The sequence below is a fragment of the Lepisosteus oculatus genome, chromosome 2 (genome assembly GCF_040954835.1).
Source record: "Lepisosteus oculatus isolate fLepOcu1 chromosome 2, fLepOcu1.hap2, whole genome shotgun sequence".
In the NCBI taxonomy this organism is placed as follows: domain Eukaryota; kingdom Metazoa; phylum Chordata; class Actinopteri; order Semionotiformes; family Lepisosteidae; genus Lepisosteus; species Lepisosteus oculatus.
Genome location: NC_090697.1, coordinates 65,253,996 through 65,394,420, shown reverse-complemented (window position 1 = coordinate 65,394,420; position 140,425 = coordinate 65,253,996). Strand labels below are relative to the sequence as shown.

At 48.1% G+C, this 140,425-nt stretch overlaps 7 protein-coding genes and 1 long non-coding RNA gene across 19 annotated transcripts; 1 reads left to right on the top strand and 7 right to left on the bottom strand.

Moving 5' to 3' along the window:
- Positions 1 to 31,942: 31,942 nt before the first annotated feature.
- On the bottom strand, positions 31,943 to 35,292 carry adra2b (adrenoceptor alpha 2B). The gene has a single exon (XM_006625643.3). The coding sequence runs from the start codon at positions 33,796 to 33,798 to the stop codon at positions 32,080 to 32,082; it is 1,719 nt and encodes a 572-aa protein (XP_006625706.2). The 5' UTR covers positions 33,799 to 35,292; the 3' UTR covers positions 31,943 to 32,079.
- Positions 35,293 to 39,425: 4,133 nt separating this feature from the next.
- On the bottom strand, positions 39,426 to 50,128 carry LOC102692455 (uncharacterized). Its single transcript, XM_069180799.1, has 16 exons — positions 49,737 to 50,128; positions 49,517 to 49,570; positions 49,279 to 49,365; positions 48,119 to 48,171; positions 47,604 to 47,688; positions 47,355 to 47,469; positions 46,723 to 46,898; positions 46,152 to 46,233; positions 45,726 to 45,847; positions 44,961 to 45,461; positions 44,731 to 44,856; positions 43,374 to 43,510; positions 42,072 to 42,387; positions 41,133 to 41,255; positions 40,745 to 40,881; positions 39,426 to 39,578 (listed from the first exon to the last, which is right to left on the bottom strand). Exons 1-16 carry the CDS (start codon positions 49,792 to 49,794, stop codon positions 39,450 to 39,452), a joined length of 2,301 nt encoding a protein of 766 aa, XP_069036900.1. The 5' UTR covers positions 49,795 to 50,128; the 3' UTR covers positions 39,426 to 39,449.
- Positions 50,129 to 52,265: 2,137 nt separating this feature from the next.
- On the bottom strand, positions 52,266 to 58,459 carry LOC107076797 (uncharacterized). 2 transcript variants are annotated; one of them, XM_069180792.1, is made up of 10 exons: positions 58,352 to 58,459; positions 57,634 to 57,732; positions 57,454 to 57,543; positions 55,677 to 57,233; positions 55,460 to 55,585; positions 55,012 to 55,148; positions 54,607 to 54,898; positions 53,827 to 53,952; positions 53,265 to 53,401; positions 52,266 to 52,408 (listed from the first exon to the last, which is right to left on the bottom strand). In XM_069180792.1, the coding sequence occupies exons 1-10, from the start codon at positions 58,407 to 58,409 to the stop codon at positions 52,316 to 52,318; spliced, it is 2,715 nt and encodes a 904-aa protein (XP_069036893.1). In that variant the 5' UTR covers positions 58,410 to 58,459; the 3' UTR covers positions 52,266 to 52,315. The 2 variants fall into 2 exon arrangements, with proteins under 2 accessions (XP_069036893.1, XP_069036895.1); XM_069180794.1 differs by lacking the exon at positions 57,454 to 57,543.
- A 1,903-nt stretch (positions 58,460 to 60,362) lies between these two features.
- On the bottom strand, positions 60,363 to 68,397 carry dusp2 (dual specificity phosphatase 2). Its single transcript, XM_006625593.3, has 4 exons — positions 64,911 to 68,397; positions 63,806 to 63,936; positions 62,784 to 63,003; positions 60,363 to 62,153 (listed from the first exon to the last, which is right to left on the bottom strand). Exons 1-4 carry the CDS (start codon positions 65,302 to 65,304, stop codon positions 61,939 to 61,941), a joined length of 960 nt encoding a protein of 319 aa, XP_006625656.1. The 5' UTR covers positions 65,305 to 68,397; the 3' UTR covers positions 60,363 to 61,938.
- A 1,673-nt stretch (positions 68,398 to 70,070) lies between these two features.
- On the bottom strand, positions 70,071 to 83,396 carry LOC107076804 (izumo sperm-egg fusion protein 1). 5 transcript variants are annotated; one of them, XM_069180776.1, is made up of 9 exons: positions 83,128 to 83,396; positions 82,254 to 82,328; positions 81,303 to 81,389; positions 80,819 to 80,839; positions 80,536 to 80,625; positions 79,229 to 79,341; positions 78,549 to 78,705; positions 77,572 to 77,749; positions 70,071 to 70,875 (listed from the first exon to the last, which is right to left on the bottom strand). In XM_069180776.1, exons 1-9 carry the CDS (start codon positions 83,345 to 83,347, stop codon positions 70,836 to 70,838), a joined length of 981 nt encoding a protein of 326 aa, XP_069036877.1. In that variant the 5' UTR covers positions 83,348 to 83,396; the 3' UTR covers positions 70,071 to 70,835. The 5 variants fall into 5 exon arrangements, with proteins under 5 accessions (XP_069036877.1, XP_069036875.1, XP_069036874.1 ...); XM_069180774.1 differs by lacking the exon at positions 70,071 to 70,875 and adding an exon at positions 76,708 to 76,956; XM_069180773.1 differs by lacking the exon at positions 70,071 to 70,875 and adding an exon at positions 76,708 to 76,915 and having other exon boundaries at positions 83,128 to 83,392.
- Positions 83,397 to 85,258: 1,862 nt separating this feature from the next.
- On the bottom strand, positions 85,259 to 109,722 carry ccar2 (cell cycle and apoptosis regulator 2). 6 transcript variants are annotated; one of them, XM_015342267.2, is made up of 22 exons: positions 109,649 to 109,722; positions 107,963 to 108,046; positions 105,956 to 106,072; positions 104,620 to 104,705; positions 103,591 to 103,685; positions 102,541 to 102,655; positions 101,940 to 102,084; positions 99,636 to 99,747; positions 98,784 to 98,924; positions 98,286 to 98,496; positions 97,859 to 97,972; positions 96,903 to 97,066; positions 96,248 to 96,416; positions 95,112 to 95,252; positions 94,755 to 94,883; positions 94,322 to 94,496; positions 93,054 to 93,127; positions 92,442 to 92,588; positions 92,177 to 92,300; positions 88,014 to 88,199; positions 87,443 to 87,648; positions 85,259 to 86,913 (listed from the first exon to the last, which is right to left on the bottom strand). In XM_015342267.2, exons 3-22 carry the CDS (start codon positions 105,981 to 105,983, stop codon positions 86,866 to 86,868), a joined length of 2,610 nt encoding a protein of 869 aa, XP_015197753.2. In that variant the 5' UTR covers positions 105,984 to 106,072; positions 107,963 to 108,046; positions 109,649 to 109,722; the 3' UTR covers positions 85,259 to 86,865. The 6 variants fall into 6 exon arrangements, with proteins under 6 accessions (XP_015197753.2, XP_015197735.2, XP_015197777.2 ...); XM_015342249.2 differs by having other exon boundaries at positions 109,600 to 109,659; XM_015342291.2 differs by having other exon boundaries at positions 104,620 to 104,702; positions 109,600 to 109,659.
- LOC107076821 (uncharacterized) lies at positions 109,032 to 112,747 on the top strand. The gene is made up of 3 exons (XR_001477955.2): positions 109,032 to 109,118; positions 109,669 to 109,790; positions 112,392 to 112,747. It is a non-coding gene; the product is annotated as an uncharacterized lncRNA (long non-coding RNA).
- Positions 112,748 to 115,837: 3,090 nt separating this feature from the next.
- On the bottom strand, positions 115,838 to 137,298 carry LOC107076912 (uncharacterized). Of its 2 annotated transcripts, none has more exons than XM_015343351.2 (7): positions 136,863 to 137,298; positions 123,764 to 124,341; positions 122,413 to 122,583; positions 121,578 to 121,758; positions 120,590 to 120,675; positions 119,313 to 119,419; positions 115,838 to 118,174 (listed from the first exon to the last, which is right to left on the bottom strand). In XM_015343351.2, exons 1-7 carry the CDS (start codon positions 136,942 to 136,944, stop codon positions 118,084 to 118,086), a joined length of 1,296 nt encoding a protein of 431 aa, XP_015198837.2. In that variant the 5' UTR covers positions 136,945 to 137,298; the 3' UTR covers positions 115,838 to 118,083. The 2 variants fall into 2 exon arrangements, with proteins under 2 accessions (XP_015198837.2, XP_015198829.2); XM_015343343.2 differs by having other exon boundaries at positions 119,313 to 119,422; positions 136,863 to 137,297.
- Positions 137,299 to 140,425: the final 3,127 nt, after the last annotated feature.

Here is a 140,425-nt window from a genome sequence, read left to right as displayed (position 1 = left end):
TTCTTAATGAGAGAGAGGTGGATGCACAGGAAGTTGGATTTTAATACAGCAGGGAAATAACTACCAGGACTTGCACAGTCAGGCACTTAAATCAAAGCTAAAAAGCTAGCTGTGCCTGCTTTACTGCTCCTTGTTTATTTTTCCCCCCATTTCTATAAAAAATGCTTTCTGTACAGCATGTCAATAATATACACTCACACAACAAGCAAACAGAATATTTTGAAGGAGATTTCCAGGCATCTGACAGAACTCCCGCACATCAGAAAGCATTACAGGAAGGCTTTTGCTGAATTTTAGCACAGATGTTTTCTTCTGTCCTATTAGTGTCATTGCTAAAAACATATTGCGTTTACATGAGATAATATTGTGCAAACAACATAACATTCTGTTTAAATGCAATAATTTCTTTGTAAATAATATTGTCTGATATATTAGTATATTGCAATATATATGCAATTATAGTATCCAATGCAAAGCAGATTTGTCATTAAAAACTGAAGAATCTCACCACACTTCTGTTTGTGCAAACGAAATAGCCTAAAGGAGCATGTGTTATATCTTTTGTATACATGAGAAAGAACACCATGCTTGTCATTTTCACCATTTTCATGAAAAGCAGAAATGACAAGGCTTGACAAACGTATTTTATTCTTCATGTGTACTGCACATGTAGATGTTGCTGCTTAACCTTTATGCAATGAACAAAATATGTATTCACGATGACTTAACAGTGGAACTTATACCTCCTGTTGGTTTACTGTTACTGTGGGTCGATCGTTGAATATTTAAGCATAAAAACCTCAAAAGCTTTCAGCCCATGCTTCCGTCAAATACATTCGAATTTGGAACTACACAGCAAACAGCAGGAAATGTCTCATTTGAAGGGAGAAGAAACTGTATTTCTGTGTCATTTTGCATAGATATGAATGCAAAAAAATACGTGAATACAAAAAAAACAACATAACAATACCAGGACAGCACACAAGTTGCTGACGTAGACAACAGAGAAGTGTATTTATCTGTATGAATAGAGCTCTGCTGGTAGTGATGAACTATCTCACTTAGACACAATATTGAATTGTTTAAAAGCAATGTTATGTCATTTAAATGCAATTGTTTTCCCCAAGCGCTAACAGGCTTCCATACTCCAGACGTTAGGCCTCGGAGAAACATGCCCCAGAAATTAAGGCTCCTATTTGCGAAAACACAAAAGTCTTGGCAATCTGTCCCGCGGAATCAGATTTTGGACAGCGTTCAATGTTCTTGTGGAAAAAGTTCCCCTGCATTTGACCGTGCCGGGTGACCTCTGACCCCAGCATTTCTCAGGAGTGTGCAGTGCCTTTGGAGGGGGTGGGGGGGGGGGCAGTCATGTTACACTGTGAGGAAGTGTTCCGCTGGGGTTCGAAAGATGGCAACAAGCCAAATTACAGTGCACGCACCATGGATAGACTGTAGGTTTTGAAAGCCCTGAAAAAAACAGCTCATCTTCGATGGGATCCTTTCAAGAAATGTCAACAGATTCAAAGCTTGAAAAGAAAAGCACCTGTGCATAGCTAGGCCGTCCTGAATTTGATCCAGGGAAAACCAGCCAACTCCATTTTTCCAGCTCCTTTACGGAAGCCAGCACCAGCTCCTGTTAGATAAGAGCTATCAAGGCCGTCCTAGGTTATTTTTATTTCCAAATTACACAAGCAGGCCAGGAGGTGTGACTGTAATTTTGTGGGCTCTCTGCTACTTGCCATTTAAGGTCCTGTCTTTTCTTCTCTTTATGCTTATCAGAAGGCTGTGGTTGTACAGTTGTACAGGCAATGGCATTTATTCTAATTGCTTATTCGATAAATCACACGTGAATCATGCATGAAATCAATAATTTACACACAGGAACTGGATCAGTTATCCCTGGCTGAGAAGAACAAACTCATTGGCATTTAACATGACAAGCACGGCTCCCACCATTCCTCACTCCTCATAAAATCAGGACTCTTTAAGATAACAACCTCCGCAGACCACAACCTACTGTCAGAGGGGAGGACTCTCCTCCATTTCCGATTTGCTTTGTTAACCCTGAAATCGAGCCCGCTGTCAGAGCACATGAAACCACTGAGGTATCTAGTCCAGAAGGCAAATGACTTGGTTTACAGACTTTGTAAAACCTACAGAGCCCTGATTATTAAAATGAGCACCCCAACTCTAAATATTTAAAACCTCTAACACTTTTGTGCTCTCTGGTATTTACAACAGTTTTTCACACCAGGTCCCTCTGCATATGGTCAACCTATACCAGGTAATGGTGTGTTTGTGCCTCCTCCGTGTTGTGCTTGGAGTTTTGCTCCCAGACCATTTTATCAGTTATCAAAACTACATGCCGGAAAATGGCAAGGCTCACAGCTCACGGCCGTCCGGGGATCAGAGACGGGGCAGGGGATGGGGGGACCCAAGGCTGGGGTGCGAAGAACGTCCCCTGCACCGCTGGCCATGCAGTCCCGCACAGAACGTCTGGGTAGAGAGGCTAATAGTCGACCCAAGAGACAGAGAGAGAACTCAAACAGAGGCCCATGGGACGAGCGGGGTGCCTGGGGGGTCTTGGGGGAGACACTGAGCTGGGAACCATCGCCCACTGGCAGCAGCCCTGCCTGCAGTCCTGTCTTCCCTGCTCTGTCCAGCTGTTCCACGCTGCCATGCGGATCACCAAGAACACGAAAAGGTGCAGAAAGAGAGGAGGCCACTCAGCCCATCTCGCTCGTCCGCTTGCTTGTAGATTCTAGACCCCAGGATCACTCCTGTCCGCCACTTAGTTTTAATTGTCTCTGCCAGTTAAGAAAATTCCATGCCCATACACAATTTGGAGTGTAATTCCAGGCTGTGCCCTTATTTTCCCAGTTCCGTGGGCCGGAGGAGGGCCAGGTGTACAAAGGAATCTGTGCTGGTGCGCACATGACCTCTTCGTATACAGGATCAGTTGTTTGTCCAACATGGAAGAGGACACTGTACTGTATAATGAGCTCTACATTCTTCAAGGAATTGCCACAGGTCCTTGCCTTCTCTTTTCCTAATCACCACCATATTATGAATTTATACAGTACACAGTATAGGGACCCCAAAATGCTTGGGTACCTTTACAGGGAGAGCCCCAATTCTCCACCACCGCAGTGCTGCCCCATCTGGGTGCAACAGCAGCCCCCTGCACAGCAGATTGAGGGGGTGTAGGGGGGGTAGATATTATTTCACCCCCTGAATTAAGAGGGAGGCCAGATTGTACAAATCCCGAGCGAGATGTAACCAGGACACTGGAATTCACACCCTTATAATCTGTGCCCTGCGACTGTTCATGACCAACTAGTCCAGAGCTCAGTTTCACATTTCTTGTGATGGACAGCACTTCCTAGAGCAGAGCGTTCCCTGTCACCATACTGGGGCATCAGACTGGGGGGAAGAGCATCACATCACATAATGAACATTTAAGAAAATTACTCTTTCATCAAGATGGCAGCAATAACACAAGAGAGACCACCAGACAGATCTCCCCTTTTTTTTTCCTTTTTCCAATGGAAATAAATCCCTTCCAACGCAATGAAACCGAGCCCACGAGCGTGTCTGCGTGTGCCTTTGAGAGAACAGGCTTGGGAACAATTCCCGTTTCCTGGACCATTTCCCGTTCCTTTTAAAAATCCATTCGTGGTTCCAGCACACATTCCCGTGCACATTTCAGGCCGAATTCTTGATCGTTTCTCCAAAGGGGAGGCACGAAGGCCCCGATCCCCGTGGCAACGCGTTGGCAAAGTGCATCCGTGTGAGCAGGGGGGGCTCACGACCTGGCCAGCAGACAGTCGGCAAGCCACGGCCTTTCCCTCACACCTGCGATCCCTCTGGGATATCCCACTGGGAAGGGGCTTGTCTGGGGTGGGTACACTGTCTCAACCCCAACAGGTCCACACCCAGTGGACAAGGAAGAAACTCACTCCCTTAGTTCCCATCACCCTCAGGGGTGTGTCCATGACATCCAGTCTGAGAAATGACTGACAACAGAAGGCTGGACTCTCACTCGACCCCCCCGACACGCCCTTACCAATTCACCCACACACAGCCAGCAGAGAGGACCACACCTCCTCCGGGAAGATGGGGCCTCGCAGCATAGCTCCAGGCGGAGCCGCGGCCTCCTCTCCCCGACGGAACAGAACCCTGGCAGGAGCGCGAGACCGGACACCGCGTGGGCAGTAACGGCAGATCCCTCAGCTGGCAAGACCTGGATGAAGGCTCTGAAGGCTGAGGCACCCTGTGAGGCCGTGTGAGACTGCTGAAACAGAGGGGCTGCGCCACCGGGGCAACGCAAGCCTTAGATTATTACAGGCAGAGTGCTGCAGGAAAAGGCATCAGCCAAATAATAAAAGCCAGATTCAGCTGCCATTTGTATAACCCTCTAGAAGTGTACAGATCTCCCCCAGGACCTCCACACCCTGGGGTGTAAACATCAGGCTCCTGCAAGGCCGTCCGCATCTGCCTATCTTGTCGTGTTTGTGCCGCACGGTTTTATGCTTGGTGTTTTGTTACTGGAGCTCTACTGGAACCTTTTGCTTCAACATGACACGGCACTGCACATCGAATATAAGTTATTGTTTTTCAGTTTTTTACATCGGGGATTTGGGGATATTTCTAACCCCACAGGTTTGTACAGAGATTGGCATCTCATATTATTACTTATGTTCCACGCCGGCTCACATTGGGACTGAAGGTAAAGGAAGTTACTGGCATTCAAAACAAGGAAACATTAATGCAAAAACTCAGCATATCAATAGTAATGAAAAATGTCAAATCCTCATAAGAATATAAAATAGTTGCAACAAAGCACAAGAACCTCAAAGTTTTGCTTTGCGCTGTGTGCTTGCTTGATGCCTTGAGTGAAAGATCAATAATTCACAGCCACAAAACTGCTGGGGAGCAATATCCACATAATTAGAAAATTATTAAATCATAAACATCAGCATGAAAAAAAAATCAATTACTATCATAGGAAACACTGCCTACTGTTTTAAACCTCATCCCGTGACAGCAAATATAATTTAGCATTTACAGCGTCCTAATTGATGCAGAAGGCAGTGGCTGATGGAATGTTATTCCCAGCTTTGGTTTAATGGTGCTGTCTCGTCCAAGAAACTCATGATGAAGTTTCCGCTGCAACCGAAACCCGGCTGACGTCTCTCCAGCCTCCACACTCTCAGGCGCAGAGGGTTTCTGTTCGCCCTCAGAGAGGCAGTGAAAAAGAGAGGAACTGGTCAGCTCCTTCCTTCCCGGCACTGTGCTGTTAGTGCTGCTGGTCCGAGTCTTGCAGATTCCATATGGCTGCTGGGTGCTGTTACTGAGCGTGCAGGAATGCCAGAAAGAGCTGTCTGTGATGTTCACAGGGAGCTGGGAGGTCACACAGAGAAGTGCCTGGTGCTTGTGAAGAGAGGGGAGCTCCAGAGTGGGACAGCAAATGTAGAACCTTGGCCAGGTGGAGACCAAGGGCACAGGCGTCGCAGGTTCGAGCCTGGGTTGCGTGATCGGGATTCGCCCAGCGGCCGCGGTGCATAGCGCCCTGGGGGAACGTAGGCATTAGCTGACCAGGGCTCTCTCAGCTTTCGGAGAAACGGCGCACCCCTGTGATTGGCTAGGGCACCTGCAAGCCAGTGGTGATGTCATTGAGAGACCTGCCATCCTCCAGTGAGAACTGACTCTCCTGTAAACCACCATGGAGCAGGAGACAAACGGCTCCCACAGCCTCCCACGGTATCACATGAGCGTGTTGACAAGTCCAACATCGCCCCCTGCAGGTACAGGGGTTATTACAGTAAAGTGTTTTAATGCAACTGGCAATTGCAAATTGGGTGGAGATAAAAAATAAGGAAAATTCAGGTTTATTATAAAATATTTTAATATTATTGGTTCAGAAAGTTTGCTGCTGTCCTTTTCATCACCAATGTCACCACACCTCAAAATTTCATACCTAGTTAACTTCTAATCATTTAAAAAATGAAACCAAGCAAAAATATTTTAAAGTTAAAATCACTTGTGTTGCATTGGGCTCTGGCACTAAGCAAAGCTTTGAAATGCCGACAAAGGGAGGTAGGTCACGACTGGTCATTTTCTGGAGAAAAATGCGATGAATTAAATTATTTCTTTGTGACACTGCAGTTCTGGAGTGGCCAAAAAGAGAAGACAACCTTAAAAACCTGTTGTTCTGAGTGACAGATTTAAAACAAGTGAGTAGCAAGGAGACCCCCCAGAGCAAAAACTTTCCCTTGGAACTCAAGGGATTTAAAGGAACAAGAGCGAGGGGACACGAGAGGAAATTACATGGAAGTGGATTTAAAACCCAGAACAGGAGACAATTGTCTACACAAAGGGTTGTGGGAGAGTGGAACCACCCATGTTGTTTAAGCCAATACCCCGATTTCTGTCAAAACATGGCTAGATGGAATCCTAGATCACTGAACTCCCAACTACCAAACAGGTAAGATGGGCCCCATGACCTGCTCTCCTTTGTGACCCTTCTTGCATTCTTAAAAGAAAAGAACTGAGACTCAGCTGCCTGAGACACCGCCAACTGACATTAGTCTCATTCCTACATATTCCACCAAGTGCCGAAGCATCAATAAGCTGCAATGATTTTCTGAAGGGGACGGTACAAAGATGCATTGCTATAATTGAAATGATGAAGTTTTTATGTCATTCCATGTTTCAGCTCCTTCCCATAGATCCATAGCCCATAAACCACTGAAGTGGTGCCTCACTGTCACCCAGTATCCCATAAACCACCCATGTGATCCCCCACTGTTGCCCATAAACCACTGGGCATGTCTTTCAGGAACTGCAGCAACACACTGGTTGCCCACAGAAGCTGCTACTATGAAGAGTTTGAGCTAGACAGAGCATGAATAATTTTTTTTTTTTATGAAAAAGCCCCAGGACCACACTGGAGAAACTAAAAAATGAATGATTACCTTTAACCAAACTGGATATTTCATCTTAAACTCAGGACGTCATATTGCTTTTTTTTTCACAGGGATCACGGGGAGAGCAGGAACGGAGTGCTTATAGATTTGCATTCATAATACATAAACCATAATGAGAAAAATAATAAGATTTTAGACCCCGGTGAAAACAACACAATGTTTATGCATTTTGTGAAAAGACGCTGATCAAGCCTTTTTGTGCTGCTGGTTTTACAACACATTCGGCCACATTTCGTTGTCCACAGCTCATTTCCTTTTGCAAGGTCCAGAATGCAATGTATGCTTTATGTGACTAACCTGGCTCATTTCACCAAAATAGAGCTCCCTTTAGTTCCCCCGTGTACGCCATGAACATAAAGCTCACGAACGAGACGAGGCCATTCTGCCTCCAGGCTGGTTTGGTTGCTGGAAGCAACTTGATTTAAGGATCTTAACCAGCAATTTCTGCAAAGGAGCCAGGATGTCTGCTTCGACAACATCGCTGAGCAGCTTGTTCCATGAAGAAGTGACGCCTGTTCTCAGTTTCAAATGGCACGCCCACTTAGTTTACACCTGTGCACACAAGAAAATGCACATTCTGACATGCTTCTGAATTCTGTGGGCAGTACTGGGATCTCGCAAGCAATGGCTGACCACCATTTGGTTCACCATGTTGCAAGCCACCAGAGGCCAGCCTCCATAGTCTGACGCAAGGGGACAAGGAGAAGGAGAGTGTCGAAGAAAACTCTTCACTCAGGTGAGGTGTGGTCAAGCAGAGTCCTTTATTCATGGGCATGAGGAGGATATAATCATGCAGACCTGAGAGAAGTCTCTCATACAGGTCTGTGAGTAACCTCTCCACCCAGATGATAAATGCAATGAGTTTTATACAGCAGATTCACGCAGGAAAGTTTCCATATTAGGAGTTGTTTTTCTCTCTACAAACATTTCTTTGTAATTGACCACATTCTTCTTATAAGAAGCAGTTTTACCTTGTATACAGACAAAAGGAAGTATATAAATAAAAGGTGTGAAATGAGCTAGACATTGTACTGTTGTAGCATTAAAATAAAAAAGTCAAATAATATGCTTGCAATTGTACTTTCATACTGTTGCTAGGTAAAAGAGATGTTTCAAAGCCAACTAGTCACTATCGTATACACTTTAAAAAAGGTAAATGATAAAATACTTCAAGAGTGACCTCAAACATGTCATCTGGCCACTCCAGTCCCATGATCCCCCTCTCACTGGACGTTGGTGAGATGAACTTGATGTTGGTGAGATCAAAGCTAGAGAAACAATGCCAAAGAATGCCAGAGGCTGTGGGAATACCTCACCAGTGTCTGGACTTCACTGGCAATAACACCACCCAAGAGTTAGGTGTACTGAAAGGATAATGGAGTCCTTAGTGAAAATGTGGTTTAACCTGCATGGCCAGGGCCATCATGCAGAGCGGAGTGACCAAAAGGCAGCTGCAGAGCTGCAGGGGTGGAGGTGGGGAGAAGGTGGGATGCAAAAACAGGAGAAAAAGAAGGGAAAAATGTACAATAAGGAACTGTACAGTATTTATAATGTTTTTAGGTGAGCAAAGGATCTGATTGAACTTATCTGTAGTCACCCATCCTGAAATTTGTTACAAACTGCATTAAATGGAGTGCCTTGGAGAACTCCGATACCCTGGCCACAAGCAGGCGCGAACCGTCATATCATAATTATGGAATTGAACACATTAAATGTGCAAGGGGTCAAATTGACTGGCTTTGCTCAGACTTAATCTAAAGGGTCTAATTGGAAAAGTCCTGCAAAGCAGCCCAACACTGACGTTCAAACAATGGTAATACCCACCTCTAGCCTGGGATAGGCAGATACGAAAGCAGAAAGCAGTTTATTTAATGCCAAAAAACGTTGAGGCAGATCTTTCCCTTTCGTTTCCTTCATTAATCATGATCTAGTCATAGTCATGAACCTGCCAGGCTGATCTTGTTTCGTTAGTCATTGAGAAGACTCACTGAACCAATAAATGTCAAGTGCAGATCTTATTTAAGATCTGCAATAAAGCCTTTTTTCCCTCCTTTGGTTCCTGATTAATCACTGCTGTCCTGCTGTCGAGCACTGCCCCCGCCCCTATTCCAGCCATACTGCTGAGGTCTTCATTGCAGAGTCTAACCACGGCTCTCCGCGGAAATCTGTGCTTCACTGGGGTCTTCTGCTTTTAAACTGGTTTCAGCTCTCACGAACCCAGACAAGCCTGGGCAAGAACACGAGCCCTGAACCCGGGCCTAGTTCAGGACCTTTCCTCCACTCCTCAGTTAACCGAAAACAACTGGGCCCAGGAGCACAGCATGCCAGTCGGTGACAGTCGCTCCCAGCTACGCCTGTACCTGTACTCATTAACTGGGAACCTGTTAACATCTCTTCAGGCAGCAGCAGAAGAGCTGCAGCTACAGTGAGCGGGCTGGGGGCTGATTCCTGAATTACCTTGTCAAAGCTCCAGCAGCTGGGCAGTTTTGAACCCAGAGACGGAGAGGAGAGAGCCCCCCTTATAAAGGCCCTCATGACGAAAGTGGTTAAGTGATTAGGGTCTCAATGATTCTGGGTAATTAAGGATGAAAAGCAATTCTGTAGAAGAAGGGCTAGCACAGTTTAAAAAACACTCAGGTTAATCTGAGTTTCTGCAAGGTAAGTGGGGTATTTTCCACATGAGAATGCAGCGCAATAAAGAAACAGTCCGCATTCCTGCTGCAGCTAAGCATTAAACACATCTGTTTGTACTCTGTCGCTTTTCATCTGTTAGAAACGAGAGGCTGAGAAACACACACACAGCACCTGAGAGAGCTGAACCGAGTGTACTCGAAACGGAAAGGTACAAAAGGCTGACGGAGCCCACACCGTGTATAACGAACCACCCTGACAGTCCTGCCGCACAGCACAACACCAAGCACAAGCACAAAATGGAGCAGACTCAAACACGGCAGTAAATGCATCTGTGTTGCAACACGTGAGGCCTGACACAGATGCTTACACAAGAAAGGCATTTACCGCCCAGCCACAGAAGTGCAGATGCAAGTCCAGATAATTGCATTATTTTCACTGGATGGCACGCTGACTTCAAAATGCCGTGTGTATCTTTCGTTAACAGCGAGAGAGGAAAGTTGAGGGAGAAGGAGAGCAGAGTAATGTCATACCCCATAAATCACACCACACCGAAGGCACGCTGCAAAAAACTATTCCAGTTGAGAATCTCAAGCCAAGGGTTTTCACTTTGCTCCAATCGCTACACACTGAGCCCCGGTGGTGATTATTTCAAAGATTATTGTTAGAAATTAAGTGCATTCCCTTCCTCCCTGATGTGGTACCCCTGCACGCTCAGTGCATGACAAACAGACGCAAGTGAGCAAAGAGTGAATCGGTATTTCTTCTTCATCTGGTTTAACAGCACAGTGCCGGAGTGAGACTTGATGGAGGTTCTGCTATTCACCTGCAGACATCGGCGTTCTTACAGCATCTGTGTCGCTGACACCCACTGTATACAGCTCCTGTCTGCACGGCGCGGCTGATAAGAGGCAATTGCAAATGGCTCTCGTTAAAAAGAGCTGGCGCCCTGGATTGGGACTGTTTCTTCGAAGGCTTCCGCAGCCGAGATGAGAAGGAAGAGGGAAGGTCTTATCGTTCGGCTCTGCTGTCCACATGAACCACGGCAGCAGCTGTCAGATCTCGGCCACCGGAATCGGACTCCTGTTGCGAAGCAGTGTGGGCCGTTGCGGGTTTTGCCAGCCTGCAACCTTATTCGAGTCAGTGACGAATTGAAAGCATTTCAGTTATCTGTCACTTTCCTGCTTCAGCAGGTGCTGTATCTGTGCAGCGGGTCGACCACATTGGGGGATCAAACTGCGAAGCAATTGGAATTTGTCTCCTTTTCCAAAATAATTGTATTTTGATGAATCATGACACTACCCCTTTGTGAGGTACAGTGCCTGTGGGTGCGTTCAGCTGAGTTTTTTTTTTTTTGCTTGACTCAGTGTTCAAAGGGAAAACTGCTTGCTTTGTTGATTTGCCTGGAAATCTGTAGTGCATAACGAATGAAAAGAATTGTAAGAAAATGAATTAGCAAGCTCCTGGAACATTATAAGTATATATCTCATTTTCGTCATCTTCGAGTCTTTCTCTAAGCAGTGATTTGTCATTGTTTGTCCCCTATCGATTTGTTTTATCAGTCCCTGCATGGTGCTTCAGGCACAATGAGAAACACACAAATGGAGTTTTAATGCGAGTGCATTAAGGCCAGAAAATAACAGGCTCTTCATCACAATGTGAACAGTGGGCGTTTCGGCACAGAAGCGCCAGACCCTGTCGTTAAAAGGCGATTCAGTGGGATTCTTCCTGGAGCGACACGATGACGTCCCGGGATCGATGGGCTTCGGCGCCACCAAGACGAAGGAAACTCGACTCACTCGGAAAATGTGAGATCTGGGCCAAAGACAACTCTTTCGTGCTCCGCAGCCACAGGCAACAAATGCGCATCTATTTACCGGACACTGGAGAGGCAGAGAGAGGCTCCTGGCAAAGCCCGAGTTATATCAATGAGCTGTGAGCTTTCAGAACAGGTCGGCTACTCCGGGAGGAAAAAGGCTCAGAGCCCCCAACCTACAGGAGAACTGAAATCTCCTTTGATCAATACGTTTCAGGCAAAGGCAGTTCATAGATCTACCAGGACATCCTATAAAGGCTGAAAACCTTAGGCCCAATCCTGGTCCTGGAGGAGCAGTCTGTCAGCGGGTCTCCATTCCAATTCAGCTCTGAACAAGCTTGACCAGCTCATTTCTGGCTTAACCGGACCAGCTCTTCCCAGCTGTCCAGGCTGCAGTTCTTTAAAGAGACCCAGAAAACCTGCAGACCTTATTCAGGCCCATACAACTTCAATAAATTACTTGCTACACTAGGACAAACTTCTCTTTGAGCCAATACTCTTCATGAGGAATAATGACACCCGAGAACTAGAGCCGTTTAAGGATGTTGACTGAGTACTTCAGGAAAGTGAAATCCGCCTTATCCCTCGCGGCTGACAGAGGAGTGACCGGGGGGCAGCTGCACAGGTGGAGATGAGGTGGAGGAGGGATGCCGGAGTTGCACTACGGAATGGAGGGTTTAAGCGTTATATACACAGCTCTGAGAACTGACGTTAATAATTAACTAGAACAGCAGGGCAGAAAAGGCTTGGCTGTCGTCATTCCTCCTGAACCTCAGTTAAGAGCTTCCATCCGGTAATGTTACGTCACTCAGTCGACTCGCTGTGTGATACAGTGTCATTCCTACCTGAGTCTGTTCAGCCGTCACTGATCATCTCTTAAGAGCTGTTTAGTCAGAGATTAGGGAGCAAATTCTTAATTAGCCAGCAGGGGAGCTGGGGAGCGACACGGTTCTCTGTGCTTAAGGTGTTGGAAGTGACTCGCTTTAAGTAGGGCATTTATGAAACCAAGAACTGAGTGCAGTAAAAAGTCTAAACCAGCAAGCAGTTACATTACGGTCGCCATGTAACACAAGGGACTGAGAGCCCAGCTGCAGCAAAGACCAGCAGACCAGGACTAAGGCCACTAACTTACACGACAGACTAGAATGACTAGAGAACAGGGAACAGGGATTCATCAGCTCTTTAAAAAGACCTAGAAAATTATCCTGTGGGTAAGTTATGCTTGATTTGACTCAAACTTCAACTGAACTTCTCATTACATGAATTAGGGCAGCATTGTGACACATAGATAGAATTGCAGCCTTATAGTGCTTTTGCCCTGGGTTCAATTCTGTACCTTGGGTACTATTTGCATGGAGTTCATATGTTCTCCGTGTGTTCATGAGGGTTTCCTCCGGGATGCTCCCGTTTCCTCCCACAGTCTAAGGACAAGCTGGTGGACTAATTGATCTCTGGGAAAACTGGCCCTGGTGTGAGTGTGTGTTTGTATCTGTGTGCCCTGTGATGGGTGTATCCTGACTTGCACCTGTTGCTTGCTGGGATAGGCCTAGGCTCTCCGGGTTGGAGACATGGATGGATTATATGAAATAGAAATCCTACATTGTCAGGTGCAAATAAGTTCAAAATTTCAAGAAACATTAATCTTCCAGCTGATATCTCTGTTGCGAGAAACAAGACTAGGTGCTAAACACGTTCACCTGGTTTTGCACATGAAGATTAGTGATAATGATAGACTTGTTAACTAGAGATAACATTAGGTAGAGTAAAATACTCTTCATCAAGAACCAGAATTACCTTAATTGAACAGATGACTTACTTTATTTATCAATAGTTGAGAGGTCAGTATGTGTGTGTCAGTGTGTATCTGAGTGTAGATCACTGTGTCTGTCAGTGTGCATGTCTGTGTAGATCAGTGTGTGTCAGTGTCAGTTACTTGAGATAACATTAGGTAGACAAAGATGAGAGCTCATTGTGGTCTGCAGTGTTTACTTGCACTAACGTTAGGTAGTCAGGGATGAGAGCTCATTGTGGTCTGTGGAAACAGAATCTCAGTTTTTAGGTAAACACACACAGACAGAAGAGATTCACATCGCAGACAAACAACGGATTCACCAGTGCTGGTCCAGCTACCTTCTGCAGCTTCTACAGCTCCAGATGGGTTAATCAGCTGCCCCATACCCAAAGAATATAAAAGCTTCTTCCATAAAATAAATCTGAATTGATGTCAATTCACAAATATTCATGTTAGTACATTTTTCCTGTGTGCATCTCATGATGAGCTGGCACTCCAGAGGACCTCTAATATTCCAGAATGGGATCCAGGTTTTATCACAGCCCTTGCCAGGAAAAAAAGCATTTTTTAGGTAAAGGATTGTAAAGTCCTTGTCAAACCACATTCTCCAGAATGCAGTGGGGACTGACCTGCCGTTCTTGGTCACCTGACTAATTGGAGGAAGATGATTGGCCGGATGACCTTTAAAAACCAGGAATCCGAGGCTTCTGGTTGGCTATTGACCTCTGCTAGCTAAGAAGAGAGCAGAGCCTCTGCTACGCCCCAGAGGGAGAAGGGAGCAAGCAAGTGGCCGGCGAATGGGCCCATGGACATTTTGTATTGTTGAGGCTTTTTCTTCTAGAATGGGTTTCGGAGAGAGGTGTGTTGAAGTCCATAAGCAGCTTAAATGTCTGGCTATGCTTATAAAGAGGGACTCTGGAAGAAGCCTAGTTAGGTCTCACAGAAACAGATTTTTTGGGCATATTTTCCTGCGCACTATTAACACATTTTTAACCCAACAGCTTCATTCATGTGTCTGTTCTCCTCCTGAGACCTGCCGAGCCAATGGTCCTGTTACAGCATCCCACAGTTCGGATGGGTAGACTCATAAAACGACAGAATCATATTCAATTTTAAAGGTCTCCACGACCAGTTAGATCCACAATACGCACATATCCTGTAGGTATTACAACTGTAGCACAATTACAGGAACTGACATGTGATGCCCAGCATCTCCCCTTCCCTGATCTCCGCACCCTTGAAGAAAGACACCCTCTCTCGTATGAACAGGCAGAAATGTAGGTCACTTTGGATGACAAGTGCCAGGTTAATAAATGAATGAAGACCTACACAGGCGAGAAGCTCTTCGGCCTTTCGTACCCTTCTTTAAAAGTCTCGAAATAACTGTTTGTCAAAGGAAAAAACACTTGTGAAATGTACACATCACAGAACTTAGAACAAATACATTTGCCTTTAAAATTTCAAACAAATGTGCAATCGCTTCTTTGAAACCAACCTTACACTTCACGGACCCCAGATACCCACTGACAGCAGGATCCAGCCGCCTTGGATTAGAACAGCTATTTCTGTATTTCCACCATCTGAAAAAAAACAGCATTTTAATGTAGCTATTAATCATGTGTTCGGTGTGCAGTATCAGATGCAACATTGGAAAAGAAATCTCTTTCCCTGCACGAGTGCAGAAGCAGAAGGGATTGAACACACATGTGCTTGCTGGCCCAGGTACACTTACTGTATTTCACTAACATGCTAGTGGCCATGCTAACTAACTAAATGTTAGCTTCCCTTACCAGGCATCAAAAGAACAGAAACCAGGAAATTAAACCTAGCTCTTGTAACTACAAAAAAACACAAATATTCTTTTTGTAGGAGGTAAGCTGACATTTTCTCGAACGGGCATGACACAGGTAATTTGATTAAGCCGATTCACATTTCTCTGTAACTGGGTTTCTCAACAGGGATTCTCCTGTGAAAGTCTAGCAGCCCGTGTGGCCTCTCTGGGAAGCTGTCCAAGCTGCACATCTGTGCCATGTGGTTTGCAGCAGGCTGTGGGATTCTGTCCCACTCCTCTCTGAGCCCGGAGAGGCACCTGCTCTCTGGTCTCTGAGCCCTGGCTGCCTCACACTGTCCCAGTGCATTATACACATGCTCAATGGGGGCTGTCCCAGCGCATCCCACACATGCTCAATGGGGCTGTCCCAGGGCATCCCACACATGCTCAATGGGGTTGTCCCAGGGCATCCCACACATGCTCAATGAGGCTCCACTCTAGTGAGTGAGGTGCCCATGGTTTAACGATCGCATTGTCATCTTGCAAGAAAACCACTGTTACACGAGTACTTTGAGGATGTGGTTTGTCCGGCTGGACTGCTGTCCTGCCTGAAGCAAGAGCAGCAAGAGAGGTCTTGAAGGACTTGATCAGTGTTAGACTGTGCACCATCAGATCACCATCAGTCACTACTGGTAGAGTTCTGCTGGAGCTAGACACACCTGCCCGGACCATCGTGTTTTCACCTCCCCTTGGATTGGATGGTTGTACACAACCATTACCGATGTATCATTCTGCATGTCTGTGCCACACTGCTGTGCATCAGGGTGTTTCACACAAACCCTGGATTTGCCACTAAAGAAGACTTAGAGAAGTCTAAAGAAGTCAATCTGAGCTGTTTCTCCAGCTGGTACAAAGGCACTGGTTTCCCCAGTAAGTAGGGTAAATTGGTTCTTTTCTCTTCTTGTTTATTTTCAACAGGGCCAACATTAGATCTCATCAACTCTGGCCCATCAAGACTCTCCGTAAGGAGTGCTAATGCAACAAACACATTCGTGTGTGTCCACGGACATGAACAAAATTATCGACATCCAGAATCCGTACGCCTTGTATTGTACATTAAAAACGGGTGGAATTTTTAACGCTCAGTATATATGTGAAATGTAGGAGAGCTACATTAAAGACCTATTTATTTATTTTTTTAAACATCCGTGTAAGAGTTAATTATTTATCTATATACTGTAGCGGAAAAAAAAACTCGTTTACATTTCTTTGCTATTTTATTCCATGTTCCACTGAAAAACGATGATTCCGTCATGTTCAGCGTCTCACTGTGTTAACATTGACACATGCACGAATACATACAACACGTCTTAGAGAAACTTACTAAGAACTTGCTGTTTTCATCTACGTCGCTGTCTGTCTTTACTTCAAACAACGCGCCGGTTCCACACGGCCCATCTCGCGGCGTCAGGCTACACGAAACGCGCAGCATGCCGGGACCAACCGATTGGTTTAATAGTGACTTCACATCAAACCAAATCATGTTAAAAGTGAGGCCCATTAGACTTTACCGCTTTAAGGAGAAATCCTAATTGCGAAGTCCTCCTTAAAAATAAACTTCATTACATAGTTCCAACATACGAACACATACTCTACCAGCTATTAACAGTTGTTGTTAGTAACTATTAATGTTACTAACTAAATGTAAACTCGATAATGAGTACCTGGATGTACGGTTAACAGGACGTATTGTTAAGGCGGCACTAAGTACTGAGGGTAACGATGAGTGCGGTTAGTTTTCATCCCTTCATCTCAGTCTTAAGCAAAAAAAAAAACAGCCTGCCCATCTGACAACTTCTACCCGGAAAAAAATAATAAACATTTTAGTTTAGATTCTTTTTTTTAGAAAAAAAAGTGTTAACGTGAATAGCTGAGGGAAAGCAACATTTGTCAAATGTTTTCAACCAAAATACTTCAACAGGTCCAGCATAGCGAAACGCTGGTTTCTGCTGCCTATCCAAGACTAGAGCCAGCGTCCAACGGTCTGCCCCACAGACGTATCCCCGTTTCGTGCGTGGTGTGAGGGTGTAAATACGTGGGGTCGCAGTTTGTCTTCAGGGGTTCGAAAGACAAAGAACAGAGAATCTCCCCTCGTTTCGGTAGAATTGCATTGCGCTTGCTGTGTAACTTTGTCTCAGGACAAAGGAGCGTTTCCCGCTCCTTCGTTCGGTTTAAAAAAGCGTTGCGAAAGTCGCTTACTTAGGGCACTGACTCCCAGACCACACCTGGTGAAAACGTTCAGAGTACGACATCCTTTTCCAGCCCCACGCAGCGCACCGATACAGAGGTGCCAACGCGCAGTATGGACGTTTTCGGTGGTGTTGTGTATCTTAATAAAGAGCCGTTCTTATATTCTTTTGGCTGTTTTATTAACTACACAAATCACACCCTTACGCCATATATTCCCGCCTTCTACTCTCTTGTCTCGCGATGTCTACTCACTATACTACATCCCCTCCTTTGTTATTTTTAAAGTCAATAACTTTACCATACAATTGTAACAATTCTGTATCAACACGCAGGAAACGGTTATTATCTATTACAACAAATGTATGTAAAACCTTCCATTTCTATTAAACACATTCAACTTTTTTTTTGTTGTACAACAATTTCTATGCGTAACAACTCTTGTGTGTGATGAAGGTAGTCAGGTGTCTTGATTCCGGGGTCTACTCAACTTGGGAAAAGGTATTTGTAAGAGGAACACAAACGGTAAGGAAGTAAGGACAAGACTCCACCTCTCCTTGGTCACACAGTTACAGCTGTACGCAGATAGAGAGATAGGGTTCGTAGTTCAAACGCACAGGCTTCAGCGCCACATTGCAGACAGGCAAATACACCGTGCCCCTCACCCAGAAGATCATGGCAAAACGCACAGAGTGCTCGTGCCGCTGCTGGGCTTATTCTCCTGGGCAGTGCGGGCGGACCTTGGAGTCGGGTCACCTCTGGGTCGAGAGCCAGTTGAGGGGGCTTGGGCATCTGGATGATACTACTGATGATGATGATGGATTTGGTCCTAGATTGTTCCAGCCGTTAACCCCCACATCCTTGCACTTTGTGTCCATGCCCCTCAAGCCACAGTCTGGAAAGAAATCCCACAGAAAGTACGGGAGAGCAGGGGGGCAAGCGATCGTTCGCTTTCAGGGGGGGAACGGCGGCCCTCCGTCCGCTGACATCAGCGCGGGTGCGCGGAGTGGAGCTGAAACAGACTGCAGACCCGGCGTGACTCCCCAGGGCCGGAGCTGAAGGCCGCCGCCTTTAAAGCTCAGCCGGCGTGGGGGAGGCCACTGCTCGCTCGGATCCAGCCCTCGACACACGACGGAAGGGAATCGACCCCCGCTAGGCTGACTCCCTCCCTGTCGCCCTGCGCTCCTGGGCCGGGTCTCATCAACAGCCAACACGCAGCGGCCCTGAATTCTTCACCCAGAGCCGCCGTGAAGTGGTGCTTCATCAAGAGCCCCGAGTCGGGGGTCCAGCTGCTCGCCTTTCAATTTCAAAAATGGAGGGAGGGCAGACACCCCTCTGCTGCAGAATGAAGAGAGCAATTATGCACTCGTTCCATCCCTGTTGTCTGAGAACATCCCTGTCTCGTTGTGGCTTGCCCATGAATCCAAACAGCCTTACTGAGTTGGCAGGGTCCGCGCCATCGCTTCAGTCCAGCCCAGAATTCTGCAACTGTCTGATAATTAGCCAAATCACTATAGCAATTAAGCTGCTTCTTAAAATAATGCTGAGGGATGGATTCAAGGATTAGAATGTGAGTGGCTCAGTTGCAGAAGACAGTAGAGACATTTCCTGGTGTGCCTGCACAGCTCTATATAATCAGTAGGCCTGCTGCAGCTCTAATATTAATAATCCACCCGCCCACCCACTATCAGATCACCACTTCTTCTTGGTTAGGATTGTGGCAACTGCAGTCTGTTCTAGAAGGGCAGGAAACCAGGCAGGACTAGTGCACACATACTCGCACACTCGCACACAAGCTCACACAGATGCACAAACTTGCACAAGCACGCAACAGAAGCTAACACACAGTCGCACATGCGCACACAGGGAAATACTGCTTCTCCTACTACTACAGCTAATACTAATATACCACATCAGTATTTGACATCAAGGTTAATTAATTTGAATTTACTTTTAAGAAGTGTTAATGCAGAACTTTTCCACTGTGTTATAACGTCTTGCAGGACACCTCCATCCTGAGACACCCCACACTCTGTGTGGGAATCAGTACGAAACATACAATGCCATCAGCATCAGACCAGTATATCTGTGTATATACTCTCTAATTACTATAATGAATATATACTATATATACTCATTACACTGTTCAGTGTGAGCACCGAAGTTTTGATTAAGCAGATTCGCTTTAAAAATATGTGTTTATAAAACAGGACATGGATGGAAGTCAGTGAATACTTTTGCAAGGCATTGTGTGTACAGCAGATACAGTACTTATAAACCTGTCACGTTCAGTGGAGTTTCGGAAGAAATGACAGCATCCATGTTCTCCTGCACTTCTGCTGCTCTAATTCCTGAGCCTTCAGATTCCTCCATGATGTTACTGCCTGGGAAGCGAACAGCTATCCCCTCTCTTCCTTCTGTCCTTCCATCTGCATCCCTCCTCCATCCCATCAACCCCTGCAGCTGCCCCTCTCTCTGCTGGGGGTTTGGACTTCCTCTTCATGCAGCCAGGTGGGTGAACCTCAACCAACCAACTTAAAGCCAAACATCCTGTCTTTTCGATAGACTTTTCTAAACGTGTTTCTTTATTGGGTGTTGCTCTTTCCTGAGAATACTATCTGCAAAACGATCACAGCAAACACCCATTGAGCCAGCCTCAAACAATATTGCAGTGAAGGCTAAAAGTGTTTTTTCAATACTCTGTCAGTATAAGATCTGTAAAACTAGAAGTAAATAGTTTGCAACATAAGGTGGGATTGATATTAGAAGATGAAAAGTATTCTAAATTAGTATGTCATGCGGGGTATTGAATGAGTAGATGTTATCAATATACCATAGATTACAGAATAATTCAATAATTTTAAGACCATTGACACAGGTTATATGAGGACTAGATGTAGAAAAATAAGGTATTTTTTAACAGACTAGTCATCTTCACAGACACAACTTCTCATTGGGCCGATTCAAGCAGTGGTGTGCCTCGGGGATCTCTTTTGGGCCCATTGCTCCTCTTCCTGATCTATAGCAATGAGCCTGATATAGTTAGGAACCCAGTTAGTTTAGCAGATGATTTCAAATATGGACAAGGGAGTAACAAAACCATTGACAAAATCAAGGACAGGAATCTTGCCAGGCGCACTGTGATCCATCTGGGACATAGGAAGACTCTGCACATCACCTGGGAGATCCTGAGCTGCTGGAAACTACTGTGAAAGATCTGGGCATTGATGTAGATTCCTCTGTGTCAGGAATTCTTCTGTGTGTCTGTAGGGTTTCAGTCCAGCTGGTCTCCTAACAGCCGGCATCAGCTCATTATTGGATTAATTGGATTAATTTACTATCTTTTCCCAGATCTTTAGGTGCTGCACCTTTAGAGAGACCTGCAGGCACACTGGCCCTCCAGGACCAGGACTGGGGACCTGTGCTCTTTGTACTCAGCCAGACAATGTGGGCTAGGAGTAAAAAGGGAAACAGAAGACTTGGGTGTGCCAGTGATCTCTCGGCCCCGCCCCCCCACCCCCCAGCCCCACCTTGTCCACAAGGTTTCCCTGGCGACCTGTACTTGCCCCTCCCATCTCCCCTGCTCTCCTGCTGCCTGGAGCTTGATACTCCTAACCAGCATGAGGACTCACCTGGCCAAACTGGACCTAAGAGTCTGCAGTTACAGTGCCTTCCATTCATTGAACTTTTTAAGGACTTGTGATTCATCCCACTATTGTCTTCATTTCTGTACCTTGGTTTGAACTGCATCAGACGCTGCAATTCAGCTGAAATGTGGCATCAGCACAATCCTTTTGTTTTTTACACAGGTATGATGTGTTTCTGCGCTATGTTAAGCCTTGTGAGTGCAATAAGTGATTGCAAGTCACTGTGGATAGTTTCGCTAATTATAATAATAATAATAATAATAATAATAATAATAATAATAATAATAATAATAATAATAATAATAATAATACCAAAGTTAAGCCTGTCCCCTGTCTAGTTCAGTGTTTGTCAATAACTCCCATGTTTTCAGGTTTTCGTCCAGATGAGTTGGTTACTGAAGTGTAATTTAATCACTCCTGTATATAACAGGGCTATAACAGTAATTCGATTTTCAGAAGTTTGCAAAGAGCCTCAGTTCATCTCATCTGAAGTTTTATAACCCGACCACCAGCACCTCGAAGGACGGAGCTGCTCCAAGGAAGAGCACCTCATTCGGAGCTTCAGACAATCACAGCTGACAAAATCCATTCCGTAAAACAGCAACAGACCGAGAACTAGAGGGGGCAGCTCAGGCAAGGAGTTTCCAGCTAAAGAGATGTCCTTTTTCTAATGAACATTGCGCCAGACGAGGACAGAACATGTCACAGAAAACTGCCCCCCCCCGGGCTGTGTTGTAACATCCCTCTGAAAAGCAGTGGACAGCATCCAGGACCTATTTTTAGGATCGGTCTCAAAACCGTTCTGGAAAGTTTCGTCCTGTTCAGTCTAGGAGGGAGTCTGAAATCTGCCCTTCATCGTTACAGTGTGTGTGGGTGTGTGTGTGTGTGGGGGGGGAGTGATCCAGGAACTGCACTCTCCGGCCCTGCGGGATTCACAGGACACCATTTAGTTTGAAAACACCGGGAACAAGCTGTGCCCAGGCTCTGCCAGAAGTCTGGCTGTTCCAAGTTCACTCTTAAGATTTCTCAGAAAAAAGAGTGTTTTTTAACTGCTGAGAGTTTTTTCTTGCACGTCTCTAGAAGGCAGACGTGGTGGCCCTGGCTCCTTGGGTGTTGTTTCTCAGAGCCGGCCTAGGAGGACTAGGAAGGGAGGGCACGGTCTGGAGGGAGAGAGTGAGCGGAGTCTCAGCACATTGGGACTGGGAAGCAGGCGGCTGGGTCATGGCAGCAGTGAAGCAGTGACCAATAGGAAGCACCAAAGCTGAGCATCTAGCTCCCAGAATTAACTCCCACCCCCCGTTTCACTCCAGGTAGTAAAACACAACTCTCCCATTTTAACCACATGTTTGTATAATCCAGTGCAACATCTCAGTCTTACTCACTTTGGACTCTCCAGGATGAAACCTAAGGCTGCCCTGCCCTAAACCCATCCTCTGTCACGCCCTCTTGGCAAAACTGCTGGTTCTTGATCTCATATCGAGATAGGTCATTAATAATTCCTTTAACAATTCATTACTCTTCCAACAGTTTGACTAGTACCCGGCTTATGGAATGGGCAGCTTTGCTAGTTATCCTACCAGCATGTGCCTGAGAGGTGGGAGAAAACCACAGTACCCAATGCAGTGTTTTCCATACCCCCTGTAAAAATTCTCATTCTCTTTCTTAACCGAACCTTGTCTTGAGTTCCCCATGGCCTCTGGTGCTTTCTTTCATTCCTGAGTTCATCACTTCCTGTCAGGAGTTAAAATACTGACCTACAATTCCTGCTCAGTCTTCTCCGCTCAGGACTGTAGAGGTTCAGCCCCTTACAAATGTTTGGATCTAGCACATTGGAATCTATGCCACCCATTACCGGTCCACAGAAGCACCTGGGGTGTCTTCTGCAAAAAGCAAATCCTGCAGGACACATGCAGAATTCCTGCTGGATTTTAATGCCAAATAAAATAATGCCAAAGAAAAAAGGGTGAACACCCTTCCAGGGCGGTGGGTGGAAGAGTTCCGTCTTCAGTAGAGCAGTGATTGGCCGAAGAGCTAATGAATATTCATATGCATCACACCCATTCTAATCAAGTACATAGATTGATAGGTGTGACACTTCTGTCTCCTATAATGTTGTGATTGGCCGAAGAGCTAAGGAAGATTTGTACACATCACTGAATCATGAACACGCCAGCCACTCAGAAGAAACTGCAAAGGAGAGCAGCAGGACACACAGCCCTCAGGTCCGTGGAGGGGATCATGTGTCTTTTAAAGGACTGATGACTTTCCTTAAAGTGAACAAGAAGTATGAGCAGGTAGAACCTGCTGGGCCCAGCACTTTTCTTTTGTCTTTCAGAGCACAAAGACAGATTGCATATCTCCTTGACAGTTGTGAAGCCTCTTTAACAGTGTGCCTGTCTCAACCGAGCAAGCCGGCCAGTAACAGCACATCCTGTCCTCAAGGCTGTGCCAGAACACTAACGAGCTCCCCTGCCCGTGTCTACAGAGGTCTTAATGAATTACTGTTCTGTTCTTGCTTAATTAATACTTCAAGGGGAGGGATGGGGTGCTTTAGCCCCTGAGTACAGAATTCCTGCAGGTTTCATGAGTACATTCGATTAGCAACTGATTAAGATGCACCCAAAAACATCCTTAATCCTTGTCTCAATTAATGAACTAATTTGAAGATCAGATATGGTCTATCCCTGCTCTAAGGGTTAAAGGAACACCATCTCACTTCTGTTCATAAAAGCAGGAGAACAGTTACAAAATGAAAAGAAGCCATTCTGCCCACCTGGCCCATTTGATTATTAGAAGTGAATTGATCTGAAGGGTCTCACCTAGCTGTTTCTTGAAGGAAAGTCGGGGTTGCAGCTTCATCAGCAGAACTGGGCAGTGTGTTCCACACCTCCACACCTCTTTGTGTAAAGTAGTGCCTCCTGTCCTGATTAGAGGATCTCATCCAGCTGTTTCTTGAAGGAAGTCAGGGTATCAGCTGCAACACTGTGGCTGGGTGGCTTGTTCTGCACTCTAACAACATCACACAGGCTTCTTGTTTTCATTTCAGCTGAGCTGTCAGCTACTTCGTGGCTTCTCAAACTACAGGTCGCCGTTCCTGCAGGGTGCTCATGGGATGGATGACCTGGATTGCCAGCTCAATCCGACGTGTTATTCTAGTGTGGGAGAACTGTAGGCAACTGCAGTGCTGAGGATGTGTTCCATAAAAAGGAGATGAGATAAGATCACTTTATTAGTCATATACAATTTCTTGCATTAGGAATTTGTCTTTTCGCATACCCCAACTTGCTCTCTATGAGACATGCAGACAGGGAGAGAAGCTTGGGGTCAGAGCACTGGGTCCACATTTATACAACCCCCCTGGAGCAGCTGGGTTAAGGGCCTTGCTCAGGGGCCCAACAGAGTAGGATTCCTCTGCCGGCCACGGGATACAAACCAGCAACCTTCCAGCCACAGGCACAGATCCTTAGCCACCAAGCCACTGGGCCACCGCTCTGCCCAATAATGTGGTCACCAACTTGACAAATTCAACAAATTGACAGTAATGACAATTTGACAAAAATGGATCTTCGGATCTCATCCAGCTTTTTCTTGAAAGAACCCAGGATACAGACTTCAGTAGCATAGCTGAGTAGCCTGTTCAATGCTCCCACCACCCACCGCGTGCTGTGGGAAATAGCAGCAATTACAGCTTGGGTTCACTGGGGATGCTTCCCACTAACACTGTTCCTTAGCACTGGGATATCAATAATGGCATCAGTGATATATTTGGCGTAGAATGTAATTGCAAATCCATTTTGTTCTCAAAGGAGTTTATTTTAGAATTATACTTACAGAAAAAGCAGATACATTTGGCTCTGCTCCAATGCATTCAGCTGGAGTTTGTGTAGATTGTCTGTGACGGGAGACCAATGGGAGGAGCTCTAGTACGGCTGCCAGGATGGGCCAGGCTGTGCGTCGCCCTGGGGAGCCTGAGACTTCCTTTCGATGATCGATTATGAATGGTGCTGGCCGTTCAGTGGACACAGGCTCATTGGCTGAGGGCTTGCCTGTCACTCTTCATTGCTTCTTCCCGTTAGCCCAGATAGCAGCAGAAGGCACAGCTACAGCCTGCACTGAGTGTGCTGTAGGTGCTTCCACCTGGCCTGTCTGCCTGTACGAATGCCACAGGCATCCTGCTCCTATACAGGTGCCTGGGGAGTAATTAAGATAATGGCCAGGACAAAGAGCACTCTGGCAAAGCCCTGCCAAGCGAGGTATTGCTGTACAAATCAGGGGTACCACCCCCAGGACAGGAGGTCCCCCAGAAAGATGTCATGTGAAAAGGCAGTTTGCTCTTATTGCAGGTGCTTCACTGGAAAATATTAACAACTCATGACTTAATTTAATGTGTAATTAGACTAATATTTGCTCATTAGGCCATTCTAATTGTCTACAGCTCTGGAACTGTTGGAAGTTTGAGGTTACTGCTAAGAATTCATAATTAGCTTGAAATCTGCAGGTTTTCAGGAGCTGCAAACACATTTACAAAGCCTTAATTAAGAAGCCACTGGCTGAATTAAGTACCAGAGCTCAGAGCCGAAAGCAGAACATTTGAGGAGGGCCTTAAAAAGAGCGATCATTTCCAGTTCAATACAAACGTTATAAAAAATAAAAAGGTTGTTTTGGACACAAAAACATTTTTAATGAAGATCAAAACAGAAATCACGAATATAACCACACACCTATATATACTGTATCAGTAAGAATGTATTTGGCTGGCACATTTATCCAAAGCGACAGGTATTCTTTCTACATTCACATGGCTGGTACACAGGTATGCAGTGTGCTCAAGGATGCTGTAGCTGTATCCCCCTTAGGGATTTGAACCCACAACCCACCTGTCAAGAGTCCACAGTCCCAAACCAGTATTGCACAATGTCATTCGGGCACCTTCTTTATTCACTGTATAACAGAGACTGGCCTCCCCACTCCTCCAGGGCCCACTTCCTGCAGGTTAATTAGCAGGCAATTAAGACATAAAAACAGGTGATTGGATTCCTTGCCCAGATTAGTTCCCAGGCATTGCCTGATTGGACTGGATTTGCCTGTCCTGTGTTGAACAAGGGGAGTTAACATGAAGGCACAAGCCCAGAAACAGGAAAGCATTTGAAGGGACAGCCCCTTGTCCTCCCCCCTTAAAACAAAAAGATCCTGGTCAGAATTGCTGTGCAATGCATACGGCGGACCTGAGGAGGGAAGCAGGGCCTTTCGTGTGAGCGGGCAATCAGTGAGAGCCTGGAGTCGCGCTGCGCGGTGAAACTGCCCGTGAAGGAAGCTTAATGGCCCCTGTAATCTCTTCCTGGCAGTGGCTCTGCAGATGCGTCTCAGGCCCAGGGGCAGCACAAGGCCAGGGGTAGGGGCGGGGGCACGCTCAGAGAAGCGTCGCTCATTAGATTTACAGTAGGTGGCTGCGGGGTTTTTTTTTCCATTTTAAAATCGGGGATGTGCCAATGGCTGTTTCTATCCCGGCTTCTGGAATGAGCGAGTGTCGATCAGTCACCGAGATGAGCTCTGGACCTACCCGTGGGCACTGCTCCTAAAGGTAAGGGTGTTAATGTCGGTGAACCCCCTTAATTCACTGGGTGAGGCGGTTTCTCGCTCCTCCCCCTGGTTGGCGGGGCAGTGGGGCTGCTGGTGCAGAATGGCTGCTCTGTGTCGTCCATGTGGGGCTGATCTGCGCTGGAGAAGTGGGCCCCCTGTTGTGTGTGACCTGCTTTGGGGTCCTTCCGGATGATGAGCCCCACTCGGATGCAAGGGATCAGCTGATCTCACTTCAACGCAAACCGTGCACAGCCGCTAGTGCAATCTCCGGTGTTGGAGTCTGGGCATGAACCAGTGAAGTCGGGACTACAGGTATCAGCCCGCATCCTTCCTGTTGAAGCCATATTTGTGAAATGAGCAACTAAGGGCCTGGACCCAATTCTGGCCCAGGAGAGCCCCAGTGCAGTTAGTGCCATACAGTAGGTCACCACAAAATCACCTGTTTTTCTTATAGGTTAGGAATACTAGTGTCAGTGTTAGTTTGAGACAGGGCTGTCCGGTCCTGGTCAGGAAAGGGCCTGGACACAGACCACAGCTATGCTATGTGTTAGTTTGAGACAGGGCTGACCAGTCCTGGATAGGAGAAGGCCTGAGATCTGTGTTTTGGCCTTCATTGCAACTCATTGCAAATAAACTGCTTCTCCCAGCTCCTCAGGGGCTGTTGCTTTAAAAGGGCCTTGAAAACCCACAGACACACCAATCCTACAGCACCAGGACTGGACACCTCTGGTTTACCAGAGCTTGTACCAGAGTTTCTGCCTTTATTCTGGCAAGAAACCCCACCCCACTTCTTCCATACTATTACATTCAGTCTAGCCGAATGTGACAAGCCACAATAGTTCAAGACAACAGCTCCCTTGAGTATTTAGCCTTCACTTAAGAACATCATTATCATTAATCAACCCTTAAGTAATACAGACGCTATCTTAATTCTTCAGCTTGTCCCCTTGACAAATGTCAATCCATGCATTGTCCTGAGCAATCTGCCCTGTGTATAGTGATTTGCTAACGTTGTTCAATTCAATCAAATTATGCTTTTAATTTCCTGGTGTTAAATGTCAGACACACTGACACACGTGACAATGTAGGATGTCTAATTCATACAGTATTTTCCATCCATTTCTCCAACACGGGGGAGCCAGACCCTATCCCAGCAAGCAACAGGTGCAAGTCAGGATACGCTCTGGATGCGACGCCAGTCCATCACTGGGCACACAGATACAAACACACACTCGCACAGGGCTAGTTTTCCCAGAAACCAGTTAGTCCACCTGCATGTCTTTGGACTGTGGGAAGAAACCGGAGCAGTCCAAGGAAACCCTCATGAACACAGGGAGAACTTGCAAGTATTTTCAATTTTGTCCTAAATGATCTCTAAATTATGCAATGGAAGAGATTCATCACAGTGTAATTGTTCTAAGACTTTAGAATTTGGGGATTTAATGGTGACCAACAGCACTTTCTGAACTGGGGCTCTGCAGGACCAGGCTTAAAATCTGGAGGTCTGAGTGAATCTGTGTCGATGAGGTTTTCATGTAGTCGGCACAACTTCCAAAGTTTTACAAGTTCTTCTCTGCAGACGAAGTGTGTAAGATCCACCAGCCCTCCCAGCGTTCAGGTAAGGTGCTGTTATATTCAACCCATCTCAACACATTGGCAACGTTTCAGGGTAAAATGTGAGAAAATGTGGGAAAATATGAAAAGCTCTTGGAATTCAATCGAACGTTTCTTTTTTTTTCTGAAGAATTCAATTAATCAATCAGGGCACAATTACATCATATATGATGATCTCCACCTCTGCGTGCGCCCCCGGGCAGAACGCCTCAAGCGCCGATATGCGCAGCGCCTGCGAGCTGTCGCTCCAAATCGACCGCTGAAATTCGTTCGAAGTTTTCAAAATTCTGATGGAAAGCAAATTCGAATTAATTTCTTTGTACCTTTGGGTACACCCTCCAGAGTGCCGAGTTCAGTTCGGAAAGAAAGAAAAAAAGGAACATACAGTACAGTACGTGCACAGATATTCAAACCCCAACTCGAGAGGGACATGAACTCGCAAGACTGCAGTGGAGAGGGGGGGAATCAATTCAAGACTGTAATTTCAAAAAGCCGTTCTCTTAACCTCGAGCACTCTTGACAGGGCAAAGCAAAGAAAGATATCCGCTTTTATCGGGAACGAGTGATCTGTCGCCCCGGGGATGCGCGCCGAACACGGGAGGATTGAAGGCTTCAGTAAATCACATGGGGTTCCGGTTAGGAAATTACTGAGACCCGAGGCGAAATGCCTGGGCCCGGCGGGACTGCTCCCAAAGCCGTTTAGCTGACGCTTTTAACCAAAGTGACGAAGAGAAAAAGACGACGGGGGCTCTTAACAGCAGGCAGGACTCTGCCTGGGAGAAAAGGGTTTCGACAGCCTGTGCTCGAGCTGCGGTTCAACGCAGTTTCCGCGCCAAAAGAGATAACTACTGTAGCAGCGCAGGGTCGCGCCTTAACAGCCCTCTGAGGGAAACGGGGTTTTGTTAATAAACAATAACACACTGCGATCTTTGCCGATATACTGGAACACGTTTAAACACAAATGGCCTTTCTTTCGATATTTTGACAGGGTCAGGTAACTGTAGCTAAGAAAGTTGGCGCTGTCATGTTGCTAGGTCCATAAAATTAAATACATCAATTCTACAAGAGGCAGTGGTGGTTTAGATTGAAGAATAAAATGCCCTCTGAAATACAGAGCTCGCTTCGCTTGCGAAGATCTTTTGTGCTTTTTTTAAAAGACAGGAATGCAGAGCTTTCGCACCGAGTTCAGCGCTCTTGATAAATCTACCTGCCCCCCACAAAAAATGTAAAATCATTGCCTCCCACACACACACCTCCTCTCTCTCATTGCATTTCTAACGTTAAGATTAAAAAATGTACTTTTCCAATAACCTGTATGGACTCTACCCCCTCTCCCCAAATCCCAGTTTGATGGTGTCCTAGAAAAACAATGTAAAAATACAGAATTTATCTGTGACTTGCTGACACTCCTGAAGTCTTTCAGTAACCCCAATATTTATGGCACCTGCGATCTATTCACATCTGAACGAATTCAGTCGTAGGGATACAACACCTGCCTGAACAGGGTCAGAGATAGCGGTGAGGGTTTCTATTTAGGTTTTTACAGTAGCTAGCGTTATCTAGCGTTAGGCTAGATTGCCTGCGCCGCGGGATACACGCCGACAACTAGAGTTTGCAAAAATAATCAAAGCTCTTTTTTGCCTATCGATGTCAAAAGGAAAGAGCAGCAGCCAAGCAATGGGGTGTACAGATAGGAATGTGGTGGAGAGGGGGTGGTGGAATAATAAAGCGGCTCAGCAAACTCAAAGCAGCGCAGATCGAGGAAAACCAGAGTAATCCCGAGGGACGCCACGCGCATCGCGGAGCCGCGCAGGAAGTTCTTTCAGAGCACGGAATGCTGGGACTGTGTGAGGCACGAGGCACATTTTTAAATCTCAAAACCGTTTTACTCCGTCTAACTGGAGAACCAGTCACTTCACTGCCACTAGAACAGGTACTATAAAGGTGCTAGGTAATTTAAGTTTTCTGCAGATATTTTTAAAGAGAAAACGAACTGGGTTGAAGGATACAAATGGAAAGGTAAAATAGGAGATGCAGGTGTTTAAGGAGAGTCCCTGTTTCAGTAACCCGTCATCGCGTTCGCTAAATATCAAACGGAGGCTTTTTAAAAACATGCCGGGAAGCAGAATTTGCTCCCCATCTTTTTGAAAGTAGCTGCAAAACAATCATTTTACCAAAAGTAAGACACTTATTTATACAAAGTCTTGTGGGAGTATGAAACAAGTAACCCTGTCGTGTTATTTAAGCCGATACCCTGGCTTCTTTGAAGAAGCGGCTGGATGAGATCATAAGATCAGTTAGATAGTGATTACCCAGCGGGCTAGTTGGACCGAATGACTCTTCTCGTTTGCGCCTTTCTTATGTTTGAAGTGGACTCAAAAAAAAAAGAATGGAGGTAATGAAATGTTTTAGTGATCCTCTAAAAACCATCTCCCCCTCAAAAAAAAGATTTTATTTTTTTGTCATAAGTAAAAGCGCAACAAATTTTGAACCGCAGCAAAGTTGTTAGCCACTTTTCCAAAGCAGAAAAACATGCCAAAAACAACACAAAGTTCCAGAAACCAGAGCAATATCTTAAAGCAGCAAGCGTTCTGAGGCACCATCTGCGAGATACCCATCAGGCTCCGAGTCCCATATGTTGTACTGTGAATGCGGGGCTGCCTCGAACCCACGCAGTCCGTAAGCGGCCCCCCCTCAGCTGCGCAGCTCTGCCCCCACCAGTCCTGCCGTCTGCTTCGGACTGGGAGCCTGGACTGATATCCTCTTGCCCGCACAGCCAGGGACATATGGGCCTCCCTGGGGACGGATCTCCTGCCCACTCACTCCTCCCACCCATGCTTTGCACGCAAATCCCAGTGGAGTCTGGCGCCTGGCTCGTAGTGCGGAGAACGGAGCACGATGATCTGTTTGAGGCGCACTGTCCCTCTGTCCCCTGGCTCCACACACTCAGCCCATCTCCTCTCCTGCCTGATGCTCAGCTCTGGCAGCTGGGGAAGAGGCAAGCCTCCTGTTGTGCTGAAGTAATTTGAACTAGGTCTCTTACCACGGTCTTCTAACTGCGCCCTCCTGGAGAGGTCTGCCCAAATGTAGCGCACCCATCCCTGCCTTTTTATTTGTGCTTGTACAAACGCCACCGATGTAGGAGCAAGGGGGAGATCGGGGGGAGGGCTGCCTATATTCATTCCAGTCCCTGTGAACCGCATTGCAGGTAGACCTTTGCTCCCCCTCCAACCTCTTCTCACCGAAGAGAAGATTCAGAAGTTCGCTGTAATTTTGCAACTTCATCATTCAGGGTCCATCATCTGTGAGAAAACAACGGGAATTAAGTGTTTTTCTGTCCACGCTAGAGACAAAAATAACACATTTCATGAATAGTTAGGATCCGGGTGAAGTTTAGACTCAAGGTGAACCCTGACCCTGCAGGGCCTTTCCTCTCTAATTGCAGCTCTGAGATTGGAGGGGTAAAAAGAAGAGATTTTGAAGGCAAAAATTTAAATATAAAGGACTGCAGAGCATGGTTACCCTTTTCTAGTTTTGTGAAAAGGTTTTACAATCACATTTGTAGGATTAAAGGTCTTTAGGATTTTTTTAAGTGGCTTCAATGATGTTCAGCTGTTTTCTTCTGACAGGAGGCTTTCCCATAGAGTGCAGGCTCAGAACTTTCCCGGAAGGCAAACTTGAGGAAATCATCCCTTTGAAGCACATTTTGGATAAGTTAAACAAGCTGATTTCTCCTTCTGTCTCTACACAGGATCACTCCTCAATGTTAAATTCCCCCCCAATTAAGGGGCAAGGTTGCTTTTTTATCAATAAACAAGCTTCAAAAAGTTAATCTGTGCTTTATCTTTAAAAAAAAAAGGAGAGCGCCCTTTGTGCTCATCCACAGGCAAAATTCCCAGCAATAAAGGAAAGCCAGTCTCATGGTGCATTTTTGTATTCGCGTTACAAATTCTTTGTTTTTTTCCTGGAGGGGACAAGAAACCTGAATCTGTTTAGAAGAAGGTGCCCTTGGTGTCTTGGCAGAGGATCTTCTTGAAGGCCCTGCGGAAGTCCTTGTTAAAGATGGTGTAGATGACAGGGTTCACTGAGCTATTGCAGTAGCCAATCCAGAAGAAGAACTTGAAGACGGGCGCAGGGAGGCGGCACGCTATCGGGCAAACGGCCTGCAGGCTGTAGGAGAAGAAGAACGGGAACCAGCAGAGCACGAAGATGCCAATGACCACCGCCAAAACGAAGGTGAAGCGCTTCTCACGGTTCACCGCAGCCTTGCGACGGGCGGTGTTGGGCGTGCCCTCCGGCTTGGATCGGCGCACCACGAAAACCTCCCCCCGGGCGGTGGCGATTGTCGCACCGTATCGCCGGGTGGAGGTGTGCGGGCTGTTGTAGTCGTTTCCCGGGGAAGTCCCGCCCTCCCTGGGCCCTGCCTTCCCATTCCCCTTCTTTTTCCCCCTGTTCGGCTTGCCCCCCTCCGCCTCGGGTTCCGAACTGGAAGAGGAGTCATCCAAGGCAGCCTTCTCTCTTCTCGCTGCATGCTGGGACGCCTGCCGCCCATCAGAAGTGGCCACCCACTCCCTCCTCGCTGCTGTGCTTTCCGAGGCTGCCTCCAAACAGCGGCCCGCCTCTCCGCCTGCGCCCTGTTGAGTCGAAGAGGCAGAGAGCGAGAGGGCGAGAGAAGTCGAGGGGGATGGAAGTGGTAAGGGGGCCTGCAATAGGTCGCTGGAATCTATGGTGGCTTTGCAGGGGGGCTGGGACGGGATGGCCACTTTGAGAGCAGACGGCCAGGCTAGAGCTGGTGGTTTGCCATTTGTGTGATGTAATTCAGCATCCTCCGGTGTGGGCACGTTGCTCTGGTTGTGGCCACCCTGGTGTCCATTTGGCTGATATTCCTTCTCCGTCTCGGGGGCAGGCAGGGGGAGCTCCTTCAGGGAGGGATCGGTGCAGGAGGCGGGAGCTGCGGCCGCGAAGCTTCCGCCCCCCTTCTGTGCCTCCCCGGGCAGGCGCCGGGTGCGCTGCTTGGCGATCTGGTAGATGCGCAAGTAGACCAGGATCATGATGAGGCAGGGGGCGAAGAAGGAGCCGATGGAGGAAGAGAGGATGTACCACCTCTCGTCGTTGAGCTCGCACTGCGGCCGCCCGTCCCCGGCTACCCCCTGCTTCTTGTTCATAGACAGCAGCGGCGGGAAGGAGATGATGGCGGCAATCAACCACACCACCAGTATGGTCGCCTTGATGCGGCGCGGTGTGCGCTTGGCATTGTACTGGATGGCCCGCGACACTGACCAGTAACGGTCCAGGCTGATGGCGCAGAGGTGGACAATGGAGGAGGTGCAGAACAACACGTCCAGCGCCAGGAAGATCTCGCACCACACCGCCTTGAAGTACCAGTAGCCCATCAGCTCGTTGGCCAGGGAGAAGGGGATGATGAGAGTGGCCACCAGAATGTCGGCGGCCGCCAGCGACACCAAGAACAGGTTCTGGGGGGCCTTCAAGGAGCGGCTGGTGAGCACGGCGATGATCACCAGGACGTTGCCGAAGATGGTGAAGAGGATCATGAAGGTGATGACTGTGGCGAAGGCGGCGGTGGCTTGGGGGGAGTAGGGGGACAGCCTCAGCACGCTCTCGTTGCATACCTGCGTCGCGCCACTCCCTCCACTGCTGGCATTCCCGCTGCTGGGCAGGGACAAACAGGCGCGCTCTGCTGGGGCTGACATCGCCAGGGGAGGGCCCAGGGCCCAGGCGAGGAGTCAACGTAGCAGAATTGACAAGTCCAAGTTGCTCCGAGAGGGCAGAAGGGTTTCTTCAGTACATCCTTTTGGACGTGAAAGGATTCTGCAGGGTGGCGGCTGTTCATCTACTAGTGGCGAAGGCACTTCATTTATAAAAGGACACGAAGAAAAGAGATTTCCTGCCGTTCCCAGTCTCTTGATGAACAAGCATCTGGTCAAAGGTGGGACCTCAAATCCAGCAGCAACCCTGAGGGAATAGTTTTATCTTTCCTGATTCGAACCCGCCTGTTTGTTGTCCCAGTCTTCGACGGATGTGAATCCTCCCTTGATTCTGATCTTAGACGCACAAAATGAAGCTGAGAAAGTTGGGGATGATCTCCACGAAAAAAATAAATAACCTCTCAAACACAGTCAAGCAAAACGCAATTAAGTGAACAACGACGATGCTTTCTTGCAAGATAGAAAGGAGCAGTGTGTTTCCTAATACAGTACTACGTCCGGGCAACAGAGAAATTACAGATAAAACAATCTGAATTGGTTTTACCTCATTTATAAGTTCGTATTTGGCTTTATTTTAGACCTCTGCTTCTCCGTGGTCGTTGTGCCCTTGAGTTCTGGCGTTGCTTGAGATACAGTTGGATCTTTTCTTGTGTCCGCTCGCTTTCTGTCGTTACTGACCCAATAGTTATTGCCGACTGCTCAATCGGACCGGTGAACTCAATCACGCAAATACAGGAGCGACCAGCAGACTTTCGTGTAGTTCAAGCAGACACTGCGCAGTCCCCTGCCGTAACAGCGACGAACTCGGACAGGTGCTCGTCTTTTAAAAAAGAACTATAAAACCAACATCAGATGTTAAAATCCCAAAGGAAGTGTTTTCTAAAATACCGTCCTCTGAAGACTTATACTTCCTTGGTTTTCACTTAGGGCTCGGGGCAGAGCGCCAATCGAAACAGTCTTGCGATGTTTTCTCTTCATAAAAGGGAGTGAAAAGGAGGAAAACAAAACGTAGCTCGCAGCTGTTACATGGATTAATCCTACTTCATGTTTATTTCTCAGCTATCAAAGGTCATGTCCTCGGTGGAGAAGATGGGTTAGTGGAAAGAGAGAGGCTGTCAGTTTCCAGCTTGACGGGGCGCGGAGGGCTCGCGGCTGGCTCGAGACGCGCTGGGGGGGCTTCGAGGAGCCCTTTAAACCGGCAGCACGCGCGGGCTTCCGAGGCTCCTGCTAAACCAGTGAGGTGCCGTTCCCGCTCTCACAGAACCGAGAAACACCTTCACAAAGTCATAGTATTTGATTAAAAAAACATAACCGGAGGTAAAACAGGTAAAATAAAAAGCACGCTCATATCAAAACCGGTCCGCTCTTTTCCGCTGTACCCGGTAGGGCAGGACTTTTCCCGAGGCTGTCATCTCTCATCTCTCCGCGCTCTCTCTGTGGCAGGACCGGCTCCGTGCACCTTCCAGTTACACAGTTTACGCTTTTTTTCCACACTACTTAATAAAAGCGAGTCCCTCCAGTCGGGTTCCCTGCCCAGAAACGTGATGTCAGTGTAGCGTCACCGAGCTCTGATCCACGCCGCCTACCTCCCCCAAACCAAGACTGTTTAGCACTGGAGAGACAAGATAGAGGCCAAGAAGTTATTTAGAGATTCTGCATTTGTCGGAGACTAAAACGGTGGATCACGCATATCTTACATGTGTAAGAAGTGCGTTTTTTGTATAAGTGCTAAAAATTGTTTTTAATTTTGTTTTAAACCCACAACGGTTCTTTTTTTAATTAGCTAAATGTTTTGTGCAGTTTAAAAAAGTATGAAAACTGTCCTTTTTCGTTAGCCAACCGTTTAAGAGTGTTAAAAAAGTGAGAGATTTTTAAAAGACCATACAGGCATACAGAGAGGGGAAATTTCAGAATCCAATCCAATCTTATATCACACACAAGGCGTTGCCTTCACCACGCTGTGTTCAAACTTATAGGGTCAAATCAACTGCAGTGATTTAAAACTAACGCATGGGCGGAAGTGCACGTTTTTATGTTGATCTCGTCCATGCAGCAGTTTACTCCTGGGGAAGAACGCAGACCCGCAACCCGTTCCGGAAGCACAGGGCGCCGTGTAGTGAACGCCAGTCCATCCAAGTACGCGCACACGCAAAGGTACAATTCAGAGCTGCCACTTAGCCGCGCCAGCCTATGGCTTCGGAAGCGGAGGAAAAACCACCCGACTAGCGGGAGAACATGCGTACTCCACACCGAAGGTGTGTCATGCTGGAAACAAGCTGAGGCATCGGCGTTAACTGCCATGCCTCAGGTCCTCCCTCCATTCCCAGTATAGACTGTTATCGACGTATAACGCTAGAGCTTTAATTTCGCACAGCAGAGCTCTGGAACCTATACACAACTGGTGGGCGAGAAGCAGGAAGTTCAGAAGTTACTGGAAAGACGATACCGGCACGAGGGCCGTAGGAGATTCCGATTTCAATAAGGTACCAGCTTTCCGACCAGAGCATAACTGACTGACGCTTGAGGTATTATCTCCCTGTACGTTATGAGCACGGCCGTAGCGAGTTTTTTTTAAATATCCTTTTACAGTTCTACAGTTTCTCGAGCATTTGACATCTCAAACCATTTCGGAAAGGGTATGTACTGTACTAATGTGCAGAGGTCCACTTTTCTGCACACTAAGAAGTTATCTCCTCAACGCAATGGTGTACGGGTCAGGCGTTGTAGCTTGAGAAAACCGCGCATTTTTGCGATGTGAAAATCAAGGAGCTTTCTCGTGAGTGCAGTATTCTACCTAACTCGTTTGAATTGCTGGCTAAATTTGGAAAACGGGCCCTGAAATACGTAAACGCCCATTCAACACGAGGCCAGCGGGGCCACACACTCGTGGTCGAGAGGCGACGATTTTCTCCCCGCAGGTGGCTAAATAAAAACACTCGAGCCGTAATTACCCGAGGGGGCACAGGCAACTCGACAATCCCTGCCGCAGGGCCCCAACACCGCGCCGCGCGCTTGCAGGGAACGCTGAACTCGAGTAGTTAAAAGAGCCTCTTCATCTGCGCGTTCAGCGCGAGTTGTTGACTACCAGGGTGAAGCTGAAATAAAACCATAAACACGAAAGTGACTTTTGCCTGTGACTAAGATCCGAGCGCACTCTTTGTACAGTACAGGCGTACGGAATGCAAATGCGCTCAAAATGTAGAAAGGTAACACATGCGATAAGCACTTGTTTTCTGGAGAGTAGCGGACAGGAGCGTGGCGGACGGCGCAAGTCCTGGACTCCACACCGAAGCAGCACGCCCTCGGGGTGGAGCGCGCATGGTCTCCGCATGCTCCGGGGTCCTCGCTTTCCACAGAGACTCCAGGCTAAACTCAGTTCTCCAAATCTGCCGGGCACGGGTCGCTCTGCTCTCACCAAGACGTCAGGCAGAAGCGGCTTCCTGATGGCGGCTAGACCTGAATAAGCCACTTCAAGTTTTGTAGTGCCGCTGGCTTCCCCAACCATCCACCCACGTGAAAAACTATATCGTCGAGGTTGTACTCGAACCGAGATCAGCTTGGAGAGAGAGAGCTGGGCAGGGGTTGGAAAAGTGTTTTTCCTTCTGCAATAGCATAGGCCGACATTCAGAACTTGCGCCGCCTAGAGACCTCGTAGGCCAGCGGAGAGCTGGACCTCTTGGGATTGCGCGTTAGGGACAATCTCTTCACGACCCCCGCTTGTCTGCTTTGTGCTAACCCCACTAATGTAGAAACGCTGGCGAAATAGGATGTTGAACACGTTAACCCCTCTAAGCTTACACATCCGCGCTGTAAAACGAGATACTACTGCCCCTACCCGAACGGCATTAAAAATCACGACACTGATTAAACAAGACCATCGCTACTGTTGGAGTTTTAACCACTTCCCTGTGTGTGAACTTCATGAACATCCCTCACTCCTCACAGCAAAGAGACGAGGGACGCCCGAGTAGCTATTGACGAGAAGAAAGTGCACCTACATGAGCACCTCGGCAAAAAGACTTTGTTCTGCTTTAAGGTATAGAATAAAACAAGGTAGTTTTAGACTTAAGGAGAATAAAAGGAGCCCGCCTTCTAACATCGCCGCTATTCTCCCCTCTGCATTTCTACTAGGAGGGAGACCATGGCTTTGAGAGCAAGCTCAGCACCATGGACAGCGTTAGAAAAGGGGAATGCTGCCACCGTGTGGTAACAAATACAACCGATAAGCAGCGCAAGATTTGCTTCCTACGGTTAAATGGGGGAAGATGCTCTTAAGCAAAAGTCGTCAGATCTTGCTCACTACCCAGCTATAGAGACTGGGAATATAAACCTTGGAAAGGGCTCCAAGTACAATATAACTCCCTGGAAACGTCATTTCACCTCTCCTTCCTATTCCGATTGCCTGCACCAGCAAATTAAAATAAAACCTTAACAGGCCACCCAACCTCCCCAAAACACAGGGGGCTGGTGGGCTGAATCCACCTTTGCCAGAACCTGTACTGTAACAGGTTATAGAGACCCTAGAAAAACTGCTAAGGAGACCTGTCTGATAACCAGTTGCTTTAGGGCTCTTCAGATTGAATGCTCAGTTCACAGACTGTTGAGAACTAGAGTTCATGAAACAGAAACCTCGTATATGTCCAGATTTGGCTAAGCCTCCAAGCTACTGTATTGCCAAAGTTACGGAGAGGGGCTCATATGCCGTTAACATTTTGAATATGGATAGGTAAGTAGTGCCAGCAGCTGTATCAACCCGAAACTCAAAACTGGCAGCGCACTGAAGCTCAGCAGGTGTGAGCCTGGTCAGTACCTGGATGGGAGACCTCCTGGGGAAAACTAAGGTTCCTGCTGGAAGAGGTGTTAGTGGGGCCAGCAGGGGGTGCTCTCCCTGCAGTCCATGTGGGTCCTAATGCCCCAGTATAGCGATGGGGACACTATACTGTAAACAGGTGCCGTCCTTCGGATGAGACAAAACTGAGGCCCCGACTCTCTGCAGTCATTAAAAAATCCCAAGGCATTTCTCAAAGGGTAGGGGTGTAACCCTGGCGTCCTGGCCAAATTTCCCATTGGCCCTTACCAATCATGGCCTCCTACTAATCCCCGTCTATGAATTGGCTACATTACTCCCTGCTCTCTGCCCCACTGATAGCTGATGTGTGGTGAGCGTTCTGGCGCACTATGGCTGCCATTGCATCATCCAGGTGGATGCTGCACATTGGTGGTGGTGGAGGGGAGACCCCATTACCTGTAAAGTGCTTTGAGTGGAGTGTCCAGAAAAGTGCTATAGAAGTGTAAGCAATTATTAATGAACTGCATGACCCCAACAATTTGAATAAGTTAAATTTCTAGAAAGATGCAATCTCACCAAAACTATAAAAAAGGCAGTAGAATACCAGTGGGGTAGCGGGTTGGCAGCAGAGAACATGGCTCTGCTCTACCACCGCTGTAGGCCAGCCTGGTGCAGGCCCAATGTGGGGAAGCAGCACAGAAGCCCCTGCAGCCACACGTGATCTCCAGCAACAGAGCTAGACAGCCCCCCTCAGGGTTACCGAGGAATGCTGTACATGCACCACCAGAAAGGTAAAGTTGACAAACCAGTCCTTGAGCAGGCATGGGTTAGCAAATGTTTGTTTATTCTACCGATCGCCAGCTTTGTGGCAGGGCTGGTGTTTCTCCGTGCTGCTACAGTGGTCTCGTGTGATCAGGAGGTTGTCTACCGCTGCATCTCCACAGTTGCCTTCTCCAATCTTGCCTTCCAGCAACAGCTAGGGAAAGAAAAAAAAAGCCTTCACATGCTCCTGCAGCTAGAAAAGATGGTCATGCAAGGCAGGATCTCCAGTGCCCCTCCTAGAGAGCCACAGTTCAGTTCCCCCCCCCCCCCCCAAGTAGTTCCTAAAGGTCTGGAATAGATTTAGTTAACCAAGGTCCTTGGGGGGACTCAAGGAATGGTCCTTGTCAGCTCAATGAATGGTGGTCTGCCTAATCTGAATTCAAGAGGTAACCCGGGCAATAGCCATGACTAGGAGTCCAAAGTCTGCAAGATCAGTTGACATGGTCTGACCTTGTGCTTCACTTATACAGTCAACTATTAAGTTGAGAAATCAAGAAATCAGACTCTAGCAATACACAAGAAATTCCCTACTTCCTGCAAGTTGGGAGAAACCCACAGTATTCCAGGAGGAAAGCATGCATCTCTGGAATTAACATAACCCTGCACAAGTCCCCAAGAGCCTCTGTCCTGCAGGTTGTCAAGGTCAAGGTCATCTTCAGCGATCAACTGGAGAGACTCGAGTCTCCTATTCTCCCCATGGAGCAGTAACTCCACTATACAGTTGGGGAAGCAATGCCACTAGCTAGTAGAACTAGCTTTAGTACTTGTTGTACAAGGTCAGGACCACAGACTAGTGGCTTCAAAGCCCTGCCATTTCATGGTTTGTTGGACTGCAGTTGTGTCTTTGGGTGGTGAAGTCAATGTTGCTATCACTGGGCTAAAACAGTAGGTGTAGAGAGCAAGAGCACTTGTTTCATTGGATTAGAGGTTGATTGGAGCTTTTGGTACCTTTTTAAAATCTTTCGGGTTGGGGGGGGTGCAATTGACATGAGCCCTGTATTAAGGGGCAAGTTTAAGTACTGCTCTTGGGCAGGTGCACCTGGTGAAATGCCATTGTACTGGTTCACTGTGGAAGTGCATGATAGGGTCATTCCCACCCTAATGTTCAACTAATCAATTAAGAGCCATTTTGCAGAATGCTGAAGAGCAGACTAATAAGCAAGTTGAAGAGGGACTGAATAAGGTATTGTAGTAAAGTTGAAAACCATGCTCAAGTCTAGAAAAAGGCCACATCCAGCACAGTGATTAGTTAAGCAGCAGCTAGCACAACAGACCCAGGGGTCCTCCAGGATGAGGAGGAACAGGGTGATCCAGTCTTACCTGGAATGCTTGCTCAGGCTCCGTTAAGAGCTCCACTTGTGCAAAGGCCCAGGTCCTCACCCCAGTGCCCTGGCCTACCCACAGCTGGCGCCAGCTGTCCAGACGGTCAGTGTAAAGCACATACACGCTGAGAGAGCCTGGAGACCAAAGGGCAGATCACAAGTGCATTAAGACAAACACATTGGGAGAAGCTCCAATACTAATCTATAGTAGCCTGTAGATGCCTACTAAACAGGAGAACAAATGCACTCCAAAAAGGAGCCAGTGTCCAATGGATTTGGATTGCTTCAGCTTAGCCACATTTCATACTTACTACTAGAACAGTAGTATTGCTATGCTTCCAAGGAGAAGCTTGGACACATGGTTAAATGAACACGGAGGGACTCACCCACTCCCTGTCCCAGGATGCTGTACCAGAAGCTCAGGCACACGGAGCCCTGCAGCACGGGGCTCATCAGCACCGCCGTCTGGCCGCTCACCCGAGGAGCTGCCTCAATGTACAGGTACTGTCCTGAGAGCACATGGAGAAGGTGCTTAATGCCTATACGGCTTAGTAATTGGTCAAAGTGCAAGTTGAACCACCTGCACAGGATCAGATATGGGCAAGTGTAACAATGTACGTCAATTTATGCAGAAAAACATTGCTTTTAAATTCAAAATTGCAGCCAATTACTTACATAATTCATTTAGCAAAGTGCAGTATCTCCACACAGTGGATCAGGTGGAGAACAAATTTCTTATTAAAAGAAGCAAAAGCCCCGAGTAGAAATCAGCCAGGCCATCAAATAACACCAACAGATCAGCTCGTTATCCTTTTGGGCGAGTCATGAGTCATTACAGTCCAGTCCTCCTCCCATTGCATTAGCACTGACTTGGAAGTTCTGTCGGGGGAAACGGATGCCATCTGCTGGACCACACATGTAGATGAACACCTATACTTTGACTTAGGAGTGTTTGCTACACTGAAGTTGCATCCATTGTAGCCAGATTCAAACCTCACAACAGCTCCTTTTCAGTTTTAATAGTTGTGTACTGTACTAGAGTAACAAGACAAGCAAATGGCACACTAAGATCCTCAAAATAATCACTTTTTACTCCAATAGTGATTGGGACCCTTAACCTCTGCCAGTTTGAGGAAAGAATTTGGTTTGGGAGTTGTGGGCTGGGTGTACCCCTTATAGTCACAGCTTGGCGTCAAGGTCTCATCCCCAGTACTGACCTGGCGCCAGCTTTGGGTATAACAATGGGCTACAAGCGGGGGGGTAAAGTAAACCAAGAACCAAGAGACTCTTGCCCTGCTGTACTGCGTGCCAAGATCACGCCATACCTTGCGATTTTGGGCAGTCACCCTCGGTCTCCTGCTGTGGCCCGTCCACAATCAGGACCTCCTCTCTGTGCAAACCCCACTCGAAGTCATTGTTCTGCCACTGCGTCCAGCTGCATGGCGAGCTCTCAAAGTCACAGAGGAGGAGGAGGCCCGGGGACAGGGAGGAGGAGGAGGCGGCAGGGGGCGCCGAGGAGTGAGGCAGCCACTGCCCTTCTCTCACGTGGTACTGGCCCCCACACGGTCCCCTTTCCACCTGCACCACGTCCAGGGCAGCGTCGCCACAGAAGTCGCTGGCAAGGGTGCCTACAAACAGGATCTGGAGAAAGAGTCGGAGGACAGTTTCTTCAAAACCACCCCCTTGCCAAAAACAAGCTTTTCAAATCTAGTTACTCTGGAGGAAGACGCAGGCAAGGAGCCAGCACTCCTTCAGCTCAAACTGTAAGCAGGTCCTGGAGCAGTGGAGGGTCCGAAAGTAAACTCGGAATCCAACTCCTTTCATTCATAAAGACTGGCACTCCTAACATGTAGGCTATAAGACCATTTTAATTCATTCCTGGACACTCCTACACATTTGCTAACCGTTTTTACTACCCAAGTCTGTCACTCATTTAATCCAGTCTGGAAACGTACAGAGGGGTAGGGCTGTTTGGCTTTGTCATCAAGTCAGCCAACCCTGGCTTCAACCAGATGGATGGCTTTTTCTATACTCTCACAGCCAAATAGTTCTACCTATTCACCATTTTAAATGTACTTCCATATGATTTCGATTTCTCAGTGGAGGCAGTCAGTCAATTAGGAATATGGAGAATGGTACAAGATCTGCACCTTTTTAATAATGGGAAAAATGCACAAAACCCAATGGACAGATCTGGCAGCTGCAGATGAAAGCTAGCCAGATGTGTAGCAACATCCAGAGGCTCAGTCTCTTTCATCACTATGGGGACTTGAGAATATACCAATAAGACTGAGAAACTGCAAGCAAGTCCCACATCACTTGGCAGAGAATTTATCTATAGATGCATATAAAGGTAAGAGCTAGACATTCCACTTCTTAACGCATTAGCAAGTACACAATTGAGGAACTGCTACCAAGGACCTGGGTTAGCAATTTGAAGGCAGGTCAGCTTTAAATTGACCAATTTCACATGAAGGATTAGCTTTGCTCTGACCCCAGGGTCAAATATTTGAGCTCCTTCCCTCCAAAAGGAAGTTTTCCCCATAACTCGAGACCTAATAAAATAGCTCAGGTAGGGTCATGAAGCACTATCCTAATGCAAAGCCACCAGTGGCTTCAAGACTTGCCTTGAACGTCTGGCCAGGCTTCCCAGTAATGTCCAGAGTTTTAAAGAACCACTGCCTGCTGTGTTGGCCTCTGCCTGCCCACACCTGGAGCTCATCATTAGGGGTGGTGCTGTACCGGACCAGCACAGCCAGAGAGCCTGCAGCAAGAGAATGGGCAGTCATTACCAAACATGTCAGCCATATCAACAGACTGGATATCTATTCTGAACTCCTACCACCACAGTCAAGCAATCTAGAGTTTAAGCTTCAAAATTGAGCCCAAATAGTCAAAAACACCTGTACCATAGCTCTGGTCCTTCAGGTTGAGCTCAGCTCAGACTAGCGAGCAGGCTCACCAATTTAACAGGACCAGTTTGACGGTTTTCCCAGCCCATCAGGCACTGCTGCCTTAAAACAGGCCTGGGAAACTTGGTGACAACCCAGCCCTCAAGGATCCCCACTCTGGACTCCTCGTGGTATATGCTTTAGAACCAGTCCCGTTATACTAACCCAGGCATAAAAAGAAAAAAAAAACAGAGGACATCAAGGAACAAGACAGCACAGACTAATGCCCAAAATATCAAGCAGTTTACACACAAGGCACATAGCTATTCAAAACCCAGTCTTTGGCTGAAAGCCCATGGTCAGCCAAGCACAGCTGGAGAACCTCTGGCCAATACAGCCAGCACTGGGAGTATAGAGCAAGGACCTTGTATGTCTTTAATCTTACAGGGATAAAGCTGTTGCAGTGTGTACAATTACTTCACTTTTGGAAGAGGAAAGAAATAACCTTTACAGACATGTACCTACAATTCATTTCCATCCAATAACGCATGATCTTCCTAGATTCATTCCACCAGTACGTGCTTTAAAAGCCATTAGAAGTAACCGGATCTGCCAAAAGCAAAACCAAGCCCACTGACGATGAGCTTTTTCTCATGAATGTAGTTTCTTTCACACAGAAGCTGTTAATGAAGGCCAGTTGCTCAACTGGCATTTTATCAAGAGGCAAGGAGGTGAATACAACCTTCATGCATTAAGAGGGACTACATGTCCCCCACTCAGTCACAGGAACTAGACAGAACAGTTTTAAAGAGGTCATCTGCAATAATGCTGTTCAATAAGCATGTTAGCATGGAAGTTTTAAAAGTTATACATGCCTCTCATTTACATTGTATCCAAATCAAATGTCAGCATAAACCTGCTTTAGCAGATATTACACATTTCTTTATAAAATGATGCAACTTCATCACATCATTAAACATACTGCATGGCATCTCCAGAACCAGGCTTTAAATTAAGGTTCATTGGCATCAATTCCTCCTGGCCCAGCAGTCTGCATGCATCATGATCAGTATCCCCAGGGAGCCTCACTTACCCACTCCTGCCCCAAAGATGCTGTACCAGAAGGACAGGCACACCTCTCCAGACAGCTCCCCACTCTGCAGCACCGCAGTCTGGCCACTCTGCCACGGGAACTCTGCCTGGATGTACAGGTACTGCCCTGAGAAAGGGACCTAGTTAACCAGGAAGTCTGACTCCAAGAAAGGAGCTTCCATTTCATGGCCAAATAAAGGGTTAGGTTCTAAACCCCACCCTGAAACTCACTTGTCAGGTTCCTGCAGCGGTCCTGGTCATCAGCAGAAGGCGGAACCAGCATCTCATGGTGCAACTCCCAGTCCAGATCATCCCAATTGGCCTGCAACCAGCCGCACAGGACCCCCTCGAAGTCACAGGCACGCTTCAGCCTGTTCAAGAGGGAGGGGCTGGGGCCTTCAGTGCTGCGCTCAGCAGGCTGCTCTGTAGTACCAGTGAACTCCTGCCAGCCCACCTCCGGCACAGAGCCAGAGGAGATAGGCTGCTCCGTGCGTCTATCTTGTGCCCTCTCTGTGGGCGAGTGGCTTACAGGGGAGCCGGGGAAACCCATATAGCTTGTAGGAGCCCCAGCGGTGCCGGAAGTATGCTGCTCTCCCCCTGCGGCCCAGCCCAGGGCAGCAGTTGGCTCTACACTACTGTAGGCAGCAGGAGAGCTGGTGGAGTTACTTGGCCCCGAGTTCACAGTGGGACTTTGGATAAGGTTCTGCTCCAAGGCCATCACTTCCCCAGTATCTGCTCAGAGCACAGAAAGGCAAAGATCTGAACCCACAGCTGGAAGGAACTGCTCTGAAGCTACCATATTCTCAAAAAGGAGAAATTTGAACATTGCCAAATAAAACCAATACCTGCCCAGGTATTGACTCTTTAAGTATCCCAGAACTGCTTATTTTAGTGCCAGTCTTTCTACTTAAAAGACAAAAAGGGGACCACATCCAGATTTAGGATGAAAAAGCCCATCTCATGTTCAGGTGCATTAAATGGTAGCTGGTTACTCACCACACTTGTATAGTTTGTTGATTCTTTTGATATCCAGGACACTGAGATGGGTTCTCTGGCCAATCTTCACACCTCCCGATTTAGGTACAATGGTGGCTTCCCCATTTGAGGAGAAGAAAAACCTGCAGATATTCCAAAACCAGAGCTCCTTTGAGCTAAGCCACAGCCTAATGAAAGAGCTTGAGAACCGATTTACATGCATGTCAGTTCATCCATACAGATATGCAGAATGACATGGCAGTAAAACAGGTCAGCACCCAGTGCCCAGTGACCACTTAGCATCCCTAGAATTGCAGGTTCATTTTAGGCGAGACTTCATGGCATGGGCTTTGAACTTCCTGGAGTCCACCTGTGCATAAGAAGCTGACCATCCATTAAGCAGACTTCACTCTGGACAACTGCAATAACCACGGCCAAGTTACTTACTCCCCATAGTGCATAATGGAATCCATGTCATAGGGCAGCCCTAGGGTATTCCCCTCTTTCATTTCAAAGTTATTTTCCTTCCCTATAGAGGAAAAAAGTCAAGATCAGCCAAGTTTTCTCCTCACACTGGTTTCTTTAGTGCAATAGGCTTTTCTCGAGCTCCATTTTGAGATCACAGCATCAAGTGCTCATAAGTCAGGTGGAACTGAAACTCAAGACCAGGCTACACTATGCACCTGCTCTCAGATGCTTCCAGGATTGGAGTCTGCCACCCTGGAGGAAGGCCACCTGCTGGCTACAGCTCTCATAAAAGTAAGGCCTTTGACGTACCTTTTCCAGGAGCAATGCAGCTCCACATTGAGCAGCATTGTTTCGTTCCATCAAAAGACACCCACAGCAGGTCCCCTCCCCCCCCCCCATGTCAAGTCAGCTCATTAGTCCTCAGGTAAACACCTATTTGACCTTTCAAACACCAGTCAAAAGCTACCCACCACAAACCAAAACACTGAAACTGCAGGCTTGGAACTGGACTGAACTGGGCTAGTCTGGAGAGTGCAGGGCTGAAGGTTACCGCTCATGACGTTCTGCCACTGGATGGTGATGTAGCTGTCACGGTCCATGCGGGACTGCTCGTGGTGGAAGCCCAGCGCGTGGATCAGCTCGTGCGCTAGGTTGCCACCACTGCAGCCGCTCCCAACAAAGACATTCTGAGGGCCCTGCTGCAGGTTCCCAACATAGGAGGCACACCTGGAGGGGATTTAAACCCAAGGTCATCCCGGGGATCCTCAGAGCAAAGTCAATTCAAACTTTGATAATTCACCCCCCCCACGCCAATAGAAGATCTGCTGGGTTTTAAAAGAAGTCACAGATTAAGGCAAGGATTTACATGCAAATCCCCACCATTACACTGCCGGGACTGGAAAACTAGCCTCCTCCAAAAAGGCTGGCAGATTCCATATGGTTAAGATTCTTATATTCAAGAAAGAATGCCTCAGCTCACTAGCTTGAGCCATTTCCCAGTTGCCAGTAGATGGCAGCAAACTCCCTGCTTCACCATGGGTAGGTCAATGACGGAGCTTCAAGTCATGAGCAGTGCTTCTCCTGCGCAGCTTCATTGAATCAACAGGATGTTCTACATTGCATGTATGCGATTCAACACTTCACAGACCTGATTCTACCACTATGAAAAGCAGGGGAACTCACCCGGTGCTGAATATGAAATAGAGGTAATTGGTCTCCGTGGTACGCTGGTGAAACCTGATGCAGGTTGAAGAGGAGATCATTTGAATGCCTTTATTTATATCATCCACCTTTGAGGCTGGAAGAATAAGAGGAAATCAGAGCCAAGATTTGACCTCCACCTTCAGCCATTCTATGAAAATCATTGCAAAATTCACCTAGCTACCATCACCATTTTCTGGCCATTACTGATGGAGGCTCAGTAATACATACCGAGGTCATTGGAGATCTCATAGGGGATGGAAATCCTGCCATCTGTCGTGGGCCACACACCCTTCACATTGGCATTCCGATCAGCCTAGAAAGAACAAAACTAAACCAGGTGCTGAAACCCTCACCAAGCCCCTCCACTGATCTCAGAAGGGAATGGGAAACAGGCCCAGGGGGTGCCTGCTTGGTGGACAGCAGCATGCCCACAGGGGGCAGCCTCTCCCCACAGTCTTGCACCCCCTTGTAACACACGGAGGGGGAGAAGCTCCAGGGTCTGGATGCAGCTGGGCCGGGAACAGAACCGCTCTAGGGCCCAGCCAGGGGAAGAGAAGAGCACCAGCAGCATTAGGTCAGAAGAACAGGTAAGTTAATGGCAACCTGCTTTGTGCTACGTTGGCATAATTTACCCAAGGGCTTGCCGTTAAAGCCCAAGGTGAGTCCAAACATTATGGTCGGGAGCCAAGGGAGGGACTGCCATCCACTCTCAACACAACCCCCCCATATCCCTCACTTCTTACCGGGAGTATAATATCCCCCTCAGCGAAGGCGTCTTCATTTCCCTTCTTCAGCTCTGTACAGAGGAGACCTGGGGTTACCGAATCACGCAGGGACAGATCTGATGAGCCAGTCTCACTCCTGGGAGCTCCAAGCCCAGATAGCTCAATGGCAATATGGTAACAGGCTAGCTAGGCGACTGCCTATTTCATAGGATTTTCAACTGGTCAAATCCATAACTATGCAAAATGTGGCTTGTCTACCATTGAAGGTAAGCACAATGACTACTCGAGGCATTTTAGTAAGTGTTAACATCTGTGGCAAGTGTAAATGTTGACTTGCCATGCGTTGCCTGGCTAAAAACCAGTGTTGTCCAACCCAACAAAGGCAGAGAGGTGAATGCACAGTACAAAGCACTGTTCAATAATTATACACAATAGAAACAAGAGAAATTGCAAGAAGGGATCCCCCCCATTTAGTTACATGAGGAGTATGGCTAGCCCAACATGTAGCTCCTCGAATGGCAGTCTTTCCCAGTAACAGCAGCAGAGGGGAATGTTAGAGCTCAAGTTGATGAAAACATGCCTGAGGTCAGTCATGGCACAAGTCCAGGCATGTGGACTGGTCATCACTCACAAGTCGACCCACTGCATATGAAGACGCATTTGATTTTGCATCTTGAAGATCTGGGCAAATCAATTTATGGAATGTTTCTTTTGGTAACTCCTCCCCAGATCTGCCCACCCTTAACCATCTCACTTCCCTCATTACCAAGTCCACATTTCTGCAATTCCTCATTACAAAAGGTGTCAGTCGAATCATCTGTAAGTTATGACTTGGCTATAATTTTGAAATACCCAACCCTGTTTATCAGCCCCCCCCAACCCCTCCAAGTGGAAACATTCTTTACAAGATGTGTACTTGTTCGTTTGTAAGCAATTAGAAGAACTTAACCAGCTCTGAAGAAACCTAGTTAAAGTTTAAGTTGTAAAAAGATTGGAGTGGGAGATAATTGTAGTGTACATGGAAACAGATCTAGAGAAGTCCCTTCCTAGGATCCACAAAACGCTAGGGCTAGCGACAGGACAGCTCTAGTTCACCCCGGGCGCCTGCTGCTCTTAACGGGATATCGAGTCTTAGTCCACCGGGTGGCAATGGCTGATGCGCTGTCCCGCTCACTCACCTTCCAGGGTTTCTGCGCTGTGTGGCCCAGCCGCCAGCGCCAGCACGGTCTCCGGGCTGATCTGAAAGGGTTTCGGTCCAGGCGCAGCTAAGGGACCGGATTGAAACGATACGAGATGAGCGGAGAGGTGGGAAGAAGACTTGTCACGTCTACACCAGCACTCCGACAGCGCGTTAACGCTATGCGGTATAAACCTAGTATAGTAGTCGAGGAGAAGCCGAAGAGCGAATGACATTACCTTTGCGGTCAATATGCGCCTCATTCGAGCCTCTTCTTACCGGAACCGTGCCCACTGAAACAAACCACACAGCACTCTCAATCCGTCACAAACATCCCAGCTCCGACTATCCTCGTCTTCGGACGGCTACAGGGGGGGGGTAGTCGTTAAATGGCGGTGCAGTAGGAGATACAGAAGGGGGTGTTAAATTTCACATGCCGATATACACACTGTACCGTACCTCCCTCCAAAAGCACAATCTGAAGCAGCACCCACACGAAGACGCGGAAACAGCCCATGTCAACACGAACTAGAGAACCTAACCATCAACTCGAGAAAAAATAACGAGTATAAGAACTCAAAAGTTCCCCCAACCTCAAACCCTGAGTAGCGAACATCCAGCTCGCCCTCTGTCTCATTTAAACGCCCCCCGCAAGCAGGAACACATGCAATCAATTACAACGCGCGGTTACAGAACGCGTGATCATCTCACGCGTTTTACTATACAGTAGCTGTTGTCATCGGGTCTGCGCTTAGATTGAATTAATCCGCGCGATTTGCTGGTAAAATGCAATTTGAATTTACGATCGGAAGATTAGTGTCTTTTCCGACTTAGCTCATCTGTAAAAAACAGTTCCAAAAGGAACACGCACGCAGAAAAATGTTCAAACAAGGATGTGTGAACGTCAATGTTTTTCATTTAGGACTTCAGAAACACCGAGCGGCTGATAGTGAAGTATAGGGTGTTGCAGGTGAAAGTTAAACAGCTTGACGGCTGTTGTCATGCGTCACAATTACTGTAAATTACACCTCGGTTTTTGTCTTGATATTCCGGTTATCATTTCTTTCACTTTAAGAGAAAGCCTAATACCTGGGCCTGCACTAGTTGTTCCTGCCATTATGGAGTTAATCTCCTTTCTTAAGGGGACTTAAACTGCATTTTAAGTAATAACTCAATTCTGCTCTTAATGAGCTCAACCAGGTCATTGTTGGTTTTTACAGCTTTTTACAGCTTCTCCTAGCTCTTCTGGTGCTGGTACTTGGAAACAGGTACAGACAGACCAGCTGTCAGCCCATCTTCTCACTTTTTGTCACATCCGTTTGTACAATTTCTAACCCCTTCTTCCAATTCAGAGTCTTGGGGGAGCCAGTGCCTATCCCAGCAAGCAACGGGTGCGAGGCAGGGTACACCCTGGATGGGACACCAGTCCAACGCAGGGCAGACAGACACACTCACACCAGGGCCAATTTTCACAGAAGCCAATTAACCTACCAGCATGTCTTTGGTCTATGGGAAGAAATCAAAGAACACAGAGGAAACCCACACAAATATGAGAGAACATACTGTACAAACTCCACAGACATCACCCCAGACTTGGAATTGAACCCAGGGCCCCAGTGCTGAATAGCAGCAATGCCTTCTCAGTCACATATTTTGTATAATGTAATTAGCTCCTTAAATGTGATGTGTCAAGCCAGGCTCTGGGGTGTTTTATGTACAAGTACTATTAAACTGCAGTTAACCATTAAATACATTTAAAGAAAATCCCACAGGTCTAAGAAAAGTTAATCACATTAATAAAGTACTTCTATGAAAGTTGCACTTCACTACTGCATTACACACTTGCATTTGGCAAGAAGTAATTAGCATTTCAGAACATTAGATTCCATCTTTATTATTCAGGAGGAAGAGGCACCTGAAACCATGGTATTTATAGAGCCACAATCCAGCAGCTCTTCCATATTTAAAAAAATACATTGCTCTTCAGGACAGTACATGGAAGTGCTTTTAAAATGAAGATGCACATCTTTGCACAAACAGTTGTGGGAGTATGGAGCACTCTGAGTACTGTACATATCACTCTTGGATGGAAGTTCAGAAATGACTTCATCTGAATCAATGGTCATGTGCAGATCTACTGTAGTTATTTTAGCTGGAAATCACATATATACACACACACATGGGTGCAATTACTAGTCTGTGAGAATGAGATTTTATCCTGCTACTCAGAATTGGTAGATAGTTTTACCAATTAACTATTTTATAACAAGGTGATTACAGACAGGGCTCATCTAGCTCATGGAGCATTTTCTAGTCATGACATCACATTGAGAGGAATCCCACTCCAAGCTTTGCCAATCCAAGTTGGCACTGTATAAGACCATGCCCAGTCAAAGGGTCCAGTTGGTTTAATAGGCAAACTGACACCAAATATCCTGGATTCTTTCCAACAACTAAAGGAGGTTAATTTTAGACAGAGCGGAACAACCTAACCAGCCCTGTTTGAGACCATCTTTCAAGAAAGCAGGAGATGAGATTAGTGCAGCTAAGAACTATAAGACCACAGCTTCTGCTTGGCTGTGCCAGTTCTATTCCATTAACTGGGCCCTTCCTTAAAGGGAGATTTAGTTAGAAACCTCAGGCCAGCCTGCAAGCAGCAACAAATTATATCTAAACAGCTGGACACAAAGTATTCGAATGAGATCAATAGAGCAGATAGGTTGATTGGGAAGTACAGAGCCAGGAGTTCCCACATCTTGATGCTGGAGCTACCTTAGTCCAGCCAGACCATTAAGTGCTTTTTCCTGCACTTGAGCCATGGTCTCAGATCATCCCTAAATACATCATAGAGGAGGCTATTCACATACTGAAAGACATGCACACAGGACCGTTAACAAGCTTTACTTCGCAGAAGTAGAATAGGAAGTGTCCAACTACACCACCCTCTCCAGCATACACATACAAGTAAGGACAGTAAGCACAACAGTGTCCGCTTAAGCGGTTTATTGGTCCAGTCTTTCCAAGCATGGTTAGCATCCTCATTTCCGTGAGCAGCGTCTTCTCTCCACCCGGATGTCATCCACTGCTGCATCTCCACAGGATGCCTCTTGGATTATCCCTTCCAGCAGGATCTTCAGTGGGGATTAAAGGAAGATCAGGACAACAGAACAATTAATTCTACAGGCAGGTGGAAAAAAAAATACAAGTACTCAAAAACCAGGTTTCCCTGCAAAGGGACAGCAGCATGTTTTAATGGGGGGGAAGTTGACCAGTACTGGACTTTGAATCCAGTCCACTTAAAGCATTCCTCTTTAGGGAATGGTCAGCATAAATAGGGCTTCTACCAAATGTAGAATTGGAAATTGTTCTACTCAAAAGGGTAGCAATAGGATTTCTTCCCTTGGCTCACAGCCACAGTTCCCATGACAGGATAACTCTGTCTACTCTTCCTCATTCTGCTACTTCAGCCCTACCATTGTTAACATCACAGCCTCATACCAGAGGATCAAAGAGGCGGATTCCTCACCAACAGGACTGCAAGCACCTGGGATTCCACAGGGAGTACTGTGCCCAAAAACCCCAGTCAACTAACCTCACCCTCCCCTCAAGGGTTCTCCATTAGTTGCATGCAACCTTTAGGGTAATCCCAGTCATCTAGTGAGGTCACCCAGGTTCAAACCCAAGACCACAGAGCTCAACCTGTGCCTCCTGCAAGATCACCATCTCAACAGGTTCAGTCACAGAACTGGGTAAGCAGTGAAGGTCTAGATGCACTGCTGCTCTGTAGGAGAGGGGATAGAAACCACTTCTCCAGTGGAGCAGATTTAGGGTAAATCCATACCAGAAAGGATTGGCAACTCCAGAAGATAACCCAGTCAAGATATTAATCCTACACTGGGAAGAAATGGAGCATCTTCAACTTCACCACTAGCTTGGCTCCCTGCTTGAAGTTATCCAGCAGCCCTAGGTAGGCAGTCAGAGGCCTACCTGGAAGGTCTTCCCAGGTTCCATGTACAACTCCACTTCAGCCCAGGCCCAGGTCCTGCGTCCGCTGCCTCGGCCCACCCACAGCTTGTGCCAGTCATCAGGAGTGTCAGCATACAGCATGTACACCGTGAGTGAGCCTGGGGGGGCAAAAAGGACAATACTGGCAGGGTCAGGAACAGGTCATTTAGCCAGTTCCTTTAGGAAATAGCTGGATAAATTCCTGCAAATAAAGCTACTAGCAAGACCAGCTGGATGATCATCCATTTTGTATCCTCCCCTCCCCTTTACATGAACTACCCCAAGCTTAGGAATAAGCCAGCGACATACCCACCTAACCCAAAAATCAGTTTAAAGGAGAAGAGCAACACGATGAAACTACCAGTGTTAAGCCTTCACTTTAGAACAGTGTTAGAATAGGTTTTGGTTTAGTTTTTCCAGCTTCCTCTTGGGTGAATGCCATGAAACATTCCAAGAAATGCAAGTTCACTGGGTCAACATTGGCCATTAAACCTGCAGCATGGGCAGAAGTAACTCAGAAACAGTTTCAGCCCCAGGTACTCACCTACTCCACGTCCCAGGATGCTGTACCAGAAGCTCAAGCACACCGACTCCTGCAGCACAGGGCTCATCAGCACTGCTGTCTGCCCATGCGCCCGCGGAAAGGCTGCCATGATGTACAGGTACTGTTCTGAGAGCACAGAGAGAGAACACAAGCCAAGCTTGGGGTTAGAGGACAACCATCTGTTTTTCCCACTGCAGGAATTTATATGGGCTATAGACCAATGCCTACGAATCCTGCTGCATAGGAACACTGCAGACAGCAGGAGTGAAGATTTGTTGTCCAGCAGGTCTAGTTTTGATCGGTCTCAAGATTCTACAGCAGAAAGTGCAAACCGTCAGGTCAAACCATTGGCACAGCAGACCCTTTTACAAAGTACTAGAAATTGTGCAAACCGCAAGAGGACAATAAGGTGGCAAAATATCCAATTGAGGAAACGTGGTACAAAACGTTACACTGCCAGTACAACACACGGGGGAAATAAAGCTACCCTGTTGTTGATGGATCTGGTCGTGGTAGAAACCAAGTGGTGTGGATTTCCATGGACAGCTCGTGATCATTCAGTAGTGAGGGTTAAATGAAAGCCGAACTACCCTCCATCTCTTTGGAAGCAGGAGTGATTAATATTCCTCTATCGGGACACTCCTTCCAACATCATCCCAGTTTTAAAAAGCTGGAGCCATTATGTGGCCCTGCAGTATTCAACTGGCATAGAGCCTGCAGGTTGGAAAGCCTGAAGTAGATCGAAATTGCTGTGCAGCAGGTTTCTAAGCTCCAGTTTACCTCGCTCTTGAATACAGTTCTCCTGCCGTGGTACCAGGGGAGCATGCAGCCTCCAGTCAAAGCTGTCCCTCTGGCACTGGGTCCAGCCGCACAGGGAGCCCTCAAAGCTGCAGAAGAGGCTGGTGGCGTTTGAGCTGGCAGTGGTGCCCGGTGTTGGAGAAGGGACAGACCGCTGCCCTCTCCTGAAGTGCAGAGGCCTGTGCTGAGGCAGACACACCCCCTTCTGAACCTGCACATCATCCAGGGCAGCATCCCCACAGTAACTGTTGCCAATGGTGCCCACAAAGAGGATCTAAGGGAGGAGAAATGGGATTGTAATGAATCACACTGTAGTCATCTTGGAAAACATTCAGGCCATCTAGGATTTAAAAAAAAAAAATTAAGGTGAGGGTTAAGTGCACTCACTCTGTATTTCTCCATCCCCACCCCACTGATGTCCAGCTTCTCCAGATACCACAGACGGCTCTCGCTCCCACTGTCAGACCACACCCTGTGCTGGCCGGAGGGGAATGTCAGAGACTGCATGTACACCGCCAGGGAGCCTGTGGGTCAAGCATCAGGAGATCATGTAGACAGGATTAGCCTTCCAAGGTTAGTCAACTCCACTCAGCCCACCCACCCCCATTGACTGTACACTCTGCATGCATGGTGGTCCCCTCATTTGACTTGATAAAGAAGGGAAACCTGTAGCAGTGAGGATTCTCCCCCCCCCCCCCCATTGCCACTGATGGAGCTTCTAGCACAAAGCTTACACTTTGAGAAGACCCTAGATAATCCCTGGGCTCAGTGCACCACCCAAGCCACAGTGAGCTTTACAAGATGTACCATCAGCTGGCTGGGACCCCCAACTTACCCACTCCTGCCCCAAAGATGCTGTACCAGAAGGACAGGCACACCTCTCCCGAAAGCTCCCCACTCTGCAGCACCGCAGTCTGGCCACTCTGCAGTGGGAATGCTGCCTGGATATACAGGTACTGTCCTGGGAGAGCAATAGACCAGGAAAGACTGCTTTAAGTTTCGGGGGGGGGGGGGGGGACAATGTGAAAGACAGCAGCTGGTTCTATCCCTACCTGGTTTGCTGTGGCAGGGGACCTTGCTGACAGGCCTCTCCCGGTGAAGACTCCAGTCAAATTCATCAGCAGCAGACTGGGTCCAGTTGCACAGATCTGACTCAAAGTCGCAGAGATCAGCACTGTTGATGGGCCCAGTAGCACTACTGCTCTGCACTGGGGGGCTTCTAGAGGTGGACTGCTCTGCAGCATGCTGCCAGCCCATCTGGTTCCTGGTGCTACCAGCCACAGGGCTAGAGGGATAGTGTTCAGTACCAGGCCCTGTAGCCTCCACCAAGCCCCCATGGCCCTCAGTACTAGAGGCATAGTGTTCAGTACCAGGCCCTGTAGCCTCCACCAAGTGAGGCTCTGTACTAGAGGGATAGCGTTCAGTACCGGGCCCTGTAGCCTCCACCAAGCCCCCATGGCCCTCAGTACTAGAGGCATAGTGTTCAGTACCAGGCCCTGTAGCCTCCACCAAGTGAGGCTCTGTACTAGAGGGATAGCGTTCAGTACCGGGCCCTGTAGCCTCCACCAAGCCCCCATGGCCCTCAGTACTAGAGGCATAGTGTTCAGTACCAGGCCCTGTAGCCTCCACCAAGCCCCCATGGCCCTCAGTACTAGAGGCATAGTGTTCAGTACCAGGCCCTGTAGCCTCCACCAAGCCCCCATGGCCCTCAGTACTAGAGGCATAGGGTTCAGTACCAGGCCCTGTAGCCTCCACCAAGCCCCCATGGCCCTCAGTACTAGAGGCATAGTGTTCAGTACCAGGCCCTGTAGCCTCCACCAAGTGAACCTCTGTACTAGAGGGATAGTGTTCAGTACCGGGCCCTGTAGCCTCCACCAAGCCCATGTGATCCTCCGTACTAGAGGCATAGCGTTTAGTACTGTGCACTGAAGGCCCTACCCAGTCCATTTCAACCTTGCTACCACCCACAGTACTAGAAGCATAGTGTTCAGTACCAGGCCCTGTAGGCTCCACCACACCCCTGTGGCCCTCAGTACTAGAGGCATAGTGTTCAGTACTGCCCCCTGTAGCCTCCACCAAGTGAGCCTCTGTACTAGAGGGATAGTGTTCAGTACCAGGCCCTGTAGCCTCCACCAAGCCCCCATAGCCCTCAGTACTAGAGGCATAGTGTTCAGTACTGCCCCCTGTAGCCTCCACCAAGCCCCCATGGCCCTCAGTACTAGAGGCATAGTGTTCAGTACTGCCCCCTGTAGCCTCCACCAAGCCCCCATGGCCCTCAGTACTAGAGGCATAGTGTTCAGTACTGCCCCCTGTAGCCTCCACCAAGTGGAGCTCTGAACTAGAGGGATAGTGTTCAGTAGCGGGCCCTGTAGGCTCCACCAAGGCCCCGAGAGCCTCAGTCCTAGAGGTGTGCTGTAGCTCAGCCGGCTCTGTAGGAACTGCTGCTATCGGGACCACTGTAGTTTGTGCAACAGCAGAGGATGAGTCTGACATGTGTCCTATGGAAGAAGGATGGCTTGCAGGACTGGATGAGGGCAGAGGGGAGCTGGAAGAGTTTTGTAGCCCAGAATCCTGCAGCACAGCCTGTCTGGAGGAGGACTTCAGGAAGCCTGTGGAGATTTCGTCACATTCAGAAGAGGACAGGTCATTTCACTGGAACTAGAAGTAGTCATATTGATGAGTTACAGAGAACGGCTAGAATTAGACAGCAATATGGCTAATACTGCTTTCTGTAGGCATGAACCACTGCACCACTGAATTAAGCCTATGATTTGCTAGTAGTCCAGTAATAGGAGCAAGTGGCATCCATAACCGGGTGTGAACACCTGCCTGTATGGATGTCATGCAGGTCATCTATGGCCTTGAGAGAAGCCAAAGCCGCTCCTGGACTCTCCTCTACTGCCTCATTCAGAATGGAGGCTGGAGCGGAGGAAGTCAAAGAGTTGTAGTCAATAGTCCGCAGCAGTAACAGCCGAGGCAATTTCCAAAGCGCAGAGGAAGTGAAGATACCTTTTCTGTGAAAGCGGGCCCACCAGTCCTTCCGTGACCGGAAACCGTACCGCGCTCGCGCGCCTGATACGGACGTTCTCTCCAGCGGTAATGAAACAGCTTCGGGGGGAAGAGATACACAGCGAGTTTAGGCTGGAGGAACACACGATGTACAAACAATACAGCAATGGTTTCCGTACAAGGATACAGCCGATCGGGCAGTCTATCCCAGTGGACCCCCCCCAGACCAACTGAGGTCAAGGGAAGGGCCGTGGTCTTCCTCGTGCCAACGCGCTAACGGCGTCCGAGTCCCCTGTCCAGTCCGCGTTTTACGTAGTAGTCAAAGTACGCTTATCCGTAGTTTAGGAAAAGCTCCCCCAGAGAGCTTGGGGCCAAACAAGGAGATTCCTAGTAAAGGGAGCGCGTTCACCAATTCATCGTCCCTGCAGACAATCAACCGAATTACTCCGATCGAGTACAAGGCGGCGACGGTCAGTTTCTTACGAAACTAGCGCGTCACTTTAAGGTGTTAGTTTTGCCTGGAAAGCAGGGCAGCTCGGATACATGCATGATCTAAAGCGGTCTTTCACGCACACAGCATCGACGGGCTTGGGGGGCGGTTTTTGGGAGAAGTGGAGAAGCTTCGAGAAAAGAAATCCCCCACTCTTCCGTGCGCTGCTTTAACAACTCAGTTTCGCCACGGCCGCCAACAGGTGAAGAATGAATTCATCTAACGTACCTTCCTCCAGCCAAAGCAGACATAGAACGAGATGGAGCAAACCTCCGGCACTCCCCATTTCAGCGGCGATCCAGAGACACGTCTATCACAAGGCGCCCTTCGAGCTTTTATATTGTCCTTCTGTCTTCGAAGTGTAATACGACTTAACCCGTACTGGGTTCACCCTCAGGTGAAAACAATTAATGTAGTCCTCCAATTAACGAGCCTGCTTCAGTCACAGGTGTTTGTTATCACTCGTTCCTTTGGTTAGCTGAGGGAAAAGAGAAATGAATTCACTTGAATTAATTAACCTGATCCTCGTTCTTCAATTGTAGTCTCGATGAGTTAATGAACCGTTTGGTGTGTGTGGGAGGGATACAGTACTCTTCTGTACAAGCCAGAATTCTTAAATGCCTCCTCAAACCTGCCTCATGAGTGATAAATATTAGTTTCTATGGCAGGGAGTCTCCAACCCTGGTCTTGGAGGTTTTTTATGGAACCTTTAAATCATCCATTTCTAAAGGCTTGGAAGAATTACATTTTTATTAATTAAATAACTGTTTAATTAAGCAACACAGAGATCATCTATCCATTCCATTTCTAACAGCTTTGTCCAATTCAGCGTCGCAGTGGAGCCGGAGCCTATCCCAGCAAGCAATGGGTGCAAAGCAGGATACTCCCTGGATGGGATCCCAGTCCATCGCTGGGCACACACACACACTCACACCAGGGCCAGTTTTCACAGCAGTCAGTTAACCTACCAGTATGTCTTTGGACTGTGGGAGGAAACTCAGGCGAACATGGGGACAACATTCAAACTCCACACAGACAGCATTCCAGGAATTGAACCCAGAACCCAGGAAATGCCGCAAGGCTGCAATGCTCACTACTGTGCCACTGTGCTGTCCCAACATAAAGATCATTTGGAACAAAAGTCCAACAGCATGTTCTTCAGCCTTCAAGGACCAGAGCTCCTTCCATTAGGACATCTGATGTAATATCTAATATTTGAACAACAGATGATTTTTTTTAATCAACTGTTTTTTTTTAATCATCTTATAGGTGATCCTATAATAATAACCGGATTAAACTGGACTGGGGCTCTCCAGATCCACTGGGATCCTGGTTTGAGGAAGAGACACACTGCAGACACAACAGCCTGGGGAGCCCAACCCTGGTCCCCGAGGGTTACTGTCCCACAGGTGCTCTATCTTTCCATCCGTTTTCTAACTGCTTCTTCCAATTCAGGGTCATGGGGGAGGCGGAACCTATCCCAGCAAGCAACAGCCACTAGGCAGGATACACCCTGAAGAGATGTAAGACACACACACACTCACTCACTCCAGGGTCTATTTTCCCAGAAGTCAGTTAACATCCCGGCATGTCTTTGGGCTGTGGGAGGAAGCACACTTGAACACAGGGAAACCATGCAAACTCCACACAGACAGCACCCCAGGCCAGGAGTTGAACCCAGAGCCCCCAGTCTGTGAGGCAGCACTGTGCCTGCGTCTTTAAATCTCCAGCTTCTCCAGCACAAGGAAAGGCTTCAACTTTTCCCCAGTAGGCAGCCAATTAGTTAATTTAGATCATTAAGGGCTGAGGTGGAAAGAGAAATCCTCTGGCTCCTTGCAAGTTGTGCACTTGAGCACAACAGCCATTCGGAAACTGGACTGGACTGGAGATCCACGGTTTGAATTCAGGGAACCACAAATCATCCATAGCAGGATTGGAACACCACACAACCACTCTGTTAATTGTTTGCATTGACAATTAATAGCATAAAAAAAACAGTAAAAGGTGCTGGAGGAGTCAAAGGACTGCATGAGAGTGAACAAGATCCACAAAGTGAGTACCCTGGATTGGATTTAATCACCTGGATGAATCTCACAGCTGTCCCAAGGCTGGGATCTGTATGAAGATGACAGAACTTTAAAATAGATACAGAAGGACATCAGATGCTAGCAGAGTAAGACAGTATGCTTCAATACCACCTGGAAATATAACATACAAGCAACAAAATGAATGGAGTCACTTCTTTCATATTTAAATACTTTCTTTTAATGTGTATAAAAAGGTAGGAGAACCAATATAAACAAGAATTCAGGTCGAAATAAAGTGCAGTGCAATTACACAGAAATCGCAGCGACGTATACCGATTTGCACAGAGCAATAAAATCAAAATTAAAAAAATAAATACATAAGAATAATAAAATCACTCGCCCCAGACTGGGGGTATGGCAGTTCTCTTTCTTAGATGAAGTCTTAGAGTTTGTATATGGCATGTTGAATGCCTCGGCATCTTTTAGCTTTATTTCATTGTAGAAACTCCAGGGAATATGACACATAGCTCTTCAAGTGTAACAAAGAAATTGCATGTATAGAAAATATTGTTATTGCTTCCCACCCGCAAGATGCCCATTTTATACTGATCCCAGCTGAAATGTAGCATCCGATGCATTTTCTGAACAATGCAGTGTGTGTGTGTGTATGTGGCAAGAAAAGGCCGTTCTAGTAATGAACAAGGTGCCCACGATCTCTCCATCCAACCGCACAAGAAAGTTTGATTGTACTTATTGCTTTTATGGTCCACAGCTCGTTGTTCAGCTCATCCAGCTCAGGATGATAACTGGCACCGGTCCGAGCTCGCAGACAGGACTAGCTGATCCGGCAGCACAGGCAACCCTGATGTTTTTGCGATTCGTTGTACAACCAGAAAACAAAATCTTGTACTGGGCTACATAAAAGCAACGATCCTAGCACCAGCAGGAAAATCCTTGAGATCTTTTGTAGTAAAGGGGCAGTTAGTGTTATTGGCAGGGGCAGCCAAACTCTATTGGATGGGTGTGATGTGGCGTGCACATGGGTGATGACAGACCCAGCACAGCCTTCTCGCAGTCTGATTGGCGTCAATGTAACAATGGAAGACAGCTCAAAGCAGCCAGGACTTGTGTCCGGTATCTCAGTTTGAACAGCTCGGGTGGTCTCCAGTTCAAGCTTCCGAGGGCATTTCAGTCCCAGATTTCTGGTAAAAACTCAGAGAATTGTGAATCGTGTCCACCCGCATTCAAACAGCCCTAATTTAAGTCTCCCCCCCCCCCGGAACAAAAAAAAAAGATTCCCACAGGGACAGGATACTGAAATGGCCCGGGTTCGAATCCTGGTAGGGCTGCCCACTGTCTCTCGGGGGCCCGAACGAGCGCTGATCGCAGACTGACCCGCGCGCCAGCACGCGGTCTGCGTGCCCTCGGGAAAACAGGACAGTCTGGTCGCCGGAGAAGACCCATCACCCCACCTCCCCTCGTCGGTACCCCGTTCTTGAAGACTCCCAGGAAAACCTGCTTCAACAGCAGCGTCCGGAGCAGTCCGCGTCCAGTCCCGCGCGCCTCCCAGAAACCCGCCAGTCAGTGCTTTGTTCTGTCGCCAGCCCCCCTCCTGGCTGAACTGCCCGCAGGACACCGACATGAGCGGGCTGGTCCGGGCCGGAAACCGAGAAGGAAGTGCTGTCCCGTGCGCCTCGCGGAGACGGTAACGAGACCCAGGAGAGAGGAGGAGGAGGTCACATTGCCTATCCCCGGTGCCCGCGTTGCGAGGGACGGCGGAGGGCGCGCTCAGTGGCACAGCACGTCGGTCTCGAACTGCAGGAGCTGGCCCATGAAGGACAGGTTGGGCGAGATGACGCCGCGCCGCTGCTTGACGAAGGCGAAGGCCTCGTCCAGGCGCACGCGGCGCGACACGATGAGGTAGGCCAGGCAGATGGTGGCCGAGCGGGAGATGCCCGCCTGGCAGTGGACCAGAACCCGGCCGCCGCTCTCCTTCACCGAGTCTGCAACACACAGGGAGCCCCAACATGAGTCAGCAAGCACTGGGGTAACAACTCCTACCGGCTGTCCGCAAAACGAACACAATCATCCCATCTGGAGGAGCGGGGGAGAGTTTACAGAACTGTAGAGGGGTTGCAGCCTGCTATCATCATCACAGCTGAATAACTCTGTCTATCAAGGGGCACCACGGTTACCTGATTCACCTATTGATTAATCAGCCTTACAATCGCTCTCTCTGCCTGCCTCTAGGCTGTATCTTTCCTCTGGGGCCTGTTTCTTCGTGGCGCCTTATTCGGACCTGGGCGGAGCGGTGGCTCTGTGGCTAAGGATCTGTGTCTGTAACCGGAAGGTTGCCGGCTCAAATCCCACAGCCGGCAGAGGAATCCCACTCTGTCAGGCTCCTGAGCAAGGCCCTTAACCCCAGCTACTCCAGGGGCACTGTACAATGGCTGACCCTGTGCTCTGACCCTGATGCACTGACACAGACAAGCTTCTCTCCCGTCTTTTCACATACCCCAGAGCAAGCTGGGGTATGTGAAAAGACGAATTCCTAATGTAAGAAATTGTATATGGCTAATAAAGCAACATTATCATTATCTTCCTTCTCCCTGCACCGGCCCTCCCCGACTCACCGATGAAGCCGATGGCCTCGGGGAAGGTGGCGCTGATGTCCGCCGCCAGGCTGTCCTCCACGGGCAGCGTCTTGTAGCGCAGCTCGCCCTCGAACAGGTTGGGGCACGAGGAGGAGACGTTCAGCACCGCCGTGATGCCGCGCGCCGCCAGCGCCTCGCGCCGCGAGGAGTGCCAGGCGCTGCCCAGGTACAGGAAGGGGAGGATCTCCACGGGGCCGTCCTGCCAATCACACGGCAGCAGAAACCAACTCCGTTATTTCTCCCGCTCCGTTTTCCATTTCCGTTTTCCACCGCGCTTGCTTTCGCTATCACAACTGACTAACGCCGTCGTTAGTTCTGCTGCTGCAACAATATTTACAGTAGCGCCGATATCACGGCTTTTACTGTTGCTGGATATCTTCTCGATTATTACCACTGTTGTCATTTCAGCAATTCAGCAAAAGGCAGTGAAATTTTAATTTCAAACGTATTTCTCTTGCTTGAAACTGACTCCTCTTAGACAAAAACAGGTGTTAATGACTTAAACAGCAAATTGTGTTACTGTTTTTTTAGTACAAATACTGGTATCTTTGGGGTTGCCTTTACGAACATCGCAGTTAGTAAAATAATATTGAACTGCTGGAACTGCCGCTGTTATCGCTGTAGTATTTTGCTCATAACTCTGTTAATTTTGCTTTCGGTATTAAAACACAGTCTCAAAGTTAGAGTAATACATATTTCAGTGGTAAATATTAAATACCCACTCCGAAGTAAGGGTTGCCCTTAAACTACAGTACAAACACACATTTAGCTAACGTAATATCAGAAGTAAAGCAACAGCACGACGCCCACGTCAGTCTGCAAAACCGTTTGACAGATTGACGTACAGTTCGTATATGATTATAAAATAGTTTTTTGATCATCTTTTAATCGACCTTTAATTCTGACCGAGTTCTTTCCAAAGCAGAACTGCGACACTTCATTTCACAAAGCATTATCGTTTCCTCTGCAGATGCGGTGAGGTGCTCGCACTCCCGGCTCACCTGATCGTACAGCGGGGTGCTCCTGCCGGACACGCCGGGTTCGGCGTCTCTGGGCGCGGCAGGACCGCCGCAGAGACCCGGGGAATGGACACAGAGCTCCGGGCACAAGGCGAAGAACCCCTCGAATCCCCCTAAAATGAGCGAGAAAGACCACGCTATTAAGTTACAGAACAAATCACTCGTTCCTTCGTATTTTTTTCAAATGTTTGTTTAAAAAAATACGTTGAATTCGTCTTGAAGCTTTACAATAAAACGCGAAGCTGTTTAAAATACGCACAGCCCGTTTAACAATACATAAAAAAAAACTTGAAAACGAAGTCTTGGCGTTGAGAGCACAAATATAGTAATCTGTCTAACAAAAGAAACTTTGTTTAGAACGCATTTATTTCTTCATTATTCTCGGCTCACAGAAACGGACGGCTCATTCTCAAGTTGTACTTGCTGCCAATCATAATAAAAACGGGTTAAAAATTTCAGCTTTAGATGCGAAGACGTTTTGATGACAAAACAATCTGCTACTCGATTTATTCTAATACCGATTCTACTAATAAAACAATTCTGTACAGTTTTAAAACTAACCAGAAACGTAATGAATTTGAGCGTTTACGTATTAAATCGATATTATGAAACAGAATATTATAAACCCATCAGGTTTATTAATTTAGAAATAAACTTTTGCCTTGATTTCCGTTAAGGCAACGTAGTATGTACGAGGTCCACCGCAATAAGCGCTGGAAACCTGACTTTATTCGATCGAATAAATGTAATTCTTAAATTAATTTCTCCATCTTTCCGAATGTTGATTGACAGTTTTCGGAACAGCACTGTAAAACAGACTGCGGCTGCCGATCGCTTTAACAGAGAAAGGCGTATGATTTTAGAATTAGCCCATAAACCAACGACAGAGTAATACAGCTTTTATTTTTTAAAGAACTTTTTATATTCGTACCCACACACTCACATACGGCGAAAACAATTTCTAGGCGGCGAATTCAAAACGTTTACTGGGATTTGTGTAGTTATTTAGTAACAGTAGTTTTTTTAATTATTATTATTATTATTATTATTATTATTATTATTATTATTATTATTAGGCGAGATGTACCTTGCAGAAAGCAGATCTGAGATTTGCCCGGCTCCAGCTCGCCGTGCAGGGCGTTCAGAAGCATGCTGGCCAGGCTCTCGGCTTTCAGGTCCTTCACGGACCGGCTGTCCTCGTCCAGCACCACCACCGGCGAGAACTCCCCGCCGCGCAGGCGGGCGAGCAGCGCCTTGTCCGGCACGATCCACTCCAGGCTCACCGCCGACCCCTTCGACCTCCGCCGCAGCATGGAGTTCCAGTTGACGTTGCGGGAGTCCCGGACGTGGACCCGGGAGAAGGAGAGGAAGGGGCGGCAGTCCAGCACCACGCACCCGCCGGACGAGAAGTGGTCGCGGGGCGTCCGCAGAATATGGACCAGCTCGCCGCCCTCAATATCCAGCACGTTGGTCGTTCCCATCACGGGCAAACTAACGGTAAAAAAACAACAACAGACCCCCGAATCCGTGTTCCTCTTCTGGAAAGTAGTGTTCACTGTTTTTTCTTTTGGGGGGAAAAGATACCTCCTTCCCCTTCAATATACTTCAGTTTATTTTTATTTACTTCACTAATGTAGACGTGGTGGACCACTGATGGCAGAGGTGATTTTTTTCACGTTGGTTGTTTTGCTACGGACTGTTCATGAATTCGGTATTTAAGTTTATGCCTCCGTTTAAGAGCTACGCCAGCGTACAGGACAGTATACTTGATGTCACGCAGATGAGGCTGGCTGTCTTCCCTTCTCGACCTTTGTCTCCTTAGTGTAACAGCTGTGAAAGACAGGCGAGGGTGGGGCGGGCCCTTAGTTTTATAAGCGCAGCCTGCCCACTGGGCCCCGCCTCTTTTCCCCTGACAAAAGGAAAAAACGTCACGGACGGAACTTCCATATATGGCGGCGGGCGCTCTTTGTCGGCGAGCCATATATGGTTAGTGGCGTCATCGCTCTTGCCAGGCCTGCCAGCACGTGGAGCTCTGGGGATACCCCCCCCGCCCCGTGTACGCGTGTGTGTGATTTGATGACATCAGCAGTCGGCGGACAAGCGGCAGCAGCAGATTTTCGTAATAAAATCCCCGGTAATTAAACTGTGGGCTTCTTAAAAACGAGCCCGATTTCTCATAAAACGACTTCCACTGAATCACGGCTGATTCACCCCAATGCCTTTTTCTTCCTTTATTTTTTTGGAGGTAGTGCGATAGAGGAACATGGTTCAGGTCCAGGTTTCCCAGTGTCAGGGTAGATGTTCTGTAGAATAAGGGGGTGGTGGTGAGTTTTTCCTAAATTCTTTCTCTGTTTTCTTTGACCAAGTGCCTAACCCACTAACTCATGTCCGTTAGAAAACTGAATCCACCTCCTCCACAAACCTTCAATAACCCATATTCCATCCACTGACCCTTGTTCCCCATTTGTTTAAAGTGGGGGGTCTTGTTAATGTTTCCCCGACCCAGGTATGTGTGTATGAAGGGGCATGATTCTGGCTAGGTCCTTTTTGAAATCCCCCTTCACCTTGACCACTGTTAGACAAGGAGGGACTGTAAAACATGAACCACAACTGGAAAGTACAGAGAAGTGCATTGGGAACAGGAGGCACTTCTTTACGCAAAGGGTGGTGGGAGTATGGAGAAAGCTACCCAGCCATGTTATTGAAGCCATTAGCCCGGCTTATTTCGGGAAGGATGAGACCCTCTGATTGGATCGGGTGGCACATCTTTGCATCTTTACACAAAGGGTGGTGGGAGTATGGAACAAGTCACCCGGCCGTGTTGTTAAAACCGGTACGCTGGCTACTTTCACAAAAAGGGTGGATGAGATCCTCAGATCAATTAGCTACTAATGACCACATGGGCCGAATGGCCTCTCGTTTGTACCTGTTCCCACACAAGCCGATGAGAGGCATTAGCTACTAGCAATCTAAACGAGTGGGAGGCGTTGAGCAGCCTCCTCTCTTGCTTACCTGCCTGGAGTCTGTGGATACGTCCCTGTGGGTCTGTGTGCAGGGGAACTCCCTGGTGGGAGGGTGTGTCAGTCATTGGATCACCCGCACATCCTACCAGAACTCTCTCCTCCTCCCTCCCTCCCCCTTCTTCCTGCTGCCCTCTCCAGATCCTTCCCTCTGCCCTTCTCGCACTCCATCGCCCTCTCCCTTTCTCCTCTCGGCACGCACTCTGCCAGTTGGCTAGTGACCACGGATTTTAACACCCCCCTCTTCGGAAGCAGCAAACCCTCCAGATTAGAGCAGAAAAATCTCCAGGCAGTAATCTAAACTCAGACCCAGAGGAAAGGGCCAGTTACCCCATCTTTCAGTCTGTTAATCTGGGCTCAGCCTGGCCAGTCACATGGGCAAGCACTGCTTAGCCGTGTTCAGCAGATGTTGTGTGCTTGTGTATTGTGCAGGATGAGCTAAGCAGTGTTGAGCAGTGTAATGCGTGTGTAGAATGTGATCAGCAGTAGAATGTGTGTATTTGTGTGTGCAGAACATGTCCACAGGTGTTCGGCAGGGTAATGTGTGTGTAGATGTACAGTATGTGTCTGTGTCAGTGTATGCAGAATGTGCCCACAAGTGTTGAGCAGTAGATTGTGCGGACAGGTTGCATATGAAGTGTTGTGCAACTATACTGTGTCTAGAGGCTTGTCCTTCCCAGGGGAGCTCATTTAAACACGATGCTCCTCCGTGAGTCACGTGATCATCACAGCGATGAAAACAGATAAATATAGATATATATGTTATACATAAACAGAGCTGCAGCCTGGTACTGTGTGTGATCTCCTGGTGCAGCCTGAGGAACAGAGAGGGAGCCTCTCAATAATAATAAAGACATTGTCCTCAATGTAAATGTTTACCGATTGTTACTGTTTAGGCAGCATTGAAATCCATCACAAATGCCATTAAAGCTTTTTAAATACACGAGTATATTACATGAATACGTATCAAACGCATATTTTCGGCCCATTTTAGAGTATAGGAAGCAGGCTGGCCTGTGGACCGGGGGACTTGCAGACAGTGTGCCGGGTTCATTAACAGCAGCAGCCAGTGCTGTTGGAGTGCGTGTCTGTGTGTGCGGGGAGTGGGGGTGGAGAGGTTAAAGCAGATATCCAGGAAGTCACAGGCACACCGAAAAGAAGAATAAAAACAGAGGGTGACGCAGACATGTTCCGTTGCCTGCGCTCAGACGCAAGTGTGCAGGGGCGATGTCAGTGGGAGGATGTCGTTGTGTGTGTAAAGAGACTCGATGTGCCCGCGTCTGTGTGTGTACATGTTTGCCCACCACCTGTGGGATATCCTGTTCATGTGAGTCTGTCCTACAGGTGTCTATAAATAGCTGCAGGCTTTAGTTCCAGGAAACAGTGATGAACAGGTTGTGTAAAGCACTTAGGAGCTAACAAAGGTGGGAAACCAGTAAGACGCTGGTAAGATCTGCCCATTACAAGTGCTCTTGATCCTGCGTAATCCAGTATGTATTCCCGTATCCCTTGTACCTTTATATCTGTACATTCCTGGCATATATTCATGTGTTTTGAGACAGTAGATTGTGTAGACAGTAGATTGTGTGTGTGGAGTGTGTCCGGCGGTGTGAGACAGTAGATTGTGTGTGTGGAGTGTGTCCGGCGGTGTGAGACAGTAGATTGTGTGTGTCCAGCAGTGTGAGAGAGTAGATTGTGTGTCCGGCGGTGTGAGACAGTAGATTGTGTGTGTGGAGTGTGTCCGGCGGTGTGAGACAGTAGATTGTGTGTGTCCAGCAGTGTGAGACAGTAGATTGTGTGTGTGGAGTGTGTCCAGCGGTGTGAGACAGTAGATTGTGTGTGTCCAGCAGTTTGAGACAGTAGATTGTGTGTGTGGAGTGTGTCCGGCGGTGTGAGACAGTAGATTGTGTGTGTCCAGCAGTGTGAGACAGTAGATTGTGTGTGTGGAGTGTGTCCGGCAGTGTGAGACAGTAGATTGTGTGTGTGGAGTGTGTCCGGCAGTGTGAAACAGTAGATTGTGTGTGTGGAGTGTGTCCAGCGGTGTGAGACAGTAGATTGTGTGTGTGGAGTGCGTCCGGAAGTGTGAGACAGTAGATTGTGTGTGTGGAGTGTGTCCGGCGGTGTGAGACAGTAGATTGTGTGTGTGGAGTGTGTCCGGCGGTGTGAGACAGTAGATTGTGTGTGTGGAGTGTGTCCGGCGGTGTGAGACAGTAGATTGTGTGTGTCCAGCAGTGTGAGACAGTAGATTGTGTGTGTGGAGTGTGTCCGGCGGTGTGAGACAGTAGATTGTGTGTGTGGAGTGTGTCCGGCGGTGTGAGACAGTAGATTGTGTGTGTCCAGCAGTGTGAGACAGTAGATTGTGTGTGTGGAGTGCGTCCGGAAGTGTGAGACAGTAGATTGTGTGTGTGGAGTGTGTCCGGCGGTGTGAGACAGTAGATTGTGTGTGTGGAGTGTGTCCGGCAGTGTGAGACAGTAGATTGTGTGTGTGGAGTGTGTCTGGTGGTGTGAGACAGTAGATTGTGTGTGTCCAGCAGTGTGAGACAGTAGATTGTGTGTGTGAAGTGTGTCCGGCGGTGTGAGACAGTAGATTGTGTGTGTCCAGCAGTGTGAGACAGTAGATTGTGTGTGTGAAGTCTGTCCGGCGGTGTGAGACAGTAGATTGTGTGTGTGGAGTGTGTCCAGCAGTGTGAGACAGTAGATTGTGTGTGTGGAGTGCGTCCGGAAGTGTGAGACAGTAGATTGTGTGTGTGGAGTGTGTCCAGCGGTGTGAGACAGTAGATTGTGTGTGTGGAGTGTGTCCGGCGGTGTGAGACAGTAGATTGTGTGTGTGGAGTGTGTCCGGCGGTGTGAGACAGTAGATTGTGTGTGTGGAGTGTGTCCGGCGGTGTGAGACAGTAGATTGTGTGTGTGGAGTGTGTCCAGCAGTGTGAGACAGTAGATTGTGTGCGTGGAGTGTGTCCGGCGGTGTGAGACAGTAGGTTGTGTGTGTCCAGCAGTGTGAGACAGTAGATTGTGTGTGTGGAGTGTGTCCGGCGGTGTGAGACAGTAGATTGTGTGTGTCCAGCGGTGTGAGACAGTAGATTGTGTGTGTGGAGTGTGTCCGGCGGTGTGAGACAGTAGATTGTGTGTGTGGAGTGTGTCCGGCGGTGTGAGACAGTAGATTGTGTGTGTTTGGCAGTGTGAGACAGTAGATTGTGTGTGTGGAGTGTGTTTGGCAGTGTGAGACAGTAGATTGTGTGTGTGGAGTGTGTCCGGCGGTGTGAGACAGTAGATTGTGTGTGTGGAGTGTGTTTGGCAGTGTGAGACAGTAGATTGTGTGTGTGGAGTGTGTCCGGCGGTGTGAGACAGTAGATTGTGTGTGTGGAGTGTGTCCGGCGGTGTTGCACACTACAATGTGTGGGAGACGTGTGGGTGACTTTGGGACACATCAGAAGGGGGGATTTAGGGGGTGGTGTGGGAGCACACAAAGAGGTCTGGACTAATCAGGAGAGAGAGGGGGTGCTGTGTAGGGGTTTATTGCAGAATGCGCACAGTACGTCTGCTTGACATCTAGTTTTATTATTTTTTTTCCAAAGGCTTCGCTATAGTTTTCTCTTTTTTGTGGATAGGTTTAAAACACTAGTTTTACGGCACATTGCTATAGTTTACTGTTGAAAACGATGGGTTTTACTACACATTGGTATTCGTTACTTTGTTTAAATCATGATTTTACAGCACATTGCTTCTCTTTACTTAGTTTCACTGCACTTTGCTACAGTGTACTGTGATTTATGACATATTAATCGTGTACCACAGCAAATTTACAACGGAAATGTGCTGTGACTCACCTTCAGACCTCTGTTTTGCGCTCGGGCTGACTCAAAACCAGAGCTGTGTCCCTTTGTATCTACCATGCTGTCTCCTTTCTGCAGCCTGAGATCACCCGTGGGTGAGACGGGAGCTTTCTGCCCTCCTCCAGCTTTCTCACTCACACTCTTCCTCCACCCACTCTCTCATTCTCTTCTCCTCCCTGGCTCGGTCCCCCAAACACTCCTTTATGAGCAGGACAGATCAATCACTGTAGCATTGTGGGTTCACAGTTAGCAATCATTTCTAATCGTGGCAACCAAGCAATTCGTGTTTGCAGCTTAAAAGGAAAAGCTAAGAGAGAATTAAAAAGGTTTTAGCTGCATCTGATATGTGGTTGCAAGGAAAATAAAGTCATTCATCAACAGAAATATATAAAAAAGGTATTTATCACAAAACAAATATTTATAGGGATCAATTTTGTACTCCATTGCCAGACGTCATTCTGTCACCCACATCTCCCTGCTCTCTCAACCCTGTGTCTTTGTGCTCCCTTTCCTCTCTCTCTCGTTCCCTCTATCTCACTTCAATTCAAAGGTATTTTATCAGCCTAGCTAATAACATCACTGCGGCCAAAGGTATTACACAATTCAACAGTCCATCCGGTCTGAACAGTTTTCCGTCTCTGTCTCGCCCTTCTCTCTCTTCCTCTCAATCCACTGCCTCCCTCCTTTCTTCTGGCCTTTTCTTAATCTCATTCAGAATCCAGTATGAACTCACTCCGGCTTTCTCACTCACGATATGATAGCTTCCTCATCTCCCTCCTCTCCCCCAGCCTCAACCAGGGCAGAATGGGGCCTCCTGAGTTACTCAACCAGTAAAGCAGGTTCGAACCTGGGTCCTGTAACTAGCTGATCGTGACCCAGGTTCTCCAAGTCATGCATTAGGGCTCTCAGTGTTATCAGCGAGGAACCCACCTTTCCACCAATCAGCTTTGATCCTCCTGTATGGGGCTGTGCTTCCTGTGACGCGTTAAAAGATGATTGGCTGAAAGGTGGGCACGTGGGAAGAGTCGGTTTACACTTCCTCATTTTCCCCGTGTACGGTCTTGGGATTTATAGCGGCGATTCCAAATTGCTTGAGACAGGATATCAATGCACTTTGAGAGAGCTATGAGACACCTGTCTGCTGGCTGCTCTCCTGTTGATGATCATTAGGACTGGGAAAGTCTGGCCAAGGAATCTGGTCTCTTTCTGTCCACAGAGCTGCCTGGACTTCAACTTTAACTGCCTTGCAGAACTTGAATACCTTTAGCCTGATCTGGGCTTTCGATCAAGCAGTGTGGGACTTTCAGAGCACAAAACTGTTTTTATCTCTCTGGTTCTATTATCAGAGAATTTATAGATTTTGCTTAATATTAGATTTTTTAGCATTTAACAGACTTCATTTAAATATCTATTGGTACAGTGTTTTTTTGTATTATATCTGAACTTTTTTTATCACTCAACAGTAGTTTTAAAGCTCTGAAGCTTCTGCGATACGTTAAGTGCTGTTAAGAGTGTGGTAGGAATGTCAGATTTGTCACTTTTTGTTAATAAAGCTTGGAAGAAGTGAAATGCCTCCCTCTCTTACTCCCTTTCACGGTTTTCCACCATTCTCTGCTCCCCACCCCCACTTTCTCTTCCTCTGCCTGGGGCTGTGCATCTCGCGCACTGATACAGGAAGAGGCTGGCTGACTTCCTGTGACACAGGTAGTGGAGGCGTTCTGCTCATCAGTTCCATTGTCGCGGCAACCGCTGAGGCCGGCGCGGTCACATGACATACTGAAACAAGGCAAGAGGCTGGTGCATCCTGGGTGTTTCAGTTCCTGTGTGCGGTGTTTATAGAACGCACGCACGGGGTATGCCTGCGTCTCATCTCAGTAGTCAGTCCTCAACGTGGGAAAAAAGGCCTATGTGAAATACTCCTTCAATGATCACAGTTTCGGACAAAATAGTATGTTCCTCTCTTGTTTTCCCTTGCTTTCTGTCTTTGTCACTCTCCCCTGCTCCGTGTTTTCCCTTCTGTGTCCTACTTTTGCTTTCTCATTCTCTTTCTTCATTTCTCCCAAACTCTTCCGAGTTGCTGAGTCTCTTAAACAGTCTTCTCCTCCTGTCTTTTGGATGCTCTTCTGCCTCACTCAAACTCTCACCCTCTCCCGGTCTTCCTGCACGCTTTTTCCCCAAACAATTCAATTCAATTCAAGGTGCTTTATTAGCATGACCGATGGGTACAATCAGTGTTGCCAAAGCAAATAAAAATAATAAATTAACATGGAACAAAACAAAAGTAAAATAAAATCTACAGACATTTACTATAGAGATATGTCATAAAATATTTACATATATTGTAAGCATATTGAGCATTACTGGGAGACAGACTCACTGTTCCTCAGGCTGTGACAGGAGATCACATACTGGGCTGCCAGATCAACTGAGTTCCCTCCTCCCTCTCCCAGTAGGATTGGGACCCATTTTGATTCTGGCAGGTGTGGGACTCTGGGACTAGATTTCTGAGTTTAGGGAAGAATGTTTCTCTAATCCCAGAGTATCTGTCACAGTACAGAAGAAAGTGCACCTCTGTCTATATTTCTCCCCGCCGGCAGTGGGAGCACAGCCTGTCCTCTCTGGGTATCCAGGTCTGCCTGTGTCCAGTTTCTATGGCCAGGCTGTGGTCACTGAGCCTGTCCTCTCTGGGTATCCAGGTCTGCCTGTGTCCAGTTTCTATGGCCAGGCTGTGGTCACTGAGCCTGTCCTCTCTGGGTGTCCAGGTCTGCCTGTGTCCAGTTTCTATGGCCAGGCTGTGGTCACTGAGCCTGTCCTCTCTGAGTATCCAGGTCTGCCTGTGTCCAGTTTCTATGGCCAGGCTGTGGTCACTGAGCCTGTCCTCTCTGGGTGTCCAGGTCTGCCTGTGTCCAGTTTCTATGGCCAGGCTGTGGTCACTGGACCTGTCCTCTCTGAGTATCCAGGTCTGCCTGTGTCCAGTTTCTATGGCCAGGCTGTGGTCACTGAGCCTGTCCTCTCTGGGTGTCCAGGTCTGCCTGTGTCCAGTTTCTATGCCCAGGCTGTGGTCACTGAGCTTGTCCTCTCTGAGTATCCAGGTCTGCCTGTGTCCAGTTTCTATGGCCAGGCTGTGGTCACTGAGCCTGTCCTCTCTGGGTATCCAGGTCTGCCTGTGTCCAGTTTCTATGCCCAGGCTGTGGTCACTGAGCTTGTCCTCTCTGAGTATCCAGGTCTGCCTGTGTCCAGTTTCTATGGCCAGGCTGTGGTCACTGAGCCTGTCCTCTCTGAGTATCCAGGTCTGCCTGTGTCCAGTTTCTATGGCCAGGCTGTGGTCACTGGGCCTGTACTTCGTCAGGGTCTCTCTTCTCCATCTCCCAAAATCCTCTGCCCCTCTCACTCCCCCCAAAAAAATTGTTCACTCCTCCCCTCTCACTCTTAGTTTTCTCCCTCCCAGACACGTTGGCCCTTTCTCTACTGCCCTCACACGCCCGGTCTTCTCCTCGCCCCCTCACTCTCGCCGTTCCTATCTGCCATCCTGGTGGCAAGACTCTCTCTGCCGAGATCAGGGTGGGATTAGTGTGGATTAGCGTCATGCCAGGAGTTAATCCACTGCCAGCTCCATAATCCCCGGAAAACCCAAGAGGGATTGACCCCATCGCCTTCCCAGAATCTCCTTCTCCTGCTACCCCGCCACCTCCGCAACGTCTGTCCTTCCCTGGGTGTGCTGCCGTGCCAGTCTGCGTACCCGTCGGCCTAGTCTGACTTCTCCATGGGTTTTTACACACCATGAGATCAGGGCCTTTGCGCTGCCAGAAAGACAACCGACTCACCAGCTGTGCCTTTCCGATAATAATAATATTGAATAAATTGCTTACACTTATATAGCGCTTTTCTGGACACCCCACTCAAAGCGTTTTACAGGTAATGGGGACTCTCCTCCACCACCACCAGTGTGCAGCCCCACCTGGATGATGCGACGGCAGCCATAGTGCGCCAGAACGCTCACCACACATCAGCTCTCAGTGGGGAGGAGAGCAGAGTAATGAAGCCAATTCATAGAGGGGGATTATTAGGAGGCCATGATTGGTAAGGGCCAATGGGAAATTTGGCCAGGATGCCGGCGTACACCCCTACTCTTTTCGAGAAACACCCTGGGATTTGTAATGACCACAGAGAGTCAGGACCTTGGTTTTACGTCTCATCCGAAGGACGGTGCCTGTTTACAGTATAGTGTCCCCGTCACTATACTGGGGCATTAGGACCCACATGGACTGCAGGCCCCACTAACACCTCTTCCAGCAGCAACCTTAGTTTTTCCCAGGAGGTCTCCCATCCAGGTACTGACCAGGCTCACACCTGCTGAGTGGGTTCAGTGGGGCTGCCAGCTGGGAGTTGCAGGGTGATATGGCTGCTGGTTGTGCTGATGTTTATATACTACCTGATGCGGCACATCATTTCAGAGCTGGAACCCCTAGAGATACTGTAGGCTCAACAATATGCTCAGCAAGCTTGTCTCTCTTCCTCCTTTCCTCTGCCTCCCCTGCCTGTCTCTCACATCCTTTTGTGATGTCATGGCACGCTCACGCTGGGCCGCCTCTCGCCCGCTGGGCCTGCTGTGGAAATCCTGTCTATCTCTCTCTCTCTCTCTCTGTTCCCTGCTCGGCAACGACTCTTTTCCCTAAAACTGTCTTAAGGTCAAAGTCTCTCTCTCTGGTCTGACCACATCACACCCAGGGCAGAGGAATGCGTGGCCAGAGCTCACCACTAGCTGCAGCGATAGGAATAACTCTTTTGGAGATGCTGATGTGGTCTTGTGCTTTCGTTTTAATTCACTGCAGTCTTGATTTTGAACTGAAAGCTTTCCAGCACATTAATCCGTTCCTGTGAATGGCCTGGAAGTGCTGATTCACAGCTTTTCGGGACTTAGAGGTGATTGCGGGGAATTTTATTTGAGGTGAGGGGGTGGTGATGAGGGAGCTTGATGATTCTTTGAGCTCGTTGGAAATTTGCCTAAATTTGTGGAATGGTCAACAAAGTTTTTCTTTTGATGTGTGCTCCTCCATTTCAAAGCTATTTTCTACAGGTCATTGCTTCTCTCTTCTCTAGGCAGCCAGGTCTGCCGGTGTCCAGTTTCTATGGCCAGGCTGTGGTCACTGAGCCTGTCCTCTCTGGGTATCCAGGTCTGCCTGTGTCCAGTTTCTACGGCCAGGCTGTGGTCACTGAGCCTGTCCTCTCTGAGTATCCAAGTCTGCCTGTGTCCAGTTTCTATGGCCAGGCTGTGGTCACTGAGCCTGTCCTCTCTGGGTATCCAGGTCTGCCTGTGTCCAGTTTCTATGGCCAGGCTGTGGTCACTGAGCCTGTCCTCTCTGGGTATCCAGGTCTGCCTGTGTGCGGTTTCTATGGCCAGGCTGTGGTCACTGGGCCTGTCCTCTCTGGGTATCCAGGTCTGCCTGTGTCCAGTTTCTATGGCCAGGCTGTGGTCACTGGGCCTGCCCTCAATGGGTATCCAGGTCTGCCTGGGTCTAGTTTATACAGTATAGCCAGGCTGTGGTCACTGTCCCTGTACTCCTTCAGGGTCTGTTTCTCCTTGCTTTCTCTCATCCTAGTCAGATACTCCACCACTGTCTTTTGTCTTTTTAGAGCTGGTAACATTTCAGCGCATGTTGTGTTTGTCCCAGTGGGTGAGGTCGTGTTGTCTGGCTGGTGCTGTGACTTGCTTGCCTGTGAGCTGTGTGGATTGAGCAGTGGATGCAGGAGTCAGCGTGCTTCAGGGCAGCGCTTCAAGGGCTCAGCTCTTGGCAGAGCAGGGCCTCGGGGTGGTAGGAGTCCTGATCTTTGCTTTGCCTCTCAGAGAGGAACGCTTTCTCTGTCCTCTCTCTCTGCCTCCTGTGCAAGTGAACCAGCCACAAAAACCTTCGTGCACCCACTGTAGTTATTACCCACCAAATGGGCTTGACAGGCCTCTACCTTGGATGTTCTCTCAAGTTCTACACCCAAAAGTCTGACTTAAAAACAAATCTCGCGACAGACTCCGAGACCAACTGAATTCGCCCTTGACAACCAGGAGGCGATGTTTAATTGTGTACAATTCTCAGTACAAACCATGGCCGCTGTGAGCGGAGGTGCCGTCTTCTTCTTCCCCCCTCGCAGAGAAGGTCTCTCTTCACTCCAGCAGCTCCACCATCTCAGTCATGTTCTTGTCTTCCTCCTCCCGCTGAGCCCCCCTCTGTCTCTTCACACAGACCCTGACGGAGCGAGACCCCCAGCCTTCAGCACTGCCCCTTTGCTACAGCCCGCCCCAGATTTCCCAGCCACACGGCTTCCGTACTAAACCCTCAATCTGCTACAGGCAGCAAGCCTTTATCACCGAGCTCGGGGACCCCCACACTGATAGCACCCCAAAACAGGAAGCAGAGAGAGAGAGAGAGAGAGAGAGAGAGAGAGAGAGAGAGAGAGAGAGAGAGAGAGAGAGAGAGAGAGACAGACATGTCTGTAGATTTTATTTTACTTCTATTTTTTGTTTTGTTCTATGTTAATTTGATTATTTTTATTTGCTTTGGCAACACTGATTGTACCCATCGGTCATGCTAATAAAGCACCTTGAATTGAATTGAATTGAATTGAATTGAGAGAGAGAGAGAAAGCGTGTGCTGGAAACATAAGGGAGAGAGAGAAAGGAAAAGAGAAGCAGTGAGGTCTAACTGGCTTTCCTTCGAGCTCCCTTAATAACGAGCTATTAATAACTCATTCATATTGTAATACTAATAAAGCAGGAATATTGCTGCCACTGAACTGCCGGAAAAGGAAGTGCTTGCCACCGTCGCCAGGTGTCCGTGTTGGTTTTTGGTAGTATAGCACGCGGCCGTGATGTCACTTCCTGTGGCACTGTTATGTCACTCACCCAAAGGCCGCGAGGACGCCCACGCATGCCGCCGCACTCCCAGCTGTCACCGCAGCCACCCAGCCCCTGACCACGGGGGCGCTGTAGGTCACGGGAGTGGGGGGGGAGGTGCTGTTATCAGGGGGCAAGGAGGGGAGAGTCCGTACCGGCAGGGGAGAAGTGGGCGGCAGGGAGGTGACTGAGAGAGCGATAGAGGGATAGAGAGAGAGAGAGACAGACACCATAGTTGTTATTACTCTTGTTAAGACGTCTGTTGTTGTGTTCAGTATTGGTATCAGCTCTTCTAATATTCCATTTTAACTTCTGTGTGAACTGTACAGCTGCAACTAACTACAAGCAGCAGTACTGACAGAGCAGGGAGAGAGGGAGCAGGGAAACACAGGAGAGAGAGGAGGAGAGGTCAGAGAGAGGGAACAGGGAGAGAGAGATGGACAGACAGGAGGTGAGGGAGAGGAGGAGAGGTCAGAGAGAGAGACATGGACAGACAGGAAGTGAGGGAGAGGAGGAGAAGTCAGAGAATGAACAGGTAGAGAGAGATGGACAGACAGGAGGTGAGAGAGAGGGGGTGAGAGAGAGGGAGAGAGGAGAATGATAAGAGAGAGAGAACAGGGAGAGAAAGTGAACAGGGAATCAGAGCTGGATAGTGAGGGAGAATTGGAGGAAAGTCACAAGTGTAAATGTGTTGAAGAGCTACCCCCCAAAAAGAACCCACCCAAATGAAAAAGAGCACCTCCCCACCCGTACAGTGCCAGTATATAAAGGTTCAGCCTCCTGCATGAGCAACTGTGTCTGGCTAAGCATCTTGCACCACGCCAAGCCAAACCGCATCTGTGAGTTTGAGTCTGTTCCAGTTTGGATGTGGACCGAGTTTGTACTTGACTGAAAGTGTGAAAGACATCAAGCTGTCAGGACTGTGACAGATCATGTTTCCAGTCTTATCACTGCAGCTGCTCTGCCTCCCTGGCCCTGGGACTCACCACGCAGCAGGAACAGGATGCGAGTGAGGATAGTGCCGTTGGTGGACAGCAGGAGGCAGCGGTACACTCCCCCCTCCTCCATCCGCACCTGGTTCAGCACAACCCGGGCATCTGGGGTCGCTATCACCACCTCAAAATCCCCTTCGCTGGAAGCAGTCTGAGGGGAGAGAGGTTGGCACAGGCAGTAGGTTCAGGATCAGCGATCAACAGTGCCTGCTAGGTTTGTGCAAACAAACAGGAAGCTGCACATTGCTGGTAAGGGTTATGGCAACACACAAGGGCAACACAAGCAGGGTGTCAGTCTGTCAGTCTGTTGCAGGATGGACACACACATCATCCCTGTGCCACCCCAGCCCCTGAAGGACACAGGTGGTGGGAAGGGGGGGGGGGACAGTTCTGGCTTGAGAGGGGCAATACAGAGACACCAAACATGCAAGCTCCACACAGAGAGCCCTCCAGTCTAGACTCGAACCCCAGACCAAAGAGCTGTGAGAAAGCTGTACTAAATGCAACACTGCCATGCCACCCTTGTGCAAATGTGCATGCATAAACCCTAAAGTGTGGATGTTTGTTTGTATGATTAACATTGTGTACTTCCGCATACACATTGTTTGTATCTGAATTGTGAATATATTGAGCCATGTGTCTCCAGTGCAGGTGTATCAGTGCCCATCTCTCACCAGGTTGGGTGCCCAGGAGTACTGGTACTCTGCCTTGCCCATGGTGAGGCTGTGCCAAGGCAGGAAGCAGTTTAGCACAGCCTGGCCTCCCTCGGGCACCTGGATTCTGTACACTGCAGTCAGAGAGAGAGAGGGGTGACGTCTAACCCCCTTTTATCCAAATTTCAATGCAACTTAAGAATAACAAGATATATACATTTTACATTCAGAACATTCCAAAATGTAATCCCCTAAAATGGAACACCCCAGTTCTGAACAAACACGGGAAATCTATCCTTCAGCACGTGTGAGGCCTATTTCAGCTGCACCCTGCCGGGAGTAAACATGAGTTCCTCAATTCAGCTTGGTCGATAACAATCAGCCTACATTTTGCCTCAAAAAGTTGTTTGCAAAAAGGCTAAAATAGCCTCAATAACGTCCTTCAACAAATCAAACAGCTGAATGAGCAGGAAGCCCATGTGCAGAAGCAGCTGTGTCAGCTCACACAGAAATAACTGTACTGACTGACAAGATGGTAACATTGCCACCAAATGCATGGCATCAGGCAACTGTTGAAACAGAACTGCTAATAACACACAGACTGATAGTATTGCTGCGTGCAGGTCAGCACTGGAGATCCTCTGAGCAAAAAGGACGAGGGGAGCAGAGAGGCAGAGAGGGATAAGATAAAGAGAAACCAGACAAACTGTCACACAGGATGACCCACGTTCTTGGTTCATCCACTGTTGGGAGTATTGGCAGTTCCTGGCGTGTCCACCCATCTCTCGAGACACGCCCCAATCTGGCCCCGCCCCCACCCTTGCCACTCCCACTCCCATGCAACACCAACCTAATCCCTTACAGAACCCCAGTCTAGTTGCTCTTATACTGTAGGTCGCTGTTCCTTCTGACTGGCAACACCTACAAGCTAATAATGAATTAACAAACAGTCTTTTCGATTAAGAGAACGCTGTTCTTCTAAAGCTAAAGGGCACTCAAATTTAGTTTTAATTAAAATGGTCTTTTAATTACTTTAATGTATCAAGTCACCTGGTTAATTGATCATGATGGAATTCTTTGAAGTCTTTAGAAAATGTTGACTGAATGGTGACTTATAACGCCTGCTGGATCAAGGCTCTCATTGACCAGAGATGAAGATCCGTGTCTTACACTAAGTGTGAAGAAAGCTGTACGGCTTGTGGGACCCAGAGACCACGAGATACCCCTTGAAGAGTTTTCGGTTCAACAGATACTGTATGAGGGGAGACAGGAAGAGACTAGCAGGACTGGGGGGAGACAGAGAGTATCAGTAGGGGACAGTATCTCACCTCCACAGCTCTCCGCAGCAGTGGGAGACACACAGGTACGTACCGCCGGGTGACAGGAGGAACAGTTCATGACTCTCTGATACATCAGCCCTGAGACAGGGGGAGAGAGACAACGGGACAGAAAGGGGAGTGGGAGAGGGGTGGACAGGTAAAGAGAGGGATCACAGCAATCTGTGATCAGTAAGGTTGCTAGGTGTGGGAGGATGGAGAAAGTCGAGGGGAGGTGAGGAGAGGACAAGGAGGAGGAAGAGGAGGACATGGACGAGCAAGGAAAGGAACTCACCACACGTGTTTGGACAAAGTCCTAAAAAGGACAAAAAACAAAAAAACAAAATACAAATAAGATCAATGCAAAAGACAAAACAATCCTTTCCCTTCAGAGCTGTGAAAGACCAGTCCTGGTGCTGCCACATCTCTCTATTCCATGTGCTTAGTTTACCGTGGTAAATCACAGTTGTCAAATCCAGGTGTCTCCAGCCCTGGTCCAGTTAGTCTTGCAGATCAGCTGTTTCTAAAGCTTGGCAACACCCAGACGTTACTGATAAATGGAGCATGTGATCTGTTCATTTAATTTTAGTCCAAAACGATCAAGTCACCTGCTTAATTGACACCGATTCAGAATTGTTCCAGATCTTTAGAGATTGATGATGTAGTGGAGCTCTACAATCCCTGCTGGACTGGGGCTCTCTGAAACCAGGGTTGGAGACCGCTGTCCTCATCTGATGCGTTGGCACACAGGGGCAGCTAGCAGGTGGGCGTGCTTGTACCTGTCTCTATGAACCCCTTCAGGTGCTTCTCCAGAATTCCCCTTCCCTTCTCAACCACCTGGATCAGCTCAAACACAAGGTCCTTCTCTGGAGAGAGACAGGGAGACAGTGCTTCAGGCTGGCTCGCCTGTGAACTGAACCCGAGTTAGCACTATAGCCCAGGCTCGGTCTGCAGCAATGACATCATCAGCATGCCTCACACTACTCCGAGATCCTTCTCCTTGTAACAGTAATCTAGCAAAGAGGGTGGCATCCCTATTCATTGGGTATAGAGGCAGCTTTCAATCAGCACCTGATAAAGACATGCAAAACAGCTGCTTACACTTCTGTTATCCACACAAATGGTTCAATGAAGGTGTTAAAGTTTGTATTTTGACACACACACACACGGCTGGTCATTGGTGGGCTCTGGGGAACTGGCCCACTGCTTTCAGAACACAAAAATTAAAAGTTAAATAGATAATCTAATGTCATTAATGGCATGTTAACCCAAATAATTTCTGCTGGATTAACAATGTAAAAAAAGAGTTATATATATTTCATGTTTGTTTACCCTCATATACCTCATCGGGGTAAAGTTCCTGACTTCCTGGTTCAAATCCCATGTGAGACACATCCCATGTGACTTTTAAACTATGTAATTGTGAAATCATCTTCTAATAAATGTCTTGTGTGATTCAGGTATCGTTTTCTTCTAGCCAACACAAACAGCAACATCTTACAAGCATCTCATATTTAATTTGTTACAGATTAGCAGTGATAATTGGCAAATGAAAATAAACCTGTTTTAATAGTGGGATGCAGCAGATGTATTTCTGTGTCTGCTATTCACATATTGAAGAAGAGTATATTATTTTCCACCACATAGTAGGTATCATGTACTGAAGAACAAAACAACCTTTCATATCCTAAGGTTTTGTGGAACAGAGGCATTTTTTTGCTCATCGTTACCTTGGCGAGGGGTGTTGAGGAACTTGTGGAATTCACTCTGGTACTCAGTACGTGCGCGATACAGTGTGCTGGCATCTGGAGAGGGGTCACAGAGAGGTGAAAGGGAAGGGCTCTTAGTTTTTATACCACAAAGAAACTACTTACAAGGAATTTCCAAAAGCCAGGAAATGGGAGTACGGACCAAATGACTCAGAACTCCCAGCAGGCCAGGTATGGTGTGCACTTATATGCAATGAAAACTTATACAGCATGGGGCTGCAGAGTGGCTCAGCGCACAGAGCAGGGAGCTCCAGAGCGGCCCAGCGCACGGAGCAGGGAGCTCCAGAGTAAATCAGAGCACGGAGCAGGGAGCTCCAGAGTAAATCAGAGCACGGAGCAGGGAGCTCCAGAGTAAATCAGAGCACGGAGCAGGGAGCTCCAGAGTAAATCAGAGCACGGAGCAGGGAGATCTAGAGGGGCCCAGCACATGGTAAAGATCTCCATTCAGAGTACAGACTGCGCCATGCAGCATAAACACGGCTGTCTGTCCAGCCGACACTGCTGCCCAGAAGTGACCGCACAGCCAGGGCCGGGCTTGAGCCAGCCATGGTATCCTTGTCATGTCAGGCGCTGGGCAGCTGGCAGTGCCGCCAGCAAGAGAGAGAGTGGCACCTGCCCGTCCTCTCGCCATCCACAGGGACTGCTGGGCTCGCAATGGTAAAAGAGCAGGAAGCAAAAGAGAGAGCAGGGGCAGGGAGACACCGATTGAGACACAGGGAGGTTAGAAAAGCAGAGGGGGTGGAGCACATCAGAAGCAGGAGGGAAGGCAGACCACCAGGGAGAGGATGAAGACTAGGTGTGGTAGATAAAAAAAGATGGGAAGAAGGCTGTTTACCTATGACACCCTGGAAGTGTTGGCTAGTGAGCCTGTAGTTGACATATGCCTGGTCTATCACCTTCTTCAGGGATGGCTGATTCTGGATGTGCATCTCCAGGAAATCATCGTGAATAAACTGGACCAGTCGATCGCACTGCAGACAGCTGCCCACATAGGGCAGGTCGGGGAGAAAAAGCGAGAAGAAGAGGAGGAGAAGTGAAATGGGCAAAGCCATCATGTGCTAGTGACCTGAGGCACACACAAACACTCAAACCTTTTAAAAGGGCCATCACAGGACAAGCAGTGATGTCACAATGCAGACCCCATTGTGACATCATCGCTACGGCAACACACCTGCACACAGGAGGAGTCAAGGGCAGAGCAGCATCACGACAGTGGAGCATGAGGAGATCACCGCGCTTGCTGGCTCAGGCCGGCGTGCACTCTGCCTGAAATGGGGAACTTTCCCTTCAAGCAGCAGCACTGACAGAGCAGGGAGAGAGGTTAGAGGGAGGGAGCAGGGACACGGACAAGGAGAAACACCAGATGAAGAGATACTTTTGTTCATTACTGATCTACCAACCTTGACTAAGAAAATGCCTTGGAATCAGCAGAGCAAAATGTGAAATGTCTTGCTTAGATGTAATCTTTGGGAAATTAGTAATTGAAGTTGGTTTTACTTCCAAACAAGAAAACAAAGCTATGGATGTTATCATATTTTTTTTCCTTTTAACTCTATGTGCTAAACTCTTGTAAAGGGAGGATACATTTGTATTTTCCAAACTACTACAATAGCTTATCTCACCCCACTGACAATCCAGCAATCCAGGGGTTGAAAATATTTTTTCTTTAAAGCAAAAAAAAACTTTCAAAACCTTTAGCTTCAAGAATTTAATGAACAGAAGGTATTGAAGGTGATCCTTCATATCACTGTGAACACCATTGAAAAAATTGCACTTCCCAGCCAAAAAAAAGAGATTCAAAGTGAGTTGGTCTAATTTCCAAAACACACAATAACACAGCAGCAACTCCACCTCCTAATCTGGGAATCTCACTATGACACAGCAGAGCTCCTCTCTATGTCCTAATTCAGGAATCACACTGGATTCAGAGGGCATTTCTCAAAAAGAGTAGGGGTATTACAACACACCCTGGGATTTTTAATGACCACAGAGAGTCAAGACCTTGAGGTTTTACATCTCATCTGAAAGACGGCATCTTTTTACAGTATAGTCCTCCTGTCACTATACTGGGGCATTAAGACCCACATGGATCGCACGGTGAGCACCCCCTCCTGTTAGTCCCACTAACACCTCTTCCAGCAGCAACCTTAGTTTTCCCCAGGAGGTCTCCCATCCAGGTACTGACCAGGCTCACACCTGCTGAGTGGGTTCAATGGGTTGCCAGTTGTGAGTTGCAGGGTGATATGCATACTGGCAAAAAGAAAAGAGTAGGGGTGTTAATCCCACTGTCCAGGCCAAATTTCCCACTGCCCTCCTAATAATCCCCATCTCTGAACTGGGTTCATCACTCTGTTCTCCTCCCCACTGAGAGCTGGTGTGTGGTAAGCGGACTGGAGCATCATCCAGGTGGGGCTGCACACTGGTGGTGGTGGAGGGGAGTCCTTTGAGTGGAGTTTTCAGAAAAGCACAATATCAGTGTAAGGAATAACTACTGCTACTACTACTACTACAGAGGCCAAACTTCCTCAAAGTGCTCTTACTGACTTGTCTAAGCCATGACAGTGAAGAAGGATTATAAACACTATAGCATGACTATTCCTTTATGCAGGGGAACTACAGGATTCCAGACACCACAGGACACTTGCAGACAGTCGATTGTTTTAAGGGTTTCCCAAAGCCACTAGAAATTAACAAAAAACTGGCCTTCCAAACTTCTCCAAAACTGACACTGGTTCAACATTTATTAAATTATTCCCATAATTTACTTCCAGTTTCTTGGTATGCGGAGGTCAGTACTTCACGTTACTGTTCACCTTACACAAAACAATGTGCCATCCTGTTCTCCTCAGAGAATCCTGCTCCAACGGCTCGCTGTTTCACCAGTTCAAGGAATGACTCATCAGATTTAATGCGCTGATTGGAGGAAATTGGCAAAGATATAAGCAATAACAAAAAATGAAGCAATAAACAAATAACTCATTTAATTATCAGCAACCAAATACATAATGGAAAAGTAATTAGGCATTTTTTAGAAATGATAGAATTCAAATGAAATGTATTGTTTTGCTGATGCATGCTGTCCGCATGTCTGCATACATAGAACCTAAATTCCAAAACTGAGAAAAACGCTGGCCTTAATTTAGATACTTTCTAACTTCAGTTTAGGGGCAGCTCTATTAAGCTTGTTGCATCTTAAAGTAGCCCAAGTAAGAACTGGGAGTGTGTTCACTCTAACTCAGAGATGTTAAGAGCAAATTCAGGGAAAAATAAATACAAAGTACTAAAACCAGGAGCTTTCAGCAGGTTGACAGTATTATGCATGGGCTTTATAGGAAAAAGAACATGACAAAATAAGACTGTTCTGTGCCTGATGGGGAGATTTATAGTCACCCTGATCCTAAGTGAACTGCAAATGTTCAAAAGCTCAAATCAAGCAGGAGACACTGCAGGTGTGAAGAACAGAGAGTCGGATCATTTTAAAACAGTTGAGAGAATTTCTCCAGTCTTTATTTGAAAAGCATCGGTGCAAGGGATCAATTCAGATTCCCCCTTCCACAGAAGTCAGATCCAATTCATTACTAATCTACCAACGTTTGGCTCTGGTACCGACAGTACCGGTGACACAGGGGGACTGGAGTGTGTCTGGACGGATGAAAATGCGTTAGATCGTCTGTCATGCTGTATATACCGGTGCTGTAGTGGCCACTGTTCAGAAAGGAACGCAACTTCAGCAGAGCTACAAATCACTGCATGATTAGAACTATACCTTCACATGTCTGCCTTCGGAAAGGGACCCACAGTAAGAAACTAATTAAAAAGTCCCGCTTATGGACTGATGGCCAGCCTTTCAGAAGTTTATTTGCTAGAAGTCCAGAAACAAACATGACCAAAGAGGCTGCCGCATTTTCAAGGGCTTAGGGCAAGGTTAATGACTCTTGTTCAGGGAAAGCAGAACTGTTTCTTCTAAATAAAACCTAGAACACTGTTCCAAGGGTATTCAACACGTTCTACACCTTGGAGGAACAAAAACACATTTTTTAGTCCCAAAAAAGGAGGAGTACATATTCATGACCAACTGCTCTATAATTTAGAAAAGGTTTGAAGGGTGAAATAAAAACACTGGTGTCAAGAATAAAAAAGGAAAGCCAGAAAGAGTGAGAGAGGAGGAGGGGAGAGCAGGATTCCCAACACTCCTCCCTCAGAAACAGTCTATTCATCTATGCCTGGAGTTGCACTGTCCGCGTGTCTGTATACATCTGCACGTGTCCGCGCATGTCTCCCAGTCTCCGTCAGCGTCCGTGTACCCAAAGTGTCTGCCTCCATCTGCGATCGCGTGTCCGTCTGCGTCTGAATTCTGCTACGCTGCCCTCTGTGTCCGCTCGTCCTTGCCATCGTGCAGTTCTCAGCGTCCAAGTCTCTGTCCGTCTTCGTCGGTCTGTCCACGTGCAATCGGCGCACGCGTCCTCTTCCTCCCCCCTCCAACTCCACGTCCCTGCGGACCTGCCCGGGCCTCTGGGACAAGGCCCCCCCCCGGACACACAGACGGACGTGTCTGCTCTCCTGGGCGTCTCCCTCATTCCTTCTCTCCACTCTCCGTCCGGGACTCCGCCAGGTTGGTGGTCTGCCAAACGAGACGGAGAGAGGTGCCGGTGAGTCTCTACTGTCAGACACAACACTTCCCGGAGTACAGCAGCATTCTGGGATACCTTGGCTTCACTTGATAGGACAGCACCTCTGTATAAACTTGCCAATAAATCCAATATATTAAACAACAGCCACCTCGGCCCCTTACTTTAAGATGCTTCATAAAAAGTGGCAAAAGTACTTGCATATCATAAATGCGGCCTGGGCAAATGGAAGAGGAATCAATTGGTCAATTCCAAATCATGTTCTGGAAGTGGGATTATTCCTGGATGGAAGCGAACAGGAGGAACAGACGGTACGGGATGTGCACCATTAAACTGTCCTCTCGCTGCAACAATTACACAGGTTTTCAGTTCCTAGCATGTCATGGACAGGGACAGTGTTTAAGCATACCTGGAATGTAAGAGTAGATCTCTTGGGAGAACTGTTTACTGTTTACAACGATTCTCGCTCTTCCTCTGCCCCGCGGCTCCCCCCGCCCCTCCCTGCTTCCCTGCCTCACCCACCTTGTCCACCAGCTTCTGCATCTTCTCGATGACGGCGATCATGTGACCGGCGTTCTCCTTCAGGCTCCTCTCGTAGGCGGCGTTGCGCTTCTCGGCGCGCTCCAGCCGCCCGCGCAGATCGCCGGCGGCGGTCTGGGCCGCGGAGAGTTCCGAGGACAGCGCCGCCTGCTCCGCCTCCCGTTTCGCCTCCCGGGCTTCCACCTCCGCTGGGGGAGAGAGAGCGGGAAGCGGGGGGTGGAGTTAGTACAGTACTCCTCCGCGGGCGGGACACTGCAGGGCGCTGGACTGACCGTGAAACGGACCGAAAGGGGCCGCTCGATTCCCTATCCCGGCATGAGGATGTGGAATTAAAAACACATCTTTTCCTGCTCTTACAGACGTTCTCCTGGACTGGGGTTAAAAATAAAGAAAGCCCGCTCCACAAACAGACTTCTCCTGGGCAGGAGGCACGGCGCCCCAAGATGCCCATGATGCTCATGCATCAGAAATGAACATGGACGGCACAGGAACAGTGCATTTACTAGCCAAGTTTAACACTGGATATCACAGGACACAGAAATAGGTGCGGTACCTAGTCTAGCGACACGGTCTTCCAGCCACACCCGGGTGCGTTCTGCTTTCTCCAGGCTGGCCAGCAGGTTAGCAATGTTGAGCACCGTGCCCCTGTGGGTGACGACATCCGAGCTCCCAGTCCCCGATCGCCGCGACGATCCGCTGGCAGCCTTCCCACCGCTACCTGGCAACAAGGCCCGATTCCCTGGAAACATGCAGACGGGAGGTGGGGGTCAGGGATCAGAGACGCCCGTCTCAGAGAGAGAGTCTTAAAAACTGCAGACGAGGGTTCGACCAGAGCAAACCCCCTGCTCACACTGCGCGCTCCAGACTTCGGAGTCTACCCTGTGGTAGCCGGAGCCTACCCGGCAATCAAAGAGCCCAAGGCAGGGTACACCCTGGATGGGACACCAATCCATTGCAGGGCAAGTGAAAGCCAATCATACATGGGGACAATTTGGAGGCCACAGTAAAGGGCGAGGGCGAGGGCGAGGGCGAATTTGGCCCGGACACCAGGATAACTCCCTACTTTCAAGAAATGCCTGGGGTTCTTTAATAGCCACTGAGAGTCAGGACCTCGAATTAACGTCTCATCCGAAGGATAGGCTGCCATCTGTCCTCCCTTCAATATCCCTGGACCCAGGTCTCACAATGCTGACTTTAAATCTGTGATTTGGTCACATTTTGTAGTCTGACAATAAGACATAAGGTTGTTACTTGGGGCTGCTAAAGAGCTTTAAGCTCATTTTCTGATCTTGCCCTCGAGTCCTGGTCTCTTGTTGGCGCTGTGGCCTCGCAGCTTGTGAACAAACAGTTTGACCTGAAGGGCACGGTGCAGTGGCGTATGTCTTATGCCAGAGGGCTGTAGCACTGAGCTGACCTGGTTATGAACTGGCAACCCCAAAATTCTACGCATAAACAGAGACACATATATCCCTCGGGAGGGGGATCAGAATACCTCCTGGGTATCCCTGCCTGTCGTAAGAGGTGACTAAAAGGGTTGTGTCAGGAAGGGCATCCGACGTAAAACCATCTTGCCAAAACCATGGTTGCAAAGAACACAAAGCACATACCGGATCGGCCGGGGCCCGGGTTAACAACGTCCGCCATTAGTGCTGTGTCCCAACAGGGTACTAATGGAAATTATGCTACTGTGGGGAAAACTGTAGAGTGGGGGCTACAGAAAAGAAACAAGGTGAAGGGGCCTGGAAGGAATATTAAGTCAATGAGAGTGGGGAGTTGGAATGTTGGTACCATGACAGGGAGAAGGAGAGAATTGGTTGAAACTATGGCAAGGAGAAAAGTGGAGATCTTGTGTGTGCAAGAAACCAAGTGGAAAGGAAACAGCTCAAGACACCTAGGAGAGGGATACAAGATTCTTTATGCTGGAAAGAGTACCAAAATGAATGGAGTGGGTGTGATAGTGTGCAAAGACCTAGCAGACAAGATAGTGAGGGTGGTTAGACACTCAGACAGGATTATCAATGTACAGGTGGCTTTTGAGAGCGGGTTATGGAATATCATCTCTGTATATACACCACAGGTAGGAAGACCACAGGAGGAAAAGGATAGCTTTTTGGAAGATCTCGAAGAAGTGGTTAGCAGAATCCCAGGAAATGAAATGGTGGTAATTGGAGGAGACTTCAATGCACATTTAGGAGAGAAATGCCCAGATTATCCAGATGAACATGGTCAGAGAGGGCTAGGAGAGAGAAATGAAGAAGGAGGAAGGCTACTAGAAACACTCCAAGCTCTTGAATTGTTTGCAGTGAACACAGGGTTCACGAAGAATTATGAGCAAAAGGTGACATACAGGAGTGGAGGCCATGATACCCAAATAGATTATATATTAGTGAGAAGAATTGATAGAGCGAAAGTCCAAGATGCTAAAGTCCTGCCCTATGAGGCTGTTACCAGACAACACAGGCTGCTGGTGATGGACATCACAATATTGAAGGAGCGAAGAATAAGGCAGAGGAAACACCCAGCACGATCAAAAGTGTGGAAACTGAGAGAAAACAAAGTAGATTTCAACAGGCTGGTGAAAGAAATGAAAAACAACACAGAGGAAACAGAGGAGCCTTCAGTTGAAGAAGAGTGGACTGAGATGAGCCACATCCTAGAAGAGGCTGCTACCAGGGTTTGTGGAAAGACAAGAGGAGGCAGACCGAGGGAAAATGAAGAGTGGTGGTGGGATATGGAAGTTCAGGAAACACTGAAGGAAAAGAAAAAAGCATACAAGGCACTGAAAGATGGCACTGGAGAATTACAAGAATATAAGAGACTAAAGAAGGTAGCAAAAAGAAGTGTAGCAAGAGCAAAGGAAAGAGCCTGGAAAGAATGGTATGAGAAACTTGAAACAAAGGAAGGAGAGGACCAAATCTACAAGATTGCTAAACATAGAGCGAGACAGAAAAAATATATTATCCGGGTGGCGGTACTCAAGGATGGAGAAGGCAGAGTCTTGATTAAAGAAGAACAGATCAAGCAAAGATGGCTGGAGTACTTCAAAAATCTGTTAAATGTAGAAAATGAGAGGGAGAACCTAGTGGAGGCAGACGTAGTGTGTGGACCAATCCAAGAAATTTCAGTAAAGGAAGTGACAGAAGCTATCAAAGAGATGAAAGTGGGCAAAGCAACTGGACCATCAGGAATACCAGCAGAACACTTTAAGAACCTCGATGAAGAGGGGATTCAGTGGCTGACGAGATTGCTAAACAATATTGCAAAGGAAGAGAGAATTCCAGAAGAATGGACAAAAAGCAGTATGGTTACCATCTACAAGGAGAAAGGAGACCCAATGGAGTGTAAAAACTATAGAGGAATAAAACTTCTGGAACATGGATTGAAAATCCTGGAAAAAATTCTGGACAAGAGACTCAGGAAGATAATCAGGATCCACAACTCACAATTTGGATTCTCAGCGGGGAAAAGCACAACAGATGCCATTTTTGTGATGAGACAGTTACAGGGGAAGACACTAGAGAAACGGAAAAAGCTGTATGTGGCCTTTCTGGACTTGGAGAAGGCAAATGACTGTGTGCCCAGAGAGGTGGTGTATTGGTGCTTGAGGAAGAAAGGAGTACCAGAAAGCATGGTGAAGTTAGTTCAAGCAACCTATAGAGATGCAACTACGAAGATGATAACACAACAGGGAGAGACAAAAGAGTTTGAAATCACAGTTGGAGTACACCAAGGATCAGCACTAAGTCCTTTCCTTTTCATAAACATTATTGACACACTGACAGAGGAGGTAAGAACAGAAGTGCCTTGGGAACTCATCTTTGCTGATGATGTGGCACTGATGGCAGATTCAGAAGTAGAACTACAGGAGAAAGTGTTCAAATGGCAGAGGAGTCTGGAAAAGGGTGGACTGAAAATGAATGCAGAAAAATCTGAAATAATGGTAATGGAGAGAAGAGGAGATACTATGACCAATGTTGAGGAGACAAATGGAGGAAAACTGAAACAAGTTGATGACTTTAAATACCTTGGATCAAAACTGGTAAAGGGAGGAGAAACACTGGAGGCAGTAAAACAAAGAGTGAAAGCTGGATGGAACAAGTGGAGAGAAATAACTGGAATAATCTGTGACAGGAAAATTCCCAGAAAGTTAAAGTGCAAAATGTACAAGACCGTGATTAGACCTGTACTACTATATGGAGCTGAATGCTTGGCAGTTGGAAAGAGGGAAGAGAACTTGATGAGAAGAACTGAAATGAGGATGTTGAGGTGGATTCTGCAGATTTCAATGAAGGATAAGATCAGAAATGAAGAAATCCGTAGACGATGTAGGGTGGTGGATGTGGTTGAGAAGATGCGAGAGGCGAGGTTACGGTGGTATGGACATATCATGAGGAGGGACGTTGAGGAAGTAACAAAGAGGGTAATGGAATTTGAGGTGGAAGGTAACAGGGGAAGAGGCAGGCCTAGAAAGAGATGGACAGATTGTGTGAGAAGATATGGAGGGGTGTGAAGTGAGTGAGGAAGATGTGCTCGACAGAGACAAATGGAGAAGAGCAACCAAAGCAGCTGACCCCAGGACAGTCTGGGACTAAGGCTGTGAAAAAGAAGAAGAAGAAGAAACAGAGACACATAGCTACTTTAAATTTGAAAAGACAAATTAAAAAAACCTTTAAATAAAATGTGAGAAACAAAAAACATATGCTGGCACCGTCGAACCTTGCAAGTTGGAATCATCTCCAGGGGGCTCTGGGTCAGAGGGGTCAGTGTCCTCCCAGCGTGCTGCCAGCGTCCTGTACCGACATACCCCCCCCAACACAGCTCTGCTCACCAGCTCCCTCGCCTGGAAGGGAAAGGACAGCACATGGTCAGAGAGGGCAGACGGACACCAGCACACCATGACACACAGAACTCGGTCGCTGAATTGACAAGGAGGACGCCCTGGCGACGGTGCTGGCGATGACCCCGGGCCGTGACCCCTGACCTGTGCACGGGTGAAGTGCAGGCCCAGGGAGTGCAGGATCTCTTCCAGGTCGCGCTCCGCCAGCTGACCACTCAGCTGCTGGTCGAAATACAGGAAGGAGAGGAGCAGAAAGGGGGGCTGCATGGCCTGCCAGCCCGGAGGCCTCTCCTACAGAGAAGGAGACGGAGAGAAAGAGAGGTCACGCACACACGGAACAGTTTCCCACCAGCCCGCATGACAAACAGATGTCAGGATCGGCCAAACGAGAATGGTTTGTTGCGGCTCTACTTGTCCCGGTAAGCTGGTGGCATTGCTTTGATGGTCATTGAACAGAATTCAATAACCATGACGCAGAAGGATCAGGTGCTGCTACTAGCCTGTTTAATTTTATGGAACAAGTAAAGGTTTATTTCTTGCTGAAAAGAAGAAAAGAAAACATTTTGACAGTGGAGCCTTCTTTGGGTGTCAGCCGAAACGCTGTTTCTTTTCATCTCTTTTCACCCTGGAATCAACCTTTACTTGTTCCTTTGCAGCCTACGCATGCTGACGCAGCTACCTACTTGAACTGTGTAATTTTATGCCTGCAGTAACACCCCTGGCCACTCACACGTTTCTCAACACCCTCGTTCTTACCGCATCTTTGGAGGCAGGCTCTTCAGAATGGTTGGACACAGCTGACTTGGTTTCTGCCTCCTCTACCGTCACCACTACAGAGACGAGAGAAAAAAATAATTCCAGGGCTCATCAGGAGCCCTTCGCCTGCCTGATCAACCCAATCCGTTCAGATTCTCGATTTGAAACTAAACAAAAATGAAAAGGTGCAACTGAAAAATTGAGGGATGAGCCGGAACATGTTCCAGGAAGCAGGATTGTTAGAAGTCTGCGTTTTCGCTGCCCTTAACGACAAGTGTCTGGACAACGTCCAACCACCTGGTCTTAAAACGTCCAGATCACCTTCGAGGCTGTCTGACAGTCATTCTCTACTGCCTCCCCAAAGTGCAACCAAATCCAGGAGAACTTCCACTTCTGTGACTGTGTGCAGCTGGCTGACACCTCAGTTGAATCCGGAGAGCATTGCTCAGAAGGACTCCTTTTCTGACCATGCAGTTTCCCTCATCAAAGATGTCAAGGTGGAAGCTATAGGACCTGCCAGTAGACAGGCACCAACCTTCTTTGGCTACAGCTTTTCAGAGCTGTCTCGGCAATGGGCGCCCTGAAAGTGCTCCGCTCAGACTGTGAGACCTCACTCGGGGTTCTAGAGGAGTTCTTTCAAAGGTAGGAGACAAGATCTTTCTGCACGAGGTCACCTGTCAGATGTTCCCAGGCAATCAGCAGGTGAGCCCTGGGCACCCTGCGTCTATCCAGCTGGCTCCTACGCATCTGATCCAGCTCACCACCTACTGGCGATTAAATTGAAGCCCTGGTCTTGGGTCCAAAGTTGACAAATCAACCTACGACCTGTGGTGCTCAGGTAGCATGATCATGAACAGCCCTGCATTGACTTTCCGTGCTGGGGAAAGCAGCTCAGCCACCCGGAAAGACTCGGAGCAGAGCTGCTTCTCCTCCGGACTGAAAGGAGTTGTGGATTGTAGCGGAGGATCCATCTCCCAGTAAGGGCACCTCCATCAGAGCTCTACTGTCCCAAGGAAAGCACAGTCCCTGTTTACAGGGCTTGTCTCATCAAGGATGGCCTTGGGAACGTTTGGGAATCTCCCAGGAGAGAGACTGTTGCTGAGGGTAAAGATTGTGCTCCCTACAAGACATGTAACTGCCGCGACCCTCCCCAGGACACATGGACTGAAAACGCAAGGATGTGGACAGCAGGTGTGCTCCAACCCGGCTGTGATGGCACCACAATGCGGTCTCCAGCAGGGGGCACCGTCGCAGCGATTCCCACTCACCGCTCTCTGCGGTCTTCTCCTCCCCCTCTTCTGGCTTCTCGTCATCTTCCTCGTCCGTCTTCTCCTCCTCGTCCTCTGTGCTCTCTCGCTCCTTCCCGCCTCTCCTCCGCCGGGTCCTCCTCTCTCCCCCTGCCTTCTTCCCAGACCCGCTCTCTGCTTTGCCCGGCTTCTCCTCCTGCCAGGGAAAGAGGCCAGAGAGTGAGCAGGGAGGGGGGAAGCCAGGAGAGGACAGGAAGGAGAGAAAGAAGACTGGAGGACAAGGCAAAGACAGGGAGGTACAGCAATGGAGGGAGAGCAAGAGTGTCATTTCCCATAGCTCTTAATTAATCTTTAGACAGGGATTACAGAACTCCATCAACTCTTGGGCTATCAGGATGTGGCTGCCACGCAGGCTGCCTGTCAGAGCTCCAGAGTCAGCGAAGATCTGCCGCACCTTCATGGCAACGTCCTCTCTCTCCCGCCCCTCTCCAGCGCCTGGGGGCATGGCGCTCAGCGCGCGGTAAATCTGCAGCCCGAAATCCCGCTGCAGTATCTCGTTGAAGAGCTCTGCCATCAGCCCCACCTGAGAGCAAGGACAGAGGGGTTACAGCGGTCATGGTCCACATCTCACAAGCACTATGGCTCGTTCTGCGCAAGAGTCTTCTAGAGCTGGGAATCTTCTGGCTGAGCAACCTCCCTGTTCCAGGAATGATTCTCCACAGGGACTGCTCCAGAATGCACATCAAATCTCAGCCTGTGATGGCTAGAAATGGGATACCGCTGGACGGAGCTGTATGGGGGCATGATGTACCTCGAAAGCTTCTTCGGAGGTGCTGTTGCGGGGCTCCAGCAGGGCGGCGAGCGGGAGGGGTGTGAGACTCAAGCCCTCACAAGGCCGTAGCACCAAGCCTGGCTCCTCGGGGAGAGGGGTCACAGCTGGCTCAGTCTCGCACTGGGGCAGGGGGGGTAAAGAGAAATAGGTTAACACAGACCCTGACTGGGCAGTGTTACACACTCACGCAGTGAGGAAAGAGAGACAGATGGGTTAACACAGACCCTGACTGGGCAGTGTGACACACTCACGCAGTGAGGAAAGAGAGACAGATGGGTTAACACAGACCCTGACTGGGCAGTGTTACACACTCACGCAGTGAGGAAAGAGAGACAGATGGGTTAACACAGACCCTGACTGGGCAGTGTTACACACTCACGCAGTGAGGAAAGAGAGACAGATGGGTTAACACAGACCCTGACTGGGCAGTGTTACACACTCACGCAGTGAGGAAAGAGAGACAGATGGGTTAACACAGACCCTGACTGGGCAGTGTGACACACTCACGCAGTGAGGAAAGAGAGACAGATGGGTTAACACAGACCCTGACTGGGCAGTGTTACACACTCACGCAGTGAGGAAAGAGAGACAGATGGGTTAACACAGACCCTGACTGGGCAGTGTGACACACTCACGCAGTGAGGAAAGAGAGACAGATGGGTTAACACAGACCCTGACTGGGCAGTGTGACACACTCACGCAGTGAGGAAAGAGAGACAGATGGGTTAACACAGACCCTGACTGGGCAGTGTGACACACTCACGCAGTGAGGAAAGAGAGACAGATGGGTTAACACAGACCCTGACTGGGCAGTGTGACACACTCACGCAGTGAGGAAAGAGAGACAGATGGGTTAACACAGACCCTGACTGGGCAGTGTGACACACTCACGCAGTGAGGAAAGAGAGACAGACCCTGACTGGGCAGTATGACACACTCACTGCAGTGAGGAGAGAAAGAGAGACAGGTTAACACAGACACTGGGCATTGTGATACACTCACTGCAGTGAGGAGAGAAAGAGAGACAGGTACAGGAAAACTACGCTGTTCAGCTAGAAACAGGCTGGGAGGGGCTGCCGGACATTGAGGGAAAGTAAGGGCGTTCCTGGGGGTACCTGCTGCTCATGTCCCTCAGTGGCATCACTGTTTGCCCCGGCATCCGGCACCGCTCGCAAAGCCTCCCACTCGGCTCGCCCGGGAAGGCTGTGCCAGACATCGGGCAGGAAGAAAACCGTGGTCTCCACGTGGCCCCCCCTCAGATAGCGCAGCTCCGCCAGCTTGAACCTGAGGGCGGGGAGGAGGTGATTGGGAAGGAGCGGAGAGAATTTGAAAACACAATGGGTTTCCGCATGTTTCCTAACCTACAACGGCTACACTTGTTTCAATTCTTTGTGCTCTGCTTCCTTCTTGTCCTGTTACAAATCAAATATTTAACTTTAAAAAACAATGTAGTACATTTTGCATAGCATATATTAATGTTGAAGTGTTTACATGCCCTTAATAAAAACTGATAATTTTAAACTTGAATTGGGAGTAAAAGGGCTTGATTAACAAAAATAAAATGCAATTGCACATTACGCAGTGCTGAACTGCCCTGAAGCTAGAGGAGAACTGGTCATCTTTACAGTGTCTCTCTGCTGCATTGTTATAATCTACCCAGGAACCTGCAGTCAGCCGTGAAGGCTGGACTGGATTGGCCTGCTGCACAATGGGAGCTGGTCTCTCTGTGGTGTGGAGGAAAATAGGGAGGTTCATAGAGGACACACTGACCACTGAGAGCAGCCACTCAGGTCCAGTCCTGCCTGCTCCCGGGCCCAGCGCACTGCGGTCCGCACCAGAACCTGGGGCTCCTTAGCCGGGTTCGCCCCATCTTCTGAGGGGGACCAGGGTCCCCCGATCCACCTCTCCTCGCCGCCCCGGATCCCCACCACGAACTTTGCAGAGAGCCGAGAAGCACAGATAGTTAGACACCCAGTCCAGGCCAGGCAGACACCCTGTTAGTTTCTTCCTCGCCCCACAGGCATCTCCTCCCTCTGCCACAAGAACTGGAGCCGCCAGCTGTCAGTCAGCTCCCCAAAAAGGGGACAACCACGAGGAGACTACTCAGACCATCCTGGGGGGCTCTACGACAGCTGTCCCCATCCTTTTTGAGTGAGTGGACCCCTCCTCAGTTTCCCTCTCTATTTACTCCCCATTAAATTTGAAATCTAACAGAAGAGCAAAGAAATAATCTGTACTCGGTAAACATCTTTAACACACTCGCCTTAAATTGTGGAAATTATACTTTTTCCCTTCACAAATTTATTGAAGTAGCACAGCAGAACGTGGTTGTGGAGTAACTGATCAGCATGGCTAGAGCTGCTTCACTGAATTCAGAGGTCAGGTTGGGGTGCTGACAGTTTTAGCCTCCACCTCGCAATTTGTTTTTCTGCCGATACCCTGTAGTAGCTTTGCAGACCAGCAGGGGTCAGGGAACCACAGTTTGTGTACGCTGGTCTACAAGCCTCACACGGGTCTCAGAGCGTTTTGCCGACACCCACAGGTGCTTCACCACCCACCAGGGGGGCAGCTGCAGAACAAAGAGCCAACCCTCAATATCCTTGCTTGACCTCTTTCCATTCCCTTTAAATCAGCTCTGGCTCCCGTCCTAGGATACAAGGGGAGCAAAAGAGTGGCGCCCCACTCGAGGACTGTAGAAGCCACTGTAAAAGCAATGGGCCCCTGACCTTGATGAGGGCCGTGGGGTGGACAGCACCCTCTGCTGGCTCCTTGTTGTCCTGCGACAGAGAGCAGCACTGCCGGTAGATCTCCTCCAGACTGGGCATGGACAGCAGCAACACCTGCAGGTCACAAACACAGCATCAGGGCCACAGAGCGGAAGTCGTGTCATGTTAAGGGTTAAGAGCTAGGATTGAAGTTGCTGCTACATCTGGGAAGAAGCAGCAGATGGAGGTTAGAAAGTAAGGGATACAGACGATTTCAGCATTAGGACTAGAGTTACAGCTCTGATCAGTTCCATCTGCAGTGTGGGTTAAAGGCAGGCTGAATCTGAGCCAGAGAGAGGTTTAAGGAGAAGGAGAAGGCGGGGGTTACGGTCAGTGCTAAGGCTGCAGGGGCACTGAGCACTAGGGCTGGCTGCGGATTAGAGGTTACCTTGGTGCTGTAGGTGGTGTTGGTACTGGTGGGGTGAGTGAGTTCGGCCTCAGGCTGCGGGCTGCCCTGGTAGAAGGGACAGGGGTACCCCAGGGTCAAAGGTCGGGAAGGGGGGAAGGTGTCGACCCAGCTAAGCCGTAGGTGGAAGAAGGCGTCCGGGATGCTGAGCTGGGGGTAACGGCGCAGAACCTCCATTGTATCACACGCTGAGCTAGAGGGAGCGGATGAAAAGAGAGGAGAGAGAAAAAGAGAGAAGGGAAGGAGAAGAGGAGTGTGGCAGAGAGAGAGTAAGTGAACGAATGCTCTGTTTGCTTGTCTGCTTCATGAATATGATGTATAGAACAGCCTGCAGCTGGTAAAACCTGGACTGTGAAATTTGACTCCATCTGCTACCTCAATGCTTGGAGGTTTTCCCCAACACTGAAAGCTGAAACTCAATATAAAAACAGCCTTTGGCTAATACCCCACCCTCATCAGCTACGCCCCCGTGTCTTGTACCTGTCCCTGCTGAACCGGGAGAAGAGGGGCCAGTATCGAGGTGTCCGGACGTTGGTTTTCTTCTGGGGCCCTTCCTCCTGTGTCCCCCGCCACCTCCGCCTCTTCTGATGTTGGCTGTCGCCCCCCCAGCCTCCATCCTCCCTGCCACACAGAGAGACAGACATCCTGTGAGACAGACCAAGAGGCAGACGCACATATCCAGAGAAACACAGACAAAACCTACAGACACATACAAACCAATCATCACAGAAATACAGACAGGCAGACCGCCAAGAGGCGGACACACGTGTCCAGAGACACGAAAGCAGACACACATGTCCAGTAACACGCAGACAGACCACCAAGAGGCCGACACACGTGTCCAGAGAGACGCAGACAACACATACAGGCACACGCAACCCAGTCAACACAGCAAGACCGACAGACAGACTGCCAAGAGGCAGACACATGTGTCCAGAGACACGCAGGCAGACACTTGTACAGAGATACACAGGCAACAGAGACAGGCAGGTACACACCAGTCATATATTGAGACAGAGAGTGAAACACACACAGAAAGACAAGATACACACACTGAGTTGAAATGGAGAGGTGCACACACACAAAGACACTCAGGTACACTGATACACAGCTGGGGACAGATAGACCGTTAGTCAAACATGCTCCTTTACCATGGAGAATGGAGGCTGACTTGCCTTGAGATTCTACTGTTTGTTTGTTTTTTAAAGAATTTAACTTCAAATTCAATGTTTTTTTTGGCGGAGAGGGACATAAAACTTTCTATTTAAAAAGGCCAGTGGATAATAAGGAAGAACAGTGCGCCGGTCCTGACAGGAAGTGCGTTTCACTCACCAGCGCGACCCCCTCCGGCCCGACCCCTCGCTGTGCCTCTTCCTACCCCCCGTCCACGGCTCAAAGTGCCCCCCCCAGGAAGGCATGTGGGAGGGCGTCTGCAGTAAGCCAGCTGGGAAACAGGTTGGGGGGGGGGGGAAGGAACAGTGAGTGAAAGAGGAGTGACACCAAAAACATCCCATGCGCCTGATCATTATAATTACATCATCACACCCTTAGAGGTGAGTCACTGTGCAGCCCAGTCACCTGCCCCTGTGGGGTTTCACGCTCGCCAGGATGTGCACAGCAGGGCTCTGACAGCTGAGACTCGTTCTGTGTAATTACCTCATGTTTCACAACCATTCCCAGCATGTGGCATTTTTCATAGCTGGGCTCACAACAACCAGGATTAACATGGTATTACCACCCTGTATACTCAAGAGAGGCAGACAGGGATGGCCGATCCCCAGCTACTTGCTTCATTCATCTCTGAATACATCTTCCTATCCTAGACAAAGATTCCAATATCCAGCCTCTGGTATGGGCTTAAACAGAAGCCCACAGATAGTGTACCTAGGGCTCGGATTCACACCTTGCAGCTGCAACTGAGATGGCAGAAACGTGCTGAGCCGGACACTTAACAGGACCTAGTTTTATAAAAGGTAAGATACGCACTCTTTGCTCCATTTACTTATTAACCCAGTACCGCACCTTGACAAAAGCATTCTTTACACTGAAACATTGCGTTAATAGGCTGTAAGTAAATGGAGAAAAGAGTTTACCCTTTGTTTAAAAGTACTTTAAAGTAATTCTATTGTTCAGCAAGGACATTGCCCTTGGGTGTATTCATTGCTCTACAACAGAAAGAACAGACCAGGAGCCATCCTGTCACACAATTAGACCGCAATCCGATTGCAAATCTAATCCATTCCTGGTTTTACCAGCCGAAGACTACAGTCTATGCTGACACCAGAGTTTGGGCACGTTTCCTGTTAACTACTAAATCTTCAGTGAAACCGTGCAGACGGAGAAGTTAATATAAGTATATTTGTGAGATCCTATCTGCCCGATCCAGAGAGGGGGAAGGAAAAAAAGACATTACAAATGAGAGGAGGCCATTCATGCCCATCAAGCCCATCTGGTAGATAGTAGCTAATTGATACTGTTTTTATAAAAACCTGAAGTATTGGCTTTAACAAGACGATTGGGCAGCTTTTTCCTTACTTCCACTTACTGACAAAAAAAGTGTCCATGTTTAAATGCACGTCTCCTTACTTTCCCCTCGTGGTCTCGGCTTTGTGCTTCTCAGTTCACGCTGAAGACGTATGCTAGTTTGTCTTTGTTAATGCCGGTTTTTACATTGGGTCCCTTCGCATCGACTCCTGCTCTGGGGATGCTTGTTATCTGGGTGTGCTCAATCACCCCAATATTCATGATCATATTATTGATACGTGGTGTGTTTACTTGTGCTGGTGAGACTGTCACAGGATAACACATGCACAAAACAGGACACTGTACTATCAATTATGATTCAGCTTATTTGTTGTTTAACGACCTATCTGTGAATCATAAATAACCAGTGTTCGATCTGCAAAAGTGTCTGTGGCCAAGAAGACGATGAAAGGGGGGGATATTTAAAGCTTTCTACAGATACATGATCAGCGTTTCAGCAGACGTTGAAGGCACCATAAATAACTTCAGCAGCAGCAGCAAGAGGGCGGAACAGGCTCTCCTTAACAGTACGAAGCCTCATTAGTGGAGAAAGGTGCTTTCATTCCTGAACGGGGCAGAGCCATGCTTTGTTAATGTGAACACATTAAGACAAGCACCTCCGATAGCTTTGAAAATGCAAGCTTTAAGCCCCACTTTGTCTTATCTGTCCATGACAAAAACCAGCCCACTGCCCAACAGTGACCCCAGGGACCTGTGTCTGTGAGAGACTGTGCCACTTCGCCTAACAGCCTGTACGCTCCAAATGAATTGTACCGACAAAAGCTCCTGGCATTTAGGGGTTGTCACTCCGCAAGTTCAACAACTGCTGCTTTCAAGCTGGATGGAAAAAAATGAAATGGCAATGGCAAATTCAAAGAAAAGAGAACTGTGATAAAGTGTGGTTGAGAGTCAGTGCAGCCTGTATGAGAACAAACTGGAATGGATCAAAGAGAAGTTAATTGGAAGCCTAATGAGCAATCCTACAGTGACAAAGCAGATCTTAAACACCTAGCTGAGTAGTGAGATCAGATTAGGTGATGTTACTGCCATGTTACTCTGTTTTTACTCAGGGAATTTATGTGATGCTACACTGAACTCCTAGAGCAGACTCACGTTTCGGCGTGGCCTGTTGCATGCTGGGCAGCAGCGGGGGGATCATGGGATCTTGCAGGAGTGGTCGGGGCTTGTTTCCCAGGATCCCTTGCTTCTGTCCGCTCGACATGGAGGGCAACAGGGGGGGCGGAGATTTGAAGAAGAGCTAGGAGAGAGAGAGAGGGAGGAAGAAACACAAAGAACGAGGGAGACGAAGAAAAGGAAGAGGGAGAGAGAAAGTGGGAGGAAGCGAGAGAAAAAAATAAAGAGGGTGGCATCTAAGGTTATGTTCAAGCTTCTTTTCCTAGAAACCTAAGAAATTAGTAAAGGTTTACAAAAGTTATTTTAAACAAAGTGAGAAATACGCATTCCCAATAGAGGCCAAAGTGACAAATTAATAAAGCTGGATGAAATCCTCCGATCAATTAGTTACTAGCAGCCAATTGAGCTAAATAGGCCAAAGGGACTACTCTTGCTTGCAACTCTGCTGATGTTGCTTGGATCTCTGAACTCGGCTCTCTATACGTCATTCCAAGTCTGCTGGGAAACTGCTGGCCTCCCCCTGTCTAGGTCCCCAGCCAGCCCAACACCTCCTGCCTTTACTCGGTCTCTCTCCACGTACCTGGCTGTTGAGTGCCTGCACCTTCTGTGCAGTCCAGGACTGGGACACAGCCGGGTCCAGCACTGCAGTCACCAGCACCTTCTCGCCCACCTGGGGCAGCCGGCCCTTCACCACACTGAGAGAGCGAGAGTTGTTCAGGGTTAGCAGGTTCATCAGGAAGCTCAGTACAGAAGGTCCAACTGTTAGCACTTACACTGAGGACATGCTAAACTCCGACGTGCCCATGCAAAAATTTTACAATTGCAGGATGCCACACGCTGACACTTTTGCAGTTTGTTACTGTCAGATCCTCTTTATGCCAGCAGAGAAGCACCTTTTGCCACACTCATGAGAAATACTTCCCTAAATAAAAAAATCTAATTCCCGAATTTCCACACCTGTCAAAATAAGAACAGTTTCCAATCCTACTGAGGAAGAGAGGAGGCTCAATAGAGCTGGTCCCTCATCTCCTATCACCTTGGGAACAGATCCTCAGTCCCTACTGTAACCGCACTGTCCTACTGTACTTTTACTACAGTCCCTACTGTAACAGCACTGTCCTACTGCACTTTTACTACAGTCTCCACTGTAACAGCACTGTCCTACTGCACTTTTACTACAGTCTCCACTGTAACAGCACTGTCCTACTGCACTTTTACTACAGTCCCCTACTGTAACAGCACTGTCCTACTGCACTTTTACTACAGTCCCCACTGTAACAGCACTGTCCTACTGCACTTTTACTACAGTCCCCTACTGTAACAGCACTGTCCTACTGTACTTTTACTACAGTCCCTACTGTAACAGCACTGTCCTACTGCACTTTTACTACAGTCCCCACTGTAACAGCACTGTCCTACTGCACTGTCCTCAGAGGTCAACAGTTCAATTATGCCATTGCCCTGAATGTTTGAATGTTGGGATTCCGAAAGCACTCCTCTTTCTAACCCTATTGGGCACAGCATCACTGAGAAACTGACAGTCATTACTTAACATAGCCTGGCCGGAAATTCCTTATGTGGATTTTGCATCAATTTTAAATATATTTTCATAACTCTTAAAGAGCCTCACCTCATCTGGAACTGCACCTCCTCATCCACCATGCCATAGTAGTCCTGTAGCTGGGTGACCACCCCCGTGAAAACACGCTGCTTCAGCTGGGGATTCTGGGAAGACAGGCACAGAGAGAGTCAAGACAGGAATGCTAACCCTGACGGTTTTTGTATGGCTGCGCTTCACTTTCAGTTTCTTAAAATGAGGTATGAATCAAAGTCAATTTCCTTGTCTAACGCAGTCTTTGTGACAACCCAATTCTCGGAAGAAGAATGTTTAATTGAAGTTCTTTACTGCAACTTACTAGAGTCTTGAACTTTTAACTCCTTTACCTTCCCAGTCCTGTCTGGTGACGAATGTCAACAGACATCCAAAGGCGAGTAAGGGCGTCACAGCAAGAGAAAGAGAAACAAAAAACCTCACAGAACACATGCAGGGCTGCATTAGTCTCCTCCTCAGTCAACTCCCTCAGCACCTGAGTCTTCAGCTTCTACCATCCAATGTGGATGGTAGAAGGGCAATGTGGATGTGCAGCATCCAGGTGGATGCTGCACATTGGTGGTGGTGGAGGGGAGACCCCATTACCTGTAAAGCGCTTTGAGTGGAGTGTCCAGAAAAGCGCTATATAAGTGTAAGCAATTATTATTATTATTATTATTATTATTACCAGCGAGTGACCCATCTTACTGGTGATATCGAATCGCAGCACTTTGTCATCCGTTTCGTTTTGTGGGATTTTCCTTCGTGCTGCATGTTTGTTTTAATTAGTACTGTTGATTGTTATAACTAATTACCTTTATTGTTAGTTAATATACACACAATCTCATTTTCTAATGATTGGGTATTACCCTTATCTTGAGAGATTGTGGGAAGAGTTTTGACCTTGTTTCCGTGAGCACAACTGGGAAACAATCAGGCCCTGGAGTTTTATCCTGAATCCAAATGACCATATCTTAGATTCCTACAACCATTATCTGCTGATCACGATTTCCTCATAGCTGATCCTATAGTTCAGCTCCAATTGTTGTTTCCCGAGACGACACACACCTGGAGCAGGGAAGGCGCCTGCGTGGCCTCCATGCCTGCCGAAGAGTGCACAAATCCTGGGGAATGTCCTAGCAATGCCGGGGCTGCTGGGAGAAAAACATAACATAAGCATCCTGGTACTAACACTCTCGCCAACACAGCACATGGTGCCCCAGAGGTCAAAGCACTTAGCAGCCATGAAGTAGGAGGACTCACAGGTTGAAACGTCCAGCCCTGAGTGCAGGTACAAGCTCAGAATCCGAGCTGCCCTGCCCGTGAAGCACTGGCTGAGCCCGTGCCACTGGGGTGTGCTCAGAGCCTGCAGACATTCTTGAAACACCGGCCCTGCCTGCTGTCCACACCCTCCTGAGCTCACTGACAGTGCCCACTCACACTCACAAGCCAGAACATTTCAGGCAGATCAAGAAATACTACACTCTAACTACTCTTCTACTACAGCCCAGCCCCCAACTGTACACAGCACTGTCCTACTTTACTTTTACCACAGTCCCTACTGTAACAGCACTGTCCTACTGTACTTTTACTACAGTCCCCACTGTAACAGGACTGTCCTACTGCACTTTTACTACAGTCCCCACTGTAACAGGACTGTCCTGCTGCACTTTTACTACAGTCCCCTACTGTAACAGCACTGTCCTACTGTACTTTTACTACAGTCCCCTACTGTAACAGCACTGTCCTACTGCACTTTTACTACAGTCCCCTACTGTAACAGCACTGTCCTACTGCACTTTTACTACAGTCCCCACTGTAACAGCACTGTCCTACTGCACTTTTACTACAGTCCCCTACTGTAACAGCACTGTCCTACTGCACTTTTACTACAGTCCCCACTGTAACAGCACTGTCCTACTGCACTTTTACTACAGTCCCCTACTGTAACAGCACTGTCCTACTGCACTTTTACTACAGTCCCCTACTGTAACAGCACTGTCCTACTGCACTTTTACTACAGTCCCCACTGTAACAGCACTGTCCTACTGCACTTTTACTACAGTCCCCACTGTAACAGCACTGTACTACTGCACTTTTACTACAGTCCCCTACTGTAACAGCACTGTCCTACTGCACTTTTACTACAGTCCCCTACTGTAACAGCACTGTACTTTTAATAGAGCACTCTACTTTAACTACTCTTTGTTAATCAAAGCTTATTACTTACTAATATAGCTTTTACATTTGTCTTTTATTGTCCAGAACTAATTTTTACATTACGTGTGTAACACTAAATAAGCACTGGTGGTGCAATTACATTGCGGGCTTTTACAGTATGACATACAAACACAAGTAAACATAAATCAGGACAATAAAACCCATACCAGCTCACAGTACTGACCTGTCTTGTGATTGGCTCGCGATGACATCCTGAACTCTACCCTGCCATGCCGTCACCTGAGCTGATGGTGCACTCCGCTAGGTTAGCACAACGTTGAGACCGTTCTCCCGATTCACTCTGCAAAACAACACAGTCAGTACTGATACATATCTGGATGGGCGACAGGAGTCATCCGACCATACCAGGCGCTCAAAAATTCATAACGGATCAAATTAAAAACAGTTTTTTTTCCCCATGTAGCTAAAAAAACGGAAGGGCAGTTCCATCTTTAAAAGCAGACATCCCAGATCCTAACTTAGCAGCTCTTACTCAAGACACGGCCATAAAGTGTGGATAACAACAGTATTGTATATGTGACAATCCTTTTTCTTAAGATATCCTGTGCAAAAACCTTTGCAGAGCGTCCGAAGCTCATAATGGCTCGACAAGAACATTTCTGTTTTTATACAAATCAGTGGAAACTAGGTGGAAGAGGCATTCAAAGACATTGAGACTTGGAGGTATGTTTTTACATAAGGGGATGTGAGAGTACGGATCAAGCTGCCCAGCCATGTTCTGAAGCAAGTACCCCGGCTTCTTCCAGCAAATGTCCAGATACGTTCCAGCAATGGCTTGGGTCAATCAGCGACTTACTACCCGACGGGCTAGATGGGTCGAATGGCTCCTCTTGCTTGGAACCTTTCTTGTGTTCTTAACTGGATCCTGCAGTGAACCTTTGCCATGAGCTCTTTCAGACAGGTACTCTGCTCCACAGCTCCGAATCCATGTGGTTTCTTCCTGTAGGACGTTCCCCAAATTCTAAGCTACACCCAACACTACCGTAAAATCCTGCATTCGGTATAGGGTTTTCGGCATTGACGTGAAGGAAAACAGAGCTTTCACTGGCCGATGATCAAACTTTATTGATAAAACCAAAACGAGCCGACCAAGCCAGACAAGAAAAAGAAAATCGGACACAGCGCGAGCCTATATTCTCTCCTCCACCGGCCACACCACACTTTTCCCTGGGTCAGAGATTAAATTATACTTCACTCGCACCAAACAAATTACCACACACAAAACACTGAACATGTTAACCCCAATATGTCTCACACTACCAAGGACTTCCAGGCTGTAAGAGCAAGACATCTTTCATTTCATCTGACGCGCTTCTGAGTGAACAGCATTTTATAACACAGCACGCTTTTCTAACACTGAAGGATAATGTACATACTGACTTGGTGTACATCACAAATAACATCACTTTATTAACCCTTTACAATTTATTTTCTCATACCCCAGCTTGCTCTCCATGAGACACACAGACAGGGAGAGAAGCCTGGGGTCAGAGCGCAGGGTCAGCCATTGTACAGCGCCCCTGGAGCAGTTGGGGTTCAGGGCCTTGCTCAGGGGCCCAACGGAGTAGGATTCCTCTGCCGGCCGCGGGATTTGAACCAGCAACCTTCCAGCCACAGGCGCAGATCCTTAACCACAGAGCCACCGCTCCGCCCCAATGATTAAAAGATTAAAATGATTATTATGAACCATGCATTATGGGCAGATGGGTAGTGTTTTAAATGGGTTTAGCACCATTTTGTTTTTTAGAAAAAGGGTAAAATAAATCAGTTTATGTATTACTTCAGTCAAAAACTGAAAATGAGATCTAAAAATGTACTTTCTTAGGGATCTGTCAGTAGGCAAACCGATGGCCATGTTGACTAGACACAGAAAACATCCCCTTATCTATGATCTGGTCACAGCATTGCTTTCTGCCTTCCTTAACAAGTGGAGAATATATCCATCGCTATAGGAAAGGACGCTGAGGACTGAAAGGACCAATCCCATGCCACCAGCGAAGGGGACATCTGCTCCAACAAGCTGCCTGCACGCTAAGGTGCTTGGGATGTCCAGAATAGGACAATGCGATGAGTTTGCTGCCAACAAGGATAACAAGACTCCCACAACAAGGAATAATGGAGATTTTTCAGGCCCGATCTCTGCCGGTGCAAACAACATAGCAAGACGTACCCCAGCTCGGATGGAAGAACTTGGCTCCCCCGTAGGCACCTGCAGTAACCAGTGGTCCCGATACCGGCCAATACTGAACTTGCTCTACAAGAAAGAAGCAGGCAGGTGAAACCCCCTTTTGGCACGGCCCTTTGCCAGCGTTGAACATGAAAGCCAGGAGTGTCCGATCCTGGTCCCGAAAGGCCAGAGCCAGGTTTTCCCTTTCAACCCAAGAGCAAAACCAGCTAGTTACTGGCTTTACTGGCCCAATCCACCTGCCTTTCCAGCTCTTCGGGTGCTGCTGCTTTAAAGACAGCTAGAAAACCTGCAGATACACAGTCTGTCCAGGACCAGGACTGGACACCCCCTTCATTAAGAAACAGGGCACCTCGAAACCTCGCAGTCATGCTGGACCAAGCCTGCCCGGGTCAACCCTGCTGTAAAGCTACGCTTTTCGTGTAAATTGCTTTGACTCGCAGATCCCAGGCGTCCTCCGTTCAGCGGGCAGACGAGTCGTTTTAAAAAGACGGTGCCTGCACCATGAATCTGATTTGAAAGGAGTGGCCTTTCACTCGTTCACGAGTGAGCCCTCCCCACGCACGCGCCAGTTATAATACAAATATTCCAAAACTCAACCGTTCATGAAATGAAATAATCATCGTGAACGACAAAGACATGGGCCGGCATGTCTCCATCGTGCTGTCGCCCACCAGTCCTCTCGCTACAGCGAGGCACGTCAAACGGTCACTCTTTCATCTTTTCATTCGGGAAAAGGCTTGGAAAACATCACGCACCGGACCGGTACCGACCCAGGGCGGGCTGCTCTGCAGCCGGTCCCGGCGATTAGTTAAGAGGGGCGCTGAGCCACGTCAAAGACAAGCAGACCTGCGCACAAACTTGAGCCGCTCGGCGAGTTTATCTTCCAGCGGCTGCTCTGATCTGCATGCAAACGTGAACGAAGCCGGGAGAAAGCTCGACCTTTTGCGTTTTCATGTATTATTTCTAAAATCGAATGAACAAGAATTAAGGCGCTTTTGCATTGCTGTCACCTAAAAGTATGAACAGGGCTTTTTCTTTTTATTTTAAAAAAAGGTGTACAGATCCGGATCGGAAGCGGATCTAGATCGGATCGGCGCAGAGCCCTGCACTGCTGTCCCCTAGTGTAACGCATAGCAAGGTACGAAAAACAGTACAATTAACCAATGACTGAATTCTCTTTAAAAGTACCGCATCGACACCGAACTTCTCCCCGGTTAAAAAGAGCCGATACCCGAACGTGCCGTCGCCTTCAGCACCAATGACAGCACAGAAAAGCATACTCAAAAGTCTCGTAGGAAAAACAGGGAGATCATTTACCACAAACTGGACAAAATAGCCACGCTGAAGAAACAAAGCACTGAAAAGCAGTCAGCACGGCAAACACATAACCTGGATTTGAGTAAAAACGTGTCCCTTCTATTGTCGGGAGCAATTCTGAGATTCACATTTCCGAGCTATCCCGGTGTGTCCGGGTGAGCAAACTTCGCCTTCAAAGTCGAACAAAGCAGCTTTATTTCACACAGGCTGAGCGCACAACACCCGCCGAGGCCATTATACACCCGCGGACTGCCGGTTTTATTTAAAGGTCGATTTAAAAAGATCAGAAACCCGTCACTCACACGTCCCCCCCACAACTCAGTCTTCCAATCGCTACTTCCTTTTCCTTACCATCGCTTTTGTTTGTTTAGTAACAGGGAGGAGAGTCCGCAGGGAGGGAAGACAGAACACAGTGAGCCAGACAGCCGTGCGAGTTTAAAGCAACTCCGCCACCTAGCGTCTGGGAGGGAATGCGCACTGTATCCGCATAGAGGTTCGCCTCAGTCGTACTGACCTATTGTGTTATTATATTATATCATATTACGCACCGTGTAATACTGTACTGTGTGATGCTGTTCTTTTTTACGCAATGCTTTGGCGGTCCTTGCATGAGAAGTCTGATAATAATAATATTTAATACATTGCTTACACTTATATAGCGCTTTTCTGGACACTCCACTCAAAGCACTTTACAGGTAATGGGGACTCTCCTTCACCACCACTAGTGTGCAGCCCCACCTGGATGATGAGACAGCAGCCATAGTGCGCCAGAATGCTCACCACACATCAGCTCTCAGTGGGGAGGAGAGCAGAGTAATGAAGCCAATTCATAGATGGGGATTATTAGGAGGCCATGATTGGTAAGGGCCAAGGGTATATTTGGCCAGGACACCGGGGTTACACCCCTACTCTTTACAAGAAACGCCCTGGGATTTTTAATGACCACAGAGTCAGGACCTCGGTTTTACGTCTCATCCGAAGGACAGAGCCTGTTTACAGTATAGTGTCCCCGTCACTATACTGGGGCATTAGGACCCACATGGACTGCAGGGTGAGCGCCCCCTGCTGGCCCCACTAACACCTCTTCCAGCAGAAACCTTAGATTTTCCCAGGAGGTCTCCCATCCAGGTACTGACCAGGCTCACACCTGCTGAGCTCCAGTGGGCTGCCAGTTGTGAGTTGCAGGGGGATATGGCTGCCGGAAAAGCTAAGCTTTTCTATTGAAAATGAATTTTCTGTAGATCTGGTGACCTGCGTGTTCTGTTTTTTAACACTTTAGGATTTCAAATGCTCCCAAAATGGATAATTCATTAAACCCATGTCAGTTAGGATTACGGTGACCAATGGCGGTCCAAACACGAGAGTGATTTCTTACAGAGCAGAGCACTTCGGAACACATAACGACAGTATCTGCAGGATCCGTTTGCCATCGGTGCAGGAGTACTGTGCATCTGGGAAAGGGCTCTCCCAAAACAGCAAGATCTAGATCCGGGAAAACGAATAAACTGCCTGTATAATTGTATAACTGTATAATTGGACCCCCTTAACTCCACGGCCTCACGCTGTTAAAGATTCAGAGGCTGTTTTCTAGTAAGGGTACAGCACTGAAGTAGACCGTTAGGTTGACTCCATCTGTGCCTTCTAGGACTACTTGAAATAACGAGTCACCTCGTTAAGTGCTCTGTCTAAAACCAAAGACATCCAGTTCTTTTAGCCTCTCAGTGTAGGACATTGCTCTGAGTCAGGAAATGTTCCTGGTCACAGTTCACTAAACTAGTCCCAGAGGAGAAATACTTTTTTTTGTAACATAGAAACCAAAACTTTTTCCCAATGTTCTTAAACGAAGTCTTACTAATGCATGACACGTCCTTAAACTTTCTAATACTTTTTTTTTTTAAATAACGGCATTTTTTCCCCCGGCGGTATATGATCGGTCATATACAGCAGAGTCGGGAGAATCTACTGTTGCGCACTCATACAGGCATTTACAACAACAGCATCTCACAGATTCGGTCTAGCCGAGTCGTGTTCCAAAAGGAATATTAATAATTAATCGCCTTTGAATTATGTTGTCAGCGCGTTTATGATTTTCTCGGATTCATCAAGTCGACGGCCTATGTGGAGTTTTCTTGCCATCAAGCACGCTAGCACCGGAAAGCAGTTTGGGAACAGAGCCTAAAGAGAACAGAGCTTGCCAGCAGCCATATCACCCTGCAACTCACAACTAGCAACCCACTGAAGCTCAGCAGGTGTGAGTCTGGTCAGTACCTGGATGAGAGACCTCCTAGGAAAAACTAAGGTTGCTGCTGGAAGAGGTGTTAGTGGGGCCAGCAGGGGGCGCTCACCCTGCGGCTCATGTGGGTCCTAATGCCCAAGTGTAGTGACGGGGACACTATACTGTAAACAGATGCCGTCCTTTCGGATGAGACGTAAAACCAAGGTCCTGACTCTCTGTGGTCATTACAAATCCCAGGGTGTTTCTCGAAAAGAGTAGGGGTGTACGCCGGCATCCTGGCCAAATTTCCTCATCTGTCTTTATCAATAATGGCCTCCTAACAATCCCCCTCTATAAATTGGCTTCATTACTCTGCTCTCCTCCCCACTGAGAGCTGATGTGTGGTGAGCGTTCTGGCGCACTATGGCTGCCGTCGCATCATCCAGGTGGATGCTGCACATTGGTGGTGGTGGGAGGGAGTCCCCATTACCTGTAAAGCGCTTTGAGTGGAGTGTCCAGAAAAGCGCTATATAAGCGTAAGCAATTATTATTATTAGAGCTTAAATGATTCTGAGAGTTCACACAGAAAGTTTTTACTCAGCACCACTAGAGGGCGATTTGGTACCGTCTAAAACTGTGAATGAGCTGTTGAAATCACCGTAACCTGAGAGTTGATGTACGGTTTTTAAAAAAAGCATTTCTTCGCTGATGTGCATCTACTGCTGTTTTTTTTAGCAAAAGCCTTGTTTTTGTTGTTGCAAACAAGGAATGGATAACTCTATCACAAACAGTATACAGTATACAGTTTATTCTAAAAAAGAGTTGCAGATTTAAAATACTGTACATCCATCCGATTTCTAACCCCTTCATCCAATGCAGGATCGTGGAGGAGCCGGGGCCTATCCAGCATGCAACAGATGCAATGCAGAATACACCCTGGACCAGTCCATAGCAGGGCACACACAAACACACACGGGCAAGTTTTCCCAGAAGCCAGTTAACCCGTCGGTATGTCCTTGGACTGTTGAAGGAAAACAAAGCACCCAGAGGAAACTTATAGGAACACAGGGAGCACATTCAAACCCCACGCAGACAGAATTGAAGCCAGCACTACAACACAGCAATGCTAACCTCTGCACCACTGTGCTGCCCTAAACATTCGTTTCAAGTCCTTACATGTTAAGCTTAAATTTCAGCTATTTGTGCTTTAACTTTTTTAATTTGAGTTAATCTGGCTGAAACACAACCACTTGTGGCCCTTTCCTCTGCTCCTATATGCTGGTGGTACCCTTGTCGTACAAGGCGGCTTTCAAGAAAAAGCTGGAGGAAATCCTCAGATCAAGACACTGGGCACGTCCTTACACAAAGGGTTGTGGGAGTATGGAACAAGCTCCCTTGCCTTGTTGTTGAAGCTGGTACTTTGGTTTCTTTCAAGAATTAGATGGATGAGATTCTCAGATCAATTAGCAACTAAGGGGCCAAATGTCCTTCTGTCGTTTACAACTGTTGTTACAGGAAATTTAAGAAACATACTGTCTTCCTTACTACAACTTTTATGATAGTGCCACTGCCAACATGAGACATGTAACAGGTAACTGTTTGTCTGCTGTTTTTTACTTCAAATGGAACTCTTTCTTCCTTGATTTAATAATTTGATTATGTACACTTTTCCATTTTATTTTCTAATTCACTTTTCTAAAGCCAGCAGCTATATCACCCAGAAACTGCAGTCTGTGTGGGTCCTAATGCCCCAGTATAGTGACGTGACAGGGACACTATACTGTAAAAAGGTGCCATTCTTCAGATGAGATGTAAAACCAAGGTCCTAGTGTTTATCGAAAAGCGTAGGGGTGTTACCCAGGTGTTCTGGCCAAATTTCCCCCTGGCCTTTACATATTGTGGCCTCCTCATAATCCCCATCTCTGAACTGGCTTCATCACTCTGTTCTCCTCCCCGCTGAGAGCTGGTGTGTGGTGAGCAGACCGGAGCATCATCAAGGTGGGGCTGCACACTGGTGGTGGTGGAGGGGAGTCCCCATTTCCTGTAAAATGCAATAATGGTCCAGAAAAGTGCTCTATAAGTGTAAGGAATTATTGCATATTATTAGAATTGATTGTCTTCTCCTCCTTCTTACGTGTTGCAGTCACTAGGTAAAATGAAAGTCTCTGACAGTTCATGTCCCATTAACCTGATGGGGCAAAGGCTGGAGTACCACATAAAAAAATAAAATACTTTCCGTTCAACTAGGTTTCCAAGTCTTGGGCTCAAACAGATCTCTGCCGCTTCCTTCTCCGAGTCAGTTAACAGCTCTCCCTCAGAAAAGCCATACAGTACAGTCCCAGCAGGGCAGGTTAAACAATGGACCGGCAGGGGGATTGCGGGAAACAGTGCGGTCTTCCTCTTCCTGTCCTAAAAGTCTTATCACAGCAATGTCTCAGTGTTTGTCTTATCACAGCAATGTCTCAGTGTTTGCCAAGGCCTGTGACTTCCCCCTGATCCATGATCCCGGCATCCAGCTACAGGGGGAGTGAGATCAGGGGATACACTGAGCAGCTAACACTTCTCTAACGGCCGCGATCATTAACAAGGGCTGTCCTCCTTTCATCTTGTGACTTCCCCCTGATCCATGATCCCGGGATCAGGCTACAGGGGGAGTGAGATCAGGGGATACACTGAGCAGCTAACACTTCTCCAACGGCCGCGATCATTAACAAGGGCTGTCCTCCTTTCATCTTGCGGCAGGTCACGCACGCCGGCTTCCTCCAGGGTCACTGCACTGCTGAGTGCTTTTCACATCCCAGAGCGCAGGAGCTCAGCGGACTTGTTCCTCCCTTCTCTACCCCTTTGACGGACTATAATTTCTTGGCTGTGCATCTGGACGAGCAGCTGTCAGAGGAGACAGAGGCTATACTCTGGAATGACCCCAGTATTCCGAGCTTCACGGAAAGGCATTCCGCGCCTAAGGACACCGACCAAGGCGGGAAAGCAAATGGGATGCATAAGTGAAACGAAAAAACCACGTGGCTTAGTGACGAGATGTGAAGGTTTCGCTCTTAGAAACCTCATGAAGGGGGATGTTGAACAGCAAGTTCGGTAGATATTTAAGATCAGATCACTTTATTAGCCATATACAATTTCTTGCATTAGGAATTAGTCTTTTCTCATACCCCAGCTTGCTCTCCATGAGACACACAGACCTACAACCTTCCAGCCACAGGCGCAGATCCTTAGCTACAGAGCCAGCACTCTGCCCGAAATTTCATTTCAGAACTGTCATTTCTCAGCAGTGGAATGGAAAACACTCTAGAAATCAGCATTGCAGTGAATCACGACCACACTGGGGAAAGGGACAAAGAAAGTGGACCGTCTCATAGCGTCGTTACACCGGGACGTCCCATCCTGGTCCTGGAGGGCTGGCATGTCCACACATTCTCTGGATCTCTTCAGAGCTGAGAGCTGTTAAACTGGCCCCCTCCGAGCCCATGAAGAGCTGATGGAGGCTGAGAGAGGAGTTCCTATAAGTACCTGCAAAGACACTGGCTGTGCAGGATCAGACCTGCCCACGCACCCCGTCCCAACACAAGAACTACAGCGCAACACAGTGGCCTGAACTGGCCGGAAAACTAGAGTCCATCGGAGAGACACCCGACCTATACCCCAGCACACCCTGTCCCCTGAGCCGAGATCGTTGTTTTTCACTGAATCGCTGGGGGCTAAAAGTAAAAAAAAAAGAGTAGCATGCATTCCTTGAACTAAACTTCATTTGCCAACAAACTGCTCTAGCCAGACATGAGCAGCAGCTGTGGAGCAGTGCCAGCTGGTGTTGTTAGCACTAACCGTGAACTGTTAACCCAGTGGAATGTGCCAGGACACCCACATTCGGAGAGACCATTCTGCCCACCCGCCCTAATACTCTTCCAGACCAGAGCGTCTGAAACGGCACTATTGTGCCCACATAGGAGGAGGGTCATGACCCAGCGTCTGGGCTGCCATCTTCAGCAAGGTTACCAATTAAACTACCCCCTACACACACACACACAAGACCACACACACCATGTAGGGAGTACAGAATCTTCACCCAGCAGGGAGCAGCCTTGATGCCAAGCAGTCTCAAACAGCAGTGTGTAGTGTTGTGTAGTTTGGTCTCATTAATCATGCGGGGCCACTCATCTCTACAGTGTTTTGCGTACTGGTGCACTGAAAAAAGCAGGTGCCTAATTGCGATGCTCAAGGGGAAGGCTTATGTTTAAGGTTAGGAAAATATATAATCACAATAGTAGCTCATCATGAACCTTTCAGTAGTTCAAGAAGAAAATCCCTCACACTTAGAAGAAATGGATAACACCTTTATTGCCATGTAATACTGACAAGGACATTATATACATACAGAATAAGGCCAGGTGTTGAGAAGTGTACATAAAATATACTGCATCAATTGCCTCTTCATAAATATCACAACACTTAACAAGCTGAGTCAGTAAACAAATCAAGACAAAAACATATTTTTTCTCTTTTCATACAGAAGCACAAATACAGAAATCCACAGGAGTGACTGTTAGTTCAGGATGAACACAGTGATCGTTCCTCAGGAAGAGTCAACAGTAGCAGCACGGACAACCTTTAGTACAGTCTAGCCAGGAGAAACTCACGAGACTCCCAATGCACTGCGCTCCGCTCCAGGTTTTCATATGAGCTGTGCAAAAGTCAAAGAGGTGCGGAACATTTCAAACCTGTCACCCTATTTTAAGAAGATCTGCATAAGAGTGTCTACATAAAATACATTCCCTGCTTCAACAAGGGCTCGCAGCCTGAAAACAGAAAAGGATCAAACTTGTGCAATGACACTTTTCTTGTGTCCTCAGAGTTATTAAGAAATTCACAAAGTACAGTGGTTGAACTGTTCATGCAGAAACGAGGGATTTCAGACCCTGGTCTGGGGAATCCTAAAACTCATCCCGACGAATCCGACAGCTGCTGGCAAGAAAGTGGAAGCCGTGTGGATCCGGGATCTTTCCCAGCCCTCCAGGGAGAGGATTTGACAGCATGTCAACCCACTTGTCTTCCTGCGAGGGAGGTCCACTGGTACAGCCCAGCCGGCTCAGACCTGTCCTGATCTCTTTCGAGCCTGAGCCGGAGACGGGCCAAACTGCGCCCTCCGCTGTTTCACAATGGGCAACAGCCAGATCCCGCAGGCCTGAAGAACGACTGGGGATCCGAAGGTAAAGACAGTCGCTGTGCCCGAGGGAGCAGCAGCACAGCAACAGAGAGCACGGCCAGGGCCTTTTCCCCAGAGATCCCGGGCATTGTTCACTGTCCCCATTTCTCGCCCGGTCATGCCCTCTCCCCTGGCCTGCCATTTGAAAATGAGCTGCCATTTTGGCAAACAACTATTTCTTTCCTTCATTACACCAGACAGTTTTAATACGAAGAATTAGAAAAATAGTCCAGTCCTTTCTAGAAATACAGAAACAGTCCTGGATAATCCTGGAAACCAGATTAAATCAAGACTTTACCCTGCCCACCAATCCCAAATTAAAATCTAAAGCTTTTCTTTATCGACACCTTTTACGAAACCACCCACAGGCACACTTGTAAGGTGATTTGTGGGCAGGCCGTTTTGGATTCCTGTCCCGATAGTCACTCTTTCTTGATGTTTGGTTAAATCACTTGTGTCACAAAAGTGTCTCTATAGTAATTCTCAGAAAATGACAAAACAAAAAAATAAGATACTGACTCTCAGGTAATTGGACAGTTAGATAGAACCTGGAAGAGGTGAGAGGTTTAGGAATATCTGTTTTGAAAGCCAGATTTTTTCATCTCTCCTGGGACAATTTAGCAAAAGGTAGTCTCCTAATTCCCCTGAAACTGCTTAAAAGGGAAACGCTTGCTCTTTGCTTCCAAGGTTTTTCCCAAAAAAACTGGGAGCACAAGCACGAGACCGTCTATCCAAGAGGAAATGGTTAGGCTCCAGACAGCAGTGGATTTCAGAGTCTATGGGATTCCTCGCCGGATACTCCCTCACCTCTATTCCCGCTCCCTCAGAACAAGGATGCAGCTGGCAGGCACATCCAGGACGAGTCTGGTTCGTTCCAACAGGCAAAAGTGTCACGAAATATTTCTGCCGTAGTCTGAGGTACAGACACTTCGACACGTCACCCAACAACTAGAACGCTCGTATAAACCTACAAGCCCAATGGCTCGACAGCTGTGTTTATTCGCCCCCTGAAGGGGCGCCACCCCAGCCCCGCCTCTCAGCAAGGCTGCTCCAGCAGAGAGGATCTCGGGACGGGCCCCTCACGGGGACAGTGCGAAGAGGAAGCAGAGGACAGCTCTCCAGGGAGAAAGGATAAGCGGGCAGGTTCAGACTCTGGCTCAGGCAAGCAGTCCAGATCGGAGGCGGCGGCATCAGTCTCGGACGTGTGGTTTGACCATATCGCGTAGGCCACTGCTGTGTGTATATAGGTCGGGGGCTCCTGGACAACGCACAGGAACAGGAAAGGAAGGGAGAGATGGGACGTGGAGACAGAGGCTTGCCAGGCCCCGCTCTGGAATGTTCTGGAAGGGTATGGGTCTAGTGTATGGTCAAGTTTTTCTCCCTCTTCTTGAAGAACGTACTTAACCGCCGCTTGGAGCCCGTCTCTGTGGGATCCGGGGCGTCTTTCCTAAGAATCAGACAAACGCAGAGAAAGAAATTAATAGCTGAGCGCCCTACAGAGCTGAAAAAGGTTAACCGCAGTGACTGTGAACAGGCCTGGAAGACTCAGTTTTGAGACGTGCCATCCGGCCTCTCTCTGTCAAATAAGCTGATATTTTTAAAATGCCTCTTTACTCGTTAAAGTCTATTGTTTTGGCAATTCTGTGGTGTGCGCTGTATGTAGGCTTGGCAGCTTTGCCCCAGATCAACCTGACGCTTTTCAGACAGGAACCCAATAGGCTTTGCACAATTCCTCTCAACTGAAACTAATTTTGTGTGAAAATTAAGTAGAATTACATTTTTGATTCATTTTCCTATTGCCAACCTAAGACTCCACTGATCAGACAGACAGAGCAGCTGATGCTCATTGCTGAATTCTTGCATTTAAGGAAAATGCATGAACTAACAGAGGGCAATTTGCAAGGATAATAAAATTAAGAAATGATGGAGCATTCAAGATGCCATCTTTTTTTTACCCCATATAACAATGCATTTTAATCATGCCAAGTGATGACTAAGCAGCATCTTCCATTCAGAAACACTTGCTGCTCAGATGGTGTGGTTTCGTGTTGAAATTGGCTACGGTGTAAGCCATCAGTCAAGCTGTTTGAGAAACCCACGCTCACTGAAGCGCTCTGGTTGATCTGGCTCCAGCTGGCTGCCCCAGAGCCACACAGAAGCCAGAATTTTAACACTTGTCATCAGAGATACTGAAAGGAGAAAGACTGCAGTATCAAAAGATAACAAGCGAGATCGTGTAAAAGATTTCAGGGTAATTTGATGTGTGTAATCCAAGCTAAGAACAATCTCCAGTGTAATACCATTCAACCGTTCATATAGTTTCTTAATCTCATTTTCCATCCGGATTTGAAGGATGCGGCCGGATTCTTACAGGATTAACTCCAGTCCTGGAGGGCCAGAAGGTTCCTGGTTTTATTTCCAGCTGAGCTCTTATTAGTTTCCTGACTGAACTCACTTGTTTAACCGGACCCTTCCTTGTTCTTGAGAAGCTGGAGAGTTACAGAGACCTGCTGTCACACATGGCGGACAGCAGCCCTTGAGGACCGGAGCTGGGCTCCGCCGGATTAAAGGAATCGCAATCCCACCTGCTCAGGTCGGCGGCCGAGCTGTACAGGCTGCCCCGCTGCTTCAGGGACTTCCTCTTCAGCCGGGAGACCAGCTCCTTCACTTTGCCCAACTGCTTCCTCTCCGTCTGCTGAGAGACACAGTCACACCCCCTTCATTGAATTATTTATTGCTTAAGATCACTTTATTAGCCCTATTCAAATTCTTGCATTAGGAATTTGTCTTTTCACATACCCCAGCTTGCTCTCCATGAGACACACAGACAGGGAGAGAGAAGCTTGGGGTCAGAGCGCAGGGTCAGCCATTTATACAGCGCCCCTGGAACAGCTGGGGTTAATGGCCTTGTTCAGGGGCCCAACGGAGTAGGATTCCTCTGCCGGCTGCAGGATACGAACCGGCAACCTTCCAGCCACAGGCGCAGATCACTGCTCCGCCCCACGGTATGTCTGTGTGTAAGTTTATGTAATAGTGTAATGAACATAACATTACTGTGTTTACTGCCTTCTTTTCCCATGACCTTTTCTAAAAATGCCAGTGCCAACATTGTAGCTTTGGATGCGTTCAGAAGTTGGCTGTTCAGCCCACCTGAGTTGTGTGGCTGCTGGCACTTCTGAACAGCATGTGACCTTGGATTTTTTTTCAGGGCCCTTTTAAACATTACATTATTCAGCTACAAGGCTTAAAAAAACACCTGACCCCAAGGCACTGGCAAACGTGCGTGACTATCCGCGAGCCTGTGTTCCTGGGAACAGGGAAATGAGAATTCCACTGCATTTGGAATTTGACCTTTTCAAGTGTCACCAGCTCCAGGGCCTTCTGTATCTATACCAAGACTGGGTGTCTGTAGCACTACCACTTGTCGTGGGATTGCTTGGTACCCAAAGGCAATGGTTTACACAAAGAGTCACCCAACCATTTTGTTGAGGTCGATACCCTTCTTCGATAAATTAACTTCTAACTGCCAAATGGGTGAGATGGGCTGAATCTTCCTCTCATTTGCACAGTCTCATGTTCCTGTTCTGAACATGTGATCATAGCCGTGCTCTAACACACTTCTACTCTGGCAAAATGTTGGGGCTGTGAACACTTGCTGCAGACACCTAGTGTCTGTTTCAACTCCACTCTGCCCCCCTGATGTCACCCAGTTCGTTACAGCAATGCCTGAAAGGGAAAACATCTCAGTTCCTGATATTTGATCAGAGTAGAGTTCTTCAACAGGCCCATACTGATAAACCTTATGTCTGATGGCCTTCTTGGTGACTGTGTGTGAATGATCAGGGTGTGGCACTGCTCTGACCTTGGCAGGGATTTCAGGCAGAGCGTCCTTGATTTCCAGCAGGTTCCCAGTGCTGTGGAAATACTGCAGCGGGAGATCACATTGGTCTGTCAGATAAAAACACAACAAGGTCAGTACTGCACTCCTCCTCAGCAGGGTTACATCTGCACTGCATTCCAGCTTCAGCTCTTGATTCACTTCGCTGGGCTAATCGTTGATTCAGTAGAACCTAACTCTGTTTTATAGTCCCCCAGGTCTTTTAAGGTATCCAATCACGCGGGGAGAGTAGCTGAAATATCTTTGATGCCAATTTAGAAGTGGCACGACTGCAGCCAGTCAGATATAGATATTCAGCACCTTTGCTGCTCTAACTGAAGTGAATGAGGCACATGGACGCATGGCCCCTGACACGCCCACCTACACAGCCACCCCTTTGTTGGACAAGCTATGATCTCCACAGTGCCCGACAGGAGAGTTTGACAGCAATTGGAGGATCAACGTGTCCCACACTGACATCACTGCACATCTGCAAAGTCTCGGGAGTCATCCCAGTCCAGTCTTCAGACCTATTCTGCACTACTGCTTGAGTCATCGTGGCTCCTGACGTCTAGTGACAGGAGCCAGGCTCCAGTGACTTTACTGTCAAGCCGTCTAGTCCCGAATTCTTAACAACAGTGGCCAAACATCACGGACTGCCATGTGATTTTCTCCAGTGTCACCGTAACGAAAACCATACCTTCAGTTTAAAAAGTACGCTGTTCTGAAAGCTGACTGCAACATTCATGTGGGATAAGACGTTTGTCCCATTAGATTGAGGGAAGTGGGAATATGTTCAATAACTTGCCACCTAAAACTACCTGACCAGACACTCCTTTATACTTCAACTGACACAAATAACCAGGCAGAATTAACCAGCTAGTTAAGTATCCTCTCTTATACTGACAAACAGATGTTAATCAAAGGCCTACTCATTTAAAGGGCCATCAATGTGCGCGACATGCGGTCTCACCCAGGGGTTTCCTGTTCTGGAGGAATTTCTGCGATTCCGAGACGGACCGCTGTCTGAAGTGCGTGGGGACAAAGGGCTCCTCCCTCGAAGATTCGCTGGACCCTCGTTTCCGGGGATCGGTCTTCAGAGTCTCCCGACAGTCCTCTGCTGTGCCACAAGCATCATCACTGCATAAACCCTCCTGCAGAGCAAATACAGAAGAACACAGGAACTGTAAGAAACGAGAAGAGGACATTCGGTCTTTCCAGCCCGCTTGGTAGCTAGCAACTAACTGCTCAAAGGGACCTCATCCGGCCGGACAGAGCTTTCAGCTTGAACCATGTAGCTGGGGAGCTTGTTACACACTCCTACCACCCTCTGGGTAAATACTTCCACAAATAGGTCTCCACTTTTGTTCTCTGGTTTGTGTTTCACTCTCTGTTACGAAGAAGTTAGCCGGGTTGATGCTGTCAGTGCCTTTGAGGATTTTGAATACTTTGCATCAGGTCCCCCACATAATCTTCGCCGATCAAGAACAAAAAAACTGCACTTCTTTTAACCTGTCCGTTTGAGAACATTCCTTGAACTGGAATGTATCCGGTTGCTCTCCCCTGGAATGATTCCAGAGATACAATGTTTTTTATAACTTGGCGACCAAAATTGTGCATAATAATATCGAAATGAGGCCTAACTAGTATATTATACAATGTTAACGTGCCATTCCCGAATTTGGGTTCTATGCTTTTAACAATACGTCTTAGCACGGTCTTTGCCTTTCGTATTGTACGGACAGAGACCAGTCAGAGATGCATTCTGTAAGCACGACCTGCCCACTGACTGCCCCCTTCTCTCTCACCTCCTGGCTACCCCGAGCCCGCAGCTTGCTCTCCACTCTCTTCCTCTCCCTCTGCAGGACCTGGCTGGTCTTCTGCAGCTTGGCCATCTCCTCCAACATGCGGCACACCTGCTCCAGGTAGCCCAGTCCCGAGCCCTGCAAAGCCGCCTCTGTCGCCACCCCGCTGTCCACCTGCCCCAAGCCCACAGGGGAACCAGAGAAGAGCCTTAGCAATCACCCATCAATACGGCAATCAATCAGCGTTCACATTCCCTCAGGTAATGTCATACAGCCTTTAGAAAACAATGAAACCAGCTTTGCTTGGGTGTTGTTTGGGGTTTGTTTGATGCTGCGACATGACTTAACCGCAGGAGTGTCTTCTGGGAGCTTGGAAACCAGCGGAGAGACTGGAAAGGGAATCTGAGATCACCCCATAACCCCAGACCCTGGCTCACCCCATAACCCCAGACCCTGGCTGAAGGTTTGATTTGACTCAAACCCTGCTTTTACAGGGAAATAATGGAAAGCTTGGTAGTGTGGCGTGCATTGTAGGATTGTCTGAGGTTATTTAGAAGGAAGTTTAGATTTTATTGGAATAATCTTTAGACATAATATTTATCCCCCTGTTCACATATATCAGAATTTTTATAACATTAGTCTGCTCCATTCTTTCTCCACCATTACTAAGACAGAGGTCCTACAGTACGTCTTTCCCATTTTAACTTTCTTTGCAAACACACGTAGTTGATTTCCAATTCTAAAGGTAATTTTCTCCTTAAGATATTTCACTGAGACATTTGGATCTGGCTACAAGTCTCTAGTAATTTGTTTCAAGGCTGCAATTCTGACAGTTGTTAGAACAAACACTTCCACAGTCCCGGGGTCCAGATTCAAGCGACCAAGAAAATTCTAGATTGTTCTTCAAGAATCTTTCAGAGGGAAATTGAGAAGGGAGTTGCAGACTAACACGTCCAACCCAAACGGTTCAGAGGCGTTAGGTTTGCCAGAATTGTGGGGTAGCGTGGCAGCCTGCCCAGGAGAACTCTAGAGCCGATGTGAGCTCACCAGTCCCACAGCCCCCCATTCCCACAGCTCCACAGTCCCACAGTCTCCTGTTCCCCCGGTCCCCTGGTCCCCCAGTCCCCTGGTCCCCCTGCCCCCTGGTCCCACAGTCTCCCAGTCTCCCAGTCTCCCACAGCTCCACAGTCTCCTGTTCCCCCGGTCCCCCGGTCCCCTGGGACCACAGTCTCCTAGTCTCCCAGTCCCCCTGCCCCCTGGTCCCACAGTCTCCTAGTCTACCAGTCCCCCTGCCCCCCGGTCTCCCAGTCTCCCAGTCTCCCAAAAACGAGCGGGGAAGAAAAGCCTGGCTCACCACTTCCCCTCTCCAGCAGGCATCCAGGTACTCCAGCCCCACGCAGCTCTGGGAGAGACGCCCGCTGAGGGGGCACTGCTGGGCGTCGGCGGTCTCCCCCGCGGCCTCCGCCTCCCGCAGCGAGGGCACCGGCGACAGCCTCGCGCGCGGGCCCTTCCGGCCGCGCCAGTCCGTCCTGCGCAGCGCCTGCTCCACTCTGGAGTGGGCGGGGGCGAAAATGTCCTCCGGGTCTTCGTCCGAGACCGAGGGGGGACGGCGCAGGGGAGAGTGGGGGAGTGGGGAGGGGGACCCCTCTTTCTCCGTGTCCGTGGGGTCGGTGGAGCCCGTCAAGGAGAAGCTGCACTCCGATCCGCGGGGGGTGGAGGGCGTGGTCTCGGTGCTCGGCATCTCCACCCCCGAATCCTCCGACTCGGACTTGGACAGCACCCCCACAGCCCTGCCGCCGCCCACCGCCGACGGGACCCCCCCTTCCTTCCTGTCCAGGGGGGGGCGGCTCTCCCACATCTCCATCAGCGTGCCAAAATTCCGATACAGGTTCATCTTGGTGAGGACCACCTCATTTTCCACAGCCTGGCTCTCTGCAAGGGTACGAGAGAGAGTTAGGGCAGCAGCAGAGGTGAAGGAGCACAAGGTGCAGGCAGGCAGCCTTCCGCAGTGAGTCAAGACAGGGCGGCTTTTAAAACACTCCTCAGCCCCCACCCCCCACCTTCAAGACTCCGTCACAAGCAGCAGAGCTAGAATGACTTCACTCTCTTCACATCCAAACTCCTCCTCTCCTCCTCCTGCCCTCCCCCCTCCTCAGGACAGCACCGCATTCCTGCCTGTGACTCAGCCCCAACACCCCCGCTGGCTTCTCAAGAGCGGCTCACGCGCTGAGCATTTCCATTTTCTCTTTTGTGTGCGAGTGAACTGCCACACTGCTTTCCTGCTCCGGCTGCTGCCCGCTGCCCTTGGCGTGCCTGTCTCTGACCGCACGCACTTGTAGGAACAAATGGAAGATGGGGCCAATCACCGACCTCAATGTGCTCAAACAGGCCTTGTGGAAACTGTGCATTGGTTGATATGTTATTTGTACAGCTTGTCGCTTCATTCTTATCCGATACAATTCTCACATCAGAAAGCTAGACACGGTTCCCTATCTGTCTTCACTGTTCCAAAGACAGAAGACAGCTGGAGCCATCTTCTTCCGGTTTCATGTTTCTTTTAATATACAGTATGCCACCTTCATTTTTCCCCAGTGGTTTTCCCAGCTGTTTACTCCTCTGTATTTGCTGTAGCAACATGACTCCCACTGCACAGCCAGCTGACCCATTTCTGGTTTCACCAACTGTGTTGATGAAGTGTCCATCAGGGTAAATCTCAGACACCGCATAAGAAGACTGAAATACCTGCAAAATACTCCTTCAACCTAAATTGGAACAAGGGCGCTTCACAATAGGAGTCTTTGAGGTTCCTCACTACTGCTACCCCCTTTTCCAGGACCAGAAATGGGACCCCTGTTTGAGCTGACTGTATGGCAGCAATAAATAGCTTCAGTCCTTGAAGGCAAGCTGTATAAAGGAGGTTTTTAATTGAGGCCACTAAATCAGTTAACTATAAGGCCAGGAAATGTGACTTGGCTTGGCCAAATAGTTAAGATCAGCAGTGGAATGAAAAGAGGAAGACCCCACCTCCCTCCTGGCTGAATTCCCAAGAGCAGGTATCAGTAATCAGGTTCTTCTATTCCCCCCCATTCAGTTTCCACATCACATTTCCACAGGGTCTGAAGAAACAGTGGCCCCGTCCACTCCACTCCAGTGCCAGCTCTTCAGTGCAACCAGTAGCTCGTCTGGTTAACAGCCTGGGTGAGCTACACTGGAGTCCCGAAACGGAGGGGACTGGAAGGGGAGGCCCTGCCTTACTGAAAGACTGAGTTGGGTGCCTTGTAGAACAGCCTGCACTCAAGGTCAACTCTGAGCAACACTGCGCTAGTTTGTAGGGCTCCAGAGACAGGCATGAAAAAAAACGGCTCAGGATGTAAAAGCTAAAGGCACAAACGGAAATATCCTGGATTAAGCCTAAACAGACAGAGCAGCCATGAGACCTGTAAAAACGTGTGATGCCTGCAGGCACAAAACTGCAGGGCGACATAGGAACAGATCGGTCTGTTCCTGTTTCTTATTAAGAGACGTTTTCTTTTAAAAATGAAGGAAATTAAAAGCCACTTCCACATTCCCTGTTTGAGAAACTGGCCCGGCTGGTTCAAACCTCTGCCTCCTGAGTCACCCCCTTAAAAAAAGAGGGAGATCCCTCTACACCCCTTGGAAGAGGAACCCAGAGATGTCTCTCGTCATCCAGTCGCACACACTGCCTGCCTGTTCATGGTGCCAGTTATAAAAAATGTGATCTTCCACAGCCTGCCTGTAATGAATTCTGCACAATGTCTTTGTTTTCCTTCACGTGGCCTGAGGCTTGTTACACAACAGCACAGGTTTGCCCATAGAAGAGAACAGCAGCTACATGGCCAGAACCTGAACCTGCACTGTTATAAGAAGAGACTAGCAGCTACATGGCCAGAACCTGCAGGTAGCAGTTAAACAACAGTACAGGTTTTGCCCATAAGGAGACAATGGCTGCTGTATATAACAGTATGGTTTCGGTCTGTAAGAAGAGGATAGCAGACTTGCTGAAACCCTGTATAGATTTTAACATATACAGAAAATGATACAAACCTAAACTTGGAGAAGACACGTGCTGTATGTGTTTTTGGAAATGCACTCTCAACTTTATAATCTTCCTTATACTGTATGATTTGCTATGTAATCTTTCTATCTTCATATGCAATGTGAAACTGCAGCTACTACAGCTTTTAAAAGGTACAGAAAGATAAAAATATATATATATTGCATTTAAAAGTAAAAATAATCTTTGGATAATATTCAAAAACTTCTTGCACTGAGAAATGTGACAAGTTATCAAGAGTGAAGACCTTAAGCAAAGGGGAAAAGAAATATTTGGGATATCGATCCCCAAGCAATGCTCATAAGAAAATGAACACGTTATGAAAACAGTGGCGTGTGATATGAGCTTACAGATTTAGCACCTTAATTAACCTGACTGGTTTAAATATGAGTATGCCAGAATTTCAGTCTTTAAAGCTCACGATGTAAGGGATGCGGAAGATTTATAGTGATCCTTTCCTCAGATGTCCACAGTTAGGCCAATGTGCCCCTGGAGTTTGTACATCATTAGTCTATGCCTGAGCGCACCTCTTACCAGTAGGACTGACACCCTCCAGGAACAAAGCTGGAAGTAACTGACTGCACCAGTTAGGATGGTAAGTGAGCTCTAGGTACAGCTGAGACCGAAGACCAGAGACCCCAGTCTGGAAGCAGCTTTCTCTCGAGCAGCGGACACGAGAAACCAGGAGACAGGCACTGCTGCTATACATGCGAGCAAGCCAAGAACTTACTTTACACAGTCTGCCTGTATCAGTTTCTACTGTATATACATCATACCTTCAAACTTCAGAGAGCGGGGTATTTTTTTTTACAAAGGCAATCCAAACGAAAGGCATAACAGCAGTGCCCCTCCAGGATTTGAACCCGCAGCCTCCCAGCTCCAAGGCCGAGCTGCCAGAGAAGAGGCTGGCTCACTCATCCCAAGTGACGCCAGCGCTCTGCAATGCCTCAGTCGTCACACGGCACATTCCAGGGGAGAGATAAGGAAAGGTACAGGCATAGCTCGCATTCCAGGACGACAGGTAACCTGCACCGTATCAATCAATGGAGCTTTTCTTCTCTTTCCTTTAACCCCTGGGGGCACCTTTAAGGCAGCTGTGGGGCGTCCCCGCCGACTGCACGGCGTCGTCCTCCCCTTTCTGAATTCCTGCATTCCTCCACAAGCCTGCTGAGGCTCTCGCACGCGCCACGAGCTACAACCTATAAATCCATTTCACAACGCTCCCCGCTGCTGGGCTCGAGGCACACCTGTAGATCTGCTCGCTACCAACGGGGGGAACGGACGGGCACCAGGGGGTCGGAGGGGTTTTAAAATCTGCCCCTGGATGAGGTGGCGATGGGCGAGAGAGCATTGTGTGGGTTTATGATATACTCATCTTAATAAGCTCTCACACTGTAAATTCCACACCCTTCAGCCTGGCTGTTGCAGCATTAGAGGGTCAATTTCACCTAAAACTCACCTCCACTATTAATACAAAACAATCTGAATCTGGATCTGGATCTGGATACTGCTGCTCGAAATTAGTCCAGTGAAGAACAGCAACTAGATGCATTATCGGATTATGGACACTGACAGGCTGAAGGAGCTGAAGCATTTTAGACTTGAACATAGAAAACTATGGGCCCAATGCTAGTATTCAAAATACCTAAAAGCAGGAGAGTTCTTCAGAAGAGTGAAAAACAAACCAGAGGGCACAAGAGGAAACCGCATGGAAGTGCAATTAAAAGCGAGAAACTGGAAGCACTTCTTTACACAAATGGTTGTGGGAGTGTGGAACAAGTTACCCAAGCTATGCTGTTGATGACAATACTCTGGGCTCATTTCATAAACGGCTGCATGCGATCCTCAGATCAAATTGCAAGCCAACACACTAGATGTGCATCACTGCAGCTCTGATGTAGTGCTGATGTAGGTAAAAAAACAGGCACTGATCCCTGCCGTGCAGAAAAACCAGCCGCTAACGACGCCACTGATGGTGTCCATTGTGGTTAGGGAGTCTTCCCAGCAGGAGAGTTCACACCTGCTTCCAAAGTCATCATTGAGCCTCTGTTAGCACACCTGAGAACAATACCTGCTCTCAGAACTCCCAGATAAGTTCCTTCTGGCCTCCTAAAACTTGAATCTAAAATCCACAGAGGATTTTTGATTCAGCAAAGTAAAACTCTTCCATAGGAAATGAACAAAATGGGATAAACGTATTTAATAGGCAGGAAAGGCAAATGACACAGAAAAAGATCCAAGCTAAACCACATAAAAATTATTTCCTTTCAATGGTGGGTGTTGGTTTATGGTACATTTGCAGGTTTAAATACCTCCAATTCTAAAACAAATGGAGAACAACCCTCCCCTACCTCCACCCCGCTTAAAACACTCTTTTGAGTCTTTGTTCTCAAAAGTTAAACGATTAAAGATTAAGTTAAAAACGTTTACCTACACAGCTGAGTGGAACTGTTGTCCTGGCTCTCACGTTAACAATGAACAAAGACTTGAAAGGTTTTGTTACTCCAGGGCAGAAACTGCCCCCCCCCGTTTTCCACATTTCAGAAAAACGCTAACTCATGAGTTGAAAGGTCCAAGCATAAAAACAAATTGCAAAACCCTAGCCATTAGAGATCAGCGTAAAAACCAGACACCCATTGAACAGGAATGTCACGGTCAGCAGCTGGCAAAATCTGAAATGGATCAGACTGCTGTGCATTGGGAGCCTAATCTCCAGCCCCGTGCCAGGTGTGCTCTTTTCCATGTTCTGTAACAAATATGATCTGTATCTCTCACCTATTTCCTAGACTAGGGTTAGCAGCAGAGTATGAACCAGGGTGGACAAGTGTAATGAGAGCTGCATTATAACTGAGAAAAGGACATCTTTACACCAAGGGCCATATCACCCTGCAGCTCACAACTGACAACCCACTGGAGCTATGCAGATGTGAGCCTTGTCAGTCCCTGGGGCCAGTAGGGGGCGCTCACCCTGAGGTCTGTGTGGGTCCTAATGCCCCAGTATAGTGACGGGGACACTATACTGTAAAAAGGCTCCGTCCTTCAGATGAGACATAAAACCGAGGTCCTGTCTCTCTGTGGTCATTAAAAATCCCAGGGTGTTTCTTGGAAAGAGTAGGGGTGTAACCCCGGTGTCCTGGCCAAATTTCCCCCTGGCCTTAACCAATCATGGCCTTGTAATAATCCCCATCTCTGAACTGGCTTCATCACCCTGTTCTCCTCCCCACTGAGAGCTGGTGTGTGGTGAGTGGACTGGAGCATCATCCAGGTGGGGCTGCACATTGATAGGGGTGGAGGGAAATACCCATTACCTGTATAGCGCTATGAGTAGTGTCCAGAAAAGTGCTATATAAGTGTAAGGATTATTATTATTAATGGTTGAAGGAGAATGGAACAACCCAGCTGGGCTACTGAAGCTGCTAACCCAGCTTGTTTTCCAGAAACAGCTGGATGAGATTCTCAGATCAATTAACTACCAGTATCAATTAACAGCCACCTTCAAGTTTCACAAACCTCCTCGTATCCCTCTTTACTTCTCCACATGCCCTCCATGTGTAATTCAGGACACAAAAACAGCGTTGGCACATGCTAAACATGTGGATGAGCGTCACAGGACCCGTGTAAGAAGACAAACGAGCGATAGGAAAGAGGATCAGGCTGAGCCAAGTGACACGGGGCTATTCCCAGGCGTACAGAAGTGCTTCTTATTTTTACAGCGACGGCTCGGGAGAATTAAGACAATCCTCCCCAACCTTTTTCTTTTGCGTTTTCCCTGTAATCTTGCCCGGAGTCTTTAAGCTCCTTACGAATGTCTGAACCCGTGTCCAGCCACTTTGCGGGGATCTGCGATCGCGGGTTATTTCGCCCGCCGCTGTGTGGAAGCTGTGTCTCCGGAAGCACGTAAGACACAGGCAGACCTGGACACCCAGAGAGGACAGGCTCAGTGACCACAGCCTGGCCATAGAAACTGGACACAGACAGACCTGGATACCCAGAGAGGACAGGCTCAGTGACCACAGCCTGGCCATAGAAACTGGACACAGGCAGACCTGGATACCCAGAGAGGACAGGCTCAGTGACCACAGCCTGGCCATAGAAACTGGACACAGGCAGACCTGGATACCCAGAGAGGACAGACTCAGTGTCCACAGCCTGGCCATAGAAACTGGACACAGGCAGACCTGGATACCCAGAGAGGACAGGCTCAGTGTCCACAGCCTGGCCATAGAAACTGGACACAGGCAGACCTGGACACCCAGAGAGGACAGGCTCAGTGACCACAGCCTGGCCATAGAAACTGGACACAGGCAGACCTGGATACCCAGAGAGGACAGGCTCAGTGACCACAGCCTGGCCATAGAAACTGGACACAGGCAGACCTGGATACCCAGAGAGGACAAGCTCAGTGTCCACAGCCTGGACATAGAAACTGGACACAGGCAGACCTGGATACCCAGAGAGGACAAGCTCAGTGACCACAGCCTGGCCATAGAAACTGGACACAGGCAGACCTGGATACTCAGAGAGGACAGATCCAGTGACCACAGCCTGGCCATAGAAACTGGACACAGGCAGACCTGGATACCCAGAGAGGACAGATCCAGTGACCACAGCCTGGGCATAGAAACTGGACACAGGCAGACCTGGATACCCAGAGAGGACAGATCCAGTGACCACAGCCTGGGCATAGAAACTGGACACAGGCAGACCTGGATACCCAGAGAGGACAGGCTCAGTGACCACAGCCTGGCCATAGGAACTGGACACAGGCAGACCTGGATACCCAGAGAGGACAGGCTCAGTGACCACAGCCTGGCCATAGAAACTGGACACAGACAAACCTGGATACCCAGAGAGGACAGGCTCAGTGACCACAGCCTGGCCATAGAAACTGGACACAGGCAGACCTGGATACCCAGAGAGGACAGGCTCAGTGACCACAGCCTGACCATAGAAACTGGACACAGGCAGACCTGGATACCCAGAGAGGACAAGCTCAGTGTCCACAGCCTGGACATAGAAACTGGACACAGGCAGACCTGGATACCCAGAGAGGACAAGCTCAGTGACCACAGCCTGGCCATAGAAACTGGACACAGGCAGACCTGGATACTCAGAGAGGACAGATCCAGTGACCACAGCCTGGCCATAGAAACTGGACACAGGCAGACCTGGATACCCAGAGAGGACAGATCCAGTGACCACAGCCTGGGCATAGAAACTGGACACCGGCAGACCTGGATACCCAGAGAGGACAGATCCAGTGACCACAGCCTGGGCATAGAAACTGGACACAGGCAGACCTGGATACCCAGAGAGGACAGATCCAGTGACCACAGCCTGGGCATAGAAACTGGACACAGGCAGACCTGGATACCCAGAGAGGACAGGCTCAGTGACCACAGCCTGGCCATAGGAACTGGACACAGGCAGACCTGGATACCCAGAGAGGACAGGCTCAGTGACCACAGCCTGGCCATAGAAACTGGACACAGACAAACCTGGATACCCAGAGAGGACAGGCTCAGTGACCACAGCCTGACCATAGAAACTGGACACAGGCAGACCTGGATACCCAGAGAGGACAGGCTCAGTGACCACAGCCTGGCCATAGAAACTGGACACAGGCAGACCTGGATACCCAGAGAGGACAGGCTCAGTGACCACAGCCTGGCCATAGAAACTGGACACAGGCAGACCTGGATACTCAGAGAGGGCAGATCCAGTGACCACAGCCTGGCCATAGAAACTGGACACAGGCAGACCTGGATACTCAGAGAGAACAGATCCAGTGACCACAGCCTGGCCATAGAAACTGGACACAGGCAGACCTGGATACTCAGAGAGGACAGATCAAGTGACCACAGCCTGGCCAGAGAAACTGGACACAGGCAGACCTGGATACCCAGAGAGGACAGATCCAGTGACCACAGCCTGGACTGATCCCACAGCGTGGCTCCACTTTCCACTCGCGCGCCTCCACAGCCCACAGGGCTGAAACAATGGCAGCCTCCTCAGCGATCCATTAGCCACGCCCTCCCCGTTCGCACCCCAGCGGCCGCGGAGAAACAGCCTCACGAGGGGGTGCGCGGGTGGGGGGCGTTGGCCGGCGTTATCTCGCCGCCGGGCCCGAGCTACAGGGCGCGCGCCAACGGCTCTGAATGCCCAGGCCTTCACACTGCCGGGAGAGTCAATGGGCCTGCACACCCTGGGGGATTAGCTTTGTTAAAACCACAGGAGGAAAACTAAAGCAGCCCTTTTGTGGCTGGGCCTGTTTTTTTTTTTTGGGGGGGGGGGGTAAGGGAGGAAGTGGTGCAACGGATTTCACATCACAGCTAACACACACACAACAAGAATGCTTCCAGGTTCTGTACACTGGCAGAGTAGCTGCCCTGGGCGAGAGATGACAACCCTGATGAAGTACAGCTCAGTGACCACAGCCTGGCCATAGAAACTGGACACAGGCAGACCTGGATACCCAGAGAGGACAGGCTCAGTGACCACAGCCTGGCCATAGAAACTGGACACAGGCAGACCTGGATACCCAGAGAGGACAGGCTCAGTGACCACAGCCTGGCCATAGAAACTGGACACAGGCAGACCTGGATACTCAGAGAGGACAGGTCCAGTGACCACAGCCTGGCCATAGAAACTGGACACAGGCAGACCTGGATACCTAGAGAGGACAGACTGTGCTCCCACTGCCAGCAGAGAGAAGCAGAGGCAGAAGCATTTTCTGTAGCACTGTAAGAAATACTTGGGAATAAAACATTCTTCCTCTAAATAAATCTAATCTCACAATTCCCACACTACCTAGAATTAGAACAGCTTCCAATCACTCAACAGAGCAGGCAAGTCTTCAAATAACTTCACTGCCCTGAATGACCCACTTCATTCACCACAAAGGGTACAGCCCAGCTGGGTGACACAGCAGCTCCACAGCACAGCAGATCAGGAGGAAGAGTGAAAACTGCATCATCCACTGAAGTAAGGGGAAATGAGATTACACAAATCCAAAGCTTTTGCCGGGACACAGGGATCAAAACCCCAACACACCCACTCTATCAAACCGTGGCCTGGATTCTTTCATGACCATGCAGCCATTATTTATCCTCAATTTAAGCAACTGAAAGAAGGCACTTCCTTCATCTGCATACAGGGGACTGGCCTGGAGATTGAACATCAAGAGGTGATCCTGCACCTAAAGGCCCACCAACATGCCCAGCCCCCCTTCCTCTTCAGAGATCACAAGAGACTGGGCTACATACTGGGGTTACTGCCATCAAGACCGTGTGGTCATTCATGGCAGCCGATGCTTCAAAACTACATTTCTGTTATGAGGGATGTCAGAATCCCAATCACAAGCAACCAATTGGAATTAGACTGTCTCAAACCTTTAGAACTTGGCCATGGAATAGTTACCCAGAACACTCTACACTGGATTGGGAGAGAAGCAGTCGGGGACCCCTGATCCAGATCTCCTCGTCTCTGTCCTGCGTGCTCCCTTCACCTTTTAAATTCAGTCATCTTTACTGGCAAGACCGATGAATTTCAGTGTTGCCAAACACATACAATCAGCACAACAGGTACTGACATTTAAAGTATAAACATCATTGAGCACACTGGTCAGCTACATCACATATAAACTCCTTCTCTTCCTCATCCTTCCCTCTCTTTCTGAGCACAGACTCCAGGAGCCAGCAGGAATTGAAGCTTCTGGCCTAGGAGAAGGTCAGGAGTTTATGTAAACATAGTTTGCCATTAAGCCCAGCAGGGCTCTTTGTGGTTAATAAAACACTGCATTCTCACTCTGTAACCTGCTGGATAACCTGCTGGATTGTTTCCGGGAGATCTGGTGCTGATATCACCAGTGACACACAATGACTCTTAATGCTTGCTGATACATAAACATTGTGTTCTCAAACTGCTGAGGACAGCCTACTCTTGGCTCATTTCCAAATCTGGGTGTCCCCACTGTGTGCTGGCGCTTGATGAACACCCCACTGTGCTCTGCTAATTGGATGATTATCAGGATAAACTGAACCATTAACTGATCTCAATTAATGATCTCTTCAGCTGTATTCAGTTCCTAAGGGGCTGCATGTTCCCAGATATGACAGGGTTTCTAGAGCTATCTTGACACCTCCAAGGACTTCCCAGCTAAACAAAAACAGCTAACAAAGTCTGATTAAGGAGTTCAGTGGTTTAGTTTAAGTATCATTTCAATGACATCAGTGATGTCATTGAACTCAACTGCATTGAAACCCCAATATCTCCCCCCAATCTCCCTCAAGGCACTGTTACCATGTCCTCTGTCTGTCTCGTCTCTCTGTCCCCTCTCATCCATCTTTCATGACAGGAGAGACAGACTGGAGTTTAACCGCCGCTGCCCTGGGCACTCCAGGCGAACAAGGCCTGAACCAGTTCACCTCCCAGTACAGCCTGTGGTGACCGGTGACCCTCGTCTCTCTCTGACCTCCCTCACCCTGCCGGCTCCTCCGAGCTGTTCTCTCCTGTGCTACACACCTGCCTGCTTCTGAGGGTTATCCTGCCAGCCGAGATGATCAGCCTGCTCTTTGAAACAATGTGCAAGCTCTTCTCTCGGTTATATTCTGTTATGCATTTCATGAAATTGTTATTAGGGTCAGATCCTCCTTAATTCTCACTTGTATCACCTGGTTCAAGTTCCACTGTTGATTCTGAAGACATCCCCTGGGTTCACTGTCAGCGCCTTTGTTGGACCCTGAATACCTGTATGACAATCCCGTCTGTTCAAGTTCCTTCAGCTTGTCAGTGCAAGACATTCCTTTAATTCCTAGTATGTATCTCACTGCTCTTCTCTGGACTAATTCCAGAAATGCAATATCTTTTCGACAGCATTGCAACGCAAACTGTACACAATAGTACCAATAAGGACTTATGAGTGTGTTGTACAATTGTAGCATAATCTATTTAACATCTCTGTTTTTGTACACACTTAACATTTCTTTGCCTTTTCTATTGCCTCACCACATTGTCTAGAAGATGTCAATGATGCATCAACATAAACATCCAAGATTCTTGATAAGCAGCCTCTTGCTCAGTGTTTCCCAATTTATACTATTCACCCACTATGTCCCTGAGTTTGCAGGGACTTGAGTTTTATCTATGCGCTTGGCTGCTTCTACTGGTGTTTGCTAATCCTTCTAATTTGGGATCATCTGCAAACCTTTCTAGTTTACCAGCTATATCAGAACCTAGATCACCGATAGATCCTTACAGTTCTGTGGTAATTATGTCACCCTTACCTGAGCACGCTGTATTATATTAACTTATTTTCAACCCGTTTACCTGAAACTGTTCCTTGTTAAGGAACATCAAATATTCTTTAAAGAACCAACACAAACAACACGGAAGAGACAATATGGGGACCCGATTCACAGCTGCACAGGCTCCAGAGTACAGTGCTTTATTGATGAGCTTCAGAGCTCTCTGTGTGGGACAGTGACTTGGCTCACCTGGGTCCTTCGAAATGTGCCTCTGATGCTTACAACAGTCAAGCAGACGTACAAACCTCTACTTCCGTATCGCCCTATAACCACAGGGACTAATGTACAAGGTAACCAAACGCTAAGAAATTAACACCGCTGGCCTTAAACACTTCTACAGGAGCAACAAAGAGGATAAGACTGAAATCGGCATGGGAAGATGGGAATTTCTTATAACTTAAGCAGAACATGCCTGGCGCTGCCGTCTCCGCATGTACAGAGTTTTCAGCTTCAGCTACAGGTCCTGTGTTTCTGTTCTGACATTTCAGTTAACCGAGGAAACAGCTTCTTGATGGGTCCCACACCCGGCTACTGCACACGCTTTAAGAGAGACCGGAGGGTCATTATCGATATTTTTTTATATCGCTTTTCACAAATCAGAACCAGAATAAAAATGGATTTAAAAAATGTCTCGAATGGGAACGCAAAAGCAGTGTTGATATGACAGTAACAATGCTCAGTGGTACAAATAACGACAAATAATTGCTCGCCAACATTGCGTAGACCTTTTAATTACGTACAACAATGAATGAAAGGAACGAAAAATAAAGGTCTGGAAGTATCTCCCTTTCGAATCAGTTTAAATTATATTTAAATGTACATTACGGAGTCGTAGTGCCCCATCTCAAGATGCTTTCAAGACACCACCACTGCTAAGATGCGCAGATGCACGATTGAAGGAGCCGAAAACATGCTAGTCTGCTGACTGCATCTCTACGGAGTAATCCGGTTTCAGGGGAAAATATAACCTACCCAAACTAAATGCAATACGAGGCCATGGTAAATAGCAGGTTTTTAGCATTTAGGTTATTACCATTGTAATAAACAGGTACTGACAGGCACAGCACCCTTACCTCGCCTTCGCTGTTTCCAGATGGCCAGACGGCCGTGTTTTCTCGGCATCGTGGGTTTCTGCAAACTGTGCAGGTCTCGCATCACATCGCGTGACAGTTCCCGAAAAAAAAACAAGCAAGATTTTCTTTAAAAAAAGTTGGTCGTCTTTAAAAACAAACTCAAACTCGTCACAGCAAGACTACGAATGCGAACAAAACTGTGATACCAGCGTGACCAAACTTTCAGCTTTCTCAAGATTTAACTTTTTTTACTCTATCTCGCCACTAGTGGTTTTATTTTAAAAAAATAAGTCCAATTTAAAACACGCATCTGGGTTTGCAAACTGCAGAGATTCCGTTTGACTTTTCAGAAAACCGCAGTTGGTCTCATCCCTCTCACCGCACTCAGTAACGGAGTGAGCGGCGAGCACTGGCGATTTTACAGCCCGTCTACTGTGGGGGTCGAAAGGGGTGTGGTCTGGGAGGCACGAGGGAGCTGAGGACGGGGGTGGGGGGGGTTACTAAATCCAAGGAGCCCAATTATCAACCACGGGACTAACTTAGATACCTGGTTTTCTTTCCAAAAACACGAAAACACCACGTGACACCTGAGCTATGAAACTTAGTTTTGTTGATTGACGTTCGTTCCAGAACGTCATTTCGAGGAACAATAATTATTTTATATACCGTATGCTATATGATCTATTTTACATACCTACTGGCTGCTCACAGTTCTATTAATTGGAATGCAGCCCAGCAAATGCGCACTAAGCCGCTGCTGAACGCAAGAGGCTATGTCGTGGCTCCTGAACCAAGTGCATATTGGGAAACCACGAATGAGACATTCTGATTTTTCCTTCCAGCACGAAAAAGCAGAAGAGAAGAGATACTCGTCTCAAATGAAACGAAAAACAGGCCTTTCAGCTCCTCACTGCTCTACATTTTCCAATGCACTAAGTTACAGTTACAGTTACAATACAAAGAGATAATCCTTTCTGATTTGAAATAGACTGCACTTTTTGTTTCCTTAAGGTTTAAGAGATAACATTTGTGTCATCTGCATCATTTGAAACAATTTTGAGTAGTATCTGTAGATGACAGGGCTTAGCCTTCCAAAGTACATTAGAGACAATCATGCACTTTCAAGGCTTATCTTTAAACCTCAGTCCTATTGGACTGATGGTCTCATCACAGAATCAAACCTGGTCATTTAAGGAGCAAATTCCTCTCATTGATGTAACAAAAGAGAGAGAAAACAAAGGCAGCAAAAGCAGAATGCTCAGGTGTGGCAGCTGTACAGGGCCTGATGGGATCAGTCTGAGGGAAAACACAGGGGCTCTGAGCAGGCAGGGGTGACAACTCACTGGCAGTAAGCTTATACAAAGAGTAGTGAGGCTAGCGAGCTCGGGTGAGAGTGCAGCAGACTGGCAGGGGCTTTTCTACAGCTGTTACCACAATAGCATTGGCACCAGCTCTGCTGCTTGCTATGTGCCTGTGCCTGTGCTCCATGTGCCTGATATAGAATAATAATTCCTTACACTTATATAGTGCTTTTATGGACACTCTACTCAAAGTGCTTTACAGGTAATGGAGACTTTCCTCCACTAACACCAATGTGTAGGACCCATCTGAATAATGAGACATCAGCCATAGTGTGCACGTACACTCATCACCCACCAGCGAGAACAGAGTGATGAAGCCAGTTCAGAGATGGGGATTGTTAGGAAGTCGTGATTGGTAAAGGCCAGGGGGGAATTTCACCTGGATACTGGGGCAACACCCCTACTCCTTTTGAGAAACACCCTGGGATTTTTAATGACCACAGAGAGACAGGATCTTGGTTTTACATCTCATCTGAAGGACAGTGCCTTTCTACAGTATAGTTTCCCCGTGATTATACTGGGGCATTAGGGCCCACACAGACTGCAGGGTGAGCGCCCCCTACTGGTCCCAATAACACCTCTTCCAGCAGCAACCTTAGCTTGCCCAGGAGTCTCCCATCCAGGTACAGGCCAGGCTCACACCTCTTAAGCTTCAGTGGGGCTGCCAGCTGTGAGTTGCAGGATGATATAGTTGCTGGCAAGGATGGCCTCATCCAACATGCAGGGCCTGACCCAGATGCTCACACTGAAAGGTCATATATCAGATTTACTTCATGCTTTCCAGGGGTTAAATCTGATGAATGTTTCTCGCTCATTTTAGTGTGGCAATCATGTACCCCTGTACCATCATTCAATGTTTAAAAAATCAGGGATTGATTATGTGACAAGATTAGCACCAAACAGTAAATCATTAACCTTATTATTATCTAGCCTTTGAAGGAGGTTTGAAGGAGTTAAAGCCAGTATTGTTCTTTATTTTCTTTGGGGAGCACAGCCTTACAAAATCAACTGTTCTCTGACTCAAAAAGATTGGTTAGTTCACATGTTTTTGCACCTTACCTCAAATGACTTTTAAATTATTAACACTGTGTCGATACTTAGGAAGACATCTTCCTTCCTGTGACTCAAGGGGCAGTTTGACTCTACACTTGCTGAATGTGATGGGCTGGACAGGGGAAAAAATGATCATGGTTTCAGAGAGGGTGTAAGCATCCATACCTCACTTACATTAATCATTTACACTAATTAACCCTGTGCCAAGATGTCAGATTCTGATTCCCTGATATGAGTTTGTCCTGATAATTGCTTTGATGTATTTTTTACAAGAAAGGCACCAATAAAAATGTGAGGTGCTTTATTGGGCGATCGTTGGGCTGACCCGACTGAAGAGCAGGAAAAAGAAAAACAAATGATTTTGGGGTGGGGGTGGGGGGGGGCTTTTGATCTTCTAGAGCTGCTGGTCCAGCGATCCCGGTTCGGCAGGTGTGTGTCAGGGAGGAACTGCTGCAGTTTAGGGAGACAATGGGATTAATGAGGCTGGAGAAGGTGGGGGGCAGGTGATCAGTCACCTGGTACACCCAGCACCTTCTGCAGACGGGAGACAAGGAGGTTGTCCCCACCTGTGACACAACAACAGAGAAAACAACCCCGTTCCCACGTTCTGCACATCTCTGTAACCCAAGCTACCTCTGATCCCTCACCCTGACCCTCAGGGTTTTCAGTGAAAGTATGCGCACGTGAGAGTGAAAATGTTACAGGAGAAGAGGGGATTCTGTCGATCTAGTCTGCTTACTGAAGATGCTTACTGAAGCTCAGCAGGTGTGAGCCTGGTCAGTACCTGGATGGGAGACCTCCTGGGAAAAACTAAGGTTGCTGCTGGAAGAGGTGTTAGTGGGGCCAGCAGGGGGCGTTCACCCTGTGGTCCACGTGGGTCCTAATGCCCCAGTATAGTGATGGGGACACTATACTGTAAACAGGTGCCGTCCTTCGGATGAGACGTAAAAAACCGAGGTCCTGACTCTCTGTGGTCATTAAAAATCCCAGGGCGTTTCTCGAAAAGAGTAGGGGTGTAACCCCGGCGTCCTGGCCAAATTTCCCATTGGCCCTTACCAATCATGGCCTCCTAATAATCCCCCTCTATGAATTGGCTTCATTACTCTCTGCTCTCCTCCCCACTAATAGCTGATGTGTGGTGAGCGTTCT

Excerpts from the sequence above, each read along its gene's own strand:
- adra2b (XM_006625643.3), bottom strand. The coding sequence starts at position 33,798 with ATGTCAGCCCCAGCAGAGCGCGCCTGTTTGTCCCTGCCCAGCAGCGGG.
- LOC102692455 (XM_069180799.1), bottom strand. The coding sequence starts at position 49,794 with ATGGGCTGTTTCCGCGTCTTCGTGTGGGTGCTGCTTCAGATTGTGCTT. Across the intron at positions 45,848-46,151 it reads TCCATTATGCACTATGGGGA|GTTTTTCTTCTCCTCAAATG; the intron begins GTAAGTAACTTG and ends GAATATCTGCAG. Across the intron at positions 44,857-44,960 it reads CCGCTGCAGGAACCTGACAA|GGCAGTACCTGTACATCCAG; the intron begins GTGAGTTTCAGG and ends TCCCTTTCTCAG.
- LOC107076797 (XM_069180792.1), bottom strand. The coding sequence starts at position 58,409 with ATGGGGAGTGCCGGAGGTTTGCTCCATCTCGTTCTATGTCTGCTTTGG. Across the intron at positions 55,149-55,459 it reads CATCTTTGGGGCAGGAGTGG|GCTCCCTGGCGGTGTACATG; the intron begins GTAAGTTGGGGG and ends CTTGACCCACAG. Across the intron at positions 53,402-53,826 it reads CATCCTGGGACGTGGAGTAG|GCTCACTCACGGTGTACATG; the intron begins GTGAGTACCTGG and ends TTGCCCCCCCAG.
- dusp2 (XM_006625593.3), bottom strand. The coding sequence starts at position 65,304 with ATGGGAACGACCAACGTGCTGGATATTGAGGGCGGCGAGCTGGTCCAT. Across the intron at positions 63,937-64,910 it reads TCAGATCTGCTTTCTGCAAG|GGGGATTCGAGGGGTTCTTC; the intron begins GTACATCTCGCC and ends CGCTCATTTTAG. Across the intron at positions 63,004-63,805 it reads GCACCCCGCTGTACGATCAG|GACGGCCCCGTGGAGATCCT; the intron begins GTGAGCCGGGAG and ends TGTGATTGGCAG.
- LOC107076804 (XM_069180773.1), bottom strand. The coding sequence starts at position 83,347 with ATGATGGCTTTGCCCATTTCACTTCTCCTCCTCTTCTTCTCGCTTTTT. Across the intron at positions 81,390-82,253 it reads CCTCAACACCCCTCGCCAAG|AGAAGGACCTTGTGTTTGAG; the intron begins GTAACGATGAGC and ends GTCTCTCTCCAG. Across the intron at positions 77,750-78,548 it reads CATCCTGTTCCTGCTGCGTG|TCACCTCCCTGCCGCCCACT; the intron begins GTGAGTCCCAGG and ends TCGCTCTCTCAG.
- ccar2 (XM_015342267.2), bottom strand. The coding sequence starts at position 105,983 with ATGTCATCGCGAGCCAATCACAAGACAG. Across the intron at positions 92,589-93,053 it reads AGCCTGCCTCCAAAGATGCG|GAGAGGCCTCCGGGCTGGCA; the intron begins GTAAGAACGAGG and ends CCTTCTCTGTAG. Across the intron at positions 92,301-92,441 it reads TGCACTTCACCCGTGCACAG|GCGAGGGAGCTGGTGAGCAG; the intron begins GTCAGGGGTCAC and ends TTTCCCTTCCAG.
- LOC107076912 (XM_015343343.2), bottom strand. The coding sequence starts at position 136,944 with ATGCGAGACCTGCACAGTTTGCAGAAACCCACGATGCCGAGAAAACAC. Across the intron at positions 120,676-121,577 it reads CCAGAACAGGAAACCCCTGG|ACCAATGTGATCTCCCGCTG; the intron begins GTGAGACCGCAT and ends TTTATCTGACAG. Across the intron at positions 119,423-120,589 it reads TGCCTGAAATCCCTGCCAAG|CAGACGGAGAGGAAGCAGTT; the intron begins GTCAGAGCAGTG and ends TGTGTCTCTCAG.